Raw genomic sequence first — 121,896 nt, 5'->3', positions numbered from 1 at the left:
TAGGGCCACAACCCTGGATTTCAACCTCTTTGAAGACCCTCCTGGAAGAATCCCTTGGGATACAGTCCTAGAGAGATGAATGGTCCAGGAGAGCTGAGTGATATTCAAGGATCACTTCCTCCAGGTTCAATAAGGATCCGTCCCAACAAACAAGAAATCAAGCAAAGTCAGCAGAAAGCCTTGGATGAGAAAGAAACTCCCTCACTGGGCTCAGACATAAAAAAAAAAAAAAAAAAAGAAGCATACAAGAGGTGGTGGCAGGGGCAGGTGGCTTGGCTTTCCTGATCCCTCAGACAGCGTTTCTGTACTCCTCCCAAGTCCCATGTGGAATTGATTCTAGCAAGGGATGTGAAGGGCAACTAGAAAAGCTTCTACAAGTACATAAACAGCAAAAGGAAGATGAGGGAAAATGCGGGCCAGCTGCTGAATGGCAGACCTGGTGAGAAAGGACATGAAAGAGGCTGAGGTTCTGAGTGCCTGCCTTGCCTTGGTCTTTACCAGTAAGACTGGTTTGCAGGAATCACATGCCCCTGAGACCAGAGGGAATGCCACTCCTCACAGGATTTGTGCTCCAGGTCCTTCACCAGCTTTGCAGCCCTTCTCTGGACACGCTCCGGGGCCTCGATGTCCTTCTGGTAGTGAGGGGCCCAGAACTGAACCCAGCACTCGAGGTGCAGCCTCACCAGAGCAGAGCACAGGGGGATGATCACCTCCCTGGCCCTGCTGGCTGCATTATTTCTGATACAAGCCAGGATGCTGTTTGCCTTCCTGGCCACCTGGGCACACTGCCGGCTCACGTGCAGGTGAGTGTTGACCAACACCCCCGGATCTTTTTCCTCTGCACAGCTTTCCAGCCACTCTCCCCCAGGCCTGTAGCGCTGCATGGGGTTGTGGCCAAAGTGCAGGACGCGGCATTTAGCCATGTTGAACCTCATCCTGTTGGCCTCTGCCCATCGACCCAGCCTGTCCAGGTCCCTCTGCAGGGCCTTCCTACCCCCCTGCAGATGGACGCTTCCCCCCAACTTGGTGTCATCTGCTAACTTACTGAGGGTTCACTCAATTCCCTCATCCGAATCATGAATCATCAATAATATATTGGTATAATATGTATAAATACCTGCTGGGAGGCAGTGGAGAAGGAGGTGCCAGAGTCTTCCCAGGCCGTAAGGCAGTGTGCAAAAAACAAAAAACAAAAACAAAACAAACAAACATACATGAAATTCCATCTGAACACAAGGAACCTTTTTTATTTAAACTGTGAGGGTGCTCAAACAGAGGAACAGGTTGCCTAGCAGTAGTAGAGTCTCTGTGGGAATACTCAGTTTAAGAAAATTTTGCTTTGTGTGGATTTATCTTGTGACCACCACTTAAGACCGGATGTTGTCAGTGGCTAAAGTGCCTTCAGTCTACCAGTGTTTATATTAAATGCAACTTAAAGAACTTTTTCTCTTAAGAATTTGTAATTTATTTAAGGCATTCATTTCAGCATTTCTTATATTTGGCTATGTGAAAGTTTACTTCATTCTTGAGGCATCCTTTGTGCTTTTGTAAACACTTTGCAAGTGTTAGTTTTGCATGGTGAAAAGGGTAATTGGCTGAGTATGCCCTTAGTATTCATAAGAGCACCCTGGTTTAAAGGACAGGATTTTGGATCAAAACCTTTTATGTTGTTGCGGGCAAATGAATAGGCACTGCTTGTGGAAGCATGGCTGTAAGGTAAAATGCAATTAAAGCTATGCTTGTGTACAAAACCTAATCCCTTTGATTTACCTGGTCTTTTACCTCCTGCCTAAAGAATAATGATGGTGTTACCTGGGATATCTAATTTGTAAATGATGCATGCTAATGCAGAGCAGTAAGTAAAACAGGCCTTTCTAGGTACCTGGTTTAGCAAGTTCTGATGTACAGAACCTAATGGCTCATGACCAAGCTTCAGCTGTTCTTTACTCACTGCAGTGCAGCTCTTAAGGTGCCCGATGGAGGTCTCTGTTCGCTGGCTGTGTATCAGTGCCTCGGAACCACGTCGCAGCCGTTTCGTTTGTGTGCTGGCTACAAGAAAGTGGAAACATTCTGTTTCTGTAGGTAGTTTCCTCCATGATTCCCTTTAAAGACAGGCAGACTAAAAGTCTATTTTAAAACTGAAGTGATCAGTGATGTGCCTGGCAGCTGTTATTGTTCTCGGACTGCTCAGGTTCAGTTGGCAGAGCCTTTGTTTCTCCTTCATCAAGGAGCGGTGTGCTGTCTGCAGGCTCTCTGTCGTCCTGCTCCGCAGGTGCTCTCCTTCTTGTTCTGTTCAGTGTCCCACCCTAGAAATTCAGAGAAGGAATTAGTGATGAAAAGTCTGTTGTTCTTCCTGTACGTGCGTTGTGGTTTAACCTGGCAGGCAGGTAAGCAGCACACAGCTGTTTGCTTCACACGCACCCAGTCTCCGCTGCAGTGGGGTGGGGGAGAGAAGTGGCGGGGGAGGGGGGTATAAAATCTCACGGGTTGAGATAAAGACAGTTTAATAGGACAGAAAAGGAAGGGGAATGATAATAGTAATGATAATAATAACAATGTACAAAGCAAGTGATGCCCCTCCTCACCATGGCCAGCCCCCCCATGTAATAGTTCAGCACGATGCCAGCTGGTACGGAATGCCCGGAATGCCCCTTTGGCCAGCTGGGGGCAGCTGTCCTGGGTCTGCCCCCTCCCAGCTCCTGCTGCACCCCCAGCCTGCCCACTGGCAAGGTGATGTGAGAACCTGAGAAGTGCTTGGCTTAGTGTAAGCACTGCTCTGCAACAACTGAAACATCAGTGCGTTATCAGCACTCTTCTCATCTAAATCCCAAACACAGCACCACAAGAGGTACTAGGAGGAAAATTTACTCTATCCCAGCCACACCAGGCCAACATGTATCACAGGGTGAGGCCCTTACCCTCACATTCCAAAGAATCACAGCCACAACTAGCTTGATACTAGGTCAGGCTAATGTGCACTGCATCAATATCTTAGTAGATAACCCTTTATCTTCATAATCTGAAGATAATCTTTTATCTTCATAAAAATCCTTTTTATGCAGTCCCATTTTTGTGTAGAGGGAATTATTTATACACACACCTACCAGCTATGGCACCGATAAAAGCAAGCTGGCGATGCAAAGCTATTCTTTGCCTTTTATCACGTTTACCTGTTTTTTCTCCACAACATTGAGGCTGACAGAAACAACAATACATGCAATAGTGTTTGCCAACAAAAAGATCATCATCTGTTGTCAGTGCCACAAGGGGATCTTTAATTCACCAGGAAAGGCCAAACCAAGATGGAACAACAAGTCACTTGAAGACATTTAAGGCACCTCTACAGTTTCTTGCAACATCAGGTTGCAAAGACACGGGTTTATGTTCGTAGTACTCCACTAACACACTGATGCCCTTGCTTGCAGTGGGGGGAAGCATTCTCACCTGGACTTTGTTCCCAGAATGTATCCAACAATAAGATTTGAAAAACCAATTCCAGTCATCTGAACAGAAGTTGCAAGCCCCATAGCTGTCCCTAAAGTTGCTTGAGGGACCACCAGAGGTATGGTGGCCACATACTAACCTGGTAGGAATAATGAAAGGAAGAATTAACTGAGTGTTACTGAAAGGTGTTAAGTGGTCATCAGTTTTAAGAGGACTTATTCCTACTAAATAAACATCTATGCTTTATCTTCAAAATAACAAAAAATAAAATCTGGTATATATCCCTCCTAGCCAATGGCAGGTTCTAGACTGCTATCCCTCCTTTTCAAGCAGGGCTTGAGGCAGCATGGACAACGCATGGAGTTTGAAACCGGAATAACGCAGCTGGATTTCTGAAGGGGAGTTAGACCTGATGACTTAGCTTGTAAGACTCTAAAAAGATTCATGTGGTACATTCAGTTGGAAAAACTACTAGGAAAAGTAAAAACAGTTTAATGCTTCATGCTACATCAAATGGTCCCTTACTGTGCTTTGAGTTTTGTTCCACACTGATTCACTGCTGGACATGTGTTACTAACCAAGGTCTCGGGAGCCAATGACTTCAAACTGTAGCTGTTAAACCTGCTCCTCAGCACACAGAAGCCGTGATATACGCCAGCCGGGATGTGGAAGGATCACAGCACAAAAGACTCAACTAAAGCAGTGGCGCTGTGAACTTACAGCAGCAAAGGAGTAAGTTATTCCCAACCAGGTGGTAGATACCAGTGGAGGAACAGATGTAAATGCCAGGAGACCGAAGACTGGCAGGGTCAGTGCCGCACAGCTAACAGCAAAGATGCCTCTCAGTCCAACGTAGTCCTGGTAAAGGAAACAAAGAGAAAGCCTCTTACAAGGGATCCTTACTTCCCACAGATCCTCGTGCTGTCCTTGGAACGAGCAGCTGAGCAAAGCGGGCTGGTATGAGCGGCAGTAGTGTGACTTTCTAGCTATTGAAAATAGCCCTAGCTATTTCCTAGCTCATGTGCTGGGACAAACCCTGACCAGAGAATCAGTGTTCAGTATTCATGTGAAATGGTAGGTTTTAATCAAGGGGGGAAGAAAAATACACCGTTCTACGGTTAGAGAAATAAGGAAGAGTTTGACAAAATGTGGGCTGTCTACGTGCAGGTTGTCCTTCCCCATTGCAAATCTTATCCCGATCCTTGCTTTTCCAGCCTCGCTTCTCAAAACGTGCAGCTATTTCCCAGTGTTTGGTGATACCACAGCGGAATTAAGGATCAGAAGGTTACATATACACCAGTTAATGTTATTTCTCACAATTTAATTCAGACAGAAGCACATCTTGCAGGCTGCAAGGAATTAAAGGACTGCTTGTCCAGCAATTCTGGATGGGGGGGTTATAATAGACATTTGAAAAAATTAGGAAAATGTACTTCTGTTTCTGGGTATTCGCAATTAATATGCCAACTGCTGCAGAGAGAACAAGGGAGCTGTCGTACACTGCCCCAGCAATGTAAGCGGCATCCTGCTGATTGCAACCAGAATATTTATCTTGGATAAACTTGCTAAAAAATGACTGGAAGAAAAAAGTTCAATAACTAGGATTCTTGATCTGGTTATTTTGATGGAAACTAAGTCTGAACACAAATATATAGACAGGGTTTTAATTAGGGGACTTGTAAGCAACTTTGATACAATCTGGATAGTAGTTCCAAGCATTGGTGAATTTGTTTCTATTGCCTTTTTAATTGGTGCACAGCACAGGGAAGTTGGTAGCTTAAAGCACTACTTTCAAGACTTGTCTGCAAGCCTGCAAGCAAAGAGTAAAACTGCAGGTGGAGGTTTTGCTTATGTTCAATTATGCCAGCACAGCTCACAGGAAAACAGGAAAAAATTTTGCAGTCACCTGTCCAAAACATGGCTTTTTTTTTTTTTTTTTTTAGCATTTCTCTTTGAAGAGACAGTAACGATTCTCAATCCACGAGTGAAAATGCTGAGGGGCAGGAAAATATTTTAAAATAATCTGTCAGCAAAGACCAGCATTTAAATTGAACATCTATGTTTTTGAAGAACCAAGACTTCCCCCATAGCCTCTTAGCATCTTTAAGATGGTCTCTAGTTAAAGCAGAAATTATATAAACCAGATTTTGTTTCATTTTTAGGAAGTCAGCCTTTCTCCTTCTCTAGGGACACATTAAGATGGCATAAAATCTTACTCAAATTCTTTACAGAATTTACAGTCACAACAGCTTTGAGAGACTAGTTTATGTAGAGATCCTGTACCTCCTTAAACCTAGTCTGGCTTTGCATTGTTACTTACTGTTAGTAATAATTAGCCTTTATAGCTTGTGCTGTCATCAAAGTATGAAACAACACCGTCCCCTGAAGTTTAACTGCAACAGAATTCACCAAGGAGTGGCCTTGAAACCATTATTTTCCAACAGAGAAGCAGCAGAGCGTATTTTGCCAGAAGAGATGCTTGAAACATGACTTAGTGCCTTGACTTTTGCTGCACAACAGAATGCAAGGAGGCAGAATTGCAAAATGCGGATTGTGTTTTCAGATGTAACTGTTCTCAGTTAAAACTCACAGAAAGTCCATCTCATCAAGGCCTTGATTAGTCTTGCCCTCTTGAATTTCTTTGTTTTACTATTAATAACTTGATTTTACATTTGCTACAACAGCTGATAACATTTCTTCATTCCTCACCCATTCAGGGTGGCTTATGATACCTCACTAACGAAATACTACCAAAATAATTTTCATGTTTTTTACTACAGGCCTTTGCTAGTATAAAAGTTTACAATTATTATGTGATAGAAGCCGCATCATCCACATTTCACAAGTAGGAATAAAGTTGCAAAATGACAGTCTGAAGCAGAACCACAGGACAGAAATAGGAGTCCTCATTTAGTTGAATGGGTCGCTGTTTGTCTTAAGCAACTGAAGGTATGAAAAAGGAAGTCTGCAAGACTTGCATTCGGATGCAAAGGTTTCCTCGCTTCCAGACTTGGGCTGCTTTGTTCCAAGCACTGCAGACAACATGCTGGAAGTGCAGGACAGAACTGCCCGAGGCCTGTGAAGCCAAAGCCTCACCCATCTCTGAACGCAGTTTGCTACACTAGCAAAGGTGAGATGTCTCTGAACTGTTTTTTAATTAAAGTGTTTCTTCCCCTTCTCCCAAATCCTTCTGTTCTTCCTTTAGCAGTGTTCCAAGCTTTATATATTGAATGAATCATTTCCCTTTAAGTTATTTATACCTTGCTTCAGAAGCCTCCCTCATCTCAGATTGTCTTTGAAGGGGAAAAAAGGTCAAAGAACCCTCATATTCTTTAACTAAGTGTTAAAAATATGTTACTCTGCATTTCATGAGTGGAAGGAAAAACCATATTATCCCCATATTTCCCAGTCAACTAAAAATCAAGGGTCCACAGGGCTCAGATAGGCTTGTGTCAGTCAGTGGGAATGTGGCCATAGAACAATTCCTGGCATCTGCCACAAAGGGGAAGATTCCTTTGTAGAAGAACGTGATGGTGAGAACCAGGACCCAGTAGCAAAAAGGAAGTTGCCTGATGTCCTGAATCCTCTGCGAAGAAAAGATGTGCCCTCACTCAACAGGAAATAGTCTTCTACTTCACACTAACGCCACTTTCTGTAAGCCATCTAAGGCATTCTGCTGCTCGTAACATAATCTTTCTTTAGAAGGAGAACCTGAAGACATGCTGGGCAAGAGAAAAAATTACCCAAATGCAGAGAGTCGATGGATACATCTTCCTGCCAAGCTGCTCACTAATGACTTCTGCACTGGTACAGAGTCCCTCCCTTCCCAGTAAAGATGACTGAATTTCACCTACATGCAAATCATGGGCAGAGGAGCCTGGGAATGTTTTTGTTTAAGAAAAGGAAGAACGACCATAAGAAGATAAGTCTGTTAGAGGCCGGCTCACGCCATCTCTTGCTATTTACCACGTAAAGAGGTAAGTGATAGCTCTTTGGTAGGGTTTTGGCACACCTTCCCAGAGTATAAAATGGGAGAGGTGGTTACAACCCGGGGCCAACTTACTGGAAAGCCGACTTACTCCTTGTCCGTGGTATAGTGTCCCAAGTTTGGCTGTGAGGGTCTGTCTGGGACTCATCTTGCATCATGCTATTAAAAATGCTCTGGATACGATAACTAAATCTGGGGGCTAAATCCTCCGTGCGAGGGAAAGGTGGAAAGATGTTAGGCTAAGTTCTTGTTGCGAAGGTTACGTTAGTGCTATTCTTGCTGTGCTGTGTTATTGATGATCAAATGACAATTTGGGCCTTTGTTTTCATCATTTCAAATATGTAAAGCGTTTGCAAGTTTATTTTTATCTGTAATTAGCATTACCTGAATTCTAAATCCTATCCATGGAAGGAGATTTATGTACCTTTAAGAACATTTTGTTTCCCTGATCCTGCTGCTATGATTTATCTGAGAATAGGAAAGATGTCCTCAATTCCTACGCTCTGCAAACTGAATAGAAGCAATCTAAAGCATGATTCAAAGTTACAGATGATTAAGATAGTGAGAGCATATAATAACTTGTCAGATACTGGCTATGAAAAAATGGATCTTATAAAATAGAATGACTCTATCCAGTTGTAGAGTAAACAGCTTTAAGTGAAAGCTGGATTGCATACTTTGAGTTTGGCACATTGCTGTTGCAATGCTCAATTTCCAGTTGGCATTGTGACTGGACATGAGACCATAAAGTGGAACAGAGCACTCTGAACACATCTGAACACTCATATCTCAAAGGAGTTAAGAGTATTTCTCCTCCTATTATTCTCTGCTACAATCTAATCTAATCATTGAAAGCCTGCTTCTTATTTCCAGGCAGAATTCATTCATGTCCAGCCTACACTATTTGTGCTTGTGCCAACCATATCTTGTAGATGAAGTAGTGCCAAAAATTGGTCCAGAAGCAGGAACTGGGAATCAGGATTGCCTTTGTGGTGTGTGAGCTGTTCCAGACTAACTTATGCTGTTCTAATAGTGGTGGACAGCATGTTGAGCACCAGCACCCACCTAACCACTGAAGACCTGTTCAAGCCACCTCATCCTTGCCACTGCGCAGGGACGTATTTCACCCACCGTTACTAATGAATCACATTAGCTGATACATTCCCCCCTACACACTCATTTCCTTGTCTCAAATTGTGTAAGTAATTGCATTAAATGAATGAAAAGTGGTATAATGATGCTATGCTATCAAGAAATCCTTCTGTTTTTTTCCCTGTCAGGATTGCTGAGGGGAGTGCTCAGTCCCTGCAGGAGCCCAGAGCCATGTCTCAGTAAGCAGGGGACCAGGCAGCAGGGAAGGAGAGATGCAGGAGAACCCAGTGGCTCTGGACCACCACCTGCCCTCCTTCTAGCTGTGAGCTGTGCCTTGCTGGGCCACGCTGACAACAGTGGCCTTGGGCAGGGTTCCCAGTCCTGCCCGTGTCCTGGGAAAGGAGCCAACGCTGCCCTGCTGCCCACCCCACGCCAGCAACGGAGAGAGCAAGGTAGGCATGTGAGCTGAAGATGATTAACTGGTCATGATTTAATTGTTCTGGGGGAAAGGAAAAGGAGAGGGAGGCAGGTCAGAGTTCAGGGGGATGCTGGAACCTCTCTGTTTGCAGCAGCTGGTGGAAAGAGCAGCAGGCAAAATTGCATTTCCTAACTGTGACGCATGTACACACACTCACGTGGAGTCCCCCAAACCCAGAATCCAATATAAAAAAACAGCCTCATGACTGTGGACATACATTGTTGCATTATCTCCCACATGTTGTGCACATATGTTTGGCAAGAGTAGAGAGGGAGGGGAAAGGAAGAGGGACAACTCAGAACTTTTGAGGAAAGCATGGGTTTAATCCCAGCCCATGTGCCTGGAGGAATTGCTCTGAACAGTGCTCACTTACGTAATGCTTTCCCTTCAACCTCCTCCACCTATAAAAAAAAAAAGTCAGTCTGGCCACACAAAGCAAAACAGAAAAGTTTTCCAGGAATACAATTAATATTTGAAGCAAGAGAAGTCATCAGTCCTATCACTGTTTATCTTCCAGAGGGGTAAGAACACAGAGAGGTAAGATACTTTGAAAGAAGACCTTGTGGTTGACATAGAAAGATGATTACTTCATGTTGTGCAGTTTCCCCTAGACCCCTAAGATAAAGCACTGGCTACTCTGTTAGGGGACTTTTGCTTATTTCTCCCCCCGCCCAAAAAAAAAAAGGAAGCCCTGTCACTATTTGTTTATGGCAGTTTGCCACAAGTTGCACAGTGCTGTTTCTTATTTGATTATGGTTGGCTAAAAGTCTGTATACTTCTGCCTTCTGTAAATCTTACCTTTGTAACGATACAAGTACATGCTTTGTCTGGTATCTATAAATGGAAAACAACAACAACAATAATTCAGTGTCTAAGTGATCTTCTGGAAACCATGCTCTAAAGTATTGTGGCTTATTATCAGCTAGGAAAATTGTGCGCAAATAAAAGCACGGCTAAAACTTGTTCCAGGATTCTACCCCTTATGCCGGCCAGCCAAGAAAACAGATTGGATGGTGTTTTTGGCTTGGTTCACATGGTGAGGTGACTGGTGAGAAATCATGTGTATAATAGCTCTGCATAATTTGCAGGTTCCACAAGGATCTATGTCAATTTGGGGCATAAGTGGATGCACCTTGCTTTGAAATGATCTTTTGAGGGTCATGAGTAGTACCTGTAGCCCAGCTTCTTGCACTCTGAAACTGGTGCTGGTCTCTGGTGACGACACTGGATGAAGACAGCCGCTTCTCTGATGCAGCATCATTCAGTCATCCTTGCTTTCCTAGGAGAGTCTGTGACGATTAACTGAGCATCTGTCCTTGTAACTATCCTGTGTTGTCTCATCAGTTGTCTTGCTGCAGCTCCACTTCAGGCCCTGCTGTGGCAGATTAGACAGCTCTGGTTCATGCAGACCTCAAACGCGTCCAAATGATTGTAGTAAGTGCACGTGCAGGTGCTTTCTCATCAGCTGGCACCACAGCCAAGTTGCTCATCCTTCTTACTGCAAAATCGAGGAAGATTTACCAGGGTTATTCTGGAAAGTCATCGGGTTTGACCAGCCTCTTTGCCCATATCGGCCTTTCTTTAGCACACTTTTCATAACGCCGCGGGATGGTTTGGGTTGGAAGGGGCCTTAAAAACCATCAATTTGCAGCCCTGCCATGGGCAGGGACACCTCCCACCAGCTGAGGGTGCCCCAACCCCGTCCAGCCGTGGGCGCTGCCAGGGATGGGGCACCCGCAGCTCTGGGCAGCCTGAAAAGGGCCTCGCCGCCCTCGTGGCCAAACATTTCTGCCTAGGGGCCCCTCTCCAACTTGCTCACAGCCCCCTTTACACAACGAGAGGCTACAGTAAGGTTTCCCTGAGCGCTCTCCCCCAGCCTGGGCAGCTCTCAGCCTTTCTCCTCTCCACTGTTGCCTTTTCATTCTTTTCCCCAGCGTGCTTCTTTTCACCAGCCGCAACCTCCGCCGGCGCGGTGCGCGCCCTCCGGGCGGCCAAAACCCGCTCCAAAAACCCACGAAATGGGCAAAAGCGAGGCCGCCCCGGAGCTCCCCGTCAGGCGCGGGGCGGGGCGGGGCGCGGGCCCTGCCCACCCGCCTCATAGCGCGGGGCCCGCCGCGGCCGTGCCGAGCCCGTCCTGCCCGAGGGGAGGTGAGCGGCGAACGGGGCCGCGGCCGCCTGAGGGAGGGGAGGGGAGGGGGGAGAGGGGCCGGGGGCCGGGGGCTCGGCGCCCCCCTGCTGCCCCTCGGAGAGGTGGTGCCCGGGGGGCTGCGGGGCGGGTGGCGACGGGTCGGGTGCTGAGGGGACCCCGCGGAACTTCGGAGCCGGGTGCGGGGCGGGGGGAGCCCGGCCGCGTTTGGGTCGCTCCTGGTCCGTGTCCGTGTCCCTGTTCCTGTCCCTGTCCCTCCCTGCTCTCGGGGAGAAGCCTCCCAGCTTCGTCGTTGGAGCCGTGCCTCCGAGCCCGGCGGTCAGGGCGGGGATGCGAAGTTCTGCGGGACGCTGTTTGTGCTGGAACTGCCGAGCCGCTTCTGAGAAGTGTTTGCAGAGCCCTCGGCGGTGCCAGCTGTGATTTCCTTGAGAGCCTGGGAACGTTTTAAAGCTGCTCTGACGTGCTGCTGCTGATTATTTTTCGAGAAATTGAAAGGTTCCTTTTTTTTTTTTTTTTTTTTTTTCGACTGGTGTTTTTAAGCCTCACCTTCTGTTTTTTGTACCTCATGACAAACGCCCCTTGTTCCTTCAGCTGGGTGCTCTGAGGCCGGCCGGTGCCGTGTGCTGCCGCTGGCATGGCTTAGCACCGAGCGAACTTGAAGAGGCCGTGCTAACGTGTGGCAAGGATAACTGTCAAACAAACAAAAACCCCACAGGTATTCATATTGGAAGACTTGAGGCATTTACAGAAATTGAGTGTGCCAAAGGAAACGTAGGAAAGACGTCCCGGTCCTGTGGCGATGGGGGGATTTTCACGTGCTGCATGAGGAGCAGAAGGAGACAAAACGCGGCTCCTGCAGGAGCAGCACCGGGGCTGGTCCTGGTCCTGCTGCCCCTGTGTGCATTAGGGCACCTGTGTGTGACACCAGCACCCACGCTGCTGTGTCACCTCTGTCCCTGCACGTCCTGTGCACCTGCTCCTGGCCGCAGCCACCCCCTCACCGCCCCAGGTGTCACTCGCTGTAGCTTTGCCCCTGGGTGTATTTATTTCCAGCAGCAACATCCTCTCCTTTACTTGTGTGCACATACACACAGAAATATGTGCATGCAAATAATTTGAAAGCAGCCTGATAAAGCGAGGTAATGCTGACTTCTGGCTGCTCGTCTCCGTGCTCAGCACGGTCCCCAGGCACACGTCGCTGGTGGGTGAGTGCGGAGGGGTGAGGGGAACCTGGAGGGCAGAGGTGCGTGATGTTGGAAGAGCCGGTGGATGTAATTTCTAAGAGGGAATTAGAAAGGCTAAACCACAGCGGTCAAGTTACCGCTACAGTGTGATAACGTGTGTGTGGAGGTGGGGGTATGGCAGTAGTCTTGTTCAGGAATGTGAGAAAAGAGAAACCGGCCAGCAGGCTGGAGTGGCTTCAGGGGGAAAGTTGTTGCTGATTTTACTTTTCATCTGTATTTGACCTATATTTCTGCCAGGAACCATTTTTGGATTACTGCCTGTGGGATAGACTCAGCGGGGAGGGATGGTAACTGCTTAAAACATGAAGGAGGGAAGACTGCTGAGGACCCAACGTTAGCAAAATATGATGAGGCTGAACCAGTTCAAAGCTACATTGACAGATACTCTGGGTACTGGTGGCAAGAGTTGGTGACTGGTCTGCCCCTCATCTGGGGGGTTTCTGAGAGAGTCTGGGGACAGGTATTTAGTATGGAAAAGTGCAAAATCTGTCACCTTCCTCCTGATGTAAGCGAGTCCTGTGTGTGGTGGTCACAGCCCTGCCCTGGGGCCGGGAGCTGCCTTCACCTGGGGCTGCTGGGCAGTGGGGCTGGGAGCAGGGCTCCGTGCTGCCGAGGGCTGGCAGTCTCTGGCGAGCAGAAAAGCAATGAAATGTTCTGCCTTTTATTTTTTTTTTTTTTCTCCTCCCTGTGCAATTAAAAAAAAACAGAAAACAAAAACCCCAAAATAACACACACACAACTCTTGATTCCAGCAACAGGTTGTAGTGGAGAACAAAATGGATCAGCTTGAAATACGGGAGAGAACTGAGAGATACAAAGTGGTGTTTGCATGATATGTTACTCCACAGCATAGCTCAGATAAAATGGAAAATAGGAAGCATTCATCTGCCTGCTTTCTCTTTTCTCTCGGAGCAGGGTAGACGTAGTTGTTTTGCTTCCGTCTGTCTCAGTCTAGTATTGTCTTTCCACCGTGTACAAGGCAGCCCCCTCGACAGCTCAGTAATCTTAATTTCCTCTGCCTCCTGACCAGCTTGTTTCCGTTCTTGCTGTTTGGCTGGGCTGTCTCTGGGGGCTGCAGAGGGGAATTCGGAGCTGCGTGAAGCAGCTACGCCTCGCGCTGCTTTCTGCTCTTTCAGTTGTGTAATTCTGTTCCTCTGAGCCGCCCTCTGCTAGCGAGGAGGTGGGTTCAGGATTCTTCCCTTCTCGTCGTTCCCAAGGGGCGTGCGGATGTACCTTGTGTCGTGTAGCCCAGGTTGGGAGGAAGAGCGCTGAGGGAGGCGCTGAGCGGTGCCTGTGCAGTAACAAAGACGGTGCTGCGCACAGCAGCGTTCAGCGCTCCCTGCTGCAGCGTGGCTCCTTGCACAGCCTCCCCTTCCTGAGAACAAACAGCTGCCTCTTACGTGGAGCAAGGTTTTCTGTAAACAAGTGTGAGTGAGCTCACTTGGAGGCAGACTTTGCTTTTTCCCCACTCAGCTGGTTACTAAGAAAAAAAAATGTGAAGGGCCAGGAGCTGGAAGCGCTCCGTCACGTGGCAGCACCTTGGAGCACCGGGCCAGCTTTGGTGTCAGCTGCGAGGTGCAGCTGGGAGAGGACCCGAGCTGATGCGTTCCCTCTCTGCGTGGCGCAGGAAGGCACTTACTTGGCTTTCATTTCTGTTATTTGTAGGCCATGTGGAATGCATTAAAATGATGCTTCTGTTTGCTCTGCCCCGGGGAAGCTGTAAAACACCATGCAAGTCAAGTCGCATCTTCTCTAGTTTGGCCATAGGGCTTACGGGAAAATGGGGCATGGGTTCTGCCCTGGGAGCCTGACCTCACACTAATGGACAGGGTTTAAACAGCCTGAAATACCCCATCCCACTTCTGCTTTTATTCCAGTGGTTCTCCTGACGCTATAATCCGACTGATTTCAGAGGTTTGCTCGTTCTGTATTTGCGCTGGCCTGAGGCTGTTGCACTGCTGCTTTTCTCATTGGGTCAATTTGAGATAGAGATAAATAATAAAGTAACCCAAGACATCCTTTTTAACAACTGATTGAGTTTCTGGGGAGTAATGACACTGGTGTTAAGAGGTTGCTGCATTATGAATGCCATTTGGAAACTGAGTAGCAGCCTCAGTAGGGAAATGGACATAAAATTTGTGACCCACAGCGTGTTAGGCTCCGTAGTCTCATCTAACGCTTGCCGTGAATTCTGCCTTTCTCCAGGGAGGAGCTGGAGAGAGGGTGAAGGTCTCGAGCACTGTTTAAATACCAGGGTGATTCAAGGGCAGTAAATGTGAGCGTGGCCTTTGGGTTCCCGTGGGGCGGTTCCGGGGATCATTCTGCCTGCTGCCCTGTGGGCAGGCATTTCACGGAGCAGCTGGGGCTGGGGAGGTAAGCTTGGGACTGAGCTGCAGCCTGCCTTCGAAAGGTGACCAGATACTGGAGGTGAGAAGGCACTGAGGAAACAAAATAACCTGCCGTTGTTTTGTGTACACCCCTGGGTGGCTTTCCACTGAGGGCGCTGCGGTGGAGGAGGGCTGCGGTACAGCGCTCTGGAAAAAGCAGGGACAGCGGCATGCGCCGCGTTGCGTGGCCCTGCTCCTTCCCGCGATGGCTGTGTGCCCGATCTGATCACAGAACGCTCTGTGCAGGGCAGAGGAAAGCAGAGAGCCTTGACCCAGCGCTTTTCCTTGAATATTAAACCGCCCTGATCCTTTGCCACGCCTCATGGGCAGCAGCCGGCTGGAGGCGGCGGGGCGTTAAGAGCTAAGGCTGAGCCCAAGAAAAAAAGCCAAGTCCATGCTGCTGCTGCTTAGGGTGGGACCTCGTGGGCTGCTCACCCCGTTGACTGCTGGCGTAAGGAGCAGGTAGGCTGCAGCACTGGGGGGCTGCCAGCATTGCTTTCCCCAGGCTTTCCAATTCTTTGCCCGTGCGGTTTCAAAGGCTGCCCGGGAAATAGCCATTAAATCTTGCCTTTCTAGCTGCGGGGAGGAGTCTTGTTTTGATGTTAGTGCACATTTAATGTCTGCTTTGCATTGCACAGCCAGGCAAGTTGACCAAGGCACTCTAGCAATAGGGACTAGATTGCTTTATGAGCTCCTGCCCTCCTGGTGATTGTCTGGTGGCCTTCTCTGCGTGATACAATTTGAGAAAGCTGGTCCGGGGCATTTGCTTCTTTTCGGTTACATCAGCTGCTCGATTAGAATAAACCACAGTCGTGACTGCAACTTCTTGACAATTACTTGAAAGAGGAAATGTAACTGCTTAAAAAAAAAAAAAAAAGCCACAATGCAAGAGAATGTCCTGTTTACAGAGCTTATACCTGTTGCTGCGGAGTAAACAAATGATCTGGGCTCTTTTCACCCGGCCCACAAGGCAGGGACGTGCCCAGCCCGCCGGCTTGCTGCGGGTGGCAGCCGGGACAGGCAAACTCTGCTGGGCTGTGTAGATCGTGACTTTGTTCCTTCAGTAATTGGAGGAAATCTAACAACCAGGATTGTGAAATGTGGCGATCGCCTTTTCAAGGAGCCTCTTCCTGATGGAGACTGGTAGGAGTAGTTCTGAAAGTTTTTCATGTGTTGGGTTTTTCTTTTCACCAGTAGAGGAAAGAGTGAATAGAGTGAATATTTGCATTTGCTTTCTGCTCTGTGGTGTTATGGAAAGTGTCTGCAAAGTGATCTTAGGTCTGAAAAGTTTCTAATAATTATGCATGTTTTTTCCATGCAGAGGGGCTGCCTTTGCAAGGTCCTTTCCTGTTCCAAGGACCTTGGCAGGGTCCTAAAAATTACTCTCCCGGACACATAGAACAAAGGTTCTAGATGATAAATGTTAACTTCTTGTTAATGTTCCATGCAACTCCATTGTCTTCTGCTTATTTTTTTTTCTCCCCCTTCTTTTATTTTTCCCAGTGCAAAATTTAGGCCAGAAAGGTCCCTCCTGGGGACACGAGATGTGATGCAATGTCCTTTACCCACAGCAGCAGGACTTTGGGAGAGGCAGCTTGCTGCTGGAGCCAACCGGGGCTGCACCTGGCAGCATCCTGGCGTTACGGTGTTGTCGTACTGCTGCCTACGTTTTCACACGCTGACCTCTCCCACCTTTCCGTCCCTTTGTCTTTTCTGCAGCCAAACCTGTTCTGGAAATCCCCCCAGAGGGGCGAAATAAGGAGCACAGGTAGTGCAGAGCTGTCCTGGTGTTTACTGCAGCCCCGTTGGGAGAGAAGTTTTTTGCCGAACACTCATGAGCCTGGTCCAACAGGGATCTGGGATCTAGTTAGATTTGTTCTTAAGCTTCTGGTGTGGCGGGGCTGCAGTGCTGCCTCCCTCACTGGCACAGACCCTGAGGATCAACTTTCTCCCTGCTGATGTGGACCTGTGCAGCCCGGGATCCCTTGGCCACCAAGACTGGTGAAGCCACCAGACGCGCGCTCACGGTTTCCCAGTGCCGTGATGTGACTTGTTCTGGGTTTGTGGCTTGCTCTCGAGGCAGGCAGATGTGTGAGCTTGCCTGAGGTTTCCTATATTTGTAACATCAGGCTTCATGCAAAACGTTGCTCTGGACAAAATAACGTGCTGCTTTGCACTTCCCTGCCTTTGTTTCCTCACTGCTCTCAAACATCTCTTGGATGCTGCTGGGTTCCAGGCTTGCTGCAGGCCCTCACGCACGGTGCCAAACACTCGTGGGCAGGAGGAGCTGCACCCAGCACTGTGTGCACGGGGCTGCTGTAGAAAAGAGCACCCCAGCAGCCCTTTTCTGCTGGCTGCAAGTGTGGCTCCTGCCTGCTTGCCAAAGCGAAGGCTGTGTGCGGGTCCCTGCCCTCAGAGCGGGGTGCGCTGGGCTGCAGGTCATGGACATCCAAAAAGATTTTCCCCGAGAGCCCTGTTGGCATGTCCCGTGCTGTGGATGCTGTAGGTTGCTTATGGCTGGGCTGCTCGCCCTGCACTCTGGGTGTGCGTGGAAGGCAGGAGCAAGGCTTGTTTTGGGGCTCAGCTGTCCCTGTGGGCAGCCAGCCTTCTGTCTGAGCCCCCTGCTGCCTGCACCCTGCCCATGCTACCCAAGGGACAAGGATGGGAGATCTTCCCATTGCAACCTGGTCTCAAGTGACCCCAAAGCAGGGAGTCAGCTCTCCTGCAGTAATCCATGGGCTGTTCCCTGCTCAGTGCATGTGGTTTTCTAGGTTTGGCTGGTTTATTGGCTTCTCCCACCCTGGCACCACGTTAGCAGGTCTGGTTCCTCCGTTGTCACTGGCGTGTGGGGCTGCATGCGTGGGGAGGTTGCTATCTGCTCCCAGTGAGCAAATTGGGAACAACTGGCTTCTTAAGGGCACGTAACTGCTGGCATGTGGCCGGACGGGTGAGCTCAATCAAGAGAGTTTCATAAAGGCACTCCCAGCAATTGTCCTGTGCAGTGTTCACTCTGCTCGTCTGCCTGTTCCCTCTGTGCTTGCACTGAAGTCTGCTCAGCTCTTTGGGATAATAACTGCTTCAGTACGGGGGCTAGCACGATTTTCTGTTAAATTTGTTCTTTTGTATGGATTTTTATCTTCCTACCTGAAGGACATACATGTCAGGATTTGTCTGCTTTTTCTCTGACTGTATCAGTTGATGTTTTTTAATCTTCTTTACTTTTTTTTGTACCTTCCCTGAAAAGCATGTGCTGCCTGTTCCCCAGCTTTGTCTCGTTAGCTTTTGAGCATTAGCTCAGTAGGCATAAATAACACTTCCAGCATCTGTGATTCTGGACAGCTCTGTCCTGTTCCGTACGTTTCCAGCACATCACTGGAGCCGTGGCTCTCAAAATCAGAGCGTGGTAAATAGTTTTGTTGATGCGTAAGTAGACATGAAATCCACATGCCTGTGCTGGCTCTGCGATTTTGCAGGCTGTAGAGCACAAAACCATTCCCTTTGTCATTGAACTGGCTCTGAATGCAGAGAGTGGATGTGCTGAGCAAGAAAAACTCGTTTTTGCACGCATGGTAATCCGAGTGAAAGCAATGAAACTTCTGCAGGTCCATTTTGTCATCAGTCAGATAACAGCGGGACACTGCCTACAGGAGACCTACTGGACTCCGGACTGCCAGTACTGCCAGACAGTTTTGAGACTGAAGAGATTTTTTTTTCTTTTTTCTCCCCCCTAGAAATCTACAGGGTGCTATCAGCTGTGTTTCCCAAACTGCTGGCCAAAGGGATGTGGCAGAGGATTTGTATAACACCTGGGTCCTGAAGGGCTCAAGGTGTTTATTGAAGTGGCTGCTGTTCTGAAGCAGCCTGGGAGGCTGTGCGCAGTGGGTGTGTGCTGTGGCTCTGTGACTACTCATATAATCACAGATTTGATTACCCCACATAGGCACTACCTGTTTGGCAGCGCTGTGGACCACAAAGATCCATCGACAGCAGCAGCTCGCTGTGAGGCTGGTGGTGCTGCCCAGACAGAGCTGAGGAGAGGTCTAGCTAGACATAAGGTAAAATGAAAATGGTTTCTATTTTGCAAGTGGTTTGTTATGTATTTTTAAAGAAAAATAAGACTTGTGGAGTGTGTATATGTCTGTAGTGCTTGTCTTGTAAATTTTAAATGAGCTGAGACAATTTCAGCCTGAGAGTCAAGAAGGAAGCATGAAGTGCTTCATCTGTGTTACCAAGTTACCTCCTGGTGGAGCACGAGCTGTATTCCCTGACCCAGAGCGTGAGGATCCGTGGCCTTGATCTACTTCTCAGCAAAGAGCGTGGGACTGCTGGCAGGGAGTTTCGTGGTCTTGCAGCAGGCACCTTGGCACCTTGCTGCACCTCGCTGCTGCTGCCTGCGCTGATGGTGGCCTGAGGACTGGAGGTCCTGGGAAGGGCTCAGCCTGCAGTGAGACCAGCTCCAGGTTCGAACCGGGTGCCACAGTTGGATGTCATCAGCTGGACGGAGCTCTTGGGCTTGTGCAGGTTTTTGTGTCCCGAGGTCTGTGGGGACATGGCCAGTCCTAGCGCTGCTGCTGCAAAGCGCTGCTACAGGAGCTGAGGCAGCGAGGACACCGAGGTGTGCCTCAGGGTCACATCGCAAAGCTCTCTCGGACCTGGGGCAGGTTCACACCAGCCATTCCCCACTCCTGCTCCGAGCTGGATGCGCCAGATCATCCCTTGCTCTTGCACAATGAACTTTTTAAGCCTTTCCTGGTGTTTTCTGACCTTCTAATTTTTTTTTTTTCCACTTGTGCTCTGATTGTTCCATGTTCGCAGAACTGTTAGCTGAGAGGGAACAAGCCACCATGAAGCGTGAGTGTTCTGGGGGGAGCAGGGTTCCTGTTCTGTTACCAGCCCGCTCCTCTAACCTGCTGTGTTTGCAATGAAGCGTAGGGCTGTGAGGCGCTGAGACTGGAGGGTGATAACAGAAAACAGAGCCAGGCCTGGCAAAAAGGAGTCTGGGGTCTGTGGGTGCCTTGAGGACTGAGTCATTTGTGAGTGGTTTCTTACTCTGTGCCCTACAACGTGCCTCTTGCTGTAATGCTGGCAGATGGAATATCCTCAGAGGAGTATTTTTTCCTTTGGCAATACTTGTGTGCCTCATAAACTTCCATGGTTATAGAGCTCTCTAATGTGATCTGTTTTTTTCCTGTTGAAAATGTTGATTAGGGAGAAAACAGTGAACTAATTGTTCTGAGAAACACTTGAGCTACATAAATATTTCAGAGGATTTCAGTAGCCTTAAAAGGCTCAAAGTTGCACATGAACAAACTTACCCGTAATCGTGGTTGAAGTTTTGTGATGTGAGAAGGCAGAAAGGAGAACTTCTCAGAAGCACGGAAGGATTTACATATGTATAACCAGGCTACGACAGCACGACACTGCGTAAGGCCATTTGCCTTGTAGATGAGCGCTAAGTTGCTCAGACACTGTAAGAAAGATTACTCATGTTTTGGTATAAATATTTTCTGCTGAAATTAAATAAATCTTGGAATAAACTCGCATGGGACGTGCTGGATGGGAGTAATGGCAGGAACACAGCTTCAGGCTTGCAGAAGCCCTTCAGGAAGAGCTGAGCTGCAGAGCTCAAAAGCAAGTGCTGGAAGGAAGATGCTTGCTCCCTGTTCAGCCACATGTTGTACTTCATCTGGGAAGGGCAGAAGCTCAGCACTCTTGATGCCTGTTTAGCAAGAATAGGATGAGATATATTAAATATTGCCTCTGCTATCCAAGAACAAAGTTCTCAGCCTTTGTTAACTGAGGTGTGATGGAGGGGGCAAGAGGCTAGGCTAGTGTGTGAGCAGCACGGAGGCACTTTGCTGGAGACCCTGAAACATTGAATAGATAATATCTGGGCTTGGTCCACACAAAACCAGCTAAATCATTGACGAGCGGATTCTTTAGAAGCATTTAATACTAGTAGGGTTTATTGTCTAAGGAAAAGTAATGGCAACCATTCAAGTGTCAAATCGGGGGTGATTTAGAAATCCGAAGACGTTTTAAAAGGTCATAAGGTTTTTCTTTGGTAGTTGGAAGTTTAAAAGTGGGGGAAAAGAACAGAAAGAAGCTTGTAGCCCCTTTTTCTGTCTGTCACCATTTGTGACTCTTCTGGTTGAAAATTTAAGGCTTGATTTATGAATAAGCCTGCACCCTTCCCTGTGTGCTGCTCTGAGCTAATGCCTCTATTGTCTGGTGTGTATTATGCCTTTCCCTTCCCTTGCCTTTCCTTACCTTATTTGCTAATCTGTCTTCTGAGCTCTGTTCTTTCGTAATGTCTTTGTAAGAGGAGCTTCCCTTCACTGTCCTCTAAGCAGATGTTTATTTCATGTGATAGTTGAGCTGTGGGGCTCTTTGCCACAGGATACTGTGGGTGCTAAAAGACTGTGTGGGCTCTGGAGGGATCTGAAAAAATTGATAGGATGTTGTTAAATACCCCTGTGTCACCTTCAGTTTAGCATTTGTTTAAGCTGTACACCATGGGATGCTGGAAACATGTTGGGGGTAAATACCCGGTGTGCTCACCTTACGCTTTGACCTAGGCAGCCACAAGTGTCAGACTGAAAATCTTCTTGCTGTTCCCTCTGTGACTGCAGTCTCTGTGATCTCTCTTCATGTTTGCCTTCCCTTTATTACAGCCTGCGTGAGACACCCGAAGACTAACTTCTGCCTGGATAAACCAGCTCATACTGTTGGTGTACTCCTGTCGTGTCCTTGGCTCCAGAAGAGTGGCTGGAGCAGAGCTTTGGGCGTTGATGCATGTGCTGCTGCTCTTGGCCTGGCAGTGATTTAGCAAGTATCTGGGCAGCTCTGTGACACGGCATCACTGCGCTGCTGCAGAAACCATTGGGTTTGTAGGCTGGTGGTTCACACAGAACAGTTGGCAGGCTGAAGGGGAGGCAAGGTGCTGGATGTCACACCCTGGGCTTTTGCTGGCTCAGCGTCACGGTTTGGTAGTCCAGGAATGGTGATTTATGACCTGCCAGCAGTTGTGCCTCGGACTGGCTGAGGTCTGCTCCTTTGGCTTGCCCAGCAGCATGCAGGAGGGCGTTATTGTTCCCACCGTGGTGGCTCCCACCTGGTGCTACCGTGTTTGGCTGGTGAGAGGCTGCGGTGTCCTTCCCAGGTGCAGGCAGCCTGCAGGCAATGCAGGGCCAGTGCACACGTCTACCCCCCAGACATATTTCAGGCACAGCGCTCTGTAACCCGGGGATTTGCATGAATGGATTTGCATGAGCAAGGGAGTGAAGCTGCATGCACAGCCTTCAGACTTACCGTGGGTTTGGATGCCACCTTAGAAAAGGTTGCATCGCCACTGCGTGATGCAGCTGAGCAATGGAGGTGCCTGTGCTCACCCCTCAGGAGTGGCTTTCTGTGTGCAGGACTGGCTCACGCCGTGCAGACAGCAGCTCAGCCCCTTCCAGCCTTAGCTTGGCAATGCCAGGGGCCTGCTCTTTGCAGCGCTGCAGCATTTTCCCCAGCTGATGAGGCAGGGACTCTCAGAGCTGCTGGGGCAGTACCTGCTGTGTTCATGCTTTCCTTGTACTGTTCTCATGGCTTTGTACCTGCAGCTGTGACAGCACAGGTATGCTGAGTGCTGGTGAGATTCACCCTTCTTCCTGCTGTCCCTGCCTTGTCTTGGACAATTTGGTTGTACTACAGCAAAGCAAAGTTGTTAGCACTGCAGGTAACAGTTATTTAAATACTTGCCAGTAGCCAATGTGTGTGTGCAGGCGCTGAAGTCAGTGGGCAGCACTTGCTTCTGATCAGCATGCACCAATTAGCATGAATAGTAACAACCAGAAGGGAGTTGGAGCAGATTCCAACAAGAAGTGCATGTTACTGGGGGAAAAGCATGGCATAAAATGTCATCTTTGTCTTTGTCCTTGCCACTAGCTGCGCTGGGGAGAGTGCCCAGAGCAGGATGTTCATCCAGGACCTGTCGTTGCTCTTCCGAGCTGGCCATGAGCCAGGGAAAGTTTTCCATCCCCCCAGTTCAATACCTTGTTAATTTGTGTGCTCTTCCTTCAGGCAAATCTTAGTGAGTGCTGTCACCTGTGGCAGCTGGCACACTCAGCTGGGTACAGCTTCCTGCGTGTGCTTGCAGGTGAAGAACCCTGGCTGTCGGTGTGCTGGGCAGTCGGGAGCAAGAAGCTTAAGCAGTATCAATCCCAGCGAGTACTGGCTTTCCAGCAAGAGAGGGTCTTGATTCCCCAGTATGTTCGACAGAATGACACACGGGGTATCACTGTATGGCCTTCTTTATAACCATAAACCAGTTGAAACGTGTACTTAATCCAACTGTCCGCTCTGATCCTTAACCAAAATGCATTTTTTAAAAAGTAGATCTGGCTGCTTACACGAGCAGTGCAAAGTGGTGACCTGTTGTGCTGCAGCTGACGTGGTTCCCCTGCCACCCCTTTCTGTGGCCTGGGCTGTGTGGGGCTGCTTTGTGCTGCCCCACCAGCTCTGCTCCAGGACTCAGCGAGTCCTGAGGAGCACGAGGGCAGCCACAGCGTTTGGGGAAAGGGTGCCGGCTGTTGGGGCTGACTGTGAATAGCTTTTGCTGCTTAAACTCACCCCTGTTCTAATCCAAACTAATCTGCATGTGTAGATGAGCACTAGGAATTTTCCTAGTTGTATTTTGGTTACCTCATAATTAGGCTTTTATTGGACGTGGGGACAGTTGGGCAATGTCCTGGCTTCTCTGAACTGCCAGGTCATCACTGTGCACGCTCTCCTGCATCCTGCTGAAACCATAATGTTTATGCCATACTCCTCTGTGTTGACACATCACACGTGTGTTGCAACTGCTCTGCGTTTGTGTTAATTGAAATGCCGGTATTAATTGTGGAAAGTTGGTCATAGGCAAGGCAAGCTAAGCTGGAAAGGGAAGCTTTCTGACCCGGCTGTTTCATAATTGCGTGTTTTGTAAGTGCTGAACTCTGTGACGCAGGAGGATCGCGGTGATGCTCTGCGGCGGGGGGATCCTCCTGGGCTCTGGGGTCTGAGTTAGCCTCAGCTGCTTTGGCAAGGAACTGGTCTGGTGCTGCGGGGGAGTCGGGGTCAGGTGCCTGGGAGAGGTGCCAGGTACTGCTTTAAAAGAAGCGGGGGCACCGCTGGGAGCTCAGTGCCCTCACATTCATCAGAGCAAGGTAAAGGGAGGAGCAGTGTCCGTGTGCCTCTGCTTTCAGTGCATGAAGGTGAGGGATGCGCTGCTTGGGAAGCGTGCTCTGGAGCAGGATGGGTTTCCAAAGTATTGCTTGTGTTGTGATGCCTGGTGCGTGAAAAGGAAACTGTTTGTAGACAGGTTGCCCAGAGCCTGGCACCCTGTCCTATCCATTCTGGCTTTTTCTGAGGCAATTCCTTTAATTGAAAGTCAGACTGGATTTCCTTGGTGGTGTTGGGGTGCCATTCAGAACAGTTAACTTCCCCCATACAGCTATATTTGGGATACTTTTAGTGGTATGGGGTAGATTTAAAGCAAAATTGAAGACCAATGTATAGATAAATAGAGAAATGATAGTGGCACTTACATGCCACCAACCTTCTTATTTTCATATCATTTTCATGGAAATATTTATATTTTCATAGAAAATTTTCATATTATTTTCCTGCATGTACTGCAGCTTGTGCTTTGTAGGTCACCAGTTACAGATGATATTCTGAGTTCTTTGTGTAAACATTGGCCACTTTTTCTCAAAAAAAGTGTGGTTTAAAAAAAAAAAAAGCTTTGAGATACTAAATTAGCCCATTACTTCCATGATGCTTCCAGGGTGTATTTAATTTATATTTTAGAGTGGCGCATTCCTACAGCTTTTAAATAACAACAAAAACAAATCTGTGTTGCTCAAAGATACGCACCGCATGTTGAAATACGGGCAGACGTAAGGCTAGGGTGGCGTGTGGTCGGAGCTTCCTGAAGTAGGGAGCCTGAAAATATCACCACCTTGCGTCACGTTGCTTTCATTCTGCAAGTGCTGGAAGGTAAATATTTTGCTGGCTCGAGGAGAAGGCAGATACTGTCTTGAGTGTCCCTCATCTCTGCTGTAGCCTCAGCCTTGGGCAGCAACGAGGTGCTGCTGTAGGGCTCCGGCTGCTCGGGGGAGGCCAGCTGGGATGCTCTGTTGGCTCTGCGTGGGGTTCGTGCCACGTCCTCATCACCATGGTGAGGTGGAGGGTTGTGGCTGGACCGGAGGGATGGAGGAAAGCCAAACGGGGTGGGAGATGCTGGGCTGGTGAACGATGTGTGCAAAATAGGTGTGCTCAGCTAGTGACGAAGAGGGGAAGCATTGCTGCTGAGGAGGGCTTGTAGCGAGCTGTCTGAGGGCGGTTCTTGCGTTGCAGGGCTCAGTTCAGAGCCTAAGACAACATCAGAAAATCCTCTGTGAAAGCTCTTGGTAGCTGCATTTGGAAGGTGAGGCTTGCAGGAGAGGGGAAGGCCGGGAGGCCTGGGGATGCGGGTTTGGGTTCGGGCATTTGCTGGTGGCTTCCCGTGTCAACGCGGCCCAGCCCCGGCGTCTCCTCAGCAGCGCTCCTGCTCCTTCAGGAATGCCGTCAGGTGAATCGGTGCACGTACAACGTCATGGTAACAGATAAGCTAAAATAGCAGTCCTTGGTTAAGCCACAGGCTTCCTACAGCCGCTTGCCAGCACCTGCCCTGTCCCTGAGCTGTGCCCCTCGCTGCGGTGGGCGGGCGGCCTCCAGCTGCGGCCTCCATGCGTCCGCCCCCACAGGGCTCCCGTCATGGTCAGGGGCTCGTGGGGCCGAAGTTACGAGGCTGTTCATCTGCCAGGGCTGTGGGCAGAGAACAAAAGGCTATTTGTACAGCAAAACAGTGCTTCGTGTTCCACACCACGTTTTAGTTTGTGTCTACAGAGCAGAGGACGCACAAACTATCATAAATGGGAACAGTCGCCTAAGTTAGCGCTCTTCTAAATCCTTTTAGCCTGCTTTGTTTGTAAATATTTGTGGCTCATCTGTGTTGTAAAGAAAGGAGGGAAAATTCTGCCTCTCTGCCCTTGTTTTAGGATGGGGACCGACAGCACTTTGTGGTTGGCTTGACTACCCTGCTGCAGACGGGGGAAGAGATCTGCACTTTGCTCATCACCTGACGAGCTGCTTTATATTTAGATGAGAGAAAGTGTGTGGTTCTGTGAAAGCTGCGTTCTCACTCATGCAAAAGCTCAGATCAGGTGCTGAGTTGTCAGAATGCGGTTTTAATTGTTCATTTTTTTTTCCTGCAACTTCTTACAGTCCTGCAAATTCATAGCATGCTTTCATTGACAACAAGATGCCCAGAGCAGAGGCCTTCTAAACTCTGATGAGACTTCCACGTACAGCCAGTGCAGCAAGCCTTTTTCCAGGAGGTTTGGAAAATCCCATCCCCTTGGTGTTATCCTCTTGGTCGCAGCTGAATGTTGGCCATAATGCTGGGCAGGGCATTATTGAGTGGATTGCAAATGCCATCCGTATTTAAACAATTTAAAGCCATGCTTTTGTTTCCAGCTGAGCTGTTGTGCTTGAGAGCAGGGTGGAAAGCTCAAGCTGGTACACGAGGGAACATGACTATCCACTTCCACCTTCTCAGCACCCTGAACAATTAAACATAAAAGCCTTTGTTCCCTGGTGACTTCATTCTTAAGAGGCCTTTTTAATTTTAGTTATTAGTTTCGGGAAGAAGTAATGGGAATTTGTCATTGACAAGAAGGCTTCATGTCAAATGTTGTGTGAGGGATCCACTCCATAATTCATGGGCTGGGGAGTGTGGGTGTGGAAAGGAGGGTGCAAAATGGTGATGAGAGATGGTAGTTCAGTGAGACTATTGGCCCTAAAGACAGCTTTTCATGCCTTCGTGCTATTTTCTTGACCCAGATCACTACATATTTTGCTAACTCATCCAGTTATTTTTAGATTTTCTTAAATAAGAATGTGGTGGGTTATAGGTTAATTTTGAATTGCTTATTCCCCTTCCACGTTGGAAGGGGCCTTGCACAGTAATAGCAGAGCAGTGCTGATTTACTTCTCTTCTATCTGTCCCTGCTTACACCTGTAAGCGTATGCAGAAGTGCTGCTGTTTCTCATGGATTCTGGGTTTTGCGTGCTGTGCGATGAGCCACGTGCCGCTGTTGCTGTGCTGAGAAAGGGACCTTCCTCCCCTGCTCTAGGACGTGAATAAGAGGAAGTCTGGCTTGGGTAGTGGGGAGTCCAAATGCACTCACAGAGTAGTTGTAGGAAGACCATAGCAGATGTAGGCCCCCAAAGCACCCTGTGGTGTCTGCCAGGTCTGCAGGCCGGCGTGTTCACCTCCGTGCAGTCAGCCACTGCCTTCCAGCTCTGCTGGCTTCACACGTTCCCCATCCCTGGCAGAGTAAACTAACTGTCTGACCCCAGCTGAAGTGAATTAAAGAGCACTTGTGTCATTTTCATCTTCCAGTCGAGCTGAAGGTGTTACAAGCTGTGCTGGAGGTGTGCTAATAGCTGGGCAGCAGCCACAGTGAATGAAGTTAGCACTGGTGATTGCACAGTGAAGATAACCTCCAGCAGTGGAGATGTAGCCTGTATTCCTGCATTTCTTCTTGTGGTGGTTCTTTCTTGTAGCACCTGTTTGTGTGCACTTACAGGAGGCTTTGCAGTGCTGTCAAACCTGGCCTGCCTGGGGCACGCTGATGCCTGATGTTGGGGCTGAGCTCTGCTTTGGGAGCCATTGCCTGCAAGGGAGGCAGGAGGAAACAAAACACAATACCTCGGGTTAGCTGCAAATTGATCTGTTTTCAGTGGAGCTGCCTTCTACAGTTTACAAAAGCCGTGAGCTCTCTAAAAAAATAAACAAATTGAACTCACTGACACAGAGCAGGAGATTTTGCTGCAACTATGTCTGCATGTACGTCTGCAGGAAATGAGTCATATTCTTACAAAATCCTAAGCTGAAGAATTTGTGACTTTATATGAAAAATTCCATTCTGGGCTAAGTCAGATCTCTTCCTCTCTCTAGGTTTTTCTCAGGCGTCAGGAATGTCTTCTGACACCACTTCACCCACCTTGGAGCAGTCCTCCTCCTCTGTGCACTCACCCAGTTCCCTTCATTTGCCTGAAAATCGCAGGACAAGAGATCGCTCCCCGTCTCCCATGAGAGGGTACCTCATTCCCAGTCCGCTGCCCACCCGGCGGACCAGGACATTTTCAGCGTGAGTATTGGGGAAACTGCATTTAGTAGGCACAGCCAAATGTTTGCTTCTGGGCAGATTGCTTTCACCAGGGTGAAGGGGGGGGGAGTTCGTTGTGTCTGGAAGATGCTTTGGCATTTTACTGCTATTTTCTTCCCCCCCCCCCCAGTATTCTAATCCTACTAGATTTGTTAGTCTAAATTGCCTGTAGTTCTTCTACACTCTGTTTGGGTAAAGAATATTGAAAGTATTTTCCCCTCTTTAAGACTAGAGATTTAGAGGGTGAGGAAAATATACTGAGGCTCTTCAAAACAGATTCCTCTTCTCTGAAGTTTTGCTCCACTTTGTGCATTGAGCTGAGGCTCTTGGTGGACCAGTTCCCATCATTCAACAGTGTTTCTTTATCAGCCCAACCTCCTCCTTTGACCTAATCTCTTCACCACCCCTGAAGGATTAGTTCTTTCACCCCTGACACCTGTGCTGCCATCAGTCAGGTCACATTCTAGGGCTGGTTCATGACCATGGCACTTGTCAGAGGGCTCATTTCTTTTTAATGCAGCTTTAACATCTGGGGTTTGTTCAAACAGACATGTAAAAGAATGCATTGGTTTTCAAGATATGAAGGCTAATCTCTTTGATTCTGTAAAATTACGTAGTTTCTCGTAAAACAAGGTGTGTTGCTATTTGCAGTCATTAGAGATGGTGATCCTACAGCAGAGGTAAGCTTTCCTCAAGCTTTCCTGTCTGCAGGTACAGCGTGAAGCTCTGGTCAATCCTTTGTGTCTTTGGCACAGTCCTACAGTTACCTCTGTGTATGGGTGGTCTGGCAGTGCTCAGTGAAACATTAGAAACAAGATCTCAACCCAGCAACTAGCCTGTTCTATGCTACATAATTTAGTTGGCGTGTTTATTTGTTTTTTCCCTCTTTTTTTCTCCTTGCAGTTTTACCCAGCTTTTTTCTTCAAAAGCGGTATTTAAAAATGTGTGGATAAATTTCAGTGATGCTTTGTGTCATCTCTCTATTCAAAATGAGGTGAAAACGCAGCAGCAGCAGAAGAGAATTTTACTTTGTTCTGAAAGGCTTCAGATACCATAAACATTGTAATGAAAGTATATTGCTGAAAAGAACATAATGGACTTGATAATTGGGATTGACCTTAAAAACCAGTTCCAGACTAGCTTGTCTCAGTGGTGTTACTGATGAACTCTTTGTTATTCTTCTGAGTTGTTAATCTTAGTCTTGTTCCTACAAAATTAAAGAATTTGGTTATTTTGCTCCCATAGTTCTTTAATCATTAATTAGTGTAGGAATCTTGCTGTATTTGCTAGCCCTGAAAATCAAAATGCTTCTTTTTTTTTTTTTTTTTTTTGTAGTCTAGTCTTTAAACAAGAGGCTTAAGTGAGCCCTAGCCTCACAGTTGTATGGAAAAGGCAAATGTGCCAGGCAGTGGTTTATTATTCAGTGGGATTATTTAATTTTGGTTCATTAGCAAGTGTGGGGTCTTATCCTTCACAGTGCTTTGTCTCCTTGAAAGATGCAATTGAGCTTTAATGGCTTATTTAGGGCAGTGAGTGCTTTTCTGTGTAATGAGCACTTGGGGGGGGTCAGGTGTGTCGACAGCTTTATAGAACTGGAAATGAAATGATTTAATGGAAATTTAACCCTTTCAACTCCAATTTCTTTAATGTTAATTTAACTTCTGCAGCAGAGCTGGTTTTTTGTTGTTGTTTTTTAATTATTTAAGACTTCAGGAAACTTGAAACCTTATGGAAGTAATCTCAAAACTGTCTCAATGCATATAACCAGTAACACCACAATCTCTTACTGAGGGTTTGGTTAAAAATGTCCCACAGAAATCATCTTCTAACATGGAAGTAACTTACTGGATAATCATGTCGCAAGAAGGTCCTGATTTAGTAACTCCTCCGTGTAAACTATGTAAGATGTCTAAGACAGTTGGCTTTGTTAATTATTGAATTTGGATCTCTGAAGATTCAGTATATTTAATGGGGCGGGGGGGAAGGGATTTAATCACACAATTGTCAGGATGGGTTCATGTAAGTTGTTTTTCTTGATGGTGGTAAGTCATCCAAAGGGTTTGTCTAAAATCAGTGTCATCTTAAACACAAGCCTCATGACAGTGGATTAAGAGATCAGCCCTGAGTATGGGTGTTGTCCATACCAGTTAGCCTGCTGGAGTCGGTAGGAGGTGAAATACTGACTTCACTGATCCCAGTTTGGCAGGATAGCAGCAGACATTGCCTGCAGAAGGGTGTGCGTGTACTTATGTACATACATACAGAGACATTCGTGTGTGCCTTCATGCACTGCATTCTCTCCATAGCACATGCACACGCTTGTTTGTAAGCTTCTGGAAGTGCACACAGCACCCAGATGTACACTGGACTGCCAGAACTCCTATAATGTATAAAATGCTTACATTCAGATACAGTGTCTGAGAAAAGGCAGGACGATGCAGTAGATGGACTCAAGATGGCAACTGATGGATTATAATTTTAGCCAACATCTTCATCGCTTTTATCCCACTTTCAAAAGGCTACAGGCAGAACGTGTGCAGCCTGACACTAGTGAACAGTTGCTGCAGAGGAACGCACTCACTGGGGAGCAAGCAGGGACTTGGCTGTGCTGCCTTGCTAGACATGCTGCAGCTGAAGCTGTCACGTCCCCGCTCAGCAACAAACTGCTCTGTCTGCTATGTTTTTGCAGAACTGTGAGAGCATCGGAGGGCCCCATCTACAAAGGTGTCTGCAAATGCTTCTGTCGCTCCAAAGGCCATGGCTTCATTTCCCCCGCAGATGGAGGACCTGACATCTTCGTTCACATTTCTGAGTAAGTTGTCCGGGTCACTGAGGAAGCTGGAGCTCCAGTTTGCCTTGATTATGGAACGCTTGTGACACATCACGTGCCAAGAATGGTTTGTAATCTGTCACCCTTATCTTAGCACAGAGCAGTTCTGTGGATGTTACGGAAAAAGAACAGCATAATCTCTGACTGCCAGTACTATTATAAATCTGTTCAGTTGAGAACTTGTAGATGATCCTGTTAGATCTCTTAGAATAAGCTGTGTGATTTCACCCAAACAAAGAAGCTTGCATTTATGTGAAGCAAATCATCTAGGCCGTACCCTGCTTTAATTTAAAGTTTTCTGACACTGAAAATTCACTTTTTACTTTTGCACTGCTTGTATCATTACTAAAGTAAAGGTTAATTACCTCCACTGTTAAGAAAAGTAATTTGCCTAGCTTCAGTCTCAAGCAGCTTATGGCTAAACTTTCTCTGTTAACAGGTTCATTAGTACCCCCGCTTTTTTTCCTTGAACACAGATTTATCACTTCTGAATATACCTTCTGAAAAATTGAACTTTTCAAGTTCCTCATTTTTTTTCTCCAGTCTAAAACAATCTTTTCTTTTCTAACTGTGCTGCAGGATTTGAATATCACTTAAAAATAATGTATGGATAGTTTCAGTATACAGAGATAAAAATCTCTTCCACGCTCCTGCTCTGTTTCTCTTTCTATATGTCCCATAATAGCATTAGCCCTTCTAATCCCTAGTCTTCTGCTGAATTGCTTATCTGCTCTGACCTCTGCATCCTCTGCAGTGTGAGAGTTTGGTGCAGTCCCAGATGCAGTCTGTCATCCCCTGGCAGCAGGGTCTGCATTCCTGGCTCCCGGATACATGACTTCATATTTGGTTGCACTGCAGCACATCTGACTGGAACAGGCCCTGCTTGCCAAGGCATCCAGATTGCTCTGTGACCACGCTGTCGTCTTTATTTGTTTGGCTCATCTGCAGCATTTAGTAGACAATTTTATATTTGTTTCCAGATTGAGATGTTCACCAGCATGGAGGCTGAAACTGTTTTCTGCGGGCCTGTATTAAGATCACTGAATGTTTATTTTCCAGTAACCTCTTTTAGATCTGTCACCATGTTTAATCTGCCTATTGCTTACTATGTTGAAGCTGTATAATCCTCGTTTTTTGTTTGGAGTGGTTATCCGGTGGTAAGTCAATAGAAGCCTTACCAAATTATCCAGGTGGCCCCAGTTATCTTTCCTGCTCATGTGGTTAGCATGTGTCCTTTGAGCACGTTGGCCTTCTTCCAATTTTTCTGAAATGTTCACTGCATGATGGACCATTCTGGGTACACGTGCTGCTCCTGCTCTCAATCCCACTCCATTTCACTGTTTCTGTTTAAGACCCCAGCATGTCTCCTATGCTGAGGACCTATATGACTTTTATAAAGGTTATTTTTTGGCTGCAGTGCTTTCAGTGGCCTGTGTGAGAGGCCCCATCTCGCAGGTGGCCCCTCTTGTGGGCTCTGCTACTAACCGTATCAATCCTGGATGCTTTCAAAACGCTTTGACTCTGAGCCATCTCTATACTATATTTAAATGAATATGGCCTGGATGTGGCGTGCCATCTTTCCCCTTTCCTCCACCCAATCGATCTATCCTAAAAACAGTATCGAACAAGTCATTGTGGTTGTAAAAGTTCATGAGCAATCGCACTTCTTGATGTATTTTCAGCATGTTTATTTTGCTGACGTGTGTCGTGTTCTCTGTTTACCCTCACTCGGCCATGCCCTCAGCCTGCCCCTGCAACAAAAAGCTGGAGTAGATAAAGGATGAGGGGGGGAGAGCTGATGCATGGGCAGGGCATGGCAAGCTCCAGCTTCAGCCTAAGCTCTGGCTTCCCAGGTCTCAATTTGGTGTCCTAGCCCTCAGGCCATGCTGCTTCTCTTCAGGTTTAATTGCTTCATTTCAGTGTAATTCTTGTGCTGGTGGAGAACAGCCCATCTCTGTGTCACTCTGTACAGAGCAGGGCATGCTGCAGTTTTTCTGTAGCACAGCAGATCCCTTAAAACAGAGCAGGGGTCTTCTGTTTACCATAGATGAGAAGATTGGAGGGGACCTCCTCTGCCCTGCCTGCTGCTGGAGGGTGCATGTGCCTTTCTGGCAGATGCATTTCCCAACCTCCTCTTAACAATTCCAGTGATGGGGTCCACTGCCTCCCTGGTTGATCTCTTCCTATAAAGAACAGGCCTGGTTCTTAATTGTTTCTGATGTTCAACCTCCCTCTCCCTTGCTTTATGACCCTTCGCTCCTTCCATCTCCGTAGCAGGTGGATGATGTCTTTCCTCTTTAAGCATATAATTAATGCGTTCAAAGACTATTTTTCTTGCTCTTTCAGAGATGTTTTAGCAAGGTAAGTTCATATGAATTTTGTAAGATTGAAGGATGCACTTTATGCAAGTCTTCTAGGCTAAATTCTCCTCCTTTGAAGTCAACAGGATTTATTTATTTATTTATTTACATTGAACCAGGACTGGGCCATAATTTTTAGGATATTCTATATAGGAATAATTGCAGAGCTTAGACTCAAACATAGCTGATGTTTCTGCCTGAACATGTTATTACAAAGTGCTATCACCAAAGTACTGAAGTTTTCAGCACGTTATTATTCTTTAATTACTCTGAGTGTGTCTGAATTAGTTGGAAACAGCTTTTAGTGCTAGAGGGTGATGGTATCACTGTCTTAATTCTGGTGCAAGGTAGCACTGGAAAGATGAATTAATAATGTCTTTCATTTCAGTGGAGTTCACTGTGAATTAGAAACGTTGCTCTTTACTAATGAGAATTGCTTTTTACAGCAGCATGCTGTAACCATCACCGTGTCTCGGGAAGACTCCAATGACTCTGTGCATAGTGTGGGTTTTGAGATACTGCTTAGGTTTGTCATGCAGTGCTTTTCTAGGTGTTTTCCGAGGTTAAACCTGGATGTGGGATAGACATCAACCTGTTCACTGTCTCAGTGTGTTATAGACATCTACTTGTGAAAAGAAAGAGGATTGTTTCTGCTGAATCAGTTCTTCCTGAAAGCTAGGATTTCAGGAACATGATTACAATGGTCTGCCAGTTTAGATCCAGTAAGATTGTAAAGAACACAGCAGAGGGCTCTATGTTGTGGTGATGAGTGAATGCTCTGAGCATCAGGAGCAGCTGCCAATCTTGCAGGTTAATAAGATTTTAAACATAAAAATTTAATTTGAAAGAATAATTTTTTCCCCCTGAGCTTTGGGAAGCAAGGTTACACTTCAATGGAAATGCCTTCTGTGAAAGGGAATCTCTCTTTCCCATATCTTACGAAAAAAAAAAAAGGGGGGGGGAAGCTAATTATACTTAACATGATGTTTACATTTCCATAAATGAATGAGTGTTAGCCTAAAAATAAATTCAAGCATGTGTGGCATGTGGCATTCAAACTCTCGCTCCTTCATTTGGCGTTGCAAAATTTTCAGTTTCAGTATCTGCTGGAGTTCAAGGTGAATACTGTGCTTCTGTCGTGTGGGTGTGGTTTATGAATGGAGTCTGCAGCAAAGCTGTGTTACTGGGGAGCTGGATTTATCGGGTATGGGGAAATACAGCTTAAAAAAGTCAGTTTGGAAAGCAATTATTGAAGGGGTTTTGTCGGTGTGGCTTTGTCTGTTTTAACAGATAGCTCTGAGGAGTGGAGAGAAGAATTGTGTTACTAAAACCCAACCCAAGCACTGTGTTGGGCTGGTTCCTCTTTGAACTGAGGAGGTGCAGCTACACAGAAGTGCACGGTGAGCCAGGGCAGCCTGCAGTTCTCTCGAAATGCTGATGTCTGCGGGGGGCAGGTGGTGGCATTTCCTTCCAAGCCTTCCTCCTGTGGCAGATAGTGAGGTGTGGTGGCAGCTCTGGTGACAGTCACTGCAGGCGGTGGCACTTCCCTGACAGCACTCGTGGCACCTCTGCAGGCTGGTCTGGGGGTGAAGCATCTGTGGCTGGAAGTGCACCACAACAGCAGCGCTGGCGGTGCTCTGACGGGCAGATTGCAGCCAGCTCTCACGTACCGACCCGCACGGCTGCTCCTCTGCACGTCCTGGGGCTGGTGCCGTGCTGGCGGCGTCCTGCCCCTGCCAGCCAGCTGAAGGAGCAAGCCCCAGGCTCGTTGGTGCTTCCTGTGCTATGTGCATGGCGAGTGCTGCTTCCTTGCACTTGCTGGAAGAACTTCTCAAGTTGGTACAAAGGGTTGTTCTAGGGAAATGTGGGATTTTTTTGGTTTTATCGTGCTCAGTTTAGTACTATGCCCATCTCCAGAACAGAAAACAAAATGTGCCTGCTAGTAGTGAATGTAAAACCCCAGCTGGCAGCGTGGGGATGCAGCAGTCACTGAGATTGTCATTCAAGATAACAGCGCTGGAAGCAAAGGAAAATGAGTTCACCTGGTGTAAATTTTTTTTGTAAACCCTTTAGTAAATTTGTAAATAATGACACGTACTGTTAATCTGAAGGGTCTTCTCCAGCCTCTCTGATTCTGTGCCCCACTGTCACTGATCTGATGGTGGTATTGTAGTGCCAGTGCTGAGAACTGTACCATCCTCAACACCTCGCCTCCTCTGCTGGTGTTTCATGGCTGCAGTAACTCAGCTCTCACAACTACTTCATGTTTTGACCATCACTGGAATGTAACCGCCCCTGTGGCTTCAGTTTCACTCTTCATACACTTCCTGCAGAGGTGGCATGTTTCTGGAGAGCGGGCTGGGGAATCCCCTGGGTGGTGGCTCTCAAGGTTCCCCGCAGCTTGTGCACCTTGGGGTTGGGCTGCGGGGTGGAGAGGGGCGAGTTGGAGGTGCCTGTCACAGTAGGTCAGATGATGTTCTTCTGGGCAGCACACAGGAACCCCACACATCTGCTTCCCCAGTGTGTTTGGGGGTGAGCACGTGCAGGAGTCTCGTTTACCCTCGGGGCCTTCGCGTTAGGCTGGGATTTGGCCTGGAGCCTGCGTACCTGCAAAGGCAAGGCAAGGAGACAGCAGCAGAGAGCAGCGAGGAATTAATGACCACACTTTTTTAAAAAGGAGTTTCATTTGAAAAAGTGGCTGACTTCTTGGAACAGGAGAAAAAAAAACACGTGCAGTGCTTGTGGGTTTTCTGCAGTTTGCTGGAGCTTGGCTCTGAAGGGGAAAATGCTGCATTGCAGAGAGGCCTTCAGGGTGCCCTTCAGGCCACTTTCCTGACCCCGTGTCTAATGATGGCTTTGTAGAACTGGCGCTGTACCTCCCCCAGGGCTTCGCTGCACAGCACCTTTGGGTCCCTGGATAGAGGCAGAGTTTGCTGTGCTTTGCTCACACGGTGTGCTGTGACCTCGGGAGAATATGCTCCTAGGGCCCGTAACTCGGGAGTACGGGGGGAAAAAACAAGCACAGAAATGGTCTCCCAGCGGGATCCCAGGTGGAGATACGGTCCTGTTCTGCTGCATTTGGTTTCTGGCTGTGCTGGAGCCATGCTATCAGCAGCGTCTTCCTGCAGGGAGGAACCCAGCTGTGTCCTGGCCACTGTCCCACCGCATCGCAGAGCCTGGCTGTCGGAGCTGCCCACACCCATGGAGGCGTCTTATCGCACTGCTTGCTTTCCTCTGACTTGCCGCCAGCTCGCTGTGTTTAATGCACAACATCAATGCTGACATCTTCATGCTGCTGCTCTCCTAGTGGGGCGTAACAATACGGATTGGAAATTAACTGGTAATTAGAAACAAACCCAGAGCTGAAAGTGAGCTGAGGGAGCGGACCCGTCCAGCCCCTGTTCCTTTCCTGGGAACGAGCAGCAGCTTCTGCTGGCTGCAGGCAGCTGTTCTGGGGCTGCTGGGAAGCCAAACCTGAGCTTTCAGGTTTCCTTCCAAGTGCTCAAGGCACTCGATGACTTGCCTGCTTTGAGCACACTTCCTTCCTAATGTGCTCCCCTCCTGGTGCCGTGCTGCCACTGTTGAAGTGCCTGAAAGCAGTAACTTGTTTGCGGGGAGAGAAGAGGCTGCAGCACAGCAGCTCTTGCTTGGGAGGGGTTTGGGTGTTAACAAAACACGGGCAACCTTTTCCTTAGGGTTCCCATCCACCCCCAGGTTGGCTCAGGAAACTTGCATGCTGCAAGGAATGCCAGCTTGCTGCGGCCACAGTTGTAGCACAGCCTTTCCAGAACCTCCACCTGAGTGATGAAAGCCCTGACAGGGAAAGCTGAGACTTACACTGCCTGCAGGCTGGGCAGTGCAGGAGGCCGTAGGTGCCTGAGGATGGAGCCTCTGGTTAGTGAGCACAGAAGACGACTGCATCCAGAAGCCAAAGCCCTGGTTAAACGGGAGGTATTGCTGCGACAGGATCCAAGCTGGATGCTTGTAGGAACAGGTGTTTTCTGTACATCTGAGTCCTGGTGGGCCTCTTTGGAAAGCTCTGCCTGTTGCGATCACCACTTCCTTCTTGGTGCCCGGTGGGCTGCTTGGTGTTGAACTGGCTGCTGAGTGGGCACGGAGGTGTAACTGTCCCCAAGCATGGATTTGAAAACCATGACTGGAGATCTGAGTGGGGAGATGTGGCAGCACCTGGGAACATCTCTGCAGTGGGCCAGATCCCCCAGAGACCAGGGCAATCCTATAGGTGAGACCTTGGTTGTTTACAGCTGGGATTCCTCAGTGCTTGGACCTCTTTCACACTTGTCTGTCCCAGCTATGAGTGTGACTGGTGGGTGAGAGGCAGCCGTGCTCCTGGTTTGCCTGCCTGCTGCCTCCTTAAAGTCATTGCTGGCATCTTTGATACCTGCCGAGACTGCACGGGAGGGCATTCAGGATCAGTAACTCAGGATGGTTCGCTTCTGTTTGGGTCTGCTGTTTAGTAAAAACACAAGAGGTCTGGGAGGCATGCTGAGGAGCGAAATGAGCTTTGAGAAGCCGCCAAAATAACACAGCCCATCGGTCCGTGGGAGCTGGCTGCGTGGTGTGAGCTGTGGCAGCCTTGTTGACCAACACGGCTCTGAATTCCCTGAAAACTTGTGCTCGAAAATGTTTCCATTTGACTTCGTCTTTCTCCCAGAGGGTTTAACTAGTGCCTTGGAATATGAATAACAGCTGTGAGGAGGAAGAGCTAGAACATTTCTTATTTAGGTAATTTCCTAATAACCTCCCAGCTCCCTAAAAATAGCGCAAGATAAAAATGCTCCACCACACCAGACTGGCACTGAGCTGGGAAATGGGAGTTGCTGGATAATCTAAAGCTTGCTGTATCGTGTCTCTCTCTGACACAAACATCAGGAAAACATTTCACATTTTTAGCTTAATTTATCAAAGTGTCTTAAAGTTCCTGGATACATCAGTAGGCATTAGTTTGAATAGGAATATGCGTACAAGTCTCCTAATGCATTTGTCTTTAGATCAACATTAAATAGAGTAAAAATAAGTACATGGATATAAAACATGTATTTGTAGAAAAGATATAAAATATTTCATCAACATATAACATCAAGAAGTCCATGTTTAATTTCTTCGAACTTGTCTGGGTAACTTACATTGTGTACAGAGCAGCTGCTGCAGACAGAATCTGTTCCAAGATCTCTGTGTACGTTCTCCAATCTCCCCCAGTTCGTTACCTCCCAGCACTTAAGGCAATTGCTTCCTGATGGAGGATCTTCCTGCAGCTCTGCCATCCAGTGTGGAGCTCTGCCATCTCATCAGCTTTCAAGTGCCATTACAGTGTTCTTTCTTGACACCACCAAAAACACTGCGTGATCTGGATGCTGTTCGTTCCTGCTTCTAAGCATCACTTAGCGATACTGCTGCTGGAGTATCGGTACTGGGTACATGCAGCGATACTCCTGCATGTACCCAGTACCACTGTTCCACAAGCAGCATTTGGTGAGCAAACACTGTGCTCTTACACTGTTCACAAACAGGTGTAATCAGGCTGCAAACCGAGACTTTTGTCCTCTTGCTTTTCACGTGCACTGGGGACAATGAGTTAATCGTGTATTTGGTAGGCACCAAGAGTAACGAGTAGCCAGAAGGCTGCAGGAAAAAAAAAAGGATGTCTGATCTGTGGGAGACAGGCTTAAAGACTGAAAACAGAGTACGAAATTAAAGCTGCTTGTGTGGCCACAGCCTTCTCACATAGCTGTGCAAAGGACAGTCCTGGTCTTGATCAGGTCGAGCAAAAGAAGAGACAAACTAGGGGATGAGAAAAAGGAGTGTTGGGATGGAATGAGGGTTTTATCACAAGCTTCAGTCTCTTGTAGTGTCAGTTTGAATAAGGTAAGAAACCAAGAAAGGATCTGATGCTGTCAGAATACATGTAATGCTTAATCCTGTAAGAAGTGCTTTCTAGTGGAGAAAAGTGTATTTTTTGGGGTAATCCTTAGGGCTGTGCATTTTTCAGGGCTAATGTGACCTCACAGGTGAAAGGAACAACAGTAATTAACCTCATGATTCAAGCTTAAGAATCTTGGGTCAGAAACTTGCCTTTTTTTTTTTTTTAATGAGTTAATGCGCTTTTTATTTTCTGTGCAGACGAGGTACAGCAGATGATACTCCAGCCAGTGATCTAACAACTGCCGAGGGATGCGGTGGCTCTCAGTGACAGCTGAGAGCACAGCCTCTAGTCTGGCTTGGTCCCATTGCTTCTCCTCTCCCTGACTGCAGGCTGTTGTATGTCAGGCATACCACTGCTGTGTGCGTACCAATTTGCTTGTTCTTATTTTCATGGAAAAAACAGCACCACTTTGGTTAGCAGGGCACCTGCAACCCCTTTCTTACCAGAGCCCATCCTGGTATAAATTCATATTTCAATTTTAAGCCAAACACATCCCAACAAAAGCCACATCACTTTTAGCTCTTGAGCTGTACTCCTTCCTCACTTGAATATTCAAGTGATATCTAATTGCTTTTTGTTTTTTTTTCAGGAGCTTAAAACACTGTCCTTATGTATGGGTATGTCTCTGGCGCTTCAACAGACAGCGTGACTCCACTTTCCTTCTCGCTTAGCCCCACCTACTAATACCTTTTGCAGTTTTCAAATGTTTATATTGCTAACTGCATCTCATCCTGTTTTACAGGAGCTTTTAGAGAACATGTAAGGTTCCTGTTTGTGAAAAAGGCTTTTCAGCCGAACTTCAGATCTTTTCCTGGGCAGGGCATCCGTTTTGTTTGGTTCCTGCAAAGCAGTGACTTCCGAGCTCGCTGCTTGCTCTGCGTGTTCATCCTCTGTGCAGGAATCAAAAGTGAGGCTCGGGGTTGTGGGGCGGGCAGCCATAACGTCAAGAGGAGACGCTGCTTTAGCTCCAGCTTCAAGTAACAGCTCTGCCTCTGCTCCCTGAAATCCTGTCTGCAGATGGTCCCGCTGCTCGAGGCCAGATGAAGAAACACGTTTCGTTACAATTTGTTCCAGTGGCTCAGCTGCACTTGAGTCAATGCAGACTTTCTGCATCGGCTCGTATTGTCTACACTAATTACATCTGAGCTGGGAGATGGTTCTGTTCACTGTTTTTTGCTAGTCTGGTGTCTTTTTGTGTAGGTAATGCTTTTGTGTGGTAGTGTCTTCCACCAAAAAATGTTACCTTGCTCAGGTGGGACTGTTGCCCTACATGGGGTTGTGTTGTGTGTTACTGCTCGTGGCAGTGTGTTTTTAGCTCAAATAACAGCAGTCCTTTGGTTTGGGGGACTGAGGGCTCATTCATCTGTATGCATGAGCACTGCAGCAGCATGATGCACATATAGCTGATGCTCATGAGTTACTGCACTCAGAACAATCAAGTGTTCATTTGCACTTTATTTTTCTCTAGTGTTTGTGTTCTGTTTGTGGTGGTGGTGTCCTGGTCCCTGCCTTTGATGCCTAATTTGTCTGTCACAGGGGTGCAGGATGGCTGGGCAGGTCTGCCTGCACTGGGTTGGCTCCTTGTCCCCAGGGTATTCCCATGCTACTCGCAGGGCTTCAGGCTGCTGCCATCAATGCTAGGCTTTCAGGTACCAATTAATACAATCTGTCAGGAACGTGCTCTCCCTCACCGAACTCTTAGTTTGTGTTTTAGCTGTGCTAACGCGGAGCAGCAGCAGGACGCCCAGCCTCTGACACAGGACAGTCCTTGACTTCATCTGTGGCAGAAACTGTCTCAAAGGTCCTGCCAGGACTTCAAGGCCAGCTTAGACACTGGGGCACATTTCTGTCTTGCTCTGGAGTGCAGCCCATGGCTTTATTGCCTTTTTGCTGCTTTGCAGTGATCAGTACTTGAGAAAGCATAAAAGAACCGCGTGGCAATGGGGCATTGCCTTACCAGGATCGAACCTACTGGTTCATTCAAGAGATTCAGGTGGGAGATATTGTCATTTCTCTACATGGAATTCCAGTTTTAGTCAGGGCTTGACCCTCTCCTGCATCTCTTCTTGAGGTTTCATTTCCACTTCTCCAGCTGTTAGACAGTACAAGTAACCTCTTCCCATCCTTGCATGAAATCCTTTCATTCAAAGTCAGGGCTAAGCATGGTGGCAAAATCCTTTGGCAGTAAGAAAGGTTAATGAATCTCTGCTCCGAAAAGGATAGTCAGTACTGGGTGTGCGAATCCTTCACGGCTAAAAGAAATATCAGACCTGTTAGAAATGGGGTGAGGGTTATAGATAAAGGCAATAACTGAAGGAGATGGACACAGCAAGAATCCAGAGGTGGGAGCTCGACCACGGTGTGTGCAGTGTGACGCAGGGCTGGGCTGAAGGCTGGCCAGGGGACTTTGGAAGTAAATAAAGGTCAGCCAGATCAGCCTTTGTGGTAAGGAAAGGGTTGTCGGGACTGATGAAGGAGGATTTATCTTGGCTTTTTGGTAAATATTTTTTCTGCCTGCAATTTACTGCCTCTTTCCCAGGCACCACTCTGAAGAGTTCAGCTTAGGATGTGCCCTCCTGGGTCTGATTCCTGCAATCTGGAGGTTAGTCCAGGGAGATAGGACCTGAGGAACATGTTTCAAAGCACAGGCCTTGGGAATGCCTTTAACTTCTGCCCCTGCAGTGACAGAAGCATTTACAGGGTAAAATTCCTGGGTGCTGTGAACATGCCCTCAGTGAAGGCAAATAACAAACACAACAGTCCAGTCCTGACCTAGAAGACCTCTTTTTTTTTTTCTCCCTTTCTCTGGACCACCCCGCACCCCTCTCAAAAAAGTACACAAGCAAGTCATGTGCACAAGGCATCCAGATTTTATATTTAGCATGTTATCTGTTCACCTGGCCTGTTCTAGCTACAGACGGTATGCGGTGCTGCTGTGAGATGCTGAAAAGCCTCTAAACAAAAAGAAATCAAGAGCCTGTGTTGTCAGAGAAGGGAATCCTGAGCACAGGCTTGTGTAGGTATATTTAAAGGAGGGTGAGGTAGCATCCTGTCAAAGGATTGTGAAAATGTGGTTTTGAAAGGCATCTCTCCATGTCTGCAGTGGCACATGCTGGGATTTTTATTAAAAGCTCTGATCTTGAACAGGGAGGTGAGGAAGGCTGTTACCCTTCGTGGTGCTGTCTCCTCAGTACGTGACTCTAGGTAGAAGGTGCCAGCCTTTCCGTCACTTCCCACTGTTTCCAGATAAGATTCAAACACAGTGACAAATGCAGAGTGTGAGGTGTCCAGTACCCCACCTCCTCCAGTACCCCACCTCATCACCCTGGGAGAGGATTGGTAGAAATGGGCGACTGGCTGCTGGAGGAGAGCTTTTTTGGTGGAACACATCAGGGCCACAGAACTAATTTAATTATTCATTTATTTCCCAGCAAGTGATTTTAAATCATTTGATGCTGTTGTACTTGGGCTTGCTTTATTTTTTTAAACACCCCAGGCAAACCGCATGTGATGGGGGAGTAACCTAAAGATAAAATCAGTGACTACAATTGAACAATCTTTCTTTAAAAAGGAGGAGGGGGGAAAAACAAAACAAAACGTCATAACCTTAAGAAAGGGTGGGGGACCAACTTCCTGTAGTTAAAAAACAAAAACAAACAAACAAAAAAAAAACACACACGCACAAAAAAACAAAAACACACAAAAACAACAACAAAAAACACAGATCCCAAAACAAAGCACTGAACAGTGTCAGCCCTGCCCCCTAGTGCTGCCAATGAGTAAGAGGTTATAGGAATGTGTGAAGGTGTGAGGTTCATAATATTGTTCAAAGTTGGGTCCAGTGGATTATTTTTTTTTTAAAGTCATATTAGAGGTTGTATGTAAAGTTGTTTATTATTTTCTAATCTGGTGTTGTTTGCAGAAATTTCATAGGATTTTACTGTGAGACAACCAAAATCAACCTCAGCTTTGATGACTGATGGGTTCTATTAAAACAAACAGAAAAGCTGAAGTATCTTAAGCACATACAGCATTTGTGGTGATAAAACTTTAAGTAAGCGGGTGAGTTATGATTAACTGAAGCTTTCTTCCCACAGCATTGAAGGCGAGTACGTTCCCGTGGCAGGCGACGAGGTCACCTACAAGGTGTGCACCATTCCTCCAAAGAACGAGAAGCTTCAGGCCGTGGAGGTCGTGATTACCCACCTCGCCCCAGGAACCAAGCACGAGACCTGGTCGGGGCACGTCATCAGCTCCTGAAGGCGTCCCAGAGGCAGCGCCGCTGCTGCGGACACTGCCTGTGTGGGTCACTGCTCAACTGGCTGCAGGGAACCTGACCTAAGAATAGTCTAGGTACTGTGCGGGAGGAAATACTGCATTGTCAACAGCAGCAGAAGTAGGCCAAAATTACCATATTTACAGCAGGCCTGATTTTAAAATGAAAAAAAAAAAAAAAGGCAATCCAGATGGTAATGAAATGAAAAATATATATATTAATGTGTTCATAAAAATGTATTTTAAAGAGATTTAGTTTATGTGCTTTGAGGGGGGTGGATTTATTTTTTCCTTTATCTTGTGAACCAATTCTAGTGAATCCCCGGGGTAGTCAGGGAGAGGTTTGAAGGAGAGCTCTTGCAGCACACAGCCACAGCAGAGGTGCAGGTCCAAGGCCCCATGGGTGCGTGAGCACCGTAATCCTTTGAGCTGCTCTTCTGCAAGTGTTAGAGCATGCTTACTGCTGCAGCAGAGCTCGAATGCCTTGGCTTTAGAGTGAGCAAGTTGTTCCTTGCTGTCAGTTGTTTTCCTGATGGAGGGAAGCTCACAAACAGAGCAGCTGCTGCATGGTGGAGAATCTCCATCTGGTGGTTATGTGCTCTTGGCCATGGCTGGGTGTCCTTCAGGTGCAGTGTTTGCATATGATCTGTCTTCATAGGTGTGGAATTTTGTGTTTTTTTTTTTTTTTTTTTTTTTTTTTTTAAAAAGCCTGGATTGTTTGTGAATTTACTTTGGTGCCTTGATGGTTGATTAACCTGATTTTATAGGCCAGTATTAAAAAAAAATTAAAAAAATTAAAAAAAAATTGCTTTAAGGTAAGTGGTAGAAAGCTGTAGCGTAGCTTTGTAGCCTCTGGGTGTATCTGAATTTATACAAATCTGAAGCTTACCTTCTTGATTGCATATAGATGATGAATGTCTGCTAGGGTTTTTCACTCGACAGACAAAATAACTGTACTTCTGCAAAGCAAGTTATATGATTCTATGATACGCTGTTTAGCTCAGTGTATACTGTGCAAGTTACTTAACAGGCTCAGCTGCCTGGGCAACGTAGATTCTGCAGCCGTGTTTCCTTGGAAGACTTGCTTGGTATGATGTGATATGGTCACCCTTGCCCTGATGCTCTGCCTGCAAGATTTCCTGTAGTTGATGTGCAACTATACTGCTCCCATTTGCCTTCCATACCTTTTTCCAAATGAAGCATCTTTCCCTTTTGTTTCCTACCAGTGGATTTTTATTGACTTTGCAAATAATAATAATAAAAAAAAAGAATAAAAATAGAAAAAGATGGCATGCTACTCTTCTGTCAGTTACATGACAGCGTCACTTCAGTTGCCTCTTTGCAGTTTTAACAATAGGCACTTGCTGTCATGAAATGTCTCAAGACTCTTTCCCAGCAGATGAGCTGTTCCAAGGGCTGACCTCGGAGCGCTCAGCTCCATGAAGGTTAGTAGCTGCTCTGATGGCTTGGTTTACTTTAAGCTGTGCCTCTATTACACTGTAGTGTATACTAAGGCTGAGCCTGCAGTGCTGTTTTATTTGTTTTGTTTTGTTTTCTGACAACATGACTAACTAATGGTGGGTTTAACACTAACTTGTGGAATATCACACATGGCTTCCTTTACAATAAATGCGACCATTACAATGCTTTAATATATGTCTTCAGTCTGCTCTCTGCTTAATCTGTATTGAGGACAATTAGCATTAAAGACAGAAGAGGTGCCAGCACATGCAGACTGGTATGATCAGGTGTGTTACCAGAAGCGTTAGGGAGGAAGTTAGCAAGTTTTCTGGCTGTGTAATCTATTATCCTATAATATACACTACTATTTCTGCAAATACATCTTTATATAGTATTTAATATTAGCTATTATTTGTATTAGCATACATTAGAGCCTGGCTGCATTGACTGAACCCTGGGGGATCAAGGCTAGAACACTGCAGAAGGTGCTCCCAAAACAAAGCAGTCAGCAGCCAAAAATGCTGCAGCAAAGCTTTAGACAGCTTTCAGGGGCTGGGACCCAAGAAGCTGCTGCCAAAAGTGGGAGGGATTGTGCATGTCCTAGTGCTATAAGCTCACACTAGAGAAAGCACACTAGAAGCAAGGGACTATGGATTTTTTTTTTCCTCCTCCTGAGTGATAGATTGGTAGGTAAGTAACCTTACCTACTGGCAATGGCTGCACAGGACTAGCAAGGTAACTGCTATGAGGGCATGTGCACACAGACGATCATAATTGAGGTAGAAAACAAAGATGGTGTTGGTCCTGCACAGTGTTTTGCACAGGTTTTTGCTACTATAAGGAACAACGGTGAAGTGACCCAATAATTAATTGCATCACAGTTGTGTACATACAAAGCAGCAAATAGACTCTGGTCCTCTTTTAAGTCTCTTCTTGCACTACAATTGGGTCTGGTCCAGCATCTGCTTCCATTAAAATGGTTGAGGCTGAATTACCGTAGGGAAGTATGCATGTGAAAAGTGTGTTAGAAGGCTAGGTGTTTTCTGAGGAGGGCATCACACATTCCCTTCCTCATCCCTGTGGGGATTTTATTTTGTACACACATATTTTTTAACTGTTCAGTATCATGCAAACCTGACATGCGAAGGATCCGATTTAGTCATTTAATTGTACAGACAAGCAATATACAACAGATCTGCTTAAAATATTTTATTTGCCAAAATGACAAATTGTTAATTTTTTTCCGTGATAAAAAGATTTTTATTCTCCTTTTCTAAATCAAACTGTTCACACAAGAGATTACTTTCCTAATTCCAGATGAGAAAAGTAGTATTAACAGTTACACTGATTGTCATACTTCAATTTGAATTTTAATTGAAACATCTTATATGTCATTTATTTTATTGTAGCACTAAAAATCTCATCTACTCAAAAAGTCTCCCAGGAAAATCAGAAATGTAATTAGTGAGAAAACTGTATTTTGCTACTGTGCTCAAGTTGCTTTAGTGATAATTGTGTTTTTTTTCTCTCTACTGCAGAATTAAAAACATCTGCAAAAAGTATAGGTACCGTTAACCATGCTGTGCCTTGGTACAGCAAGCTGCTGTCCTGAGGAGGTAACTAGCCCCGGCTAGTCCAGTGGGAGTAGACTCAGCACGCCGTCTGACCAGAATATGTATGAGGTCAGGGACTTCTGGCTCAGTTCTGCCTTTCCAGCCCCAGAAAAAAACCCAAACCTATCTTTTACTCATCTTCCAGTTTTAAACAAGAAAATCCTAAGTGTCTTATAATTCATGTTTTCATAGCACAAGGAAATATTTAAAAATAAATGAAAATGTTTGTTTTCTTGAATAGCAGCTTCAAAGACGAAACTAGGTATAATGCCTTATGGGCTAATTTTAAGGCTATTAATTGACAGCAGACAGATTACTTTGGGAGAGGGGACGGAGTGAAAGTGTAATTAAGGATTTTTAGTTTTTTCCCTTTTTTTTTTAAACCAAAGTGATGAAAAATAGAATGCCACAGTTCTTCCTTTCCCCCTGCACAGATGTATAAAGCATTTTATACTGCCAAGAGTATGTCAGACAATGCATTAACATAAAGGTTTATCACCTTTTCATGTCTTAGACTCCTGTAACATTAAGCACAAAAGCAGCAAAGAGTCAATTTCTGCTATTCATAAGCATAGTGTCCTTGCTTGCAGTCCAAGCTAGTAGTTGGTCCATGCCTGTGGAGACTGTGCTGATGCTAGTGTAGGTGCACGTTACTCTTACCAGAAATACCGAGTTGTTTAAATTAAATTAGTTACTGTTCCCAAAGTAACACTTCACAGGAAAACACATGAGACACAATAAACCCTTTTGGCCTAACTGGAACAAAATCAAATAAAAAGAATAAAATCACAACTAACCAAAAAGTATTTTTTCCAATGCAAACCATGAAAGGATGGTCCTAAATGAGCTGTACTGTACTCTAACAGGTTGGAAAGGTTCGCTTCAGTTAAAACACTTCCCTTTGGACCTGCAAAGCACTTGTTATTTATGACCAGTTGTGAAAAACATATTATAAAATGAAGATGTTTTGAGTTATTAAGCTGTCTTAACCGTTTTGTAAGCATGAAGTCTAAAAGAAAGTCTTTTACTTAAAAAATAGCTCTTCACAGATTCTTCTTGTATCCTGTGGGGATGTGACACTGTGGCCTTGTGTCCTGGAGTCTGTGAAAATTTCATAGTCATTCCCTCCCTGAAAAGAGAAAAGGAAAAAAGTAGAAGAGTTTTTAACATTACTTAGCTTAACATATACACAGCCTTAGGGTGGAACAGGAGCACATAAAGACAATGCTGAAAAGACTGAATCACATGCCGACTTAAAAGCTTTGCTAATGAATGACAATGAGGACACCTTTAAAATAGCTACCTTAAACAAACTGAAACATTAATCAAACTGAAATGTAGGTCTGATTTAACTAGTGCCTGGTACTAAAGCAGTCAGGTTACTGCTGCAGTACTCTGATCCTGCTAGCTCTGCAGGGGCCGTTACATTTGGAACCGGTTACTGGGGAGAGGATGCTGATGAAAGAATCAGTCTTGCCTAACTTAGCAAGCACTCAGCAGTAGCCCGATTTCTTTTTGGAAACATAAGAGCAAGTAGCATAACTAAACAATTTGCAGGAAAATTTTATTTGAGGTTTCAAACAACAACAAAGAAGTTCCCTTCAGGTCAATTTCCAAAAGAGATGGCCATTCTTGTAAACTGAGGGCCAAAAGTCTTGCCTGAGATATCATCTTCCAAAAAGCTTTAAAAACAAACTGCAAACCACCATTTTGTGATTTTTTTTTTTTTTTGCATAACATGTTTATATTACCCCTGTGCTGAAACTTCTGCAGAACATCACAAACACCTGCATGAGAACTTCCTTACCCACACATTAGAGTTGGCAGTGAAAGAGTAGAACTCGCAGTCTAAGTTTAGCCAGGGTTTTAGTTTTGTATAGCAAACCAGTATCAACTTTTTAAAATTGTTTTAAAATTGTTTACTTATACAGGTGTTAAGCTTGTTCCAGAACAGATATTTAAAACTTACTTGCATTATTCTCTTCCTTCCAGCTTGCTTTCCTTCCTTTTTAGCTACATGACTGTTAACATTGTTGATCCTTTGCTACTGCAGCAGGTTGGCCTTGCTAGCTACTGCTCTGATGTGGCATTTGTAACTGGCTTCTAGTCACAGGAGAGTGACGGAAGGCTCTTTCACAGCTGGCTGAGGTGCTGCCAAAGGTGCTACCACCTGCGTGAGCAGAGATCCCCGAGAGCAGCAGCTTCATGCTACCGGAAGCGGTATCTAATTTTTGTACATTGCTTGCCACACTGCTGCATAGTGAGAAAACAGCAACTCCTGCTACTTCACAACTGAAAATGCTGCACTGGCAATTATAGAGCTTAGGGGCAGCTGATTTTAAACCCTACACCAGAGGGAAAGCTGATTACTTTTGCAGCTGGTGTCAAGTGGGGCGGGACGACTTAATACAAAGCCTGTATTTTACTTATGAAAACTTGGCTTTTCTAACTATGACATTCTTTGTAACTTATAAAATTGTAAGTTCGTACAGAACTAATCCTTTTCTTGTGCAGCTTAGCCTGACACCATCCTTTGGCCATGTGCAGGCAGCCTGAATTTCATCCAAGTCCTTGTGCTTGCTACCACCCTTTGCTATATCTATCTCTGCCCAGTATTTTCAAAAGCCTGTGAAACAGCCTATTGTGTACCTCTCTCAGGGATTAGATGCAAGTTCAGTTTCTCAACAGGGGACTGATAAAGTGGTTAGCAAAGATACCATATGAAATTAAATGGAAAATAAATGTTCAATAATCACCAGCCAAGAAAAAACATCCATCTACAGCAATCAAATAGGAGTATCAGTTTTCAATGGTCAAGTCATCTGTGCTTTCTAATGTAATTACAGAAGCACAATTTAAAAACATATTCCAGTACTAACTCTGTTAAGCACACTCTGCTCACTTCAGAAAACAGGAAAAATCTATGCTCGTAGCTATCTCCCAGCATTATGCTGACCGGTACTGCGCAGCCAGTTAAGCACAGGCCCACGTTTACATACATATTCTGAATTCAGTTCTTGTCAGGCGTAAGGCAAGTGATTAGAACCTACAGTCCTTGCAGTTTAAAATAGCTTCTCTGAAATGCATATACAAAACAATATACTCACTGGCATAGTCTTATCTCCAAAGAAATAAATTGTCTCGTATCCGTCTTTGGCGATGATTCCTAAGCAGTACCTCTTATCCCAGCCATCTGGGAACACATCGAAGCTTATCTGGCCTCCTAGGATAGACATGAACCAAGCAATCTTTATTATAAGAACACAGTTGTTAGGAGACAGTGAGGAAGAACAAAACTGAATAACATTTTTAGTAGAAGAAACTTTACAGAAATGCTACGAGACCCTGGAATTTTCATAAAGTATTTTATAGAAGTCTTGGCAACTTCTCAAACACCATTGACTTCTCTAGAACAAATTGATTTTTTTTTTTTTAATTATTTTAAAGTTACATTTAATCTTTTGACTTTTGGAAGGAAACCACATGACTAAATACAGCCATTGCTTACCATACAGTGTCTTCATCTTGTAACTACTGAGAAATAAATGTGTTCAGTGTCCGAATCAGAGAGATTGCTTCATACTGAGATTTTTCTGTCTCTGTGCAAAAGCTTTTTAAGGCTTTCAAAATAGGAAAAGGAGGAACTCAACCTAACAGGTCACTGACTATCAGGGCAACATTTTTTACTTTACTACTACCAATGCTGCACTGAGATTAGATCTTAGATTTTCTTTTTGCAATGTCAAGGACTAGGACAAAATGTCCCAGTTCCAAATCTATGGACTTTATCAATATATAAGCGTATTTCCCCATTGAAGTGAGTGTCAAAAAGGTATTTACAGCATGCTTTAGGAGAGCAGTTCACTTCTGCATTAGTGATTTAACACTATATCAATAATGTCACCCATATGTCTTTTATTGATTTGAAAAAATGATTTAAAAAAGTGAAAGGCAAAATTTTTGTAATATAGTAGGGGGGAAAGGGAAAAAAGAAGAAATATAGGAAAATTAAGTCCACCTTATTATCACTTTTTTTTTTTTGTTTGCACTTGCTTTTGGATTTTTTTCCTCTCCTTCCTCCCACTCAACGCAGCTATAGAACTAAAGAACCACGGACTACTGAAATAGTACCGATGTATTTCGCTGTACTGCATGCAGTGAGGGGATGTGATTTGTTTTAAATGAAATTTAAATGAAATGGTTTTCAATGAAATTATTTCAAATGTGATACCTATAGAAAATGTGAGGCCTTTTCCTGCAAATTCTCTTCGTAAATCAGCTACAAATTTCTCTCTTATATGTTCCTTCTGTTTAAAAAAAAAGGGGGAGGGGAAAAAAAACATCAGCTATGTGTCGTGTTAACTCAGGAATAAAAAGACAATCAAAAAAAAACAAACCCACCCTCAAAATACCCAAAGCTCCGGGTATCAGGACTAGTGTGAGAGAGCTACATTCTGTTATTACTGGAAGCGTGCTGAGAGTATTTCCATTTTAATCCATTACCAGCTTGTATAAAATAAGAGCAAAACTTGACATACATGCTGTGATATTTGCATTTTTATCTGAAAATCTTAGGATGCTAAGGAGGTATGCCTCATCTCCCAGCAGAGTTCAGTTTTGCAGATGGGGTGACTGAGGCACAGGGAGAATGGTGCTAATCTTCTGACACCGTGTATTTCAAAAGGGTATTTTCAGAATGCCTCGGGCTCTGTTAACCCAGTCACAAGCAATCACTACTTTTAAGGAGGTAGATTTCAGTTTTTGTATCACATCAGAAGCAGTTGTTACGGTGTAGCAGGGAACAGAACTCTGATACCATGGCTCAGATTCATTTTGACCTCCCACATTTAGCTGTGTACAAAGGAAAATAAATGAGAGCACATAGTTTGATCTTGATTTTTAAGTTCTGCTTTAAAAGGCTTGGAGAGTTGAGAAGAAAAGGAGAAAAGGAATAGTTTTATTGACTTGAGTGGATGGAGGCTGCATATACTACAGAGTGCTGCAGTTAAGTACAGTTTTGTCTATGACAGGGTTTTTCAGGAACACGTATGTGGAGGTAGGATATTCAGTACCCTGCACATAGGGTTAAAAGAAACATGAGCCAAGCCCACCTCTTCTGCAAGTCATCTCAGTTAACTATTGCAACAAAAAACTAACTACTGTATATATTTTCTGAAGTCTGGAGAAGGAAATTAGTTAAAAACACACTGAAAAAATTAAAATGAAAAAATGAAATACTGGACAAAGTATAGAAGTGTTTTTTTTTTTTTTTTTTAATCATAACCTGGCTATAACTGCCTCTTCCAGAAGAGTTGGATATTTTTCAAGAGTTGTACCTCACCTTATCAAGTTCATAGAACTCAATTCGTTCTTCCTGGCTGCAGCTTCTTCCAATGGGGGACACGTTCAACATCCCGTTACGGAATTCAATAAAAGTGCCCCTGGAAAAAGAAGTGATTAACAAGATAGAAAATAGATGAAAAATTGTTCAAAACACTGAGTATCATGATGAGGTTTCATTTATTTCTAAGAACAGTGGGAATCAGAACAGTGGGGCTCAGTGAGAGCCTGTCTCCTTCAGGCTCTCATTGTATGCATAAAATAAATACAGGACCCAGCATTACTGGCATGAGGGAATCTTTCGGACTTTTATTTGAATCTAGCAACTACTAAATCATCACTACTAACTTTTAAAGGCATGATTTGTTTTAAAAATGTGACTGGAGCATCCTGCCAACCAGACGCTCAGCCACTAGCACACCAGCCTGGCATCTTTTAGGTGAAACAGCAAAAAAGAATCTTGGCAGAGTTTCTAGCTAGCTTCACATGTGGTAGACATTACTGACTCGAGCAGCTGCACCCCCGCAAACACACAGAATTGATCTTAATTCATACCTCTCATCTCTGGAAAGCATTATGCTGCTGAAGTCCAGACTTATCAAGGAATACTCCTACTCAAAAATTGAACTTCCTTCCCTCTCAAATGAGCGATCAATTGGTATTTCAAATTCTGTAGATTTTTTTCCAGCCTTTTCAATCATTTTCACCTGCTCCACTTGGGAGCTTGTCTCTGTATGCATGAATCGATCTCTGTTTCATGTCTACAGTGTTCCTAAACCACAAATTACTCATTTTTTTAATGAGAAGTCTGCTTTACATCCCGATGCTCAACACTATAACATGGAGAACATGGTGATCCCGAGATGTGTGTATGCACATACCTTTTCTTTGGCAGTTTTATCTTTGCAATATAACTCAGGCAGTAGTTGATTAGATCTTGAAGTATGTCCTCACCCAGGTGACCCTGAATGTTCTAACAAAATAAATACCATTTAACCGAAGGTCCAGAATATGAGATTCCAAAAATGAATCACACAGAAAATACAGATATTAGATAATCAGATATGGCTAATACCACAAAGAAATATTCCTTCAATAAATAAGTCTCAAGTGAGGCACTCATGGTACTAACTTAAGGATCCCATTTTTCTTTTTGCTTACTTTGTTTTGCTTTGTTTTTTTAACCATAAAAACAAACGCTCGTTTAATATGCTCCCTACTAGTACCTGCTTTACAAGGAAACATTGCCAAAGAGAGCAAACCTAGAAAGCCAACTGCAGTTAATGGCTGCTGTAGCCATGCATGAAGAATGGAGATCGTGACTGCAATAAACTGGAAACCACCTCTCCAAGTCAGCGATTTCAGCCAGGATCTCTTAAATGTTTCATCACTATTACTTGTTGAAACAAGGTATGTGACTAAAGGATCTAGAAACAGTTGTTTATTCCTTTAGAATGCCTTCTAGCATATACAGTGTATCAGAATGTATGCTCTGAATACTAAAATGTACCTACATTAGAGTTAAAAGAAACTTTCTAAACCCTAAGGCCTAACAGCCTAGGCTAGGAAGTGCCAGCTTCCATAGGAACTCCAGGGGCAGAGGCCTGGCCATGTGTCCTATGGCTGAGCTGAGGGAAGTGCTGTTCCAGGATTTTAACTGTTCTTATCCGGTCGGATGTTCCAGGCTCCAGATGTGCTTTTGAGAATACCAGAGAGCAAACAGATCTGCTACAGAAGTAACATACAGAAATAGCAGAAATTTTGGCTTAATGAGGGTGATTATAGAAGACTGCACTGTAGCAAGAAAGCAAAATCCTGTTTAGAAAATTTCCCCTTACTGGAAATTTCGCACTTACCTGCTTGCTGAAGAATTTCCCATCTTTGTATGCTACAAGACCATTTTCTGGAAACACGTAGTCAAATTTTTCAACCACTACAACCAAACAAAAACGTAGTAACTTATAATTTCCCCTATGTTCTTCACGTAGAATTGTCTTACATAGGTTAAAATGCAGCAAACATAGATTATAAAGCGTGAAGGACTCAGCAGCATAACATCAAGCACAAGATTAAAACCACTGATTTCTCTCCAAGATTAGCATGCGCCTCAAATCACATTTAAGTCTTTCAGTCAAGTTATTTCTATTTTTGCTTAAAGTCTCTTCTTCTCCTGCAAGTACGTTCATTTGCATTAAATGCAAGGGGCTGAATATGTCAAATACTGCAAAAACTCGGCACACAGCCGGGACAGACAACAAATAAAATACTACTGTTTTAGGTCTGTTTTCTCAGTGGTACCAACCTACAGGAGATGACAGAGTTGTGAGAATCCAGCTGCAATGCAAAAGGAGATGGCTTGCTGGGGACCACTCCTACACCAAACGAATTCTGACTTACGCAGGCATCACAGGCATCAGTGGTGTCAGTTAAGTAAAGACCATTCAGGAGTCTCTCCAAAGACCAACGCAAGCATTTATCTCTGCACAGTAACCCCACTGCTAACGACATCAGGTCCTCCAGGGATGAGCTAGGACGGAGGAGCCCACACACGTGTGTGCAACGCGGAGTTACATCTCAAGGCACCAGCGAGGTGGGTGCCTTCCAGGCACTGTCACGGGGTCGGGGTTTCACTGTTCCTAGCGATCCCTTAGGAAAATACGGGAATGCCTGCAGGACACAGACACTGCCTGCAGGCTGTAAATGCCTGTCAACAGCTGCTCATAAACCGCGTGCAACGTGTGTTAAAGGAAAGGTTTACAGCCAGGAAGGAGGAAGACGAGCAGGGTTAGCATTTCACCTTCAGGACTTCCTTCTGAGCAACCCCGGGCACCAGATTGCGTCAGCCCCCACCCATCCTCACCGTCCTCGCCGAGCTGCTCCTTGATCTTCTCGAAATCCGAGCCTCCCACGACCCCGACTTTCACCTTCTGGCGCAGCCTCTGCAGGAACTCGGCCATCTCAGCCGTGATTTTCTAGATGCCAAAACAAAGCAGTTCGGTCTGTCAGCGCCTTGCAGCGCCCGCTAAACCCCAGCACAGCGGCGCAGAGCTTTCAGCAGAAGCGAGGGCGCCTCTCGGGTGTTGCCTTTGGCTTTGGCAGTGAACGCGGCCGGCAAGGAGCCGAGGCAGCCCGGCACAGCCCGGCACAGCCCGGCACAGCCCAGCCCGGCACAGCCCGGCCCAGCCCGCCCTGCCCCAGGGGCCCGCCGCCGGTACCGGGGCGGGTGCGGCCCCGCCAGCCCAGCCCGGCCCCGGGCACTCGCCTGCCGCGGCGCCGTGAGGGTCCCGTCCACATCGAAGAGGCAGAGCGCGGCGCGCTGCGACGGCGCCATAGCGGCACTGGAGGGACAGAAGGAAGCGAATCCGCCACGGGGCCGCCGGGAGCGCCCCGCCCGCCCCCCTCCGCCCCTTCCCTTCTCTTCTCGTCCTTCCCCTTCCCCTCCCCGCCTCCTCCCCCTACAGGCGGCGGTGCCATGGCGCTGGTGAGCGGGGAGGGGGCAGCGCTCGGCTCAGGGGGGAGCGGGGCGGCGGGGCCGAGCCGGGGGGGGGCCGCGTGGCCCCGGCCGTGTCACGGCAGCTTTTGTCCCCCCTCAGCCGCAGGAGGTGCGGGTGTGAGCCCCCCTCCTGCCCGCCCCGCGGGGGGCTGAGCTGCGCGGCCGGGGCGGGTGCGGGACAGCCCGGGGGGGCTCGCGGTGACCTGCGGGGCCGTTTCCTTCCAGGCCGGGCTCTGCCGGGTTCGGAGCAGCGGCCGCGCAGCGCTGCCCCTGCGGAGGTGCCTCCAGGATGGGCTCCGGGCGAGCACGGGGGAAGCAGCGGCCGCTCGCCCTCCCCGCGTCGTTGGCTCCCGGCTGTGTGTGCAGAGCTGGCGGATCGGGGGCGTCGCTGCCCGCCCGGAGGCGCGGCGAGTGGCAGCGGCCGGGCTGTGCGGGGCGACTCCGGCTGCTGCGCTCCGACAAGCGGCGGTAGCGGAGGCAGCGGAGGAGTTCACAGTGGTCTACAGGTTCCCGGGGATCAAGTACTGCCGGGCGCTGTCCAGGCTGAAGCTGCTGCAGACCGCGACCACCCTGGCTGTGGTGCCTCCCGTCTGCTACCTCTATCTGCAGGGCCAGGCTTCCCAGACCGTGCTCCTGTATACAACCGGCGTTGCTTTCTTCGCTGGCGTGATGTTGTACGGTATGAGCTATTTTTTCAGACGAATTATTGGATTAATCTACCTGAGTGAATCCGGCAGAACAGTCAAAGTGGCCCACTTGACATTTTGGGGAAAACGGAATGACATTTACTGTCCCATAGAGACAGTGATGACTTCGGATGAAGCTGGAGATGTCAAAGGGGAGCTACTTCTCCAGTTCAAACGATATAACAGCAAAGATACCTTGTACTTTACGACTAAATACGGCCAGGTTGTAGACAGACAGAAGTTCAGGGAAATATTTGGAGAACTTCAGTGATACAATAACAAATTCCTGATAATTCTGCTTGTTGCGTTGTTCCTTGTGCTTATTCTTCTACGAAGTCTTTGATAACCTGACATACTTGTGTTATTTTCCTGTGTGACGTCTGCTGGTGAGTGTGCTCAGCATGGGAAGTAGAAATGGTAGTGAACAATCCAATGGATTAAACGTCTTTGTAGCTCGTTCATGGTATGAGCAGATCACTTCTGTTTCACAGTGAGTGTGTGCGGTATTGCTGTCACACTGCTGTTCTAAGAGTTACAAGCTCACGCGTTAACAAACAGTAAATTATACATATAATACTGCAAAAATTCTGTCAGATTTTGAAGTCATTGTTAAAGAAATGATACATTGACCAGCTCGTAGGAGTACACAGGGACAATGGCTGTGAGTCCATCCTCGGGGAAGTGAACAAAACTTGGCAGCACAGGGGTGCGTTGTGCTAGACGAGCTGATGGTTCAGTCCTGATGTAAAATTAAAGACTGGGACAGCACTTCAGGAGCCTCTAACACACATTTATTCCCCAGTGAAATACGGGAAGAACGTCCCTAAGCTATGATGCTCTGAATTACAGGGACAGCGTATGATCAATCCCTTGGTTTTTTTTTTTTTTTTTTTTTTTTTTTTGATTTAGATCCTAATAACTGCAACCTTTATAATCTGGAAATCTGGAGCTACTTGTCCTTCTTTGCATGTATTCATGTTTATGCTTGTTTTAGGTTGTATGTATAACATTTAATCACTACTGTCACCACTGCTGTGCGTGTTAATGGAGTTAAATCCAGTTGGAGGCCAGTCACTAGTGGCGTCTCCCAGGGCTCGGTGCTGGGGCCGGTCCTCTTTAATATCTTCATCGATGATCTGGACGAGGGCATCGAGTGCACCCTCAGTAAGTTCGCAGATGACACCAAGTTAGGTGCGTGTGTCGATCTGCTCGAGGGTAGGAAAGCTCTGCAGGAGGATCTGGATAGGCTGCACCGATGGACTGAGGTCAACTGCATGAAGTTCAACAAGGCCAAGTGCCGGGTCCTGCACCTGGGGCACAACAACCCCAAGCAGAGCTACAGGCTGGGAGAGGAATGGTTGGAGAGCTGCCAGGCAGAGAAGGACCTGGGAGTGATGGTGGATAGTCAGCTGAATATGAGCCAGCAGTGTGCTCAGGTGGCCAAGAAGGCCAACAGCATCCTGGCTTGCATAAGAAACAATGTGGCCAGCAGGGCTAGGGAAGTGATTGTCCCCCTGTACTCGGCTCTGGTGAGGCCGCACCTTGAGTACTGTGTTCAGTTTTGGGCCCCTCGCTTCAAGAAGGACATCGAGGTGCTTGAGCGGGTGCAGAGAAGGGCGACAAAGCTGGTGAGGGGCCTGGAGAACAAGTCCTACGAGGAGCGGCTGAGGGAGCTGGGCTTGTTCAGCCTGGAGAAGAGGAGGCTCAGGGGCGACCTTATCGCTCTTTATAAGTACATTAAAGGAGGCTGTAGCGAGGTGGGGGTTGGTCTGTTCTCCCACGTGCCTGGTGACAGGACGAGGGGGAATGGGCTAAAGTTGCACCAGGGGAGGTTTAGGTTGGATATTAGGAAGAACTTCTTTACTGAGAGGGTTGTGAGGCATTGGAATGGGCTGCCCAGGGAAGTGGTGGAGTCACCATCCCTGGAGGTCTTTAAAAGACGTTTAGATGTAGAGCTTAGGGATATGGTTTAGTGGGGACTGTTAGTGTTAGGTCAGAGGTTGGACTCGATGATCTTGGAGGTCTCTTCCAACCTAGATGATGGTGCGATTCTGTAACTCTTAAGTTCCAAAAAACTGCAGTAAATGTTGCCAAAAATTATCTTAGACTACATGAATTCAACAACCTTCTGTTTACTGCACCACTGATAACAGTTTAGCCTGGGAACTCAGTCCTTTAGAGCACCACTTGATTTGTTTGCTCACCTGGGAATGCTTTAACATGAACAGTGCCCTTGCCAAATACCCTTCCACTTACTGGATTTGCAGACCTCCTTCCCACCCCCAGGCTGATTTTACCTGACATGAAAACAGGTAAGACAACTAAAAGCTATGTTGAATTAAAGCTGAAGATGAAACATGCAGTTTGTGTTCTCCCTAACTTGGAGCTTTGATCACCTCACCATGTGTCCTCAAGGATGTTGGTTTCATTCTGTGGTGTTAGCATGATTCCTTCTTTGCCAAAACCTCCACAGAAAAAAAAAGCAGGATTAAAACCTGAGAATCAAATCTGATCACTTTTAACAGGTAAGATTTTTTTTTTGAATTGTTACAAGCAAGGTAACGCCTTACACCGCTCTTCTAGCTATTACTTCATTTGGAATTATGGCAAATAAGCTAAACTTCACAAGAGCAAAGTCTGGAGAATTCTTTTCACTGTTTCTTCCTCAGGCCTATTGAAACCTCTGTCTCTTGGTGGATCAGCAGATGCAGGTAAGTAAAATTGGCATTATAACACACAGGCTAATCATCATTTACTATTTACTCAGGTTAAACTTCTCCTAATGGGGCCCTTATTATTTTAAATTTTGGCTAATACCAAGTGGTGCAGCAATATCAAAAGGAAAGTAATTTTTCCTTGGCTTTAACACTATGGCAGCGAAGTACAGGTTGACTGAAGTGGATTACATGCACATAGCAAGTTTTCTGGAGGTTTGTCTATCTTCGTAAGAATATATTTAATAAGCACTAGTGATTCAGTTTAGGCATATACTAGGTTTAAAACAAAGAGTCTTGAAGAACTTCAATTATAAATATTTTATTTAAGAATATTGATTACACATGAGATGTCTTTTTTTTTTTTTATGAATCTGTGTGCAGTTACTAGTTACACCATGAAGTGTAGTTAAGTATTTGTTTAAACATTTATTTGGCACTGTCCACAGTATGCTGTAAACAATATTAACTTTATATGCTTCAGCTGCAGTGCTCTCTATGTATTCTCTAACATGATTTCATCAATATGTTGTACACAATTATACAGTTACTGAGTGTCAGTAAAAATTATAAAAACACCTAGAGTATTCATAATAAAAGTGAAGATGTGGTAAGACTTCAAATTACTGGACCTTTGCTTCTGTAGAAGTACAAGACTTGCTAGAGACATTTACTAAAACTACTGCACTGATATGTTGAACGAACTAATTCCCAGAATGTGGTCAAACACAGTTCTTGTTTTGACTTTCCTCTTGATGATAATACTCTTATGAGGACAGTGATGACAGTGAGGTTTTGTTGAACACCAATCCACCAGTCCTTTCTCCAGATTTCAACAACCTCTGTTCAAAAACCTGCCTGGGTTCTGACCAGCTGGTACCAGAATTCTGGGTTCTGCAGAGAGGTTTATAGAAATCCCATTATTTCTAAGCTAGCAGAAGTCAGCTTTCTTGAGTTGTCCAATACCAGTACTCAAAAATAGGAAAATGGGTAAACCATGATTAAAACTTACCGGAGCAGGTAAGAAACCTTTCACAGTTTGGCAGCTTTATTAAACAGATATAAATCCTTTAACTGCTCTGTCTCTTATGTACTTAAAAATTGCTGATAGGGCAACTGTAAAGTCTAAAAGTGGTCCCTCTTTTTTGGTGCATAAATACAAAAGTTAAACTTGCTAAGGAAAAGTCAGATGCCTGCTAGCCAAAGAAAGAGAAGGGAAAAAAAAAAAGCACCAGAACTAGGTCAAGTCAGCCTTAAGCAAATAGTAAAGAGATGTCCAGAACAATTCTCTGAAGAGGATAAAAGTAACAAAGTGTTGCAACTTTTTCATCTTGTGGCTTTCTAGAAGACTTCTGAAGCATCAATAACTTAAGAGTAACCTATTAGAACAACACAACTACTTTGCATTATAATGTGCAGTTAGGACTAGGCCTTCACTGTAGTGGCACTGATGTCAGGTAATGGCTAAGATCAAGCAATTCTGCTGTAGTTCTACAACAGCCTTATTAATGTAGAACTTGTAATAGCTAAATTAATGGCTCTTATGGCATATTATGGGCAAATGGTAAAATAAGCCCAAATAATTTCAGACTGCTGACAGAGATAGAAATAATGTGCTTCACACAATTCTTTAAGCTTTGTCAAATTACATACATCTCAGTATAGCTTTCTCTTCTCTAATTCTAAGAGAAGTCAAGAGTTTTAAAATCCAGGACAAGGAGGGAAGGACGTCACTTCCACTCATGGCACCGCACACGTGGCTGCGTGCATCAGTGCCTCTCAAGTAGTACGTATAGGCTAACGGCTAGGTAGAGCAGTGTCATGATCCAGGTGGTATGGCAGACTTCAGTATTCAGGGGAGTAAAGCTTGAAATTATTCTGTAAAATATTGTACTTGGCAGTGGTGGAAAGCAAAGCTTTCCCTGAAACACCTCTTTTGTTCTATCTACCATTAGAGAATGGCACTTTCTGCATGGCAGGCATGTGACTTTTAGTACTTGTTGCTGCTTCTGGACACAAGTAAAGCTACTGGGATTATCTGTGAAAACAGACTGTACCAGGTCGTATTTAGACAACTTAGTCAGGGCCATGGATGCATGGAGGACTCTGCAATTAATAGGACCCAAGGATGGAGGGCCACCGCTTCTGTGCACAGTGTAGGACAGCTGCGGGTACCTGCTGGTGACCAGTACCAATACTCTGCCTGGGTCGAGTTTGCATGGAGCAGCTTGCCTTGGGCAGCATTACAGACAGAACACAACCCTTAGTTTATGACTTTACACTTATCTTGTAAGTGGAGAAGACATGAATTAATGCAAACTAATCTCATAATCAGTTAGTTGCTCAGTGAAAGAGAACGGCTTTTTACTTGAAGTTTGCTAAGATGTCACTGAAAATGTTCAGAAAGAGGTGTGCATGGTGATCCTTGAAGATCAGCGTTGGACGAAAACGAATTGATCTGTCACCACAGCCTCCCAGTACAACACCTAAGACAAGAAGAGTTTCTTTAGTCATTTCCACCATTGTGGGAACTGCATTTTCTGAATATTTGGCAATGTTCACATCACTGGGGAGGGGAAACAGAAGCTTCCCAAATCACTCCTAACCATACAATCACACAGAGCATCATCAGTTGGTGTACTGTGAAGCAAATGGCTCTACCTTTTCTCTCTGCTGGCTTAGTTTTCAAGAACAAAATGTTACTGATGTCTTACACTAAAATATCACTGCACAGTAGTTAGATGCATCACACCTGCTTCTTTCAAGAGATGAAAGTAGCAAAAACCTGACAGCTGCAAACCCAGGACCCACAGTTCAATTCAAAGAGGATACTAGGCTTCAGAGCATGAGGTTCCCCTCCTGAAACACAGGCTTGTCTACAGCCCGTGTAGTAAAAGGGGCAGGCAGTTGTAGAGCCCCATTTTAGGCAACTCAATGTATTTTGTTATTAGGTATTACATAAAATTCCACCTCCTCCCTGTGTTTTCCTGTGTGACAGTTAACTTCATTTTTCTAGACATGAGCCATGCTGAGGTTCACTGCAGAGGAATATTAAAGTGACATCAGAAATATATGCCCTGCACAGGCCTCTTTAGTAATATCAGACCAAAAGATAAAGGTGCATGTACATGCAACTGACTGGTTTAAATGTTCATGAAAATACATCTATTTCCAGAAAAGCCTAAACACAGTTTGTTTATAATTCACTTTTGTCCTTGGATAGTGTAGTACACACAGCATACAAAAAAAGGACAATTTAAAGCATCACATATCCTGTTTGTCCTTTGAAGCTAAACTACACACAAATTGCCTTACCTTTGTTTCTGGCTATTGTAATTAACTTGTTTCTAGTTGCATCATTTGGAGTGTCAAATGAACAGAATGTTCCTCTTCCTCTAACTCTGCTGATAAGATGGGGGTAGCGAGCCTGCAAAGAGAGGTGAGGATGTATGCATGGCAGCTGCTGCAGTAGAGGGCACCAGGTGGCAAGCTCTGCCAGGCATTCTGCCACGTGAAGAACCTGCTGCCTCCTCCGTTTTGGGGGAGTGGAGCTATTGCGCACTGTCTGGACACCTGACACAACCTTGTGTGTTGTTTGCCCCTTTCTGACAACAGTTTGCGCAGCCACAGACTTCAAGTGTTTAAAACTGCATGAGGTCAGATCCTAACTGATCAGCAAATTTCCCCTTATCTCAAATTTCCCCTTATCTACAATAAGCCTTCCAAATGTTTACCTGTAAATCCAGCAGCCCGGTCAGTAGCGCTTTCCCTGCATGGGCTGCATTGTTTAGGAGGTCTTCTCTTTTAATAACCTTAATGACTTCAGCAAGCATAAGGTTCTTGGATGGATCTCCAAGCCAGGTGTTAAAAATCCGATAAGGCTTGAAAAAGGATGGAAAGAGAGTCGTGGTATATGTTAACAGGAAAATCACTATAAGAAAAAAAAGCAAGCCATCACACTGGTCATGCAACATCTGGTACAGCAAAAAGCATGCACTAACCTCACCAAGTCCCCTTTTTTGTTCTAAGAGCAAAATACAGCTGCCCTGCTCAGCAGAAACAAAGGGCAAACAACTGCTTTATGCTATGAATTTAGTGCCTTCTATTTTGCTAATCTGACATCTCATTGAAACATGGCTGTAGATGGTGTTGAAACCAGCATCATCTATACTGGTTTTGCATTCAAGCTTTATCTTTTCCCATTTAGTTTCTTCATTTATTATATATAAAATGACATTACGATGAAGAATAAGTCTTGATAACAATTCAAAATGCTTACATATAAGCTCTGAAGATACCAACTTATAATACGGAAAAGGTAAGGTTTTATTCAAATTGTGGCTGCTTTCCTATTGAGGATTACTTCAGCAGGCTAAACCCAGCTCTCCACTCTCTCCCACCAGCTTTATGACCTTTGTGACTGAGAACAATCAGAATAAATGTGAGGAAGTAAAGATAACTCTCATGTAAGCACAAAGCAAGTATCTAGGAAATAGCAGCTCCATCTAGCTGAACCTGCATTACTGAAAGAAAGCTTGCCTCTTCCATGGACATTACAGGTACCCAATGAAGGGGGCACCAACTAGCAGAAAGTTCAATTTTTCATCGAAAACTCTTACAGCATTTGGCCTGAACTCTTCTTTGTGGAAAAATCCTCCTGTCATCATCTTCTTACTAAATGTTACCACATCAGCTGGATCATCCAGGCCCCAATGTTCATGGGCCCAGAATTTTCCGGTGCAGCCACCTCCCGTCTGCACCTCATCCACCAAGAATGCACAGCCATGCTGTGGAGACAGATGGAAAAAGCAGGGGACATGAGTATACACTTCAAAACCAAAAATACCTCCCCTAGTGAAATGATGAATACAAGTCAATTACATTTAACATCCCTCCTACCTCCGCCTTCACAGCTCCAAATCTCCACTCCTCAACCACAGACCAATGCTGCCATATTTATTGTGCATTAGATTGCACAATTAGGAACTCAGCTATTTTTTCAGAAAGGCAACGGAAACATATTTTCGACCTAAACTCAGAAGCAAAATACATGTTTTTTGTATGTATGAATATGTGTGTGTATATATTTTTTTTTTCTTTTGACACAGAGATACCTAAAAACATCTGAGAGGAGTCTAGGTGGCATTGTCAAAGCCTCTGAGGGAAGTAGAACCTCATTTCCAGGAGTTTTGTTTGTTTTAAATGAGAAATCTGAGCTTCCAATCTAAGTCAGACATTTGTGGCGCAAAAGTACTACCAGCAGCTGATATGTTCAGTTTAGGGACCTAAAGTGATACCGAAGGAACAGCCTTTTCAGATGAGTCTGCTGAAGGAGCTACTCATTTTAACTGGCTTTTTTTTTTTTTTTTTTTAATGTGAAGGACAATTTTGTTGAAGCTGCAGGACGAGAAGATCAAACTACATCATGACACTGTCATTAAAAACAGTTGCTAAGTACTTTTTGCAGATTCACATTTTAGATAAGACAAACCTTTTCACTTCACCTTATTTATGACATCACCCTTGTATGAGCAGCTGTTAACAATGGGAAAAGTTGCACTTTTCCAAAGAGAGTTTTCCAAATATTACCTATTCTTTTCTCTGTAAACACACATTAAAGCTTTTGATACAGATGTTTGAGGGGAAAAAAGCACAGTCTGTCTTACTGAAGGCCACTGCTTCTAAATAGGTAAGTTCACATTCTGAGTATCAAGGCATCTGCCCGTTTTCATTGTCTTATTGACACATTGAAACTTGCAGACAGACTCAATTTGTTTATAATTGCAAAAAGACCTGAAAAACAAGTATGTCAAACAAAAATTACCCTTACCCAAACCTTCCTCTTCTAAAATTGTTTTAACCCACCTCTACAAATTGGCATTATCATTTAAAGAACACTACTATGAAATCCAGTGTAAATGAGTCAGAGCAATTTCTCTGTCATTTAGACAGTAAAAAAAAAATTAGTGGACTGAGGAAACCACTAACTGTGCACCGAATGTAAGAGAAACCACTGTGCTGACTCTAGGAGTGGCTAGTATCTCAGTACATGCACGTAACTATCCCAACTGCTAATGAGGAAGCTTGTGAAGCTCCAGAGTGGTGGCAGAGGAAGTATCTGGAGACAGGAACAAATAATTTCATGTTTAGCTACCAGTGAGTGAACAGTGAAATATTTGATTACCTTTCTGGCAATATCTCGTAACTTTCTGAAGAAGTCATCTGAGGCATGATTGTCCCCACCCTCTGACTGTATTGGTTCTATAATGATTCCAGCCACAATCTTCTTCTTTTTCCTGTACTTTACAATCAGATCTTCCACCTGTAAATCAAACATTTATGCTACATTCTCCTTTCTGACATTCTGACATTTCTTTTCCAGAATGATTAAACCTCAGCACCAGCACGTCAACTCTTCACATTTATTTCTTGCTATAAAGGTGCCAGGAACCACAAGGAATCCACAAATACTTCATCCAGGATTTAACATTACCCTCTTGTTCCTAAATAATGAAATTTAAACCATATCCTGAAACATATTGTAACTAGTTGCGTAGTTGTCTACGATGGTGTGAAAGGTCCAGCAAACTTCAGCTGAAAATACCATTGAAACCACTGCAGTTTGCTGTGCCACTGCTGTCATTCCACCTAACCTATATTAAAAAAAAAAAGTAGATTTGGTGTCAAAACAAAACTCATCTAATGTATTAATGAATGCAATGTGGGAAATTTGCCTTTTCTAATCACTCACTTAAGATACTTTAAAATTAATCAGATGAAGAGGTGAAGAAATCCTGTTGCTAATAAGGGGCTTTCAGAGAAGTTCTAATTAACCTTGTTGCTGTGATTAGTAGTGTCATTTGTATTTGAAATACCACTTACAGCTTTCAAGGCCCACAACCTGTGTAGGCTGTGTAAAGTAATGATTTCCAAAGGGAGTCAGGAAGCAAATTTACAGACTTTCAAGAGAGTGTTCAGCTTTTTTTTTTTTTTTTTTAAATAATGGCTTAACATTTGTGGATTGGTTTTTACATCCCACTTTCCTTCCAGCCCAATAAGCTATTGTGGTGCGAACACAGGAAAGCAATTTGCTGTGCTTTCAGTTTTCCCTGAAGTTATGATGCAGGTTTGAATGAGAAGTCTCTCCAATCCAGCTTTGTGCAGCCATCCACGCAGTGCTGCTGAGCTCCATTCAGCACATCACAGCCCACTCCTCGGTGGTCAGAATGTTCTAGATGGCGCACTGTTTCTGTTCCAGCCACAGGGCACATCATGCCTTGCTCCCCAAAGCCCTCTCTCAAGAACAACCCCTTGCAAATGACAGATCCTAGATCCCTGGAAGCCCAACAGGGAATCCCATGGTTCTGGTACTTGCAGAGAGTTTGCCTCCCTTGAACTCGGTTCTGCCCACCTTTCTCCTGTGCTAGGGAAGGCTCTGAATCTCTGCCCACTCACTCCCTGCAGCTGTAGGCAGGATCAGAGCTCTACACCAGAAAGCTAACACAGAAAACCTGAAAAAAATGAAATATTGGTACAGGTTCTCTTTGCAGAGTATTATACGCACTGAGCTCTTAGTCCACGTCCCTCTGCAAAATCTGGCAGGCTAATTCACTGTGATATAACAAGCAGGTGAAATTTCACTTTAGTATAATTCATGTAGACCTTAATTCACAGTAAACTGGCTGTTCTTCTGAAAAGCAAGGACAAACTTCTAACTGTAAACAACAGTGAATGCTATTTTAATCACATGGTGTTCCAATCCCTGAAAACATTCTTTTAGTGAAAAGCAGCTAATCCTACTAACACTATTCATCATTTCAAAACAAAATAACAGAAAGCTGCCAGTGAATTTTTACCTCCTCTAAACAACGGGCTTCTTCCTGTTGATTCTCTTTCACAAAGTCTTCCAGAGGATACTTTAGTCTTGGAAATGGAGCAATAGGCCAGTCCAGCGATGGAATGTCCAGTTTGTGAATTGCTTTAGAGTGAGTTGTAGCTAAGCAACCTAAACCCAGAAACACAAGAATTAGAAAAACACCTGACTAGGAACAATACAGGAAAAAAGCTACCAAGAGGTGAAAAATTGCCTGACACCAGGACTTTCTCAACTGCTTTTCTTTTTAGGAAAAAAAAAAAAAAAGTCTGTCTTAATTGTTCCAGGTTTTTCTTTTCTGAAATATTGACGAATAAGATTTAGTCGAACTTAAGTGGAGTGCTCTAACTTTTCAGCATCACTTTCCATATGTACTATTCCACAAGGACAAGGGAACCTTTATCAATCTGAACAGCAGTGCTTAGTTTAGAGGATTTCACCTGTTTAAAGAAAACCAGGTGCACAGCTCTCAATTACACACATGTTGGGTAACATGTTTGTAACAGGGACTGATCCAATATAAAATGGTACAAACGGGTGACATCACATTTTTATATTGTGGTAATTTTACTCCAGGAGTGAGGAGGGAAGGTGCTGCTGGCAGTGCTTTTCTTACCCATGGTCCTGCCGTGGAAGCCGCCCATGAAGGATAGCATAGCGTAGTCAGGGCAGCCAGGGGGCTGAAAGCAAAGCACAGTGGTCAACATGTGGGGCCGCAGGTGAGCAGTAGGGCCGCTGCTGTATGTGGCCCCCTCAGACACCCTGCCCTGACAGGGCCGTGGCCCCGAGAGGGGCATGGGGTTGGAGCCAAGTTGCTGCCCCCCGCAGCCTGCCCACAGGTTGCCTCTTCAACATCACCATCAAAAACTGTTACGCTGACACATTTAAACAACACATTTGTCATCCCTTAAGATCTTCCTGACCTCCTAAAGCATATCATTGGTATTAATGAATATTTGACAATTTATACTGATTTGTAGTATTATTTTGCACATGAACTGACACGTCAGCAGAACACGGAGTACAATGCACTTTTTGTACAAACTATGAGCACACATGTACCGCGTGCCCAGGGCGTGGTGCTGGCGGCGGGGCCTGGGCCGGGGCTGCCCCATGCTGGACACAGCTGGGCCCAGCTGGCTCCAGGCCCCGGGGGTAGGGCACAGCAGAGCCCCTCGGTGCTGCCACAGAGCACAGGTTTTCAGTCTGAGCAGAGCTCTCCTGGCAGGGAGAGGAAAAAAGTGCCCCAGAGAAACCATGCCTGAGACTCACTGCAGCCTGCAGAGGACCCCAGCCAGCTACTGAAGGGTCCAAAATTTGCAATTGGATTCTGGGGAATTGCTCCAAGAAAGGGGGATGAGCTGCCCTCTGAAAATTGCTCTTGCCCCTGCAACTATAAAGAAAACTTGGAGAATTAGCTCAAGTGGGAATCCTAATGTTTAGATAGCTAAACTTGGACAAAAAGTGATCATCAGTTTCACAAATCTTTAGTCATCTCACAAAATTCCTATTCCTTCGGGTCAAGATGTTCCATCCAGGCACAGCCACCTGTCTGACATGGCTGAGTAACAACTTTAAAAAGTAATTCTGAAGACAAGTAAAACCAAACCCTCTTCCTCCACATTTTTAAAGCCGAATGAGTTCCCTAACTCCATGCAAATGAATGGAATATGTTTCCCTAGACAAATGAAAGAGTCAAGCTAAGACCAGGAGGTTATTAATTTCTAAGATATGTATCTCAAAAAGAAATTAAATTCACCATTTTCTGCTATTGCTGCATGTAAGATTTTTAACTGGCAGGAGCAAGACCACCTCAGTTGAAAGTTTATAGGATTTCAGATTTCTCAGCTGCATCTCAATTTCCTCATCCCACCCATTGTTAACGGTTAGTCAAATTTAACTGTCCCCCTGATGAATTTTAAGCCATAAAATTACAGCTTCTGGAAAAATAAAAAGGACTGTTAATATTTGTAAAAAGTTGCATGTAGTAATAATCTCTATGGACCCATCCATCACTTTGTTCCCTTTCTAGTGTCATTTCATGAAATAAGGGAGATCTTCCCAAAATTCACAATTGGGAAGGATGCAGAAGAACACTAGCAGCTGGTCTTGAATATTTCGGAAACGGTCTGTCTTTCACCATTTTCTGAATTTACAAACCTTCAGGATCAGAAAGCCAATTTTCCCCCCAATATTCTTTTATAAAACCACAACAATGTTACATGCATAGGTGTGGTAAAAAAAACAATGTTACCTGGTTAATCATGCAAGATTCCAGTTCCTCTTTTGTGACATTATTATGGCCCCTCTCCTTGTTCTGCAAAAAAGCAAAAAACCAAAAAGAGTTATCCTTTAGTTGTAACCAGTGAATTTTTAGCTGAGTCACAAACTAATAATTCTGGTATTCCAAACTAGAGCCAATGAAGACGATGAGAGTGGTTCCTATGACTGCAATATGCATTTCATAATACAAACTATTTCAGATAAATGACAGTTTAAGATGTCGCCTCGACTATAGGAGAAAGAAGACCATTTCAGGGAGGTAAGTCCCAAGGAATACATGAGAATTTATTTTAGTTTTTAAGTTAAACCATTGCTGGAAGAAGAGGAAACAGATCACACTGCACAGGTGATCACATGGTTAACCAAAGAAAGGATAAACAGTAATGCTACATACATTTTCTTTATTTTATTTTTTCATTTCTGAAGTTGTGTCAATAAGAATTGAAAGCTTAGATAAAAACTTTTAAATAGATTCTATACTATATTGAATAAAAATCACATCACAACGTGGAGAGCCTCCAAGCCTTAATCTGTTTTATAACAGCAGTCATGATAAATTCTAATTTCTACATACACCCCACCCAAAAAAAAAAAAAAACAAAAAAAACCAACAACAAACAAACAAACAAACAAACAAACCCAAACCAACCAACCAAACAAACCACTTTTAATATTTTACTCACTCTGTACCACATAAATATTGCTTTAAATGCATTTTCATTTGAGCAGGATCCACAAGACATGGTAATCACCTGTGGCAGACCCTTAGGAGCCACCTGTCAACAAAGAGAGCAAATTACTCCAAAATACTAAGCACAGCTATAGTGTAAATTGAACATATCATCAGTTTCAATATAATGGGAAACCAGTCATGCCTGGGATGAAGAAAACAGATTCTAACTACACCTGAGGAAGCTCATCTCAGTTTCAGCCCCCAAAGATCTTCCAATTTACAACAGGAAAAACACACTCAACATATTCTGCTATCTCTTATGAAAGCACAGTGAACAGAATTTAGTGAAAATGCAGTGTGTTATCAGTTCTTGAATCCACACTGAAAGAGGCAGTACCTGTACAAAGCAGACACATCACCCTCTCACATCTGTCAAGTCAGAGAAAAAAGGTTCAATTTCATCACTTGCTGGTTCCAGTCTCTTGGAAGAGCGAAAGCAGGTGGGAAAATAGATAATCTGTAATGTTCCTTGTTAAAATCCATAACATCCTTTGATATACCCGTGTCCCTAAACACAAAATGTGGCACCTCATCACTGCTATCTCAAACTTACTGATAACAAAGATTCCTTCAGCCTTTCTGCAAAGTTCTCTGGAGGTAAAATCCCTAGGGCAGGTCTGTTGACAAAAGTGCTCTACAAAGACAAATGAAAAGATGTTATTTTTCAGTATTACATGAAAAATACTGTGTTGATATCAAGGCAGTTACATTGAATTCTAATTACAAATACCAACCAGAAATTTGTAGTCATGGCACAAAGGGTTTTAAAACCAGGTGATACTATAATGTCTTAGATCAAGTTTTTCCATCTAGTCATTTCATATTTTATTCTTACAGGGCACCTTAGAAAAGGTGTATACTAACTGGTAATTACATTTCCTCTTCAATATTGCCATTTTAGTCACCCAATCTCAATTTTCCTTATGCACAGGAAATATACCTTAAAATCTTAATTAATTGCCTTCAGTTGGAGTAGCTAGATCTAAATTCAATTAAGGTAACAGCACTTTCTTCATTTTTAGGCTTCTAATAAGACTATTTCATAACACTGTGGTTATAAACATTCTCCAGATACTATTACAATGGTATTTGAGGGAACAAGACCAACGTAGACATAAAGGATAGGGACTACATCTGAGAGATAACACACATGCAACGATCAGTAACGCCAACAGTACAAGAAAATAGATTCCTGACAAAAAACTTGTATACAGCCATGCTGTCTCCCTTCTGGACTCCTCTGGTACGTGCAGTAGGGGGCAGGGTAGCAAGATCGGCAAGAAGCTACATTGCATGCTGTTCTCTCATTAATCTGCAACGGGTGTTTAATCAAGCTCAAGAACATTGACCGTGATATATCCAGAAAAGTTGATGAAGATTCTTTTCAACCATGTATTGCTTTCGTGAAGCTTGCTGATTTGCACTGGAAATTTTTCCAGTTAAATGTTTTCTGTTCTAGTGCCTTCAATTTGCACAGTCACCTTTCTTAGTGCCTCAGCCTGAATTTTAGGTACATTCATTATTATGGTGCGTTACAATAAAAGATTGCCAGCTTGTTGTTCAATAGTATTCATAAAATCAGAGAGTTGCAAAACACCTCTAAGATCGTGAAGTCCAACCATTAACCTAGCATTGCCAAGTCTACCACTAAAGCATGTCCCTAAGCACCACATCTACACGTCTTTTGAATACCTCCAGGGATGGTGACTCAACCACTTCCCTGGGCAGCCTGTTCCAATGCTGCACAACCCTTTCAGTGAATATTTTTTTCCTAATAAACAACCTAAGCCTCCCCTAGTGCAACATGAGGCCATTTCCTCTCATCCTATTGCTTGTTGCTTGGGAGAGGAGACTGATCCCCACCCTGCTACAACCTCCTTTGAGGTAGCTGTAGAGAGCGGTAAGGTCTCCCCTGAGCCTCCTTTACTCTAGAATGAATAACCCCAGTTCCCTTGGCCACTCCCCATAAGACTTGATGTCCAGACCCTTCACCAGCTTCACTGCCCTTCACATATTCAAGCACCTCCATGTCCTTCTTGTAGTGAGGGGCCCAAAACTGAACACAGTACTTGAGGTGCGGCCTCACCAGAGCTGAGTACAGCGGGTCAATCACTTCTCTAGTCCTGTTGGCCACACTATTTCTGATACAAGCCAGGATCCTGTTGGCCTTGGCCACCTGAGCACACTGCTGGCTTTTTCAGTGGCTTATATGCTCACCTCTTCTTTTTTCCTTTCCATTTCCTGATTGAGGCCTGACCTAGTTCAGGTGCCACCACTACTGAAATAACCTCCATGGCTGCAATGTGACCCCTCCTAAAAGTGCATTCCCACAGCCTACCCAGCTGAACTCATGCCGGCTTCCTGGAATTCTTTTCTCCAAACTAATCAGTCAGCAAAACCGAATCTGTGCCGCTGCGAGGGCCTTGGTAATCACAGAAGTGACTACAGGAACACAGACTTCCAATACCTATTTGAAGGTTATGGAGAAGATGTAGCCCGACTAGAAGCCCTTCATTGGGAAGATGAGAGGCAATGGGCGTAAGTCAAACCATGAGAGGTATTGATTGGGTGTAATGAAAAACTTTGTCAGGAAGAAGACAGTGCAGGTTGCCCAAAGAGACTGTGCTGTCTCCCTCGGAAGTTTTCAGGCTCCTGGGTAAAGCCCTGAGCAACCCGGTCCATCTCCCAGCTGACACTCTCTGAGCAGGAGGTTGGGCCAGAGACCTCCTAAGTCCCTTCCGACTTGAACTGTCCCACTGATTATATGAACTGGTCACGTCAGGATTCACACTTTAGAGAAAGATAATTTTGGTGTTAGTGAACAGCAGTTGGTGGAAGGCTGAGCCTGCTGCCCACAGAAGTGGTTTTCAGGAAGCTCTGGAAAAGTTCCCCTTGGTCTCTCCTCGGTACACTAATGGAGATGAATTTGCTGTGCATAAGCATTTAATTTAAATGAGGTGTCATGGATTAAAATTGCTTTATCATTGCTTTGTAGGTAATCTAATTTGCTTCACAATGTGCTACTTTTTATTTGAAACTACATTTGCTCACAAAAGGACAAGCTCAATAAGTTTGACTACTGCAAAGCATTATTTGCCCTCTATTTTTTATTTTTAGCAAGTCAACATTGAAATTACAGGCTGAGCTTTGATGACTTAAGTCTTTATGGGTCTCCAGAGGGGACAGACCTCAACCCAAACTTTTACATATTTCATCATCCTTCCATCTTTTTCCTTACTAGAGGTACTCACTCAGAGCACAGTAAGATCTGTCAGAGGTCATACTGTACACGTATGAACACGTCATCAGAACTCTTAGGCATAACCAAAAATCACACAAGCTACAATAAAGAGTGAGCTAGGACTTGGTAACTCATACAAGTGTGTTACTTCCAAAACAGTATTTGTTTCAACAGACTCAAGCTTAAAAAAAAATCATGACGTTACTGGCAGATATCCACCAAGTTTTTAATACATATGAGAATTCTTACTTTTTACTTCAGTTTAGAAGGAAATTTTCATATAAAGTTAGAAATATGAGAACATAAATCTGTCATGAATTTGATTAAGGGTTGTCACAGTCAATTGACAACATTTGCTGTTAAGCAGAAGAGTGTATTTTTCCTTTGTTGTTTATGAGATGCTCAGTACTGAGAAAAACAGAACATTGACATCAAGCTGCTATGGTCTCAAATGAATAGATAAATATTCTGTTCTTTATAGCTGGCTATAAAGAGGGTACATGAAGCATTACAAATAAACACCCCCTCCCACCAAATCTCTTCAAGAAAACACCAATTCCATTGCTAACAATAAACAAGAGCCCTACATCAGTGTGTATTGCTGGAGAAAAAAAAGAAAAAAAAAAAAAAGTATTTTCACAGCAAAGCTGGTGCTTTATCTGGACTAAAGGCTGCAGGAAATCATAAGCGTGCCACAGTTTTAGCACCACCTTCTCCTCTGCATTAATGCGGGTTTCAGAAATTGGAATGGCGGGTACTAATGTTTTTGATGCTTTTATGCAGGTGAGATGGGTTTTGGTTGCACTGTGCATTTTGGACTTTGGAGGTAGCTGTTTTAATGCAGGCTTCTAGCTGCCAGCCTATTAATTTCCCTTTTCCAGCAGACAAATTAACAACTTTTTTTTTTTTTTTTAATTGTGTTTTAAATCTGACTTTGCCTACTGTTGCATTATAATGAAGGCATTGTTATCTCATCAGTAATCATTTTTATGAGTTAACATTAAGCATTTAGAAATATTAGTGCTTCCATGATATCCAGATCTGCCTTTGATAACTCTGGGATTTCCTGCCTCAGTGGTGGATTTTTTTATCTTTTATTCTTTAAAAGAAGTATTTTGGTTCTGGGAAAGGCAGAGTTTTTTCTCATCCTGAAGACCTGAGAACTCTCTGTTAAGCAAATCAGCTCAGGGAACTCAAGTGTCTGCACTTCCGTCATGTGTTGGCTCAAGCTTTGCACCCTTCTGGGGTGAGCCAGCAGGCTCTTTAGGAAGGGAAATGAGAGGAAAGTGACCAATGAACAATGTGACTTGAGCAATGCCTTGCAGGTAGCATGGACACCCATTCCTGGTTTGCAGGACCCGTGGCTAACTCCCTGAAAGACAGCACAACTACCAAGGATGTATTGAATTTTAGCCAAAAGCCAGTGCAGCTCAGTTTTGCATGGCTACATTCCAGGTTTTCAGTTAAATCTCATCTCTGTGCACAAATATCTAGGTACCTTATACATAAGTTATTGTGTAAAAAAGTTATAATAAAAAAAAAAGCACAAGGTGACTATGGAACTTCTGTCCAAGAAGTGAAAAAATAAGGCCTGAATTAGAACGTAACTTTATTTCAACTACTTCTGTAATTCAATCTAGATTATTACCAAACACTGTCAGTATAGCTTTTGTAAAACATGAAGATACTTTATTTTAGAAGCACTTCCTCAGCTCTGAAATCATCCTGTTGCTGTAGTCCAACTATTTTAACTTGTCACGGACACGTCAGTGGTTTAGTCAATTTAGTACTTCGGAGATGTGAACTAGCCACCACCTCCCCTGCTCCTCCCCAAATGAAAACAAAACAATACCAAAAGAAAACAGCAACAAAAAGAAATAAAGAAACGGAGCATTCCAGATTTAAAGTGCCATTTTCATATTCAGAATACTGTATTCTCTCTCAAGGACCTGTGCTTGCTTTCAGCATCAAAAACCTTCAGTCAAGAGCATTGTTAATTAATTGGAAACACTACGCTCAAAGTATGACTTAAAGCTGTCTGCAAACGTATCAAGTGCTTGCATCACCCAAATGTTTACTTCTTATAAAGCTTCACATACTTTTTGACATCTTAAACACTACCAATCTCTTTTCGTCTAGTGACAAATAACAAAAACAGTTCCTACCGTTCTTTAAATTGAGTCATTAAGCGTTGATTATCAACTTAAGAAAAATTGAAGACTGCCACAAGGAGGGAGGGGACGCCTTCAGGTACTTAATGTCTTGATTCACTTACCAAGTTCTGTGGCTGCTGTAGAAGCTTTATCAGAGAGGGATGGCTGTAACCTAATTAAACAGAAAAAAGAGAAAACAGTTGTATCTGGTTTGTATAAACTAATGTAGAGAGTAACCTAGAGAATAACCTCATTCAGTTCTTAATTCAATTTCTGTTTGACTTGTGTGTGTTTTAGCTATCAATAATACAACTTCTTTTGAAGAAGGACAAACCTCGTATTTATCAAAATGTATTATCTACAACTTCAGAACAAATTTAGTGTCAGGCAATAACACAATGAAATTTTGTATTTACATTTAAAAACTGAACAAAAAAGAAATGAACATGATGTAGATTGTTGGACAACTGAAACATCAGTTTCCACCAAATATTGCAGGTCTGGCATTACTAAGTTAGCTTGCTCTTATTTCTTGGACTCCTGTGTACAGCACAACACCAAACCTCTCCTCTTCCTCAGCTGAGGAGAAGCCACTTCTGGCCAGTACAGCCTCTACAAGCTGTAGTTTCTGCTGGCTGTGGTACAGAGCCATGCCTGTGCTCCCGCTTGAAGCAGGCTGCTTACCATGCCTGCTCACATCCCCCTGATCTCCTTCACTGAGCTCTGCCCACCCAGCACGCATTTCAGAAACAGCTTCTGACAGCCGCCACAAGAGGGGAGCTCCCTATGCAGCTGTGTCTGTTTACAGTAGTCAGTACTAACTACATTTCCAGTCTCAAACCATTTTTTACCCTTCTTGAATATCAGACTGATCAACCCTAGGTACAACAGCAGCTTTTTTTCCTTCCCCTTCACTGTGTTTTTTTTTTTACTGGTTGGATTTTTCTTCATTGTAAAACTTTTTTTCCCCTCTTTTAAATATTACCTAACTTCCCAAAGAAAGTTCATTTAATAATTCTAATTTCAATGCATTATAACATATCCAGACATGAAGTTAGTACCAAAATATCTGCCAGGGCTCTTTGTCCCTCAGCAGAGTGAGGTGGCCGCGCAGCGGTGCTGTGCTCAGGGATGGATTTCATCACCGATGCGTGCAGTGAGCACATGTCAGGCAGAGCCAGCAGGGACAAGCACCGGACTCGAGCAGAATTTTGCCTATGGTCTGACAGCACTCCGGGACATTCATCGTTGCCATCCTCTGTAATGCTATCTGAACGGCCCCTCTATGCAAGATGCTGTCAGACTTGTTCTGAGACGTGCCCGTACTGGTCCTTATGTTATCTGGGCTTACAAACACACATACATATACACTCACATCCATTTGCACCCATGGAGATGCATATTCCTCTCCTGCACACTGCAGATGTCTATGCACGACCATGAACAATCTGACCACAAGGAGAGGTATGTGGACAGCCACACACAGGCAACCCAGAAACTTGTATTTCAGTCCCGGCTTTCATTACAGTTTATGTTGAAGTATCTTTTTCAGCTGTAAACACCTAAAGCTCTACATCATTTCCCATAATGTGAGTTCCTCATGAGAACGTATTAAAATGTTAGGATCCAACTCTTATGACCTCAGTGAGAATGAATTTAGGGTGCTCGTGCAGGCTCTGTCGGTCACCGACCGCTGAGCTGAGTGTAGCCCAGGCCCGGTGTCAAGCAGTGCTAACGCTGCCGTTCAGACTGTGGGTAACTCTCCCAGCTGACACAGAAAACGTCTGCATTTTCTTTCCAGAGGAAAGAAAGGACCCTCCATTTAATAGCACTTGTCTTCCCTACACAAAGTCTTTAGTTTTCAGCACATCAGGACCTTGGAGGGATCAATTCTCATCTCTCAGCTACAGCCAATGGCCAGGTGAGACACCGAGTTCAAAACTGCTGCAACTTCCTAACCGCATCTCTGCCAATGTGAAACCCCCTTGAACTGTCATTTGATACTTCCTTGGTGCCCTTCTCCTTTGGCTTCTCCTTTTTTTAAAAAAAATCTTTCTTCCTTTCTTATGTGACACAAATTCTCTAGTTCCTAGTACATGAGTACCTCACCATCAACAATCAATACTTGCTCTATTTTCTTCAGCATGTGGCCAAATGTAAAGCAAGTCCACTGAAGGGATGGATTACAGCAGACTGAGACCAGTGTAAGAGAGGATCAGACCCTTTGTGGTGCTTGCAATTTTGAAATAACAAACATCAACCATCAACATATATTTTTTTTCTTTTAACTTCTGATTACTTTCACTCATTTGTCTTTATTCATCCTGCACTGGCTGTTGTCAGTATACATTTCCAAAGAAAATATATCTGTCAATGTATTTATATGGAGGAAGAAACAAAAATCCACAACTTTCTAATATTTTTATATTTGCAGTACTTTACCCTGCATTTCAAAATGTTGAAATTATCACTATGTATTTTGAAAAAAAAAATAAAAAAAAAATAGTGACAGTAAAAGAGCACAAATGAATGAAAACCATCTACTGTACCTAGGTAGAAGCAACAGCTTTTTTAATTGATTGAAAATAAAAATGCGCTGTTTTTTATGGTAGCAGTTAGAGCTGTCTTCTAAAATATCAAGTGAGTTATTACATGAAAAATCTTAAATATGATACGAGGAGTTTTTATCTGTTAGCACTTCAGATTTAACATGACAAAAGTGCTTAATTTATGCTCTGTGGGAAAACTTGCTTACTTAAAGGTAAACCAACGTACCTGATGCAAAAACAAACAAAAAACAGCAATGGAACCCAGAAAAATTTATTATAGGACTGATTTTTAATTTATGAAATGCCAAGGCCACTGACTAGCATCATCTTTTACATTCCCTTGTAGAAACAGTTTGAAACCTCATCTTCCCTACTGCTCAAGAAGTCAGCTCTAATTTTATTACAAAAGCATATCACATTCCTGAATTCCGCATTCTAGTTGAATGACAACAGCCCTTATCATCCTGTCTGAGCAGCAGAGTATATGGCTACTATGTTAACAAATAAATTTTACACATTCCCTTCACATGTTTTAGTTCAAAATAAAGAAATATCCAGTATGTTTTTAATTGCACGTCATACTGAAAACAACAACAACAATAAAACAACCAACTGTTAAAATTAGTAGGAAGATAATATAAGTGGTTATTTGGACACAGACAACTAAATCCACATTGCACCTGCTGTCACGGGAAGAATTATGCTTAAGCTAGAGGGAGTGATCCAGCTGAGAGCTGTGTCATTGAGAGCTGTCACTGTGGCTACAGCTGAGAGCACCTTTGAGAGTATGTATTCATGTTTCAGAAATCTCCAAATTAAACTTAAGTTTGTTATAAATAACTACCATTGCCTAGATAGCTTAACCATTAATTCTAAAACTGCTTGTAAAAATGTGAGATTCTGCTGGTGGTGGTGCGTTTGAATGAAGAACACGAGATTTTGAAGGAGATACCTTGGTATTCACAGAATCACAAAATCACAGGAGATACCTTGGTATTTCCTCTTATGCAACACAAATTCGAGGCTGCTACTACCCATAACTGTCTATTTCCATCCACACAAGATGCTTTTGCTTCCCTTCTCTTATCTCATGCCAAGTGGCTCAGTCTTCCTCCTCCTAACATTCCCTGTTCCACTGGAGCATCATTGTATAGGCCATGGTAAAATAAGAGAGAATCCTTGAACCCTGAGTATCTGAAAGAGTAGGTCAGTGTGTAGGAGGATGCTGAATTGGTATGTGGGCTTATATTCATAAAACTAACACCAGAAAGAACTAATTGGTTAAGTAACTATTCCGTTAACTATTGTGTAACTATTGTACACAAAGTCAAAAAGCTCTTGGGCTAAGACAGCAGTGGCTTGTAGCTTTATGACTCCAGTCCTAACTACTTTCCTATAAGAAGTGACAGAGCTGGCTGTGAGAGAAGGGCACCCACTTCATCAGTGTTGCTGTGTCTCTCAATCAATGTGGCAGGAAAGAACATATCCTCAGGCTCATGAGTGTCCCTGCCTGCAACAGGAAAAAAAATGCAGCCTGCTAAATTAATGAGATGGAGGAAGCCCTAAGAAACCATTTGAACTGAACACCAGGCTGCTGCCAGCAAACCAAACCACACCTCTCTGAATACCAAACCACACCTCTCTGAATCTCCCCAAACAACAGACCTTGCCAACAATAAAAAAAAAAAATTATTTCATTTGCTCTTCCAGGCAGTTTGCTAGTAAACATACCTTGCATTTGGCTCCATGGGGTTTCTAACTCATACACAGATGAGATACAGATTAAAAGGAATATGTTGTGTTACGATTTCCCAAAAAAACAAGAGGTAGAAAAACACAACAACAACAACAACAAAACAACTTTTGTTTGCTCTTTCAGCATGAAACAGTCCAGAACACCTTTGCCTAGAGGTTTTTTTTTTTTTATATATACTTTTTATCTCTCTACACAGTCATGTATTACCTTTCACCCTCTACTGATAAGTATATTCTAGTGTACCAAATCATTATTAAATCTTCTGGAGTTCTGACAGATTCATAAAAGATTTTATTGGATTTACTTGTAGAGATAAGCACAGGCAACGAGCAAGCACCTTGATCTGAGAACGTCAGCTCACCCAGAATTCCCAACATGATTTTCTTTTGGTGTCCTAGTCTAGAACCTCTGTCACCAAGCTGCCTCTGCAGCTTCACATAGCCTCTCATTCCATTCAACTTAAAAAAAATAATTCTGTGTGTTCAGTCAGATTTAGGTCAGCCTGTAAGTATTATGCTTCCATTTACTTGTTGCTGCACATCACAGACCCACTACCTGAGAAGCCATATAAAGCATTGTACTATAGCTCTTAGGTGACTGAGGAACGTGTCACCTGGAAAAAAAAAAAAAAAAAAAAAAAGCTTGTCTTCAAGGAGGAGGAACTAGATGGCTTAATTGAAGATCAGCTATATGTACTGGAGTCTGTCATGTCCATGTCATAAATTTCAACCAACCAGAGAAAACTGCAGAAGCCTCAGCTGTCACATCACAGGACAAGTATACCTATCTCAAGAGAGTTAATAGATCGCAGTTCAGTTCTGGTCACAGATTATATTAAGAGCAAATCTAATAATGCTACAGATGTTAAAAATAATTTATTTAAAGATAATCTTAACCAAATCAGGCATTACTGCAGATTATTAATATTACATATTACAATGATGACTGTGGTCATAAAACAGATCCTATTAACAAACAATTGTTGCTAACTATAGTTTAGATAAGAGGAGAAAAAATAAAAAAAAAAATAAAGAAACAGAAAAGCATTAGCCATCAGCTGCTTTAACTTACCATTATGCTAAAACTGTCAGAAAAAGCTACATGGCATTTAGGATGCTTAAACACTGAGTTGTTCAGCTATTAATAAATAGCTGAATAACAAATAGCTGAACGTATTTTTAACAAGTTTTGCCCATTAGGAAAATATTTCTTTCCTCTCGTGGATGCAAGAAGATGAGCATTGCTGACCCAATTTCTAACCTCTTAAGAAGATATTCGTCCATGTGTAAGGACTACAGATCTCAACTATTTTTCATTATAAAAGTAAGGAGACTGAGAGCTTTTATGTGTACCCAGCACATTTTTATTTTTATTTTTCAAATTTGTCTTCTCTCTTAGCTAATACCAGTGCTCCCAATACTCTGTGAGCTTTACTAAATAAGTAAAAATTGGACAACTGAAAGACCTGGCCTGGAGGGAGAAAGGGGTTCTAAAGCTACTGGCTCTAGACACTGCTTATAAGAAGTCAGCTCCTTTTGGGGAACAGCCCAGTGGACACCCTGATAGTCGCAAACCAACAGATACCGTCACACATTAGTAATAAAGTTCACTTAAAATCATACTAGTGCTTAAATATTTTATACACAAAAACTGTATTAAAAGAGGCATGCTTGTACCATCATGAACTAATACATCAGAAAATCTCGGTGCATTGTCCATACAACCTTCATTTCATTCTTTTGGTGTGCTCACTGATTTGCCTTTGACTAGCTGATTACAGATGAATTTTTCCAAAACAACTTTTCTTGTTTGAAGAATGGGAGGTCTTCAAAACTAAACACACTTCCTTTCCTAGATCCCTAAAATCCAATGCCAGTTAGATGAGGACTGGCATACAAGCATCGTGCTTCTTGGTCTCAATCCTGTTTCTACATTAGCGCTGACAAAATTTTCTCAGTGTATTCTCTAAAGGGGAAAAATATCTACAAACTGTATTGATGAAAATTAGCTACAAACATTAAAGAGTTCTGAAATTATTGCACATTTCTTAGGGTGCTACAAGAGAGCAAACATATTAACTGTCTGCAGAGAAGATTGGGATAGTTGAAAACCTATTGCAATCTCAAGGTCTTAGATACCAAAAATGACCTAAACATCACTAAATTCTCTTTCCCAAAAGGGAAGTCCGCAGGGATGCTTTTGAGTCATCATTGTTTCTATGTATAGCATAACATCTACTTTATAAACTAAAACAGTTCTGTTCTTTTTGCTTCTGCAGAAATACATTGTTAAGCAACTGAGAGGAACCATGGAACAGCAACAAACAAACTAAACACCTACCAACACCTGTATTCCTTGCAGCTGGGACCTACATCTCTGCCCATGGTTTTTTCTTCTTGAAATGCTCCACAAACATCAAGCAACTTTCCCAAGTACTTGCTAAGTCTCTTGTTTGGTCCTTGAGCCCAATTAGCCTGCCACCCCACCTTTGCTTGAACTCTGCAGCACAGGTTCAGTGTTTGGCCTTGTTTCACCTTATTGGATTCCACATAGCCAGCTTCTTTTTTTCAGTTGTTTTGAGACAAGTATGTTAACTAAAGTGCAAAACATGTTTTCATGTTAAAATCATTAAGTTATGTTTGCTATATTAATGTTTAAAAAAAATAACAAACTATTATAGAATCACAAGGTATACAAATGCAAGCACAGACAGCCTACATTGTGGAATTGCATATATAAATTAAAATTAGTATTAGAGCTTCTTCCAGATACCACTCTGTGCTCCAAGTGAATTTTAACCCCATCTCCCCAGCTACTAAAAAGCACCACTGCATATTACATAGCAGTGTTGTACTGATTACAACAAGACATAAATTACGTCAGCTTTGTGTTTTGTTGTTCATCAACCCAGTTCTTTGGTAGTGGCTGAGAGAAGAAAACAATGGCTTGAGGACAAAGCAAAGCATTGGTATAGCTGTTTCCTACCTATTGGGATGGATGAAATCTGAGAGTAGAGATCCAGCATGCGATTGCCATCTACATCTACTAGGTAGTTCCCTCGGCTCTCTTCATAATTGCAAAAAAAGTGTACAGCTTCTGCATTCTTAAAGAAAAAACAAACAATGAAAGCTTTAAGTAGCAGCAGTGTGGAGGAAGCAACAGCAAAATTCGATAAAAATGTCTAGTGATAAAATGTAAAGACACATTATATCCATTCCATAGAATTAACTGTACAGCTATTTTTATAGAGACTGTTAAGAATCATCTGTTCTAATGAAAAAAAGGAGGCAGAAAAATGCACATTTCTAACATCTATCAGCTAAATAATATATAATGACTGAACAACTCGGAGTGAACAAAGTAATTCTGCCAATCCTCAATAACCAGGTAGTTTCAGATCTGAGAATATAACTTAGTCTTCTTTATCCAGTGAACCTCCACATGATGCTTGCAGTTATATAAAAATACAGGCTGTCAGCCTTTTTTTGTTATGAAATCTCATTTTCAGTAGTTTGTGAAGGAAGTTAAGGGCAAGCACGCACTTTGAGGAACTGCTTGTCTTGGGAAGGCAATATGCACTTAGGTTGGCATACTTTTAAGACCAAATATACTTGTGTTCTCACTAGCTACTACATAACAACTCAAAAAGCACATAAACTGTTTAAGTAATTACAGAGAAATCACTGATTCTAGCAAAACCATTCTGCTGTATTCAAAATAGACTAGATTTTATTCAAATGCACACATATACCATGTCTAAGCATTCAAACCCAATCTCAGTCCTCCACCTTATTTTTTTGAATTGAATTAAACATACAAAACAGGATTTTAAAGCAAGTTCTGAAATCACCGGATGGATACCTGCCCAAACTCAGAAAATTTGACAAATTACCTGAATTCCATTCAGCTGTTTCATTAATTCCTGCAGATAAAATATAAAAATAAAAAATCAGCCCCAGGTATGTAATTACCAAACACTGAAGAAAAACATGTTTCTTTTACATGACCACAAAAATTGTGTGCAAAACTTGCCATCTTAGATGCTTCCCAGGCAACTGCACTTGCCACGTGAATTTTCATAGCATATCTTGCACACATGACACTTAAATTGTTACAGTGGCATGTTGAGCCGCATGAGCTGCACACACTGTTCAATTATAAATCTTCAGAAAGGAAAAGCTGCCTGTCCTATACTGATCAACCAAACTGAGAAGAAAAGAGACAAATGGCATATGTACAAAACATATGCAGACGTGATGCTGGCACACTGGTTCTAGAAATACGGCTTTAAAAAATTATAAAATCAGTTTCTTAACATCAAGACTAGCTATGCCAATTGTATTTGAGTTCCATCCATATTCCTGTGTTTTGCAGAGAGCTTGCAAAGGAGGCAATATGGAAATTACTGAAGAGCAATTATTTTGACACTGAAAGCATTTTAAGTGCTTTAGCTCTAAAGCTTGTTAGCTTTCCTGTGTTAACTGAACAGCTTCCGTATAAATACTGACTCTGTCAGAGTAAAATTGTCCACCAAACTGAAACTTTTGATTCATTTCAAAACCAAAGCATTATTTTACATCATAAAGTCAACCAGGTTGCTCTTTTTCAGCAGGAGGACAAGTAGCCACGTCTCTGCACCAGGCAGATGAGAAGTTTCAGCAACTTGATGCTCTTTTGTTCTCAGTAACTTCGAATAGGAAGTTGGCAGTTGAAATTCAGGTGAAATTTAGATGTCTCTTTGAGAGAGGAGCAAGACAGGCTTCCCCCCTTCCTAGCTTTTCACTCTCAGCATCTTGATAAAAGTGGGCATAGAGTGTTGTAAAATGATATTTATTCATATTGGATTTAAAGTTTGGAATTAAATTTGTTCTCTAGGAAGTTAAACACAGCTAAAGAAAAAATATACAAGCCATTATACTTTGAGAACTTACTCTAGATCGTGGTCCAGGAACTTCTGTCTTCATTAGAGGTCCATCATAATCAAAATCCACATCAATTTTAGCTGCAGCTTGACTGATGTATCTGTGTCCTGTAGGAAATAATGAAAACCTGAGTACAGACCATATTTTTTGTGTTCTCCTTCAGAATAAATATCCATACCTTATCTGACTGAGAACACTTGACAGATGAGACCAATTACGTTGTGCTGTCTGAAGTGAACCAAATACCTCATCTTTGACAAGTGTGAAATAAAACTAATACCAGTGAGGTAGCTTTAAAAAAAAAAAGAAGTAAAACGACAACACAAGCCTAGAAAAACAGGCAAATCCTACTGTAAAAGACACGAGGACTAAGAGCACATCTGTTTCCATCTCCACTGGTAAGTCTGTTGATACACCTTGAGCAAGCCTTTGCTGGGAATGCCCCGTTCCTATGCAGCGAAGGCTCACCACCAGTAACAACCAAAAAAGCTTCATTGAGTCCACTGGTAAACAGCACTGCAATGTTCTGCAATAGCTCAAAGAACACTGCTTGGAAAATATTAGTGCCTCAGAAAGGAAAATAGGTATGTTTAAAATAAACTGAAAATCTCACGTGAATCCAGCATCTTGCACTGCAGCTCTGAAACCCGGGTCAAAAATAGCAACACAACTTTTGCTCTGTCCTATGCCTGGGTTGCTGTTCTTTATCCATGTATGTAATGGGGATATCACAATAAACTTTGTATCTGTAACAAAGCTAAAAGGCAAAACCTCTTGAACTTCATCAGTAACATGCTCGGTTCCCATTTCTGAAGCAACTGTACCACAATGCTGTGTTTGGGCATAGCTCATAAGAGAGAAAGCAGCTTTACAAGTCATCTTTACCAACACTTCAGGATACAGCCTTTCGAATAACGCAGAAATGTTACATGATATCGGTGGGGTTCAGCCAGCAGAGCTGGAAAAGCAGAGCTGGAAAAGCAGCTCTCTCAACCTTGGTCATCTGAAATCTACATGTACAAAGCTCTAACCCCTGACCCCGGCAAGTGTCAGTGCCCAGCCACAAAGTCATGGCAGCACCTTTTGGTTCTCCAGGCTTGTTCTCTCCACCCAAATTGAGGTGTGTGAGAAGGCCAGAAAGGAGCAGTCTACATCGATTAGAAACAGATAGGGCACAAATAGCCTGTTAGCTCAGAGGAGTGCTGGATGTACAAAATAAAGAGACAGGCCTATATCCCAGCACCTGGTTAGCTGTGCTAGCATGTGCACACAGCAGTCCCCACAAACCAGCACCAACCCAGTGCTGGAGGCCAGAGTGACAGTGAGACCCTGCTGAGTGCATCTGGTCCCTCCCAGCCCTGGGCTCCCTACACGCCTGAGCGGCAGAAAGAAGGGAAGTGAAGGACGTGCTTTGGACAAGCAGAGCAAAACAGAACAGAACAGAACATGCTTTGCTTATCGCCATGCAAAAGGGAAGCTGGGGACACGGCCTACCCACGCCACCAGGCTGATGTGATGGGGAAGTGTCAGGAAGCACCATTTCAGTAATGCTAAGCATCCATTTGGAATATGTGTATGTTCCATTCAGGGGTTTAGGGGATAATTGTACGTTTGCAACAGAGGAAGTACAGACTTGATGGCTTTACTGAGGTGCCCAGCAAGAGACTATGAGCTAGCTCTGCACACTGTGACTAAGTGCTGGACTGAACTAACCGTCTGACAGTCCTGTGACTTTTATCATCAAGCACCTGCAAGGCCTCGCACAGCACGGTATCAATGACAAATTGGTCTTAATAAACTCAACTTAGGGGCATCGCTCCTGCAGCAGATTAACACTTGAAAGATAAGCGCATCACCTGTTTTGGGCTGCGACGGGCATTTTAAGATGGTGCAATTTGCAAAACCTCACGTGAAGATCCTCAGCTCCCTTTCTCTCAGAGGAAGGCCGAGTTGCAGGTCAGAGGGGTGGCGGGTGGCTGAAGTAAGGTGACAGAAGCACCTCTGGCAGCGCAGTGCTGGTACAGCACACCCCATGTCACCATCACCCCTGAAAGGCAGGCACCAGGTGAGGCAGGCCGTGTCCATGCAGGCAAAGGGCAGTGGGACATCCACAACTGCCCCTCACAGCCGCAACTTCATTTAAGAAAATCACCAGAAGCGTTCTTGTTTTCAAATGACGGTTGTCAAATAAGTATTTATCAAAGAAAGAGAGGCTATGCTTTGAGAGTGCTCAGCACTGCTTTGAACATCGCTGTTTGGCCAAGGTTTGTAATTGTGATTAGAGACGTTGTCTTTGGATTTGGTAAGTCCAGGCTGAGATGGGCACAAGAGGCAGTGGGCACAAACCAGAGCACAGGAGGCTCCCTCTGAGCACCAGGAGGCACTTCTGTGCTGTGTGGGTGCTGGAGCCCTGGCCCAGGTTGCCCACAGAGGCTGTGGAGTCTCCTCCTTGGAGGTCTCCCAAAGCTGCCTGGACACGGGCCTGGGCCCCCTGCTCGGGGTGGCCCTGCTGGGGCAGGGGGAGCAGATGAGCCCAGGGGGCTACGAGTGAGAGATGTGCCAAGCAAGGCCGATTTTGAGAAAGTTTATCTGCAAAATCACAGCCCGTTGGAAGCATCTCTAGCTGAGCACTTAAACTCACTGCTCATTTTGGGAAAACTTGGTCTGCAAAGAGAAATCTTCTCCCCAGCTTTAATTCCAAGTGTTATATCTGAGATGCGTCACTGCCTCTCCGCGAAGCTATTAATAGGTTTTGTTACAGCAACACCACTTCATTTTTGTGTCATTCTGTTTAGCATTCATGTAAATTGCAGACTGCATGGCAACTGTTCCGCCAGAAAAAAAAGCTACTGCAGATAAAAGATCAGCAGAAGCTACATAATACAGAGCCGATTAAGCTGCGGATCCAGTAGGCAGCTTACGAAGTCTACAAGGGGAAGAAAGAGACCCTACCAACCCCTCCGTGCCCCCAGCTCCTTCCCGGATGGGAGATCACAGCAAGCCAGCAGGAACATTTCAATTTTTTCTGCATCACCCAAGCCCCCGTGCTCTTCATCTCCATCCCTCCCCTCAACAAGCTCTGCTCTCTCCCTCCTATAGAAGAATTTACTGTCCCCCTGCATGTCACAGGGCACTGCAATATCCCCCTCCTTTCCTTTTAACCTTCTTTTCTGCAGAGCGGGGCTGGGCCCACAACTTTTCTGGGCATCCCTGTGTCGTATGGTGCAGATGGAAGGCAGGAGATTCACTTCCCTGCCCTCTGTTCTCTTCTCTCCCTTACCAGGCTCCGTGTGCTGCTGTGTGGTACAGGGGAGAGCACCAAGAGAGGCACAGAAAACCCAGGGCGTTTTGGAAGTCAGCAGTAGCATAAAAGATATGGAAAAAAAAACTGGATCTGATGCATTTAGAAATATAAGCATGAAAAAAAAAATTGGACTATTTCAGGTCTTTAACCTACCATGAAATAATTACATTTAATCTGCTTCAATAAATAACAGAAAAACAGCATTTAGTTTGTAAACCTTATAAAGTAATAAATAAATAAAAATCTAATGAGCTTTCAAGAAGTACCACCAATAACCCTTCTGTTGGTGTTCTGTGCAGGTATTTTCTGCTCCAAGTACTCTGAAATACCTGCACAACAAAGATTTACTAAGGTTTATAATGTTGCCCAGTAACATGCCAAATAGAACAGGGGTGAGAGGGAAATAGCTTTACAGTACGACACAAATGTTTTATTGTACTCTGGTATTACTTTGCTGGTATTTTTTGTTAAAGGTGTGGAAGCACGTTCACTTATCTCGCACTTGATGCTTTTGAACTATGGTTGCAGGGTGTGTACAAAGCAAAAGGAACACACGCCTGGAACCCTCTTTCTAACTAGTCATAGCCCAAGCTGCCATTTCCCATAACAGATGCAGGGAACTTCATTTTAGCTTTTACATTTTGTCAGGTTTAAAGCTTTACCACTATTTTTGAAAGTTTGACTTAAACATACTTGTAAAATGAGTTTTCCTCCAGATGTAAGGGAAAAAGTGAACTTCTTTTAGTTGTTTTAATAAGCCAAAGTCTTTATTGTTATTTCATTATTACGAATTCTGTGGCCCCAAACTGTTTTCTGAGTCATTTAAAAGAAAAGACTTGCTTATATTATACTCATGCTCCACTGCAGGTCAGTTCATTCCTCTGCTGAAAAGGAGCTAATAGGAACATGTAATTCAGGGTGTTTCTGCTGGAGAGCTCTAGACCCTGTTCTCTGCAGTGACAGCCTCAGCAGGGAGTTCTGAAAAGCCAAAACACGCAGCACGTATGAGCCTTACTGGGAGGAACCTTTTTGACTTGTTCTGCAAACAGCAAATGTTGCCTTCTTCTCCAGAACTTTCTCCAACAAGAACTTTTCTCCAACTTCCTCTCTGCTGAAAACATATGGCAAGTACACTTTTGACAAGTTTGACAAAGCTGCACATCCAAGACAGGTGAACTAGGGCCCACATGCACTTTCCTCTTCTTCCACCATCGCCAACGTTCCTCCCATTTGGAGCATCAGCTGCCCATCTCTGGAAATCAGGCCACATTCCCTGGGCACTAACACCTATCTCAGCGTAACAAAGCGAGTCGGCATTAGGAAACCCTTCCAAGACCCACAGCCTGTAAACAAGTCTATCAGTAACGTGCACGTGCAATCTTCCTGTTAGGGGAAACATTTAGCACACTGTATTTCTGTGATTTTTAAATAAAGACTACTTTGGGGAGAGGGCAACCAGCCTCCCAGAAATGCTCAGTAGAGCAGCAAAGACCACAGAAGCTAGTAGCATCATCTTTTTGCTGCTCTTTATGCAACAGCCTTGTCTACACTGATATTTGAACTAGATATGTGCTAAAGGCACACATGAGCGATTAAAAATGAGCAGAACTTTGCTGTGTGGTGCTGCATCAATTCACACTGGCACAGCTTGTACCTGTCAACAGACGGGTTTTATACACAGCAAAGGTTGCTCAAGTGAAACTAAAGCATGCCAGTCTTCCCGAAGAAGAGTTGCTTTAAAGATCATTTTTATTATATTAGTGGCGTTGGTCAATTTATGAGACAGATTACTTTGTTTTAAACAGCTTTCAGGAGCAGCTTAGCCAAACCTCAGTTACTTTCAGGATGTCAGTGAACCAGAGTCACCTAAAAAAGGAGCAACACAAGTGATCTTTCAGCTGATTCACTGATACAAATTTGATTTATACATTTGCTTTCAAGAGCCCACGGTGTGTATCATTTTATGAACACCGGTATAAGGACAGCTTTACCAATTTACTGGTCCTTGTGCTTGTCAAAGGGTCATTCCACCTCCTAGCTCAGGCTAATGCTATGGTTTGAATCTGAAGGAACAGCCTGCCATGAAGAAAACGAAAATGGCTTGTGTTACCTCATCCTGCCAACACATTGGGAAGGAAGGGATTGCTGTGAACAGGCTCTCTAGGCCTACCTGCACCCAGAAGTACTGCTCACTGACAGCATGTTAACTGGTGGGCCTGGACCCAATCCTACACCTGAAATAGGATTTTTCATTTGAAGGAAAAAAAAAGTTGTGATCACACGTATGGCAGATGGCCCAATCTGTCACGATAAGCAGCAATTGTGTGCATAACCAACACACAGCATGTTTCATGGGCACAGAGAGACACACATCATATCTGAGTGCATGACCAACACCATGGTGCACAAGCACATCTATCGTTATAACAAAAGCAGAACTATGTAAGGTAGCGTTCCTGGGAAATCAGGTGTCCTGATGTAACACAACTCAGCTTAGCAGGTAGAGAAGACTGAAGTGCACAAGTAATTGCAGAATAAACTCCAAAAACTGCACAAGTCAGTAATGCCCTGTCCAACGAATGGAGCTCAAGTACTCTGCGAGCCTTGCAAGTAAATCAGTAGATCAAGTAAATCAGACCACTCACTGCAATGCATCCCTAGTTAACTGTACCATGTCTGCTCAGCTGGAATTTCTCTCTCTCGAAGGCACTGAATGTATGTTACAGCTTGGATCGAATTACTCCTGTTTGACTTTTTAATGTCAAGTTACTCTGCAACAGAAACTCTGCAAATGAAGCTACTCCATTTTGGGACTGATGAATTCAGGTCTTGGTTTTGAATGCTCCACTTTGCATCTCCAGAATATGTAAGTGACAGATTCTTACCAGGTCCAAGCATATATATATTTATTTTTTCCTAGATGTATCAATATTTATGCTCTTGAGCCAATGGACCAACTCAACCTACTGACTTTCTGTTGAGGTCTGTGATCAAACAGCAATGGAAAAAGAGTTTCTCATGGTATATTAACTTAGCATAAGAACAGGACCAAATACTATGACTCTTCCTAAAAAAGCATTATGAAGGCTTTTAAATTACATGTGGCTAATAAGACTGAACAGAGTATCTCTTAACATCAAATCAAAAGTCAGAAAACAAATGATGCATGATTAATGAACCTAATTACCAGAGACCACATCAGCTAAATGACTTGCAGAGAACTTTTGACCCCTCTCATTTGAAGATGGTGGGTACAACAAATTAAATTCTACTTTTCTTGCTTCTGGCAGACTCTTCAAAGCTCTATACAACATATAGCATCCTTCTAAACACTTGAGTGTTTAACATCAGCAAATTATCATTCTTCCTTTTCATGTAACAGGATGTCATCATTTGCCAGCAGACAGAAAAGCTCGTATTTCAACTCCTGTTTTCTAAGCTATCTTCATCACTCACCAGGTGTCTCACTCAGCAATTTTTAATAAAGAACCACATTGCTATAGCAACATAATTAATATAATTACACCCTTCTAACATTTGGTGATGTTAGCAGTCACAAAGAGCGCTACTGTTAGCAGGTCTCTGGTGTAAGCAGTGATCTCTGACAGGTAGGTTTACCAGAGGCCTAGGAAGTACTTAGACCTCTGATACGCTTGACCAAACCACTCTCTATAAATACAGTTCCTGAACGTACAACAACTGGATATTACCTGAGAGAAACTCCAGAGGAGGCACTGTAATTTTATCAGTGTAATTAAGAGGAAGAACTATCCTAAGGCAAAAAAGAAAAGATAGAAAAAATAAATGCTGACACATTTCTCAAATTCAAACGTTTTGCTGTGAAAGAGTGTAGAATGAAAGATCCCCAGTCCCAAAGGAGGCACGTTACATGTGCCATACACTGCTGCCCTGTACAAGTGCAGAAAGGCAATTTCCCATGCGTGTCTGTAACTTCTACTCCATGGTGTCTCCCAAACCTCCTTCCAGACTGAATTTTTGGAGCATGGAGGCCCTGACAGCCTAATGTAGGAGGACTGTGATTTCCCCCAAATACTATTTTAGGTGTTGCAAGTATAATCTGTTACTAACAGCTCTTGAAATGCAATGGCAAAAGCCCAGGCTAACTAGAGGTGTTTGGAAAGCGAACATTGCTGTTGCATAATATTATGAAAACTGAGACTGCTATTTACAGAGTGCTTATGCTGTAAAATCAGAAGCTGCTCCACATGAGACTGACTGGGTTTCAGGACTCCCACATACACACTGGAGATTTTATGGGAAAAGGATTCTCCAAAGACCAAGACAAAATCTGAAAACAAAGAGGGTGAACAGGAGTGGAGGCTCCCAAAAGAAAGCGCAAGAACAACTCCCTCCCCCCAAATGCACCATAATCCCAAATCAACTCTTCAGCACTAATGGGAGCACCAAGCTGCTAGTTTTCCTGCAGAACTTGTGATGTGAATCAGCCATAACATTGTGCCTCATTTGCAGCCCAGCAGACCACAGTAAGTGAAAGTTCATCAGGACCCCTCTAGAGATTAACAGCCACAAGGGAAAACAGCCAGCATTACCATGGCTGCCCCGTGTGGGACAGAAGGAATGGGAAATCAGATGGGGACGTCATGGGCCTTACTTGTCCTCCTTCGCCTTAAGGAGCTGAGAACTGCTGCCCAAACTTGGCCTTGCAGCTCAGCCTCCTGGCCAGTAGTTGTCCAGCCACCATTTTTTAACCTGAGCATTGCCGTGTATCTCAGCTTTCGGCAGAACGTCTGATCAGGCTGGGAAGAAAAGGTTCCTCAGGCTAGCAGGAGAGGTTGCACCCCAGGTCATCAGCAGCTGGTTCTCAGGGCAGCAGCTGAAGGTGACCTCAAGTTTGTGCCCTCTATCACCCAGAGAAGGGATATGATCTTTGCTTCTCCCACATATCCCTCAAACATATCCAGTTTATTCTCTCTACTGAAAGAGAGAAATATTATCTGGATGTTAATAAGGTTTGCGTTAGGCAGAGCAAGACCTCACACCACTTCACTTCTTGTCCTGATTTTCTAGGGAAACTTCTAATGTATAAACAGAATTAAAAAAAAGCAGTAAGTCATAGCAAGGATTAATACTGGAGACAAAAGGATTAGAGTAAACTGTTCTCATGGTTTTCCAACCTCAGATAACTGTGATGGGGACAAGTCAAGAATGAACATGAACATCTCTCAGTCTTCACTGCAGCATGCCGGTGAGATAAGGTGGTATTATTCTCTGAAGAGAGTGAGGAAATAGGCTGAGATATGTGAGGTATGGCCTCAACTAGAGTTAGTTCACCTAGGGCACTGCAATAAAAGTGCTGAGAAACTGGAAGAGAACAACTGGATCTATGAATTAAGATTGAAATATTATTTAAATCATTTGAGACAGAAGTACAAGGTTTTGGGAGAGGTAATAGGTTTCAAATATGTAGAAGGCTGCTGCTAAGAAATAATAAACATTCCAGCTTCCAGGTCCACTGAGGATAGGACAAATAGTAAGGACTTGACTTTTCCTGTTTTTGAAACTTAGGTTAAACATTAGGAAAAAAGCTCTAAAGATAAGGGCAATTCAGCAACAGAGCAGATTGCCCGGGGAGGCTGCAGAAGCCGCACCGCTGGGGGCTTTTAAGAGCAGGTCAGCATCCTGGAGGAGCATGTGCAAGCACTAATGGGAACTGATGCCTCCTTAAGGCAGAAGACTGGCCTTTTGGCATGCTTTTCAGTTCAAGAATCAAAGAAGAATTCAACCCCTCAGGGTAATCAGCAGGAAACTGAACCGAGCTCTCTAGAGTCCTCATAACTGTGCTGCTGCTCTACCATCTAACAACAAACTATGATTTGGCCCACCTCTGAAGCACAGAAATGGAATAGTTTTCCCATCAGACACAGCCGATCAAACCAGAGGTAGCACGAAGTGAGGCTAGTGCGTGATTCTGACTGTCAGCCCTAATTAACCTGCAGCATGGAGACTGCTGATGGCAACGCAGCTGTGACTGCAGCGCTCAGCTGATGATGTACACTGAGAAACACCAGTATTTCTTCAGCATCAACTGCCTCTCCTGGGCTTGTCTCGATGTTGCTGTACTGAGAGCACTATGCAGGACTATTTGTTAAAAAAATATATATATATTATGCTAGCTACTCTGTCTACCGATGTTCTGCCACCTCTCAAATTCTATTAAACCGTACCTTAGACAGCAAACTATCAAGTACAAGAAATACACACAGACAACAAATTGATACCTGATTACAGCTTATTATTATTTTTCAGGAAAGCATAAGGACTCCAAATTATTACAGGCTTTACATGTATGGGGAAGATTTAACTTGTATGTTACATCGATACATTTCACTTAGCTTTTGCATTTTAATCAGCTTAAACAATTTTCAGTTTTCGTTTTGTAGTTATCTGGCCATGGACTAGCACTGTGTTAGGAATTAGAACACCAAAAGCAATGGTCAAGTAAAGAAGATTCTCCTCCCAGATGCTTAACTCTTATCCCACATTCGTTAAAAGATTTGAGGACTTGAAATCTATCTCGATTAGAATTAAACACCATTTCCCACATACAACCAGAGAAAAAATTCCTAGAAATATTTTGATTAATATTGAGTTTAGTTTCCTTTGTTCCCATGTGTTTTACAACAGTGAATGTGGGTACAATTCTCTGCCACAGTGAATGCAAACTTGCCAACATCCTTCCCTTTTCACATGCCCCTTTTTTGTCAGAAACCAGCATAGTTCATGCTCAGGGCCAGCACAACGCTACCACCCACATTTGCTTTAAAAATCAGAAATAATCAAGGAGGAAGACTCTCTTTCTGTAAATAAATTTATAATAGATTCAAGCTGCGCGAATTATTGCACTCAATGCAGACACGCAACTGAAACATCACAGCCCACAGAAAGACTTCTACCAAGAGGCAAGCTATTCTCTCCACCTCCCCTTTGCAAACCCTGCCATTTCAGTATCTCACTGAAAAAAACAGCAGACCAAACGGCACTGCAGGAATTTTGTGGGAGTAACGTATGAGGAGTCTTTCTCAGTCTGTACAGCTCGGAGTTTGCATGCTCAAAAACATGTCGGAGGAGAGCACCCTGAGGCAGAAATTGGACATCCCCCTCTGCATCTCCCTAAAAACAAGCAGAGACCAGCAGTGCTGCAGCCTCGGCTGGTACTCAGCAGGAAAATGACCCGAAGCTCACATTTTTTCTACAGCTGTCAGTCTCCTGCCTATTGTGTCAGCCAGGAACGTAGCAGGCTAAAAAACTACCAGAAGACAGTTCCTTCTGGTAGGGGCTTCTGCTTTTGCTCCATGTTTTATCTCTGGAGACATGCACCCAAAGCAGCATGCCAGCTACACAACCTGCCAACAAGGCCCTCCATCCTTTGCTATAAGCCTGCTTTTAGCAGCCTTTCCACTTACACGTTTCCGAAAAGGATGGCCTGATGGGGCCCAGAGTTGCATTTCTTTTGTACTGCTGCCCTTCATTGCAATGGTGAGAACAGAAGAGCTAGCCCACCTGCACTTCAGGGACCTCAGGTGCACTGCACAGCTGTAGTGATTTGTCTTCCTGGGCAGGGAGCATCAGGAAGTGTGCAAGATGCTGGGAGAGACAGGGAGTGTTAAGTGATAGCGAGACAACAGATGAGCTCAGAGGACTGGCAGCTGCTGAGGGCCTACTTGCTGCAAGCACTTTCCATTGGCCACTATCGACCAAACGATCACCGCTCTTGCACAGCTCGGGTAATCAGTGCATCACTCCCATACATAAAGGGCATCCAGTCCTGAAACACTGACCTAATACTTTTCCAATAGCTACAAGACCAAACGTTCTGTTCTTTAGCCAAAGGTCAGCTGCTCCGCAAAGTTTATTGTTTAAAAGGAAATTTTTTTTTTTTTTTTTCAATTTCTAAGCAAATGGAGGGGTTCTGTGTTTGCACGGCAGTGGCACAAGGAGCACATTGGCTCAGCAGAAGGCCTAGAGGAAAAGAAACATTAATATTTACTTGGTCACAGAAAAAGCCATTGAGCCATACTGTATTCAGTGTAACAGCACATAAAGTGGATGCTAGATCTTAAGTTCAACACTTTGTCCAAAAAGACCAAAAGAAATTTGCACTTTTAAAGCATAAGACTGAAGTTTGCGCATGTATTTCATGAGACTGGAGGCTCAATGTACATGTGCTAACCTAGGAGCTGGGGTCTAGCAAGAGCTTGTCATCATACACTTAGGAGAAAACAGCCTGAAGCTGTGGGTTAGGCCTTTATTTTACATTAGAGCTAAGTGCAGGCAGAAAAATACCCCCAGCAAAGGCCACCTCTTGGTGTCAGTCACACAAAACCTCCCCACAAAGAAGACAGGCAGGGGCACGCTATGATGGCAAAAGGTGATTTTGATGGATGACTTTTTCACCTCTGCACCACGTAGCATGAGAAAGTAGCCCTGTTAGAGCAGAGTTCCAAGGGCTGATGAGCTTTGTTTCGTTTAATAATTTGCACTGTAAACGTGCTGAGTCCTTCAAATTAAAAAACAAACAACAACCAACAAAACAAAAAAAAATCACATAAAAAACCCCACAGCATCCCTGTGTGCCACTTCTGTACTACAACTGCATCACTATCCGAGATGCAGAACGCAGTATCGTTCAAGTTTTGAAAGATGCAGCACTAGATAAACGCCAGCAACTTTCAAACTGGAATTTTCTTCACTAGCATAACATGAATGCTACCAAATACAAACCAAATAGTACAAAAGCCACTTACCAAATACAAGCAGCCTGGAGTTCTGCTGCAGACAACAGCTCAGCTGTCGACTAAGCAACATTGACGCCATTTTATGTTTTCTTTACTCAAAAAGACTCTATCTTGAGGCTGATGTTCTGGAAGAAAAAAAAAAAAAAAGAAAAACATTTATTCATGTCCCTGTGGATGCAGCTACTGTGCCATTCATTTCAATTTCTCCTTTCAGTATCAGGACTGAGACCTGAGTCTGACACTAGGTCCTGTTAAGGCAAATGACTACCAGAGTAAATTTGTAACTCCCAGCTTCAGTGGGGCCAAGAGATAAAAGATCATCATTTAGCTTCCCTTCTTCGCTTGCTCATCGACTTTCTGTATGCATGTTAGACTAAGTTAATCATTTAATTTTTTTTTTTCTTGTCAGTCTCTCAGGACAATGTGTTACTTAGACTGAACCTATGTTCATGATAAAAACTTCATCTAAACCAAAAAGACAGCATGAGAAACATTAGAAAATAAAAGAAAAACAATTATTTGAAAACACAGTTTCTACCAAGCAATCTCATCTCTCCAAAGACAGCCTGTGAGAGCCGGGGTTGTTCAGCCTGGTGAAGGCAAGGCATGGACCTGACGGAGGGCGCAAAGAGAGTCAGGCTCCTCCCAGTGCTGTCCAGTGAGAGGGCAAGGCAACGGGTGAAAAATGAAATACAGTCAGTTCCACCTAAACCATAGAAGAGGTTGTGGAGTCTCCCTGCTTGGTAGTATTCAAAACTCAGCTGGACACTGCCCTCAGCCATCTGCCTTGGGTGGCCCTGCGTGAGCAGGCCTCAGAGCAGCAGGCCTCCAGAGCTCCCTTTCAGCCTCAGCCAGTTGGCGACTGCCTCAGCCAGCTGTATCAGAATGACTTTGTCAAGTCCAGTAGCACGGATGCTAATATGACTCCTTTTTCATTCTGGATTACCTGCACAGAAAGCCTGTCTGGAAGGCACAAGTAGATAGAAGAGGTTATTAAATTATTATCTACGATACAGGTTCAATTCAAACCTTACGCTTCAAAATCTGGCGTGTTCTACCTAGGACTTCATAGGCCCTGCTTGTCTGTGCAGAGACCATGCTGACATTTTCCTCCTCACTGGGTGCCCCTGTGCCCCCAGTAGGGGCAGGCCATCTGCTGGCAATGGATCCAGGCTTGCAGTCCAAAGGGGACTGCGGCCACCACCCATACACCTCCCGGGAAGAGCTCCATGGAAAGGCGCTGCTCCTCCGGCAGAGCGAGACCACAGCTCCCTGCCAGCATCCTTCTTGTGCCCTTGGTACAGCACGCAAACACTCCTTGGGCACTGGATGAAGGGAACACACCAAGCTGCCATGGCAGGAAGCATCTCTTATCCCACAGTAATGTGTCAGAAGTTTTATTTCTGTATCATCTTTAGTCAACACACCATTTGCTTTCCTTCACACTTCAGATTTTTCAGAATTGGCAAAATAAAGCAAAAAAAGACATCCTCACCTGCAGAGATCTATTAATTCACAGACAACATTAATACTTTGGTACAAGGAAAATTCCCTGTGCCTTCCCAAACCACTGACGCAGCACTTGGTTTCTTGCAGTTTGCTCTGAGTTCAATTTAAAAACTGATGTATTTTGTAATCTGCCAAGGTGAGCAAACACTTGCACAACATTTGTGCGCAGTCTACAAAAAGCTTGCTCAGCTTTGTGAGGTTTGGAACGTAGAAGGAACTAGACTTATGAAAATCCCAATACCATGCATTTCTTATCTCACAGTCATTCTCCGGCAAAAAACAAAGGTGAGTCTGAGTCAGTGAAATCACCACAGTGGAAAAAAAGCTGCTAAAGGGCCAATCAGCCCAGCAACTCTCACAATGATTAACTACCTTGACGTCCTCTGCTCAGAGCTACTCACCTCCTCTGTACTCCTGCAACCTTCAATTTCCTCCTTAACTTTGCTCTGCAAGATTTAGAAGTCTCCAGGAGCCTGTTAAAAGCTAACTTGAGCACAGCTTTGCAGGAGCCAACAACTGGAGCACTGCAAACGTTCCTATGAGAAAGCTAAAACGTAACCCACCGTGACTCACTTTGGTGTTCCGCTTCCCTTTAGAGTCATCTCCTGTGGGTGTTTTGCTACAAATTGACTAGTCTACCTCGTCCTTAATGAGATGTCTCTTCACATCCAAATCAAACCTACCTTCCAGTCACACCACACCATCCTATCTGTCAGTGACCAGGTCTCCTTCAGCGACACCCCCTTTCCCTTTCCTAGGCTAGTCATCTCCTACGTGTTTGCTCCTAGAACGCTACTTTACCTTTCACTTCTATTTACAGTTTATCTAAAGTCCTTTAACGTTTGAAATACAATATTCATAAAAGGCTCAAAATTACATTTTGAAAAGGTATTGGCTTTCTGAAAAAGTCATAGAAAATATTATTGCAAGAGGTTTAAAAATAAAGCAGCTTACCCCTAATTTTCCTTGGCAGCTGTTATATAAAAAGTTTTACCATTTTCCAGTCCAGAGTCAGAATAAATCATGTACTATCACATTTGAGCATAACTAAATTCAACTTCTTTTCCATCTCCGTTAAGTGCACAAATTCTCACTGTAGATTAGCTGATATGACTGGGACATTTGTCTAAGCACGTGTTATTTGGTTGCCATAATAACCAATTGAATTTTGCCTTCGTAATCCATCTCTTGATCAATTCCCACTGGCCTTGCTTGTTCTAGCGCTGCAAGCAGCAGGGGCAGAATTTGGAAGCCAGCAGAAATCAGTGCTCGTGCACGTGCCAAAGCTGCAGCAAAGTGATGCTCCATCAGCACTGCTGCTCCGCAGCAGCTGCTTACAGCTTCAGATGTGTTAAAATCTACGCAAAATACGCCTGCCAATTTCAGATATCAGATTGTAAATGGGATGTGACGAACAATTTTTTTGATTAGCTTTACAATTAAATGCTAGCTACCTTAGATTTCAAAGAAGTGAGACTTTTCCAGAAAAAAGATTCACAACAGTCATCTTTAAATATTTTTCCTCTAATGGCAACTGACTGAGCTGGAGGTTAGAGCTCACTATACACAGCAGCTATTCTGAAGTGAACGGTAAATATATCAATTTTGCAGATATTCTGGGTGTTACATATAAACTGTGTTTGCCAATGCATGCGTAAGTCACAAAGTCGCATTCTTTTAGTAAGAAAATATATTTTCAAAGAAGCAGCTCCATTAAGTCTACAGAGCACATGAAATGGGGATACATGGATTTTTTTATGCATACAATGTAAAATTGGATGTATTGTTTTTCAAACAGCATCTGCTAAAATTATGTACTAAGTGATTATTTCTGACAGGCAAAATTAGTTACCAGGAATGACAAACAGTCATTCAGCAGTAGTAACAGCAGCTTACTGCAAGCATATAAAAGACAAATTGTTTCTGTGAACTCAAGATGTGGGGAGAACCCCTGGAAAAAATAAAACAAGTTATGGAGGGACCCCAACATTTAAGGCACTTGATCCAGACGCTTTTTACAAGAGCCAAAAACCACAAACGAGGACTTTGTATGACCCGTTCTCTCTTGCTAGCAGAGAAGCTAATGCAGCATGACATCTGCGTTTCAGACTGCAGCTTGCAAAACCTGCCCCGAAAGCATCCTCGGGATAGATTCAAAGGTAAGAGGGTAAACAGAAACATTGTAAGATGTGTAAGTCAGCACTGCAGATTTTTATCTCTTTCTTCTAGTTCATGTCAAAGATATGGAAACCCGTTTTAAATTCATGGGAGCATCTATCAAACCCATTTACCAGGAACAATTAGGTGCTTTAGAAACAGCAGCAAAAGCTGCACACTGCAATTACTCCACAAAGTCTTCCCAATACGTATTTGGCGGAGGTAAAGGCAAATTAATTACATCTTTGCTGTTTTCCTTCACTTGGCTTTTCTATAAGTTTGACGTGAAAACCAAGCAAAGTTTGCTTTCTTTTGAATTAAAAGTGTATTTCCTTGGCTTTGCAGGACAGCAAGTCCAAATAATGATACACAGACCCACCACATGCTAAAGCATTCATGGTCCAGTCTTTTGTAGTGTTTTATCTCCTGTGAGCTCTTACTTCTCCTTTTCTAGTCTCCACAATGTTTCCTCAACTGCACATGGGGGCTCTTCAGACTGCTTTTCTGGAGGAAAGTCAGACTTGAATGATTAGAAGCAAGTTCGGAAGAGTTTAGATAATGGGGCCAGGACAAGGAGGCTACTAAGGAGGCGTCACAGACCCCACCATGCAAGCAGGGACTGTCATATGGTCAGAGATGGGATAAGTGGTTCTGAAACAACAGGAGGAAGGTTGGAAGGCTGAGAAAAAGGAGCTGGATGGGATTGCAGCTTCTGACATGAACAGCTAAAAAAAAAAAATAAAAAAATATCCAAGGCCATTTGTTAAACAGTGACAATTCTCCAGGCATTTAGTGCTCATGAGCAAGCATCTTTCATGGCTTAAGTGATGCTGCTCAAGCATTTTGCTCATATAAACAGCTCAAGGACATCCCAAAGTCTGGAATATCCTTGAAATTTCATGAAGATGTAAGTATGGGTGAGGTGGAAGAGAATAATTTAAACATTATCGAGTCCTTCCTTAGCCTGCATTTGAGGAAGAATAGGCCAACTTGATGGCATCATTGTATCCACAAAAAAAGAATAATCAACATACACAGCATTTGCTGTTTGAAAACTGCACTGCAGTTATGTCCCACCCCACACTCCTCTGGGGAGAACAGGAACGTCCCCTTCCATAGACTACAGCAGGAAAAAGCCGATGGACTTCTTAACCACTTACCAGTGTTACTGACAGAATGCCAGGTAATGTCAGAAATCCTGACTGAACTGCTTGAGCCACTTAAACAGAATAACCAACAAAGCAATAAATAAATAAATAAAATAAAAAGCCTGCCAGCATGTCAATGTATTGAACTGCATTTCACTTGGTCCCAGAAGCAGAGTTAAGAGTTCAATAAAGCCTGGGTAGTTAGGAAAGCCTGACTGCACACAGTGAAATACAACAGGTCCTCCAAATTCAACAGGTGTTTTTTTCAGGACATGTTTCATTGAAAAAAAAATAATTAGCTTACAACAGCATTTGCAACAAAAGTTTGTTAGAGCATCACCAAGAATTTCTAATGATAGCTAGAGCTAAGGCTATCTGAAACCTTCATGGGAACAGGAAAGGCTCGTTAAGAGGTAATTTCATGAAAATGCACATTTAGTTTCACACAAGGCCAGCACCTCATTTTCTATCCAGTGCTTACCTAAGAAGCCCAGCACAGAAACAGGCTGAACCCCTCAGCTTCAGGGGGTGGTTCACCCAGCTGGCTCCTCACCCGCTGTGCTCAGCTGGGGGCCATCAAAGCAGGATGGTCACAAAGTACCCCGGCCCCAAAGGCCTCACGTGGGCCTGCTGCAGCCGCTGGGCCCCACTCCGCAGCAGAGGCCAGCGGGACGGCCCCCACCTCACAGCAGAGTCCCCCAGCTGCTCAGGAGCTCATCCCTACAGTTTCACAGACAGCAACCCAGAAAGTGGGCACCTGTACTGGCAAGTCTGGCCCTGGGGGGCACGGCTCGCCAAGGCATGTACCACCGAGCAGCACCAACAGCGAAACAAGCGGCGGGTGTCTGCAAGAGGGAGCGTGCGCCTGCCACCGAGCTGGATTTTGGCAGGCAACAGTTCACGAGCTGACAGTTGCTTTTGACGTTTCTTCCTCTAATAACCTTAGTGGCTTTGTGTAGAACAGGATGTAATTGGAAACTCCATGATTGTACTTAAGTCACCAAGGACACAGTTGTCATAGTTACAAGTAAAGCTCAAGTGTCTGTTATTCGTGGTTGCTTATTTATTTATTGACACCCACAGGATCAAACGCTCCCACCACCGTTCAGAAGAACAGAAATGGGGAGACTGGTTTTGACTTTCACGTCTTGACAAAACAGTAAATACTGCACACGGCAGCGTAAGCCTTCCCTAATAAACTGGCTTTTTGCACAGCTACCTTCTCTCCCTCTACATTCAGCTGGCATTTCAGTCAGTCTGTTTTGAAAACAGCAGCGAAAGCACGAAGCAAGATGCAACACGCAAGACAAAACCTCGTGCCTATAGCTTGGAAGTACCATGCATGATCCATCGTGACATAGCAACACCGACCTGCCGAATCACACCAACAATCAGGTCATGGCTGAGGCAGCAAAGAAGCTAGGACAGGAGCCTTCAGATCTGCCGTCACACTCACCCACAGGCAGAATTGTCATTATTCTGTCACTATTCCCATGTGCCCAGGTTCTCCTCTTCAGATGTCTTCTAAGCACACTTGGTGGTTGGATACAGATATGCCTTACTTATTTACTTGTTTAATCTTTCTGCCCTTGTCTCTCCTTGTTTTCCCTCTCTCCCACAAATATTGGCCTGACAAATGATCCCTGGTCCAAAATCCAACGTGTAAAACCAGGTGGAAATGTTGCAATTATGACACACCAGAATTCAGGTGACCCACCAAACCTTTCAGCAGCTCATCTTTGATTCAAGAACTATTGGAGCAGCTAAAATATGATATGTGCGTGAAAGAAATGCATTGTCTCAGGAAAGGAAAAATGGGGGGCCTAGAAAGCATCTGGTAGGAATTAAGCAAATTCTAGAGCCACAGGTAAAAATACCTATAAAACTGGCATAGATTGTATATTAGAAGTTTGTGTATAAATAAATGTTGGTAAAAGTAAGCATGACAATTAATATTAGCTGAAATGTTACTTCTAGTGTTAGTTTTTCATTCTTTAATAGTTCCCACAGCAAGAACTGCACTTGGATATTTCACGGTACCATCTTTATTAGTGAGCTACCCATCAGAACCTTTCTTCTAGCTCACATATTTTGAATGCGTTATTTTAAATGAAGATAACAAGATATCTGAACCTTGCATGTTATCTCCTGACATTTCCTCACCAAAACAGGCAGTCCAGTTCTCAAAGGGTTACACAGCTGAAATTATGACACAGCTATGCTTTTCAGATCAGCTGCTCCACAAACACTCTGCAGTTGTGAAAAATTATAGTATTCCAAAATAACCTCAAGCAAAGCTTCCTTCTAAGATTTTATTCTTCATTATCCCATCACAGTCTCCTCAAGGTCACGAAAACAGCATCCAGTAAACTGTACTTTCAAAGCACTATTTATTTCCTGAGGTCATAAAATCGCTCGCTTGGAGATAGCCTGCACCAAAGCGAGGGAAACATCTCAAATGGGAGCAAGCACTCCAGCTTCTCAAGGTGACCCCTGCTTCAGCCAAAGACACAGAAAAGCAGATGCATGCAGGGGATTTCTTTCACAAGGGGTTCAGTGAGCCAGCTGCATAACAGCCAAGCATGCATATTCATAGGGGCACATTTTCACACCACACATGCCTGCTTGCAGAGACAAACCCACCCCTGGGGAACCAGGGCCCCTGTGTGCGGTGGTATCAAAGCCCGAACGCGGGCTCAGCACAGTCTGCACTAAGCCCTACTGCGCGGCACACGCCAAAGGCACTTACATGGCTTGGATGAAAATGTGCAGCAGCCAGCTTGCCAGTTTCAAAATCCGCTCTCCCCTTCAGTTTAAAGCGGGCCACATCCAGGAGCAGTGCAGGAGCAGCACCGCTGCCGTCGCTCCCTTCAGCACCAGCCTGCGACTGCTGGCAGCAGGACCGGGCATCCGTCACCCGGAGGAACCCCCAGCCCGAGCTGAGCTGAGCCGGGGGGACACCGCTAGTTAATGAAACCGAACCGAGATCATCTGACTGCCAGCCACCACTCCACTGCCTCTGACGTGTAGGTGTAGCCCATCAGCTCCTACCGGCCGAGTTCATCTGCACGCTTTCTCTGTGGGTTTCTGAAAACAGACAGCTGAGACGCAGGGCCTGGCTATTACAGCTCGAAATGCCCCCCCCCCAGTTTTCAAGAACTGTGTGAACTTAAGAACAAGGTTTTGTCTTTAAAACCCCTCATTTGACTCCAGTTTGCAAATATCCCCAGGGTAACACCCAGGGAGTACCACAAAACCACCTTGGCTTGTTTCCTTCGGGTCCTGCGCAGACGCAGGGAGCACAAGAGCCAGCGGGCACCGTAACGCCACCTCCCGCGGAGCGCTGCTCGGGCAGAAAACAAAAACCCTGCTGCTGCTCTCAGGGACTGAAAGCAGCCCTGGTGCCACTGCACCCCTGCAGGCTGGGGGCCCAACAGGTTGCCATGACACTGGGGGGGCACAAGGGAAGATGTGGGGCCTGATGGGTTGCCATGGTGCCAGGGGGGCCGGGAAGATGTGCCCGAGCCGCCTCAGTTTTAAATCCGCATGACAGCGTTTCAACTGAGCTGCTGCACTGTTGCCATGGCAACCGATGGGTGAAAATCACGGTGGAAATCTGTAATTATTACAAGCGAGGCAGTGACTTACCCGCACTCAGGGCATCGGAACGACTCAGGCCGCAGTCTGAGCTGCAGCACCCATGCCACGCTGCATGCCCTGTGGGTGCAGACAGGCGACACCACATCTCCGCGTGGTGCCTTCCGAGGCAGAGGCCTGGGACAGAGGCCCAGGCCTGTGGCCGTGCCCACCGAAGGAGCAGCCTGACGCCCCCGCAGCTGCACTCAGGGTGCGGTGCTGCGAAGGGGCTGAGGCACAGAGGGGGGTACCAGCAGCAGGCCACAGAGGATGCGATGCGTACGGGAAACAGCTGGGATCCCTGGTGATTCACAGACCCTACAACTGACGCTAGTTCGTGCTGCAGTTACAGCAACATGCCTTGTTCTGTCACCTTCTCTCAGCAGTGCTTATTTGGCTGGGATGGATGCTGTGGTAGTTAGCGTGCTCAAACACAAGTACAGCAAGGGACGAAGTCATTCAGACAGACCAGACACACCTTGCAGTCTCCCTCCACTGACACATCATCCGGACACAGGCAGTTTACACACTGACAGAAGCGATGCCAGCGTCCACACGCCCCATTTGCACCCACTGCAGGAGAACGTGGCTTGGAGTCACTGCAGGGCTCTCCGGAGCTCTGCTGCACTCAGCGGGCCATCGGCCACCACGCCAACACACCACTACCAAAACCACCAAGAGCCCACCGACACCGTGCTATTCCTAAGTAACAGGCTGGGGATTCATAACCTGAAATCTGGTATCATTCACCTACGCAGACTGTTTTTTCAAACCTGGTGGTTATCCCACGCTCCATAACTGTGCCTCAAAACAACCCCCTGAAACTGGCCTGCACTGGCTGCCAGGCAGTAAAACAATCCAGCTTTGAAGTCAACTTGCCAATGCTCACCTGCCGCAGAAAGTTCAGCAACTCCATGCAGGCGGGGACATATCACAAGGCATGGGGTAAGGACTGAGAGTACTTGTAGGTGTTCACAGTCGCACATACAGAAAGCTGGATGTGAAGGAAATGCACATCAGCAATTTCTTACTTACTCTAAGGTAAACAATCAGGATCACAGCTCCTGAAGGTGCACTCTGGAGAGAGAAGGAAATTTCAGTGCTTCTGCTAGGGGCTACCGTGCAGGATGAGGCTAGATGCATTAAACAAAGCTGTCCGGGATGAAACACACTCCTTATGGTGAAGCACTACAGTGGTGCTAACCATTTATGTGACATGACTTAGGGCCTCCAGCCCGCACAGTGCCCCATCAGGCTAAGACACATCATGTCCAATTGCTTGGAAACCCACCTCCAGAGAAGGCATTATTCAGCAGTGAACTTTTATTTCTAGTGGCTTTTTGTGTTTTAATCCTTGGGTTAAATGCTATTACAGATGGCTGCTTTCAGCCCATTTATTACCTACAACCACCCTGCCTGAAAGGCTGGCTGCATGAGGGGGTGACAATGACTTGTGCCAGCCAGCTACAGGGTGAAGACCACCGAGTCCCAGCCACTGCTAGATCAGTGATTTGAAGTGACTGTAACTGTTCAACACTTCAGTGTTGAAAGTGTGCAGCTCACTAAATTGTGAATTGCAACAAGAAAGCCACACACCTCCATGTGGTTTAATCAAGAGAACATTGGTTACAAGATCTATTGAAATCGGTTGTCATTGGAAGGGACATTGCTGACAGCCCACAATAACTCTACAATCTGCATTGATATGCACTTTTCCAAGGACGACACATTATACAGCCCTCTATTGTTAGAAAATAATCTCCTGCTTTAGCAGAATTCTTGCTCAAAAACATGTATTTCCACTGTTATACATATTTTCATGCATCAAGGCTACGCACATCCTGCTGAAAAGCATTACAATGATGCAAAGCCAAGTGGGGATCAGATTCCGGCCAGATTGGTCCACAAGACAAAGTAAAAGCACAAGGTTAGTATAAAGGATATTTGGATTTTATTCAAAATATCGGAAGGTTTAACTATGTTATCAACTGCTGACTTTCACTGCAAATGATGGTAAATTTCCCCAGAAGCAACTGCACAACCTCCCTTAATCACTGCCTCATGCTCTAGAAAGCCTCCATGTTCTAGGAAGAACAAAGCTTTTCACCTAACACACAGCTACAGTGCTCGAGAAAAAATCAGTACCCAGAAACAACAGCCCAAGGGTAGAAACGGTGTCAAAATCCTAAATGTCATGTATGCCTGCAAGAAACAGGAACCAAGCATACCAGCCTCACAACGCAGAGGGCAAGGCAAGTCAGAAGACACAGCATCAGGTCCCAGTCCTCCTGCAAAAGCCAAGGTCGTCACAAGGTCTGAGACCCCCAAACTTGCATGGGGAAGGAAAGCAACAGCCATCTCAAGGGCCTGGTGCTCTCGGAGAAGGACTAACGCATCCATTGCAGTGCTAGCTCCACTTTTAGGGTGCTGTGAGTGGCAGCCTGGCTTCAGCTAAACAAAAACACACTGAACCCAGAGGTCTTGTAGGAAGAGGCACCCTAACACAGACCAGCAGGTAAACACTCGTGTCCATCAGCACGGGTGTCATAAATTACTTTAGAAAAGCCAATTGGTTTAGCATTGGAAAAGCAAAATTCTGCTGTTCTAAAGCATTTCTGACTTTGTCACCTTCACGTTAGTCACCTACGGTAACTACAACTGATGGAACCACTAGCTTCAATTTCAAATATATTCTAAAAATCTTTCAATGCATATGGAAGAAACCCCAAATTGAGACTATAGAAATGTCAACCACAAGCTAGTTATAAAAATCTGAGCAGGTGATTTACAGAGACAAGAATAAAAACCTTATTTGGACGAAGGCGGTGACCACGAAAGGCATAACTGCTAATAAAGGGAAGGACCAGGATAGCTCAGATCGGTGGGAAACCCAACACCCTACAGCTTTTCCAGCCTGTGGCTGGTCCTAGGACCGCTTCCTACTCCACCACATTCAATAAAATCACATTAAGCTTGCGGAGGCAGGTTTTCCCCTTTAAAAGAAACAAAAACCAGCAGTGAACAGCGTGGAATTTGCCACGAGCAATACCACTGAACTCCAGGCATCTCTTTTGGTGGACACATCTTAAAAATAAAATCACCTGAGCTGGGATGTGTTCAAGGACACGGCTGAGCTGCAGCACCCGCACTACTGACAAGTCAGTAACAGCAATACCTCGTACTGACACGGGGAGAGGGGAGCCACCCTCTCTTCAGATGCCATCTACTTTAATTTGCATTAAACGGAAGAACGCCACAGCTGGGAGGAGAGGAAAGAAAAGGGAAACAGGAATTAAGCACAATTCCGATTAATTTCTGCTACTGAAAAGTCCTGTCATTGCCTGATGCTCAGGATTCAGTTAAACAACATCACTTGGGCAGTTTCCAAAGCAGTTTAGGGAAGAGAAAAACACACGCAGCGTCAGTTTCAATAGACTGCATGGCTCAGTTCCCTAGTATATTTTGACAATTATTTTTGGGCTCCAGATGGAGAAAAAAAAAAAAAAAAAAAGAAAAAAAAAAGAGTTCCAACCTGATTCAGCAAGATACAGACTTCTCAAGCGAATTCCTTTGGTTTCACTGGGCCCATTCACAAACCTGAAGCTGTGAATGAGCCAAAGGGCCTTGTTGAACCGAAAATATGGCAGGAAAAATCATTAATGAAGTCCTGTTTGATGTTTACCAAAATCTGAAAATTACCCACTAGAGAAAAAACACAGGGCTTCTGCTCTAACTGGGCTTGCTTGATACCTATATACTTGACCAAAATAATAAAGCTGCTGCATTACAACACCTGACCCAAGCAGCAAATGCCTGGACACCAATTTGAGGAGGGAAATTGAGCTGCGCTGAGTCTGCTGATGTGTGCATGGCCAAACTTGGGGGTTAAGTCTCATGGAGGCACAGCTGTGCTGCAGCCTCTCCTCCAGTGGCAGCACCAACACCCGCATAGGAGACCAACTTAGCTAAGTATTTGGGAAATAACCTTTTCTGGAATATCTACTTGTTGCAAGGAAATATTCTGCTAATATAGGCTACAACTATGAATGCTAAGCAACAAATCAATCAGCTGGCAACAGCACTAAGTTTGGGTGATGGGACAGGTAGGAGACAGTGTTGTCTGTCAAAAAAAAAAAAAAAAAAACAACAAAAAACATAAAAATGCTGTGGCAAGGCCTGAGAAAGGCATGGCAAAGTAGAACTTCCAGCGGCACAGGGCAGCAGCTACCCTTCCTTTCTGTATGTCTCAGCCTGCCTCTGTGACTGCAGTGCTGCCAGAGGCACTAGTGAACACCAGGAAGGACAGGTCCTACCCAAACGATACCAAGGTGAGTCCACTGCATGGGTAATTTGAAGCAGCTGCCCCAGGTTACACCAGGAATAGTTAGGTTAAACAGCTTATTTAATAAAAAGGGAGCTGTTGACCTTTCCGAGGGCGGTTCACACAAGCAAGCAGCCCCACACAACGTGAGCAGAGCACACCGGAGCGCGGCCCCCAGCCTGCACAGCCACCAACAGGGCCCTGCCATAGCAGCTCCACAATGAAAGAAAAAAGGCAAAAATTATCTTCTGCACAAAATCAGGGCTTCACTAAATGGATGCAGCCACAGGATTTAGCAGTAATCAGACAGATCTTTGTAGAAGTTACCAACTCATGTGCTTTGCTAGCTTCAGAAGCACTGTCCCTTCCCTCTCTGCTGATAACTACCGACAGTAGCCGAAAGAGATAACAGAGGTTGGAGTTTCGCAACAGAGGAAGAATGCAGCTGCGAGCCTCCACAGCTTGCTTACCAGCCAGAACAGAGCTCAGTTATGCAAGGCTGCCTATGGATTTTGACCAGGTGTAACAAACTGTTCCCTTTTTTTTCAGAAAAGTAAAATCGGACCCGTGAGCCATTTCTCACCATTTATCAGATCATTCTGGAACACAATTTCCCCTGCATATTATCTGCACGTTACTTCGTGCTGCAAGATCAGAAGTAAAAGTTAGGGGTGAAAGCACGACTACTGCAATGCAAATACACTTTATGTAAGTGCTGCCTCTAGAAATTACATGCGGTGTCACCCAACCAACCCTGGGTTTGCTTAAAAAAAAACCTCTCTTCCTTTTAACATCAGCTGGATTAATTTCTCAGCATACAGCAAGGACAAGTGTTAAGAAAAGAAATCTAAAAAGGAAATCTCTAGGGACCTCTAAGCTAACAGAAGTTCATTGGGTCGTTATACTTTTTACACAATTAGCCCAGGAATTTCAGAAATAGAGGACTACCCAAATGGAAGGAGAACAGATAAGGACAGGCCTTTTTTTCTGATGATTTAATGCGTGCAGGACCTGGAAGACATTCATTTTCCTATCTTCCCTCCTTCCTCGTTATTTGTTTTTCAGCCTTCTGTGCTTCCAGTTCTTTTCCTAGTAGGGTTTTCCTTTCTTCTACTCTCCTCTGCCTCCACAGGATCCACCCCGGCTTCCAAGGACTTACAGAGTTGCACAGGCGATTATTTCTTTTTCTTTTGGTCTATCTGACTGCGGGATACCACTGCAGTGAAAAGGTAATTAAGGCAGCATTCAGGAAAATGATTTTTTTTTTTCTCCCCCCTCTTTCTTCACCATTGTTCTGCTATGCTGAAGCTGCTGTCCTGGTGAAGACCTGCCTCCCTGCTACAGGGTCAGTCACTCTGCAGCTGCTCGGTGCGTCAGGAAACCTGCCCTGCCCTATGCTTTGCAAGGGTAGTTGCATCTCCTTCGCCTCTGTTTTAAGGAAAGCCCCACTTTCACCTTGCTCTTCTGTCACCTGCACGGTTGCAGCCTCCCATCCCCACCAAAGAACGTCCCAGTTTGGAGAGGAGTCACCACCAAGCCCTCAACAGCATCCAGCTGTTCCTCCCAGGAGATGAGGAGGCACCTGAGAGACAGGAGCAGCCGAGCAGCGCGGGCACCACGACGTCCGAGCAGGAGAGCCACCACCCTGCACGCCGGGTTGGAATACCAGCTAGCCATGAAGCCACGCTCGTACTGTTTTGAACAGAGTCACACTATGCCAAGGTCTAGAGAAAAGCAAAGAACAAACTCTAAGCTCATCCACGGGCACACAATGGTCAGATGAGCAAACGGACATACTGCGGGTCACGTCAGCAGGGGCAGCTTCCAACCACAGCCTTGGCCAACTGGAAACAAACCTTACCAAGGAGGATTTAAGCAGGCGGTCACTGCTATTGCTAAAATAACCAATATTTTAAATTCTTCTAAAAGACCTGGTGTTTTACTTTACAACTGGAAGAAGGAAGCACAACGAGATTCGTCAGCTACAGTTCCTGCAATGCCCGGATGGCTGCCGGGATCGTGACAGTCCTTCCCAGCTGCAGGTCCTACAGCATCGTGATCCAAGCCCCCAGCACCGCTCGTTGTGCCACCACTCCCTCCCCCAAGAGCAGAAGCTGGCCCTTCTCAGGGTTTTCTTTAGCTGCCAAGGTACAAGCCCCATGTTAGGGCAGCTACGCCAGCCCCTTCCAAGAGGTGCAGCCCAAGCCCTGGAACCAATCGCTGTCTGGTCACCCAAGAGCAACCTGGGTTTCTAAATAGCTGTTTAACCTGTTGTATTTTCTAATCCCCACCGAGGTTTAGCATTAGATTTATAGGGTGAGATGGTCAAAATGCGTCAGTACAAACTTCCTCCGTTATTATTATTAAGTGCACATCACAACAGTAGCCTCAGCCAAGCACTTGGCAAAAAAAACCCCGTGTCATCCATGCAAGAGGCAGAGAGAGATGACAGGCAGGACAGCTGGTTGTTCAGCACCTAACGTGAGGAAAGCCGGACAGACGGATATGGAGGAAACACAACACAAAAAAAATCACTGTTAATAAACGACACCAAACTGCAGATACTTAACATTGGTTATTCACATTCACATTTCTCTGAATTCTGAATTTGGATTTCAGTTGTTTGCTGTCAAGAGATGCTGCCAAGAGTCTCCACACGCTCTACCCTTTGCTAAAAGAGGAACCCAAAACTGGCATGCTGCTGTGATGTTCAAAGTCATTAATCAAGACTAAGCTTGATGACATACAAATACAAACGAGCGATATTATTCTTTCCTTTCCCCACAACTACTATTTTTTTCCTGCTCTCTCCAGGGCTTCTGCAAGCCTCTATGATTGCATTATTTCATTTACAAAGCAAAGAACTAGAAGGGCAAAAGGTGACAGCCTTTGCAAAAACATCTACAGGGCTGTTCATGTGCTGGGTAGGGAAGAGGAAGACGAAGGGATGATTTAATACCAGGATTACAGGCAAAAACGTTAGCATGGAAGCCTCCAGCACCAGGGCACAGACTTTCTCTGCCACTGGTCTTTGCCTGTTACGAGGCTTACAGGTGGAAGCTGGATACTTGAGAACTGAGCCAAGCATCAAAAACAGATGATAAAAACATCGGCACTAATTGAGGTCTTCTTCCAATGCCCACTGCTTTGCTCTGCGAGGAACCAGAGATGAAACCAAGGTTATGAGGGGAGGAAAAGAACAGAAACCCTCAAAGAAAGAAGAAAAAAAAAAAAGACGACAACCAGAAAGAAAACCTTGTGGTAGAAATCTGCCCCCCATTAACACTCTTCCATGCCTGTGCATACAGCAGCTATGTACTGCGGGCTGACGCCAGCCAGCAGCACAGGCAGGACAGTGCCTCTCCTCGGCGCTTCTCGCACGGCCACCTGTCCTGCTGCCTTTCCACAGGAGCAGCTCCACCTCCTGCAGTGCTCTTCTAGTCAAATGCACCTAGTTACAGAACGGACAGGTAGGGCTGAGAGTCCTTAGAACAGATCTAAGACACAGAAAATGAAAAACCAGTGACTGCTACCGTACCGTTGATGCTAGTGTAGTAACCAGTACTACTGAACCAGTTGCTTTTAAGACAAGAAGTCTTAAAAGAAAGATGCTGCTGGGGACAGCAGCACCCACGCTCACAAACAGCCGACAGAGCTACAAAACCTGCACTGGCAGTGCAGAAGGGAGAGCAGGTCTGAACCCGGGGACCCAAATCCAAACCTCTCAGGGGACTCTGAGAAACAGCTCATGAGAGAGGCAGCACCAACCAGGGATGCTCTGTAAGCCAGGGGAAGCCTGTGTGGGTTTTTTCCTGCAACAGCAGCAACAGCAGCCCCCTGGGGCTAGGGAACCACCACGTCCCAGTGATGCTCGGCCAGGGCTTGGTTGGCCTCTGCCAGCGTCCCTCAGCAGGTGCCAGACAAGAATTGCTTAAAGAATGATCGCTCAGTCTCCTCACTCTCCTCGCCAGTCTCCTGCCCCAGATCTAGCGAGGGATGTATTCCAAAAAAAGGGTACTTGAGACGTGTCAGGTTTCAAAGTCGAGGCATTTTGAGGACATTCTTAAACCACGCCAACATAAAACAAAACTACATACAGGTATGACATTGCAAAGTAACATATTTTCACTTGTAAAAATTAAACTGAATTTTGCTTGGGTCTGATGAGGAATGCTCCATCAGAAAGAAGGCTTAAAAATAATCCTCCAAGATAAAGGAAACTGGAGACAGGTTTAGAAGTGGTTTTACTCTCAGAATTACAGCTGGACAGCCAGCAGGACAGCTTGGCATTTCATCCTGCCACTCAAAGAGTACTTGAGACAGGCTGACTTCTTAGAAGAAATCCCTAGCAAGCTGCATTACCCTAACCCACCCCCAGAACCAACAGAAGAATTAAAATTTAATTTTTAAATGGCAACGCTTCACAAGAGTCATAAGATGAACACATCTGAAAGAGCTCTGCTCCCTGCCAATGCTGAATTGTTTCAGTGATATCACAAAATCTGGATGAGAAACTCCGCAAGCTGAAGCTTTGTCTGTGAAGTGCCTCGTGCCTTCCCGCACTGCCTTTTAGCCAGAGACTCAAATGAAATTTTGAGGTAGTACAATAAGCACTCATCTACACAAATGCTTTTTTCTTGCACTAAAACCAAGAGCACCTCTCAAGGAATTGCATCAGGCATCATAAAGCAGAATCACCTGAGTCTGAATAAGGGAGCCCATTCCCAGCCCTTTTTTTGAGGCTGGCAGCATCTGCTCACTGAAGGCTGCACTTCAGCTGAGTGTTTTAGTGCTTTCTCACGTTGACTAGCACAGTGCAGCTCTACTATTTTTTAAAAAGCAAGTTCATCACTAGGGCAGGACTGTGTCCCTAACACCACAGGTGTGCAGCTTTCAGAACCAACTCCACCATGCCCTCACAAAGGCGCCTAAGTGAGACCAGCTGTCAAATAGGGAAATGACTGCTCAGCCTGAGCTAGAACATGCATTCTTCTCCTCATCAGGGTTTACAACTGAGAAGCTGCCAAGCACAAAACAGAAAAATACTCCAAATCCACAAACTAAGACAGAAGGACATAAACTCCATGCTGCAAGAGGTGTGATTTTTTCAACCGAGGTACGAAAGGCTGACAACACACAACTGAGGTTCCTCCCTCGTTCTTCTACTGAATTTCTAGCATCTGGCTCCCTAAGACACAGGGAAGGAACGGTAAAATATTTGCAAAAGGAAAGATAAGCAAAGTAATTTGAGGACACAGCACAGAACTCCACTCCCACCGATCAGACAGGAGTCTGACAGCCACAGAAGCCGCTTAGGACAATATTCCCCATTTTGCACGCTTTGCATGCTCTGGAAAACCCCCAGAATACTGTTATTTTTGCACAAACACCATCTGGCTAAGAAAACATCACTTTCCCTGTTTTCCTGGCCCACAGCCGTCATTTCAGAAAACAGGCCTGGGATTTGACAAAACAGATCACAAAATACAGAAACAAAGAGGGGACGGGGACGTAACGCATGGCTTTCAAGCCACACAGCAGCTGCTGGCAGAATTATCTCTTTTAAGCTGGTTGCAGCTCCAGCCTAAGGCAACCTCTTCTTCATTGATAAAAGGAACTCAAACGGAGATCAGCTGGGAACAGGAACCGGGTGTTTGCAGCCTCTTGGAAGACAAATCCATTACACCAGCTTTAAAGCACATTCATCCTTCCATACTTGGTGCCAGTGGGTCACTTTTTGTGCCTCGTGCTAGCGGCCTTTAAGCTGCTGTGCTCCTGATGTGGCTTTTGGCCCTGCTTACCAGTAGTTTCACACCTTTCTGCATGCCAGTGCCAGCTGCCCTGCTTCTGATGGAAGACACAGTCCAGCTCTTTTCTATTATTTACTCTTTCCAAGCAGATAAGGTACTTCGGTTCTGGATTCAGACTCAGCATTGCACCTGAAAAACTCCTCAGCACTTGTAGAGAACTTCAAGGAAGAGCAGGCACTACTGCAAAGCTTGCTCGAGCAAAAATGACGCACAAACTGGAAGTTTGCAACACACATGAACAAATCAATTGATATCTGAAAACAATAAAGAGCAGAAATGTCTTACATGAAATCTGAGAATTACGGCAGAATTACCCCATTGAGACGTACTCCTTTCTTCCCCATGTTCCCCCTTGCACACAAAGGCAAAGACAAGAACAAGGGAGATTTGTTCAAGTTCAAAGAACCATCACTTCAAAAAAAAAATTCTGATATACAGCCAGTACATTAAGACTTTAAGATACAACCGTTTTTGCTCTTGTTGTTGTAAATAAACAACGAATGCCGAACTGTCTGTACAGTATGGCCATAATCACTATCAAACAGCACTTTTATTCCTGAGATATCCACAGGCTGGTACCATTTTGTTAAGAAAGGAAGGGAATCTTAGTTTGTACTTGAAAACAGCTAATCATTTTTTCAGTGTTGCTTAAATAGACCGTCAGTCCTAGAAGACACAGAGCAGAGTTGAGAGGCCAAGAGCCAGCCCAATTTGTCTTACGCCAGCTGCGAGCTCCTCCTAACCCTGCAAACCCTCACGCTACAGCCTCCCAAGGCACAGGGCAAAGGCCGTAGAGCTGCGTGCCGTGATGCCACCTGAGCTGCTTTCATCCCAGCCCAAGCAGTTGGAGCACAAACCAGGAGCTGCTGGAGCACTGCACAAAGTCGGCAGGAGTCAGCCCAACCAGCACTGCCGTTGGCACAGCCGCTGCCTACGTGCACAGGTCACTATTGCTGAGCATGCCGACACAGGGCAGCCCCGTGTGCCAACTGCTCCGACACCTCACTGCCAAGCACCGCGCCAACCACGGGGCCGTCAGGTCCAGCGAGAGCCAGCGTGGATGCACGAACACGTGGATGCCCTCTGAGCATCCCCATTCCCCTCCGCTTCCGACACAGCCCCTGCCTGGACACCTTCCTCTTCCGAGGGCAGCACAGCTGCCAGCAGGGCACCCACGGAAGCTCACCGCCCGCTGTGCGCCCACCTCCACCTCCACCCTCTGGTCCAGTTCAGTGCCCCCGGACACTCCGACCCCTGGCTGTACAGCGCGTCCCCAAACCCAGCACTGCCCGGGCCCTGACGCAGCTGTGCCGTGCCTCATCCCCACAACCCGTGCAAGCGGTCAGCCCGTGCGTTAACCCAGCGCAGCTCCAGCTGGGGTTTCTTGTGTCTCCGCACCCCCCGTTTTCCAGGGGTGCAGAATATCGCGGTGTTAGCGGGATTCCAGAGCTGACCCGCTCCGTACGGCGCTGGGAACCCTTCTGGAACCTTCTCCCGCACCGCCGGGCTTCGTCCGGGCTCCCGAGCACGCTGCCGGCGGCTGCTGCTGCCCGCGCCCCGCAGCCCCGCCTTTGGACCCCGGGGCACAGTCCGCTCCCCGCCGGGCTCGGCGACCGCGGCAGCGCCCGGAGACCGGGAGCGCCAACGGGGGAGCCGCCTCGCCCCCAGCCTCGCCCCCGGGGCCGCAGGGAGCCGCCGGCCCCGCCGCTGCAGCAGGCTCCGGGCTCCCAGCGCGGCCACCCGGGGCAGCGCCCCCAGCCCCGAGCCCCGCAGCCCGGCGCGGCTCCCCCCGGCCCCGCAGCCCTCGCCCCCCCTCCCCCATGGCCGCCGCGCAGGGGCCGCCCCGCTCCGCCCCCCCCCCCCCCTCGGGTCTCACCGTACCCGCGGGGCTCCGCAGCTCCCGCCCGCGCCGGGCCCCGCGCTCGCTCCCCGCCGCCGCGTCCCGCCCTGCCCCGCCCCGGCGCGCCGCAGCCAATCGCTGCCGCCGCCACCGCCCCCCACGGCCAATGGGGGCGCGCGGCTCCGGCTCGCCCCCGGCGGCGCGCAGGGGCCGTGAGGGAGGAGCGGGAGCGCGCCTCCCCCCCGCAGCCCCCTCAGCCGCCCCGGCCCCTTCGCCTCCAGCAGCTGCCGGCCCCTGCGGGCAGAGCTCTCGCCGCCCTCGCAGCCCGTCACGGCGAGGACCAGCCGGCAGCACAAGGCTGCGAGGGAGCCGGCGGCTGGGCCGCTGCCCGCCAGCCCGACCCCTGCTCCTCACAGCACCCCTCACGCTGCCTCTGCCCAGATCACCCTTCGCCTGCTTGCCAACGTCGCGTTATTGCCCTCAGCCTTGAGGCAGGAGTTAATGTCAATAATTATCAACTGCCATCACACTAGTCCCCATCTGACCCACTGCATTTCCCCCCCAGTCAAACGGGAAAACGAACGGCGTTTCTCGAGGAGCGGAGGAGAGCTGATCCGCTTGAACCAAAGCTCCCAAGGGAGCACACGGCACGGGCTCCTGTGCTAGCAACACGCTGCACTTAGAGACTGGGAAGGCAACTTTGGGCCATACATTGCTAAACTGTCTTCTTTTTCCAAAGAACACGCTTTCTTTATGGCTGGTGCTGTTATTATTTGCACTGCCTGATCTGCTCAAACCCTTGGAACAAAAACATAAAACAAGACTCACGCTCTTTTGGAATTATTACTAATAATAAGAAACCAGTGAAAAAGACCACCCGTCAAACGAAGATAACTTTTACACAGTACAACTTACTGCCATTACCTGTACCTCAGAAAAGCCCTCCTACAAAGGAAGCAGGAGCTGACAGAGCACGCTCAGCTTGCTGAAGGTCCCTTTACATCTCCTCCTCCAGACACTTCTCAGACCGGCCTAGGCAAGCAATCCGTAATCACACACACATGTAGATGTTGTGACTTACTTGGGTGATGGTATTGTTAAAGGGAACTCCATGTGCCATCTGCTGGAAGAAGCCACCTCTGAGGCAACACACTGTACCCACACACCTGACTGACCTGTTGGAAACGCCACAGAGTTCTGGCCCTCTCGTGGCAGGACCTTCAGGATGAACCTTCACCCTGCTAATGCACCAGCTTTCAGTGTGGTATAAGCTAGGGACTTCTCTTTATTTTCTTTTAGCTGTGCACAACACAATGTGCTCACCTGGTCAGTCTTTAGGTAACAGCACATTAAATCAACAAATTATATTTTGTCCTGTGAAAACCACTAAATAATCTTCTCTCTAGAAGGTAAGAAAAAGCGAGGAAGGAACAGGACTTGAACTAGACATGGAAGAAGCAGAAAAGAAGCAGCTTCTTTGCAGCAGCTTTCACAAATCTCATTCAAGACTTGAGCCTGATTGTTTTTGCTAAACCATAATTAGCTTCTCACTGACCGTGTCATCAAATGAACGAAATCACGTTTCAAAATGCAGGGAGAAATGGACAAGTATTACTTCCTACCTTCATTCCTTCCCAATTTTCTATGTCACATCGCATGGGTCTTAACACATTTTCAGTCCCTTCCCTTTGGGATTAATATACAGAAAAGCTTTTTTTTTTTTTTTTTTTTTTGCCAGCTGTGTTTTCCAGGTTACCAACACCACCACCACACTCACAAGCTGAACTGCATCTTAAAGACATCTTATAAGCACAAAGAGAATAATTCTCAATTTACTTTTATATTCAAAAAAATCTCTTGAAGTTTATGACAGGCAACTGTTCTTAACATTTCACAACAAGCAGATACAGAGGAATTCAATATCCATCTTTCAGAAGCAATCTTTAGTTTTCTAGACCCAACACTCAGCACCAAAAACTGCCTCTAAAAGCAACAGCAGCATCTGGCATCAGCACTTCTGGCAACCTGACTACAAGTAATACAGCTCCTAAAATGCCATGTGCTGGTGCATTCATCCACACCTGTTAGGAGAATGGTTTCGTGGAACTCCAAAGCCAACCCAGCAATCCATTGTCTTCAGAACACGTGGTCTGCTTGCTCGTTGTAACCTCAGCAACAAAATTCTGCTGATGACCTTGTACAGGAACACAGGAGTCAGCTGGATTAGTTCATTGAGCTAATAGAGAAATACACCTGCAATTAGATGCCCTTGGATTCGAAAACTGACTCAGATTGCAAAACTGCTATAACCAAAATTATGGAAGTGGAAAATATACAAGTAAAATAATAATTAAAAAAAAAAGTCCAAGGGGGTTGAAAGCAGGACTGCTTCTACTGCAGCTGCCTATTCTTATATCAAAATAAAGCATGATTTAAGACTGTACCTGTGACCTGTAGCTAACAGAGCAAAACATGATGCATACCCTACAGTGATCACAGTTCAGACAGGCACAGGCTGTGTGTGGCTCAGCTACAGCCCCATAGCCCATCAGCTGAACTAGGGATCTTCAAAGGCAAGCAAGCCAAACCTCAGCACACGTGGAAATCGGCTTCCAAAAGTGCCTTTCTCACTGCAAGGAATGAGGCAACTGCACAGATGGAATAAAACAGAGGACTTGCTTCCTCATTTTGTCCCCAGCAACCTACCCTCTTCTCTCTCCAAAAAGACATTTACTTATATCTTCATCTTTTAGCAGGCTGCTACCTCTACATAAAAGGACATTAAAGAAAAAAAATAAATCATACATTGTTTACTTGTATGCATAATCTAGAAATTTGGGCTCCTGAATTTCCCCTACTGTTTTCAGAAGTTCCCCATCCCATTGCTTCCTAGGAGTTTCCTGTGCTGCTTCCTGACAAACCCCACTTTGCTGTGTAGGACTGCACCCCCCACCCTGATCCCCCCAACTCCTGGCTTTTCATGGAAAGCCCAGTGCTACTTTCTAAGATTTCCCTCAGTTCTGTAGGATTGCTCCTACCCCTCTAAGTCCCACTGGCTTTCCAAGAATTAATTCCCTGTGCTGGTTTCTAGGATTTTCTTTGATTCTTTCTGTGAATCTCCCCCTCATTTCAGGGAATCTCATTGTCTCACCAGGACTCCTCTCATTTCTATTTGTATAATTAACATGATTTATTTGTAAAGGACCAGGAAAAATACAATAATTACTATTGCACTATTGTATTGTATTATATTGTATTATTATATATGTGTTATATTATTGTATATGTATTGTATTATCCACTTTGCTATTTCCCTTCTCTTTATTCTATTTAAGATCTCTAGCAAGAGGTAGGTCTGTGTTTCAGAAACAGCAAGATGGACGTTTATAACATCATTTAATACTGCAAGGTCTCTGCTAACGTACACTTAAGGTTTTCCAAAATCAACTCCAGTCATTTTTATTGTTGCGAAACAATCGATTTCACAATTTACTCCGAGCACATTGTGCTACCCCACTGGAGACAGTCCAGCATTACGTTGGCTCGCTAAGGAAAGATGCTGGAGTCCGCTGGCTTATTGATCTTTACATGAAACAGAGTACAAATCTCAAGCTCACAAAATTTTCTTCAGTTTTCATGAAGATGTCCACCACAATGGAAAAAAAACAAACACTGCAAAACAGAAATTCAACCATAAGAACGGAGGAAAAAAAAAAGAAAAATAACAGAAAGGCAGCCGTGAGGGATAGACCCTCAAGTCTCTGGTGAAAACGCAAACCAAGTGGAACCAGTGGTGCACGTGAAAGTTCACCAGAACAGTCAAGTTAAAACAACAAAGAGCTGATCTCATGAAATTTAGCTGCTATAACTTGGAGCTCCACTTTAAGCTCTGATTTTCTAACAAATGACAAGTTCCTAGCACAGACCAGACCTTATGTCCGCTACTCCCTAAAATGTTGCCTGAGAATCCCAAACTGCTGGAGGCAGCATCCTAAAAGTACCATTAAAAAGTTAGTAAATACACACTGCCTTTCTTGTGATTATTTCCACAGTCATTTCATCTCTAACACACACATCTGCAAGTCAGAAGTGCAGAACTGTGTATTCAACCTAAACTGTTACACAAACCCACAATACTGTTAAAACAGAAAAGAACAGAGTGTTTAACAACAAGGGTGTTTAACAAGCTGCAAAATGTTTTGACTCAAAGTGTTGCACAGCAGATGGAGCTGCAAGTATGATGTATGAATAGCCACCTACATGTGAGAACTAAGTTAATAAACATCTATAATGCCTCTAATAAAGCAATTATCTCATGTAACTTTTCTTTCTAATACAAAAAGACACACTGAAGTTTAGTTTTGCAAACAGGAGTTCACAACAGAGCTGCTGAGTTTCACGTCGACCAAGAATGAAAAGAAAGAAACGTTACCAACTTGCAGGGCTCATTCAAACGTCACATCAAATTCTTCTTTTGACCAGTATCTAGAATTGTCATCTGTGTTCCTTTTAAGAGAGAAGGACAGGGATGCTAGGCATCTTCATCTGAGCATGGGGACCAAGGACAGGCGTATTATTTCAAAACAGATGAGGGACAGAAGAAAAGTCAGTTTGTTTCCAACCAAAATCCTACCAGAAGATCGTATCTACTATTACTCTGCTTCCCAACAGAAGCAGGACACTGCTCCCTCACCAGAAGCACTGCCCTGCAGGGGTTGTGCAGGCTGCCCTCCACCCTCACCATGTGTTTGGCTGACCAGCCAGCAGCAGAGGTGTCCCAGGAGCCGACCACCTTTACTTAGCTGAGGAGTAAGGTGGTTTTCTGTGTGAAACCTTTCCAGTCTCAACTCCACAGAAGAGTAGAAACATTTAGTGCTGAAATGGGTGACACAGACTAGGAACATTTACTGGTTTGCAAATAAAAAAAGAAACCTTTTTATTTTCCTACTCACTACAAGGTGATCAAAAAGAAATGTATGAGTAAGCCAGCAGAGCTCTTAAGTGTTTGACAATAAAATGTGCAAACTCTTTCCTTGTAGCTCACAAGTCCAAGACAATCCAAACTGATGCTGAATACTTTGACTTTTCTGTAGGACCTGAAAGCCACATGCAATTTATACTGGAGCGCTGTCCACACACCAGTACACT

General features: G+C 44.7%; 5 protein-coding genes and 1 pseudogene across 11 annotated transcripts in view; 2 read left to right on the top strand and 4 right to left on the bottom strand.

The window, feature by feature from the left end:
• Positions 1 to 2,147: 2,147 nt before the first annotated feature.
• On the bottom strand, positions 2,148 to 11,784 carry LOC311215116 (lysosomal dipeptide transporter MFSD1-like; annotated as a pseudogene). Its single transcript has 7 exons — positions 11,695 to 11,784; positions 6,941 to 7,030; positions 4,898 to 5,020; positions 4,165 to 4,302; positions 3,445 to 3,583; positions 3,171 to 3,282; positions 2,148 to 2,306 (listed from the first exon to the last, which is right to left on the bottom strand). The product of its transcript is annotated as a lysosomal dipeptide transporter MFSD1-like (transcript).
• Positions 11,091 to 45,042, top strand: CARHSP1 (calcium regulated heat stable protein 1). Of its 4 annotated transcripts, XM_084295678.1 has the most exons (5): positions 11,126 to 11,150; positions 18,720 to 18,834; positions 27,810 to 28,002; positions 30,710 to 30,832; positions 43,252 to 45,042. In XM_084295678.1, the coding sequence occupies exons 3-5, from the start codon at positions 27,830 to 27,832 to the stop codon at positions 43,412 to 43,414; spliced, it is 459 nt and encodes a 152-aa protein (XP_084151804.1). In that variant the 5' UTR covers positions 11,126 to 11,150; positions 18,720 to 18,834; positions 27,810 to 27,829; the 3' UTR covers positions 43,415 to 45,042. The 4 variants fall into 4 exon arrangements, with proteins under 4 accessions (XP_084151805.1, XP_084151804.1, XP_084151806.1 ...); XM_084295679.1 differs by lacking the exon at positions 18,720 to 18,834 and having other exon boundaries at positions 11,091 to 11,150; XM_084295680.1 differs by lacking the exons at positions 11,126 to 11,150; positions 18,720 to 18,834 and adding an exon at positions 15,192 to 15,241.
• A 1,042-nt stretch (positions 45,043 to 46,084) lies between these two features.
• PMM2 (phosphomannomutase 2) lies at positions 46,085 to 55,229 on the bottom strand. Of its 2 annotated transcripts, XM_084295805.1 has the most exons (8): positions 55,106 to 55,229; positions 54,704 to 54,815; positions 53,700 to 53,776; positions 52,725 to 52,816; positions 51,845 to 51,944; positions 50,735 to 50,810; positions 49,611 to 49,726; positions 46,085 to 47,632 (listed from the first exon to the last, which is right to left on the bottom strand). In XM_084295805.1, exons 1-8 carry the CDS (start codon positions 55,172 to 55,174, stop codon positions 47,528 to 47,530), a joined length of 747 nt encoding a protein of 248 aa, XP_084151931.1. In that variant the 5' UTR covers positions 55,175 to 55,229; the 3' UTR covers positions 46,085 to 47,527. The 2 variants fall into 2 exon arrangements, with proteins under 2 accessions (XP_084151931.1, XP_084151932.1); XM_084295806.1 differs by lacking the exon at positions 50,735 to 50,810 and having other exon boundaries at positions 49,611 to 49,751.
• A 272-nt stretch (positions 55,230 to 55,501) lies between these two features.
• TMEM186 (transmembrane protein 186) lies at positions 55,502 to 56,916 on the top strand (the record flags this gene model as incomplete). Its single annotated transcript, XM_084296144.1, has 1 exon — positions 55,502 to 56,916. A coding segment is annotated over one exon (792 nt), but the record flags the coding sequence as incomplete, so codon positions are not given.
• Positions 56,917 to 61,100: 4,184 nt separating this feature from the next.
• On the bottom strand, positions 61,101 to 96,411 carry ABAT (4-aminobutyrate aminotransferase; the record flags this gene model as incomplete). The annotated part of the gene is made up of 15 exons (XM_084296365.1): positions 96,337 to 96,411; positions 84,256 to 84,353; positions 83,217 to 83,246; positions 82,310 to 82,427; positions 75,142 to 75,191; positions 70,179 to 70,259; positions 69,576 to 69,668; positions 68,864 to 68,926; positions 67,226 to 67,289; positions 66,593 to 66,741; positions 64,921 to 65,058; positions 63,356 to 63,523; positions 62,471 to 62,617; positions 62,052 to 62,163; positions 61,101 to 61,222 (listed from the first exon to the last, which is right to left on the bottom strand). Exons 1-15 carry the CDS (start codon positions 96,404 to 96,406, stop codon positions 61,101 to 61,103), a joined length of 1,503 nt encoding a protein of 500 aa, XP_084152491.1. The 5' UTR covers positions 96,407 to 96,411.
• A 25,180-nt stretch (positions 96,412 to 121,591) lies between these two features.
• METTL22 (methyltransferase 22, Kin17 lysine) overlaps positions 121,592 to 121,896 on the bottom strand; it is a 13,403-nt gene continuing 13,098 nt past the window's right edge. For both annotated transcript variants that reach the window (XM_084296104.1, XM_084296105.1), the window contains exon 11: positions 121,592 to 121,896. This exon is cut by the window's right edge and continues 3,267 nt beyond it. The gene's annotated coding sequence lies outside the window, so the exon portion shown is untranslated.

Source organism: Netta rufina (assembly GCF_964035555.1).
Source record: "Netta rufina genome assembly, chromosome: 15".
Lineage (NCBI taxonomy): Eukaryota > Metazoa > Chordata > Aves > Anseriformes > Anatidae > Netta > Netta rufina.
This window is presented reverse-complemented; position numbering and strand designations above follow the sequence as displayed.

Excerpts from the sequence above, each read along its gene's own strand:
- CARHSP1 (XM_084295679.1), top strand. The coding sequence starts at position 27,830 with ATGTCTTCTGACACCACTTCACCCACCTTGGAGCAGTCCTCCTCCTCT. Across the intron at positions 28,003-30,709 it reads CGGACCAGGACATTTTCAGC|AACTGTGAGAGCATCGGAGG; the intron begins GTGAGTATTGGG and ends ATGTTTTTGCAG. Across the intron at positions 30,833-43,251 it reads ATCTTCGTTCACATTTCTGA|CATTGAAGGCGAGTACGTTC; the intron begins GTAAGTTGTCCG and ends TTCTTCCCACAG.
- PMM2 (XM_084295805.1), bottom strand. The coding sequence starts at position 55,174 with ATGGCGCCGTCGCAGCGCGCCGCGCTCTGCCTCTTCGATGTGGACGGG. Across the intron at positions 54,816-55,105 it reads CCCTCACGGCGCCGCGGCAG|AAAATCACGGCTGAGATGGC; the intron begins GCGAGTGCCCGG and ends TTTGGCATCTAG. Across the intron at positions 52,817-53,699 it reads GGAAATTCTTCAGCAAGCAG|AACATTCAGGGTCACCTGGG; the intron begins GTAAGTGCGAAA and ends TTATTTTGTTAG.